At 45.0% G+C, this 144,179-nt stretch overlaps 1 long non-coding RNA gene across 1 annotated transcript; it reads left to right on the top strand.

Moving 5' to 3' along the window:
* The first annotated feature begins 22,000 nt into the window (after positions 1-22,000).
* LOC137557507 (uncharacterized) lies at positions 22,001-108,175 on the top strand. Its single transcript, XR_011029583.1, has 4 exons — positions 22,001-22,182; positions 41,147-41,243; positions 103,541-103,652; positions 108,013-108,175. It is a non-coding gene; the product is annotated as an uncharacterized lncRNA (long non-coding RNA).
* The last annotated feature ends 36,004 nt before the right edge of the window (positions 108,176-144,179 follow it).

A 144,179-nucleotide genomic window follows, 5' to 3' on the forward strand; every position in this document is an offset into this window, starting at 1 on the left:
ATTACCTATTCTGGGGGAAACTATACTAGCTATTCTGGGGGAAACTATAGTAGCTATACTGGGGGCAACTATAGCTTCACTGGGGCAACTATATTACCTACACTGGGGGCAACTATATTACCTACACTGGGGGCAACTATAGCTTCACTGGGGCAACTATATTACCTATTCTAGGTGAAACTATACTAGCTATTCTGGGGGCAACTATAGTAGCTATACTGGGGGCAACTATAGCTTCACTGGGGCAACTATATTACCTACACTGGGGGCAACTATATTACCTACACTGGGGGTAACTATACTGGGGGCAACTATACTAGCTTTACTGGGGCAACTATACTAGCTACGCTGGGGGCAACTATATTACCTACACTGGGGGCAAATATATTACCTACACTGGGGGCAACTATATTACCTATTCTGGGGGCAACTATACTAGCTATACTGGGGGCAACTATACTAGCTTCATTGGGGCAACTATATTACCTACACTGGGGGCAACTATATTACCTGTTCTGGGGGCAACTATACTAGCTATACTGGGGCAACTATACTAGCTACGCTGGGGGCAACTATATTACCTACACTCGGGGCAACTATATTACCTATACCTACACTGGGGGCAACTATACTAGCTATTCGTGGGGCAACTATACTAGCTATTCAGGGGGCAACTATACTAGCTATACTGGGGGCAACTGTACTAGCTATATACTAGCTATTCTGGGGGCAACTATACTAGCTACATTGAGGGCAACTATATTAGCTATATTGGGGGCAACAATACTAGCAATACTGGGGCAGTCACAGCGCCAGGGGGGTGCTTTGGCTGTTGAAGCACCCCCTAAATTTCTCCAAGCACCCCTAAAGCATCCCTAATAAACGCTGTGTCAGTTCACTGACAACAGCAGCGCGCAGCTCCGACAGTGGCAGAGCAGGGCTACAGTAATATGGCGTCCGAAGCCCTGCTCTGGAGACTGAGTCTGCAGTGCAGGGCTTCGGGCGCCATTTTCCCGTAGCCCTGCTCTCAGTGTGGGAGTTTCAGTTGCTGGCCGGCTGCAGAGGATCGTGGGAGCTGTGTGCCGGACGGAGGCCAAGACAGGAGGTCTGCTGCTTCAGGTGAGTAAATGTTTTTTTAATTTATATTAGCAGGTGTATCGACTATTCAGGCCAGGTCTGCTACATTATTGAAGTGTTTTCTGGCCAGGTCGGCCACCTGACTGCATGTATTTTCTGGTCAAATCTTCCACATGATTGTATGTATTTTCTGGTCAGGTCTGCCACATGATTGCACGTATTTTCTGGTCAAATCTTACATATGATTGCATGTATTTTCTGGTCAAATCTTCCACATGATTGCATGTATTTTCTGGTCAAATCTTCCACATGATTGCATGTATTTTCTGGTCAAATCTTCCACATGATTGCATGTATTTTCAGATCAAATCTGCTGACATGATTGCATGTATTTTCTGGCCAGGTCTGCTACATGATTGAAGTGTTTTCTGGCCAAGTCTGCCACATGATTGCATGTATTTTCTGGTCAAATCTTCCACATGATTGCATGTATTTTCTGGTCAAATCTGCCAACATGATTGCATGTATTTTCTGGTCAAATCTGCCAACATGATTGCATGTATTTTCTGGTCAAATCTGCCGACATAATTGCATGTATTTTCTGGGCAAATCTGCCGGCATGATTGCACGTATTTTTTTGTCAAATCTGTCACATGATTGAACGTGTTTTTTGGTCAAATCTGTCACATGATTGAACGTGTTTTTTGGTCAAATCTTTCACATGATTGAACGTATTTTCTAGTCAAATCTGCCGACATGATTGAATGTGTTTTTTGGTAAAATCTGCCGACATGATTGAACGTAATTTCTGGGCAAATCTGCTCACATTACGTGTATTTTCTTGAGAAAACCTGCACAATTATGTGAATTTTCTGGGGAAAGGCTCACCAAAACTTGGGCCCACTGTCCCAAGGTGAGAATAATATTGAGGCTGCCATATTTAACTCCTTTTAAGCAATACCAGTTGCCTGGCTGCCGTGATGGTCCTCTGCCTCTAATTCTTTCAACCATAGACACTGAACAAGCATGCAGCAGGTCAGGGGTTTCTGACAATATTGTCAGAACTGACGAGCTTAGCTGCATGCTTGTTTCTGGTGTAATTCAGTTCTACTGCAGCTAAATAGATCAGCAGGGCTGGGTATTGTTTAAAAGGAAATAAATATGGCAGCCTCCATATCACTCTCATCCTGGGTTCATTTTAAACTAGTTAGCTCTGCCCTCATCCGATCATGGCCACGCCCATTTTTCGCCACGGCGCGCTTGGTGCGCCACAGGTTATAACCACACCCATTTTTGTTAGCTACTTATACTGAGGCCAACTTTAGGCGGGGGGGCTACACCTGGCATTACCCACCGTGTCGCGTTTAGCATGCCACAGTCGCTTTTTTTTTATGGCGGGCGGGGGGGGGGGGGGGGGTCTTTTAATACCCAGCACCGGGTGTCAAATGCCCTAGGTACGCCACTGACTGTGACAGCTCACGTCATTCCCTATTTCCTTTCCTCAAGAGTCTTTCCTCAAGATACAGGACTGTCAAAACAAAAACATCCAGGCACACATAAATGGTAGCCATGCTTAATGATGAAGTACACAATGCCCTCTAACGCTAACAGTAATTGCTGAAATACAGGTCGGCGAGTTTTACATGGGGCCCCAACCACTGTTTTGACATGGAGCCCCAAAACCTACCAAGGGCAACTGCATTGTCAGTGAGGTGTAATCAGAGTAAGAAAACAGTTTGTTAAGGATTACAGCTATTCATTTTACACATAGAAGTTTTTATTATTAGCATAGCACCCATGAAAAGCTAATAAGATGAAGGATGACCCCTAGTGGGTGCCTCTGGTTCAGGGGCCCCAGTGCAGGTGCAACCTCTGCATCCCCTATTGCTATGTCACTGCAGGGAGGTACAAAACACAGAGATATACTGTATAACGAACTCTGTTGTTATATTAGAAGTGTTAATTGAGCATATTCCTTCCAAGTGTAAACTTATTTGGCCAATAAAAAGACATCTTGATTCTGAAAAATAATTATTTAAATTCTGAACTGTCTTATGTGTTTACTCAGTTTCCCTTTATTTTAAATTAATTTACCGTATATTGAATTTTTTTATTTTATAATGCAGAATGAACCTAACTCCATACAAACAGGCCGTAGAGATAGGATAAGAAAATACAATTGTCACAAGATAGGGACAGTAACAGTTTTATCAGCAGTTTTAGGTGTTAACATCTCTGTAAATGAGCCAGTAACTCTGTACTGAAAACCTGAAGCTGAAGTGAGTAAAATTATACAGTATAAAATAAACACATGATGTGTCTGCAAATGAAAATTCTATACTTACTTCCCAGAAGTTCACCATTTCTTCTAGCAATGATTAAAGGGGCACTATGGCGAAAAATTGTAACATTTTATAATGTGCAAACATAGACAAATAAGAAGTATGTTTTTCTAGAGTAAAATGGGCCAAAAAAATGACTCCTCTCCTATGTTGCTGTCACTTACAGTAGGTAATAGAAATCTGACAGAAGCGACAGGTTTTGGACTAGTCAAACCCAACGTCTCTCGCCGCAGCTCACTGGCTCTGCCTGTCTCTATGACAGCAGAGTCATGTGAGTCGGTCAGGAGAAGATTTCATTGGCTCCTGGCCGTGTCTATCAATGTAAGCAGCTCCCATTGGCTTACATTGATAGACACGGTCAGGAGCCAATGAAAGCGGATTGTGACCAGCTCACATGATTCTCCCGTCATAGAGATGGCAGAGTGGATGTCAGGAGGTTGCGGCGGGTATGTGTGTCAATTCGTCAGGATTCCGTCGTTATTGTACCAGCAGTCTCTGGTCCTTAAGGCGGCAGAGACCGCTGGTACTTAAAGAGACACTGAAGCGGAAAAAAAAAATATGATATAATGAATTGGTTGTGTATTATAAATAATTACTAGAAGTTTAGCAGCAAAGAAAATATTCTCATATTTTTATTTTCAGGTATATAGTGTTTTTTCTAACATTGCATCATTCTATAATATGTGCAGATTACACAACACTCAGCATTCAAAATTATTCTTTCAGAGCAGTCTGTAAACTAATGACCTCTCCTCTAGCAGAGAAAAAGTAAATAGTTCAATAACACTTTAGATAATAAAAGTCAGATAACAGCCCTCTCCACGACTTTCAAAGTCGCAGAGCTTAATTGCTTTTTTGCATAGAGATAACAACTGGAGTTTCTTAACTCTTCCTGTACTGGAAACAATTAGACTGATGTATCTGATCTTAATGTTTTATTTCTTAGCTGTACTACACATACAAATCATAATATCATAATTTTTTTTTCGCTTCAGTGTCTCTTTAAAGGACCTCTGTCGCAAAAATCCTACAATTTAAAATACATGTAAACATACACAAATAAGAAGTACATTTCTTCCAGAGTAAAATGAGCCATACATTTTTATTTCTAAACTTTTCTCCTATGTTGCTGTCACTTACATTAAGTAATAGAAATCTGACGTTACTGACAGGTTTTGGACTAGCCCATCTTCTCATAGGTGTTTTCTTTATTTTTAAAAGCACTTCTTGAATGGCAGTTGCTCAGTCCAACTGCCAAAAAAGTGTGCAGTGAGCAGGAAGGTTGGCCATCCTCTTTGTATAAATCTTTATAAAGAATAAAGGCCATGCTGAGAATCCCCCATGAAGAGATGGACTAACCAAAAATCTGTCAGTAATGTCAGATTGCTACTACCTACTGTAAGTGACATCAACATAGAAGAGAAGTAATGGTTAATTTTACTCTGGAAGAAATGTAGTTCTTATTTGTATGTGTTATACATTTTAAGATTTTCCGGACAGTTCCTCTTCAAGTGGTTAAAAAGGACAACTGATGTGCAAAGTAATGTCCATGGCCACAATTCACCAAGATCATGCTGGAGATGATAAGGCAAGTGAAATCTTATCACCACTCATCAATCAGTATTTTAAGTGTTAATTCACTAACCTCCCTGGCGTTCAATTTCCGAACTGGGGTAAAGTAATAACAAAATGGCACCAGAAGTTATGATGTAAAACCTGCTGCAGTTCCACACTGCCCTTGCTCATGCGAAGCAGAAATACTTTACCAAGCTCATCGGAGCACAAGCTTCCAACCCCCGTCGTCTTTTTGCCACTTTCAACTCCCTGCTTAAACACCCCCCCCCCCCCCACCCTCAGTTTCCTCCCTCTCTGCCACAGATTTAGCCACCCACTTCACCAACAAAATTGTCTCCATCCGCCAGGAAATATCCAATCTCCAATCCTCACCTCCCACCCCCTCCCACCAGCTCCTCCTCCACCCTATCCTCCCCTCACATCCTTCACTCCTACTACCACCGAGGAAGTCAACCACCTACTGCAGACTTCCCATACCACTGCTTCCCCCCCTTGACCCCATCCCTTCTGATTTACTCCAGCCTCACTTCACGGAATTGGCCCCAGTCCTCACTACCCTGTTCAACCTCTCCCTATCCACAGGAACCTTCCCCTCAGACTTCAAGCAGGCCACTGTACTACCCCTGCTCAAGAAACCCTCCCTCGACCCCTCGCTACCCTCCAACTACGGTCCTATCTCCCTCCTCCCCTTGGCCTCTAAACTCCTTGAGCGTCTGGTTCACAAACGCCTGACCCAGTACCTCAATGCCAACTCACTGCTAGACACACTGCAATCTGGATTTCGGCCTGCCCACTCAACCGAAACTGCTCTCACCAAAGTGGTCAATGACCTTGCCTTAGCTAAAGCTGAAGGTAAATACTCCATTCTCCTCCTCCTTGACCTTTCAACAGCTTTTGACACAGTAAATCATCCCCTACTCCTCCAGTCCCTCCAGTCCTTGGGCATTCACAATCTCGTCCTGTCCTGGCTTTCATCCTACCTCTCCAACCGCTCCTTCACGACCGCCTTCAATGAGTCCTCGTCCACCCCCAACCACCTCTCGGTGGGAGTCCCCCAAGGTTCGGTCCTTGGCCCCCTACTGTTCACCCTATACACATCCTCCATTGGCAAGGTTATCTCCTCCATGGGTTTTAACTATCATCTGTATGCAGATGATACCCAGATCTACCTCCACACCCCTGACATATCCACCACTACCATGGACAAGGTCTCCTCCTGCCTATCAGCCATCTCCTCCTGGATGTCCGCTAGGTTCCTGAAACTAAATCTAGACAAAACGGAATTCAAGATCTTCCCACCCCGGCCATCCACGAACCTCCCAGATGTGCATGTCACTGTTAACCACACTACCATTCGCCCTACTTCTCAAGCCCGCTGTCTCGGTGTCACCCTGGACTCCGCACTCTCCTTCACTTCCCTCATCCAAAACCTCACAAAGTCCTGCAACTTCCACCTTCGTAACATCTGTAAGATTCGCCCTTTCCTGACCTCTGCCACCACCAAACTCCTCATCCATGCCCTCATAATTTCCCGCCTGGACTACTGCAATGCCCTGCTGTCTGGTCTCCCTATGACCCGAACAGCCCGACTGCAGTCCATCATGAATGCGGCAGCCAGAATTATCCACTGCTCCCATCGCTCCATCACGGCAGATCCCCTCCTAGAATCCCTCCACTGGCTTCCTATCCAGTCCAGAATCAGATTCAAGATACTGTGTCTGACCTACAAATCTGTCCACAAAACCTGTCCAACCTACATTTCCGATCTTACTCAGAGGTACACACCTTGCCGCTCACTCCGCTCTTCCAATGAACTTCGCCTAACCGCCCCCCGCATCACCCAGTCCCATGCACGCCTCCAGGACTTCTCAAGAGCTGCTCCAACACTATGGAACTCCCTACCTCCACCCATTAGGGCAGCCCCCTCCTTCAACATCTTCAAGAAAGCCCTAAGAACTCACCTTTTCACTCTGGCCTACTACCCCTCACAAGTGCTCTAAACCCACAGCTGAACTCTGATCTCCTACCTCTCGTGTCCCTACCTCTCCCTTTAGATTGTAAGCCTTTGGGCAGGGTCCTCCTCCTTTTGTGTCTGTGAGAAAACGCGGAAGAGCCGCCTCAAGTGTTCTGAGTGAGGCGGCTGATTCCACGTTTGGCATGGCAGCTGGAGTATTTAGGCACTCACCCACCAGCGGGGCGGAACGCGGAGAAACCGCCGCATGCCTAGCGGCAGAATCCGCGTCTGGCGCGGAAGGCGGTACGCCTAGGCCTATTACTGACACAGTGGCTGAGCGCAGGGAAACTGCTGCATGCTCGGTTAGCGGTGTGGCTGGTTCCGCGTCCTGCACAGCGGATACATTGCAAGACTGATCTGGTGTGGCTGGGACTGATAGTCCACACAGGTTCAGAAAGACGCGCGCGCACGTTGAGAGGCAGAGCTTTTATGACAGCCAGAAGGGTGTCAGCTGACCAAGCCGGTCAGCTGACAAATCCACCACTTCCTATTGGTCCAGCACTTAGGGGAGGCGCTGGATAGCGCTAGTGTATATATACTGGGTGCTGGTCATTCCTCTGGTGTCTGGCGTTGCGATCACTACGTGGTAGCACTCAGACCTTGTCAGTATTTGTGTTTATTAGACCAGTTTCCAAGGTGTTGATGGCCAAGGATCTCACACCTTAGTCTAGGAAATCTGTTATTATCTGTATTATACTCTAATTCAGTTTCCAAAGGTGTTGACGGCCAAGGAACTCACACCTTAGCTTATGCATTGTTGATTATTTGTTATGACCTTCTGCTTTCCTGACCATTCTTCTGATCTCTGATTGTGTACCTTTGTCATTCTGATACTCTGTTGCTGAACTCGGCTAGTCTCTGGAATCCGCATCTGCCTCCTGTCTCTGTACCTGATCTGTCTGTCTGTTGCCGACCTGGCCTGTCCGACCTCGAGAACTATCTTCCCTGTTTGGAGATAGTTCACAGACCTGTCAGTGTCACTTCACCATTGGTGTCACTCACCTTCTGTCCTTCCCTCTCTCAGCCCTGCTCCGCCCCTTGGGGAGCTTCAGGCCTGTGGAAGGAGAATCAGAATCAGAATCAGAATCAGAATCATTTATTTCGCCAAGCACGACTAGGTCGTACCCAGAATTGGTTTTGGCATGTACAGGGCTAGGTGTGGAATAAGACATACAATACAATACAGTACAAAAACAATACAGTAAACAGTACAGATACAGCGATTTAACCATAAACCTTAACACAAGTTAGAGCTCAAATATGGGGAATCTGATCCTCAGCAGTATCTCTTACTGTCTAGCACCTATCTTACGGGTGCTTTCCTCAAAGTATTACTGTTGCACCAAACACTCTCATCTCTTAGGTGTCCAGAGGTTAGAAGATATATCTGATTATCGGTGATACTGCAGATCATCAATAATCGGGTATATTCTGCATTCTCGGTGATACCGGTAATCAGACCCTCTCTGTGTTACACCGATCGTTACAGTGTCCTACCTGATCATGCACCTCCATTACTGTGAACCCATGCTATGCATTTGAGTGAACCTAACTTGCCTAATCTCCATGCTCCATCCAGTGACTGACTAAGCATTATCTGGTGCTCATATTGTGCTGTGTGATCTGGTTTTCTTGTATTCCTGTTTTGTCATATTGCTGTATGTCACCCCTAAATATTGTCTGTAACCTAAATTAATGTTCAGCGCTGCATAATATGTTGGCGCTTTATAAATACAATAAATAAATCCTACTAATATAATAAATGGGAAAGTTTGGATGTTTGGATGTTTGTTACTCGATCACGCAAAAACGGCTGAACGGATTTGAATGAAATTTGGCACACACATAGTACATTACCTGGAATAAAGTATAGGATACTTTTTATTCCCATAACCAAAAAGAGACAAATACAAATTTCACTGGAAAATGTAAACTTCAGCCATTCTTACACTGTTACACTGGAGGTGTGTCTAGCTTCTAAGGGTAGAATGGTTAATTTGCATATATTCAGCAGTGCTGCACTGGGAGACATCTCAAGCTCACTATAACCTGAATTATCACAAATTCTTTCTGTTTTAAGAAAGCAAACTTTTGTTTTGCTTAACATCTTAGTAAGGGGGCTTTTAGGACCATTGTAGTCCCTTACACTCCAATGAGTTCTGGGTCACCATGAGCTTGCTGGTTAGTCTGTACCTCTCGGTATTACAAGCCCTACTGCATAGAGCCAAATTAATCTATGCCATGCACTGATGAGGATCAAACAATCCAAAACAGTCTGTATGCATGCTCGATTATTATGGCTCTGTACAAATTAACAAGCTGACACATCATTGCATTCCAGCGGTTCTGGAGGTGTGTTTAGCTTCTAAGGGTAACAATGGTTAATTTGCATATATTCAGCAGTGATGCACTGGGACTCTGGGAGACATCTCAAGCTCACTCCAACCTGAATTATTGCAAATTCTTTCTGTTTTAAGAAAGCAAACTTTTGTTTTTCTTACACTGTTAATGGTAGGGTTCTCAAACTTTGCACAGTTGGTCGTTGGGTGACTAGGATTATTATTCAGAAAAGAGGTTGGAGCCTATAAAAGCCAATCAAAATTCACCTATTGATTTTCAAGGGGAATATTTACATTTCTGCCATTCTTGCACTGTTAATGGCACAAGCCTCAAACCTGGTAAAGTTGATCATTGGGTGACTGTGTTCAATTTCAGAAAGGGGGTGGAGCCACAAATAGCCAATCAGATTTGTTTCATTCCAATGCAAATTATTGTTGCCAAACACCGCAAAGCTCACAAACTTGGTAATTGAGTAATTGATTAATTGTGTGTTAGGGTTAGGAAAGTGGGCACAGCCAACACCAGCCAAATACATAAGCGGGCAACGCAGGGTCATAAGTGGGCGGAGACAAATACAAATTTTACTGTGAAAATGTAAACAGAAGCCATTCTTACACTGTTAATGGTAGGGTTCTCAAACTTTGCACAGTTGGTTACTGGGTGACTGGGGTTAATATTCAGAAAAGTGGGTGGGGTCTACAAAAAAACATCAAAAATTACCTATTGATTTTTCAGGGGAATATTTCATTGCTGCCATTCTTGCACTGTTAATGGCACAAGCCTCAAACCTGGTACAGTTGATCATTGTGTGACTGGGGTTTAAATTTATATAAGGGGGAGGAGCCCCAAACAGCCAATCTGATTTGTTTCATTTTAATGCAGGCTATTGATGCCAAAGACCGCAAAGCTCACAAACTTGGTCATTGAGTAATTGAGTAATTATGTGTTAGGGTTAGGAAAAGTGGGCGCAGCCAACACCAGCCAAATACATAATCGGGCTATGCTGGGTCATCAGTAGGTGGAGACAAATACAAATTTCACTGAGAAAATGTAAACTGCAGCAATTCTTACACTATTAATGGTAGGGTTCTCAAACTTTGCACAGTTGGTCACTGGGTGACTGAGATTAATATTCAGAAAAGTGAGTGGAGCCTACAAAAGCCAATCAAAATCCACCTATTAATCTTTAAGGGGAATATTTAATTGATGCCATTCTTGCACTGTTAATCACCTGTACCTGGTACAGTTTGCCATTGGGTGATTGGGGTTCAAATACAGAAAAGGGGTGGAGCCACAGCCAATCAGATTTATTTTATTTGAATGCAAATTATTGATGCCAAAGACCGCAAAGCTCACAAACTTGGTCATTAAGTAATTTTGTGTTAGGGTTTGAAAAAGTGGGCGGAGCCAGCACCAGCCAAATACATACCTGGGCAATGCCGAGTCTTGAGTGGGCGGAGACAAACACAAATTTCACTGGGAAAATGTAAACTGCAGCCATTCTTACACTATTGTAGGGTTCTAAAACTTTGCACAGTTGGTCACTGGGTGACTGGGAATAATATTCAGAAAAGTGGTTGGAGCCTACAAAAACCAATCACAATTCACCTATTGATTTTCAAGGCAAATATTTAATTGCTGCCATTTTTGCACTGTTAATGGCACAAGCCTCAAACCTGGTACAGTTGATCATTGGGTGACTGGAGTTAAATATTTAGAAAAGGGGTGGGGCCACAAACAGCGAATCAGATGTGTTTTATTTCAATGAAAATTATTCATGCCAAAGACGACAAATCTCACAAACTTGGTCATTGACTGTTGACAATTGTGTGTTAGGGTTAGAAAAAGTGGCCACAGCCAACAGCAGTCAAATCCCGGGAAACATTAGGACATCAGTGGGTGGAGAAAAATACAAATTGAACTGCCAGAATGTAAACTGCAGCCATTCTTACACTGTCTGTCAATGGCAGGGTTCTTACACTTTGCACAGTTGGTCACTGGGTGACTGGGATTAATATTCAGAAAAGTGGGAGGAGCCTACAAAGGCTAATCAAAAATCACCGGTTGATTTTCAAAGGAGTGGAGCCACAGCCAATTAGATTTATTTCATTTCAATGCCAATTATTGATGCCAAAGACCGCAAAGCTCACAAACTAGGTCATCATTGAGTAATTGTGTGTTAGGATTAGAAACAGTGGACAGAGCTAACACTAGCCAATTACATACCCGGGCAACGCCGGGTGACCAGCTAGTAAATAATAAATGTAAAGGCTGCTTTAATTTGTGCTGAGAAACAATGGACACATTTTTAAATAATGTGAAAATTATCCTAACATTGTTTTGAGTTCAGCTTAACCATATTTTATTGATCAACAAAGGTGCAATTTTACTTTAAACTGGAGTCTGGTGCTCAGGGTATACAGTGTGCTATAACGTATAAAACATAACTTTTATAACAAAATGTATAACAATCTACAGAATTATGGAAAGTACAGTTGTATAGAACTTAAAATACCTTGCTGACGCTGTACATAAATGTTAGAAAAAAATCAGTGTGTTCAGTCCTGTGTAACCATCCACATGATCATGGTGCATCTACATGGTCACCCAGGCCAGGACTCTCCCATCACAAAGCAGGTAAAAAGGACACAGGGACCCTTACGGAAAGAATGGTGCCACCATAGGCGCCCATGTTAAAAGCCGCAATTAGAGGCATTGGGGAAAATTTGGGTGCATGGCGGCCGCCGTTATCGGGCGCATCGCAGTACCCAATTTTACTATGTTTGCCACCAATACAGGCTGTGTGTAGAGAACGAGGAGGCACATTGCCCTTGGGACAGGAAGCAGGAGGGGTGCTACATCTAGTGCAGGAAGTACTACAGTCCCATGCACTGCCCTCTGCTATTTTCCCGAATGTTACCCGAACTATGAAAAAAAGTCCCAGGTGGAATAACACAGTGACTGAGCACCACAGCGGCACCCCTAGCCATGGCACTCGGTGAGCACCTCCAGCCTTCTGGTAGGTGCGGCACTGCTACTCCAATAGAACATAGTGAAGGTGGATGTAGCCCCAAATAACATACTTATACCTGCAAATATCCCAAAGAACGCAGTGAGGCAGCTTGTATCTCCAAATAACACCCTGAGTGTAGCCACAAATAACACACTGAGGCAGCTTGTAGTCGCAAATAACACACTGAGGCAGCTTGTAGCCGCAAATAACACACTGAGGTAGCTTGTAGCTGCAAATAACACACTGAGGCAGCTTGTAGCCCCAAATAACACCCTGAGGCCGCTTGTAGCTACAAATAACACCCTGAGGCAGCTTGTAGCCGCAAATAACACCCTGAGGCAGCTAGTGGCTGGATAGTGTAATGGTTAAGGGCTCTGCCTCTGACACAGGAGACCTGGGTTCGAATCTTGGCTCTGCCTGTTCAGTAAGCCAGCACCTATTCAGTAGGAGTTCTTTGGGCGAGACTCCCTAACACTGCTACTGCCTACTGAGTGTGCTCTAGTGGCTGCCTCACAAGTGCTTTGAGTCCGACAGGAGAAAAGCGCTATACAAAAAAAGGAATTATTATTATTATTATTATTGTAGCCGCAAATAACACCCTGAGGCAGAGTGAAGCTGCAAATAACACCCTGAGGCAGCGTGAAGCAGCAAATAACACCCTGAGGCAGCGGGAAGCTGCAAATAACACTCTGAGGCAGCTTGTAGCCGCATATAACACCCCGAGGCAGCGTGTAGCCACAAATAGCACCCTTATGATGTATTCAAATAATGTAACCAGGTCATCCCCCCTTATCAAGCTTCAAATAGTAAAATAAAATTAATACAGTTGCTTCAGAACTTTATATTTCCCATTGCTGCTATGTACAATGGTGTAGGGCAGCATGTAAAGTAATGTTTTTCAGCTTATGTATAAATATAGCTTATTAGAGATGGGGTGGAGAAGATAGGATAGGAGAAGGAAATGGGTAGGCGAAATTGAAGAGCTAAATTTTGGGGGCAGGTTTACTGTAAATCATTTACATTTTTAATTAGTACGACTGTAGTATGTATTGAATTTTGACTATAGTTACTCAATAAATAACAGCATTCCATACTTAGAAACGGTTGATTTAGATTTGATGAGACACCGTAGATAAGAACGCCAGCAGTTATTTCATCATTTCCCATAAGAACCAGACATCATCGCACAACAACATGTGATGTCTGATCACAGATGGGGCCAGAATGACTTCATCTAGGATGTTGGATCTGGTTCATTACTTATTTTTACACAAACACTATCGGATGATATCTGCTGGCCAGCCGCTGATTTGTAGCCTACAAGCCGATGTGAAATACAGCATCTCAGCTGCAGAAATAGCCGAGAATATATTAAGGCAACACGAATTGAACCAGATGTTGCTTAACAATATCGTTAGTTTGTTGACTCAGATAGTTGAGAGAGAAACAAAAGAGCAACAAAAAGACTGCAAATGTTACAGATGTGGCATCTGTTCTATCGTTTTTCCCAGAGGCATAATCACTCTCTACTCTGCAGCCAGGAAAGAAATCTTTCTTCCCCCCACACCCTGCGTTCACAATTACTGGTCAATGATAAACTGGTTCCAATTAGGTGCATGTGGTTGGAGGCAGGTGTGCACAGTGACCCTTTGAGTTGGGAATTCTGCCTTGTGGCCTGTACAGCTTCAGCCCCTCTCCAGAGAATCCTCCTCACAGAATAAAGATGACGATTGTCTAATGTGTCCTCAGATGCTTCGCTAGATTAGCCGTCGTGACGTGCCTAACAGATGTATAGAAGTCAAGAATTTAGTGAAAAACTTCATAGGGTCTGTCTAGCTTGTCTTGAAACAACAACTGGGGATTTAATAAAAGTCCGATTGTTAGTTTACTCTGATAGTGGATGACGGTGGTTAGGAGACATGCATTATAAATCAGCCTACAGTCAAAGAATGGCCTATGAGGAAATGACATCATCAGTCTGCTTCCCAGTAGTCGTCTGAGCAATGTGTGGCTCGGAAACATCCATTTTTTTAAAGCAGGGTTAAAAAACAGAAACAAAAAAAACCATAAAAATGATATAGCCACATGTAATACAGAACATAGGATTTTTTATGTGCAATTATAGGCCTGATTTACTTAGGTTTACCAGGGTTAGAAATCATTAGAGAACATAAATGATCTTGCAACCCTGGCCTGAATTTATTAAAAATTGCCTACTGCTGGGGAGAAAATACATGTGGGCGTATAGCAATATCTCTAATTAAATATCGTTAGATCCATTAGTCCCTCTGGCACTGCAGGTGTTGGACGGCTGCGCATCAAACGCTTGAAATAACACAGATGAAAATCTTTTCTGTTATAAAGCCAAAAAGAAAAACACTCACAAAGTAAATTGTATTGTGGTGGGAATTAGATACTTTAATATGATAATAAAACATTTGACAATGTTTGACTGGTATCTTCAATGCAAGACCCTGGCAGATAACAATGTTTTAGTTATGTTTGGTAACTTATTATTACTGCATATTTATATTGTACTTCTGCAGCGCTTTTACATAGTGTATCTAGACATGTCACCAACTGTCCCTCAGAGGAGCTCACAATGTAAGGGAGATTGATGATGTATTATTATTATTATTTATTAGATTTATATAGCGCCAACAATCATACGCAGCACTGTACAATAAATAGGATTACAGACAATGATAACTGGGGTGACAGAACAATACAGGTATCAAATCATAGATACAACAATACAGGTAATGTATTACCTGTATTGATGTAGCAGTTAAAGGAAACCTAAAGTGGAATAAAAGTGTCCAGTTTAACACACCTTGGGCTTCTTCCAGCCCCCTGCAGTGCTTTTGTGCTTTTGCTGTCATTCCCTCTCTCCTCCAATAGCTTTTGACAGCTGCATGCGCAGCCCTAAGCGCTCCGCTCCTGATAGCGATTCCTTGGCCGCTCCATTCTGCGCTTGCGCAGGTCATAAAAATTGGAACAGCGCTTGTGCAGGGCCCTGTAGAGGGTCCTTAAGTGGGGGGAGCTCAAATTTTTAAAAAGGTGCCTCTCCTCCCCTTTCGTAATGCACAGTAGTACCAACAAGTGATGCGGGACCTTCCCCCCCAGCCCCCTTGTCCTGCAGTGACATGTGACCTTCACACATACACATGCTCTCCAACTGCCCCAAGCCATCCCAATGAGCCCCTCCACTTGACACACACATTCAACTTCCTCCCCCCCCCCCCCCACACACACACAGGGCCGCCATCAGAAATTTTGGGGCCCCTCACACATCATCAGACCTGGGCCCCCCGCTGAACCCTACCCCTCCCGATTTGGAATGATGGATGATCGCACAACACCCCAAATTTTCACCCTCAGTATAGGTAGGTAGCAAGGTATAGGTTCCCCCTGTAGAGGGTATCCAGGTATAGTTAACCCCAGTATAGCTAGCCAATATTGTTGCCCCCTGTATAGGTACCTCAGTATAGTTGCCCCTGTATAGTTAGCTAGTAAAGTTGCACCCAGTATAGGTAGTTAGTATAGTTGCCCCAGTATAGGTAGGCTAGTTGCCCCCAGTATAGGTAGGCTAGTTGCCCCCAGTACAGGTAGCATAGTTGCCCTAGTATAGTTAACAAAGTATTGGTAGTATAGCTGCCCCAGTATAGGTTAGCAGTGTCAGTGGCAGTGGGCGGGGAATGACTCACCTGACTTCCATGTTCCTGATACCAGAGTGCTGTGTGCCACAGGTCTTCTCCGCCTTCAATGCTGCTCACTGTACTTCCAGTAATCAGGAAGTTCAGTGAGCGGCACTGAAGGCGGAGAAGACCTGTGGCACACAGCACTCTGGTATCAGGAATGGTCAAAAACAGTCAGTGACATGACTATGTACTCTGTAAAGTGCTGCAGAAGATGTCAGTGCTATATAAATACATAATAATAATATGGTAGGACATTAGACTGTGACTATGGTAGGGATTAGATTGTGAGCTCCTCTGAGGACAGTCAGTGACATCACCATGTACTCTGTAAAGTGCTGCAGGAGATGAGCTATAATACATAATTATAATAACATGGTAGGCCATTAGACTGTGACTATGGTCGGATTAGATTGTGAGCTTCTCTGAGGGACAGTTAAATGAGATGAAAATATAGCCTGTACAGTGCTGCAAAATATATAAATACTAAATAATAAGAATGCATTATAATCTTAGGGCTATAAGGCAATAGCGCTTTTGCCTTACAGTGCTGGGTCCCCGGTTCAAATCACAGCCAGGGCACTATCTGCATAGAGTGTTCTCCTTGTGTCTGCGTGGGTTTCTTCCGGGCACTCAGTTTCCTCACATATTCCAAAAACACACAGATAAGTTAACAGGTTTCCCCCAAATTGTCCCTAGACTATGATACACTACATGATCCATACACAAACATATGACTATGGTAGGGACTAAATTGTGAGCCCCTCTGACGGACAGTTAAAGGGAAGATCCGAGCTGGTAATAAAAAACAAACTGCACTTACCTGGGGCTTCTTTCATCTCCTGGCAATCGATCGGTGCCCTCGCCGCAGCTCCTGCGTCTCCTGGTGTCCAGCGGTGAAGAAGCCGACCTCGCCAGGTCGGCTTCCGGGTCGGCTTCATGTGCGCTCCACGGCGCAGGTCACGTGGTCTAAGCGACGTCATCTGGTTTCTACTGCGCAGGCGCAGTAGTTCTGCGCCTGCGCAGTAGAGACCAGATGACGTCCCTACACCACGTGACCCCCCACCGTGGAGCGCACATGGGACAGTAGAAGATAACAGACAGATCAGGAAAGTGGGAGAGTGTCACAGAAGAGAGGAGGTACAGAAGGAGAGTGGGGAAGAAAATGGGTAGATAGGAAGGAGAGATGTTGGGAAATGGAGGAGAGTCAGAGTGGATATGGGAGAGACAGACAGGGGGGCATGATGAAGCATGGGGAGGAGGAATACAAGAGGAGGGAGGGAGACAGGAAGATGGGGCATATGGGAGCAGAGACTAGCAGGGCAGTCACACACAGGCACTTTATACCTTCTCCTGTCATCAGAGGGGGGAGGGGGGCTCCTCACACAGCTCACTCACATGCTCACATGACATCCGTGTCTGCTGTGCTCCTCACATTCCATCCTGTCCCTCTGGCTGGAGCTGGCTCTCTCTTCTCCTGCTCTGCTGTCCGTCAGGGGGGATGCAGGGGGGCACAGACTGGCCAGCTTCTAAAGTCAGGGGCTAGCAGCATGGTCCAGCCTGACATCAGGCTTGACTGGCAGTGGGCGGGATTAGGGGCGTGGCTACACACAGTATACACTGCGTCTGTGGCTGAAGAAAGGAGGAGAGGCGTGGAGCAGAGCTTTTCCCTCCTGTCTATTGGCTGGCCAGCTTCAGGGGGCGGAGGGGAGAGACGTGAGTGCCCAGCACGCTGCACTCACATTGTAGCATCGCCCTGAAGCTGGCTGCCGCTACTGACAGGAGGTCGGGTCGGGGCATAGATAAACATTGGTGTTGTAGCTGCGGTGCTTCAGTCCAGTGTAGTTAGAGCAAAGCTACAGGAAAATGGCTACCGATGTCTGCATTTGTGGACACATCGGCAGCCATTTTCTTGTAGCCTGCTCTAACTACGGAGCAGAGAAGTAGGGAGAGAGACCAGAGCGGGACCTGTTGACACATGGAACAGGTGCTGCAGGTCAGAGGGGGGGTCCAGGCCCCCTGGGAGCTTGGGGCCCGTTACTGTAGTGGTGTTTGTCCCCCCTGATGGTGGCCCTGCACACACACACACACATAATAAAAACAATAGTGAAAATATTTGACTATAACTATGATAGGATTAGGCCATGAGTTCCACTGAGGACAGTCTGTGACATAACTATGTACTCTGTAAAGTGCTGCAGAAGATGCCAGTGCTATATAAATACATACAATAATATAGTAGGACATTAGACTATGACTATGATAGGATTAGACTGTGATCTCCTCTGAGCTTTTTCTCTCGGCTTCCTTGCATCCTTACTTTGAAGGGCCTAGGGTAGTGAGTCACAGAAAGGAAGGGAGGTACTTCAGCACCCAGACCCCCCCCCCCCCATGCACGTGCCTGAGCATGATTGAGGAGGGGCGGCCAGGGTAGCCCACAACTGGAGGAGTTGGACAGCATTCAGGAGGGCACTGGTACTGAATGGAACGGCATGAAATGATGATGAGGGACCAGGAGGACTTCAGGGTGCTGGAAGAAGCCCTAGCTAAGGTAAACCGATATCTTTTAGTCACTTTAACCACTTGAGGACCGCAGTGTTACCCCCCCCCCCATAGACCTTATTTGTTAAATAGGCCACTGCAGCTTTTAGGCCAAGCTGCAGGGCTGCACAACACAGCACACAAGTGATGCCCCCCCCCCTTTTCTCCCCACCAACAGCACTCCTGCTATCCCCATAGAAGGCGATTCACTCCAATCGGCGTGAAGCGGTCCTGGAGCTGCCGCCAAGTTCACGCCAATTGGCGTGGAGCGGTCGGCAAGTAGTTAAGTACCCCTTAACCATGGCAGTAGGAGGGGTTTTACCACTATATCTGCCATACAGACATCCCTTATGATCTATTCGAGAAAAGGTAAAGATTTCTCACAGGAAAGGGGGTATCAGCTACTGATTGGGATGAAGTTCAATCCTTCCCTGGTTACAGTTCCTCTTTGAGGGCCCTGACATAACAAAGTGCATTTTGTGGGTCGTTATCGTTTTCTTTTTTTAATTGCTGTGATCCTAATTTTAAAAAAAATGTAATTGCATCGATTTTGCTGCGATTTTCCTTCGATTTTAAGTCAGTGGAGGCATTTTTCAAAAAAACAAAAACAACCTACAAAACGCAATTTGGTGTGTGGGGGCCTAAGTCACACTTCCTTCTGTCATGTCACTCTTTTGCTGACTCCAAGTCACCTTTCTCTGTCTTCCTCTCACTGGCCTACATCATTTTCACTCAATCATTACTATCTCATGTTTTCCCTCTCCTTTTTAGTATTTCTTGTCCCTTCTCTCAGTCACTTTCCTTACTCTCAATCCCCCATGTTTTCTTTCCTCTTAGCCACTTCTCTCTTTTTTGATCCCACTTGCACAGCATTCTTCCTTCTGGTTCCCTCATATATTCTTTTTTATGTCTTCTAAGCCTACAGCTCCTTCTTTCCATATTGCACCTGTGTGCTTTAGCTGTTATGGATAAAATATCACAGCGCTAATTGCTGAAATAGCAATCACTTTACTCATCTTTTACGTTAAAAGCACGGGGAAAAAAGACTCATTTTATGTCTTGTACTAGTTTCCTCCCATTACATCAAAATTGCTCCTTCAATACTTCAAACAGCACAAAATGTTAACTCTTTCCTAATGTTCTTCTGCTTATTATGAGTCTCATTGTGACATGTATGCTCAGACAGGTTGGAGATAGTATCAGTATAATAATAGCCCTTGCTATTGAAGGTTCCCTGCTTCTTTAATTGCTGGGTCACATACACTCTCCTCTCTTCATAGCACAGCCCTGCATGCAGCTGCATAGCTCTGTACAGCTCCCTGATGGTGTTCTGTCACATGACATGCAGGAATACCCAGGATGAGGAAGGGAGCTGTATGCATGGCTCTGTACGGCTCCAGGGTGTTCTGTCACTTGACATGCAGGAACACCCAGGACGAGGAAGGGAGCTATACACACAGCTCTGTATGGCTCCTGGGTGCTGTTCTGTCACTTGACACGCAGGAACACCCAGAACGAGGAAGGGAGCTGTACGCATGGCTCTGCAGTGCTCCCGGGTGTTCTGTCACATGACATGCAGGAACACCCAGGATGAGGAAGGGAGCTATGCACATAGCTCTGTATGGCTCCCGGGTGTTCTGTCACATGACACGTAGGAACACCCAGGATGAGGAAGGGCGCTGTACGCATGGCTCTGTAGGGCTCCCGGGTGTTCTGTCACATGACATGCAGGAACACCCAGGATGAGGAAGGGAGCTATGCACATAGCTCTCTATGGCTCCCGGGTGTTCTGTCACATGACATGCAGGAACACCCAGGATGAGGAAGGGAGCTATGCACATAGCTCTCTATGGCTCCCGGGTGTTCTGTCACATGACATGCAGGAACACCCAGGATGAGGAAAGGAGCTGTGCAGAGCAATACTGAGAAGAGCAAATGTGACCCAGTGCGGAAAGAAGCAAGTAACGTATACTGCGTCCTACACTGATGGGAAACCAAGTGAGAGGGGTGCAAGGGCTACCTAATAATACTTGTAGCTGGTTGGGCAAGGGGGGGATCTGAAATTTTGCAGGGAGCCCCATACATTTCTAGTTACACCCCTGGAAAATAGTATGTAAATGTACAACCACAGGAAATCCTTATGAGAAATGTCTTCTTGTTTGGTTGCTTCTTCTTGTACATCACATTTTGGACATTTACTAGTGCGCTTGTTAATGTTATACCACTTTATAGAAAGAACCGATTAACTCCTTTTACAAGTACAATACAGGATTCATTTTAATTTTATCATTAACTAGTGTAAAATGGATGGAAACCTTTAGGCTCCCTGCACACTGCAAAACCATTTTCCGATTCCGATACCGATTTTCAATTCCGATTTTCCCTGAGTGCAATCAACAGAAAAACGGATCAAAAAACGTAGGATGTAGTAAAGATTAAAAATCGGAATCGGATATAAAAACCGATTAAAAAGCGGAATCGGAATTGCATGCAGTGTGCAGGGAGCCTCAGGGATCATTCCCCCCTTGCGGAGATAGTTGCTGTCCTCACTCACCCCCAACCGCTGATCAGCTTTGGAATCTGCATTTCCTTATGTAGCAGTTACAAAACTGTTCACACGTATCCCTACGACTTCTGGCTGCATTTTTTCATATTTGCAATTCTGTGTTTTGCAATTATTTTTTCTTACATCCGATTCATCTGTTTAATTTGCAGCTTTATGCAAATTTTTGCATTCCAATTTTTTCATGCATACCAATGAAGTTAATTTACATAAAATTATATGTTATTAACGTCACATTTGCACGCATATCTGTTGACTTCATATGTGATTCACATGTCTGGGGGAAAAAAAGCATACATGTATGAGTGTACAACATTGCAGGTCAAATGCAAAGCTATTGATTAGCAAAAGATGGGCGGTGAGCGCAGACTCGCGATTTGCACATGAATTCTGTTATGTGTGAAAAAGGCCTACGAAAAACAAAGTAAGCAGCAAATAGGTGCACTCCAAGTCACGCTAAGCAAATTGGCAAGAAGAGACACTGGCCCATGTGCAATTCACTTTTTCTCCTCCGGTTTCTCCTAGGTCAGCGGTGGCTAACCTATGGCACGCGTGCCGGAAGTGGCACTCTGAGCCCTCTCTGTGGGCACGCACGCTGCTGCCTGCCACTGCTGCTATTTTGCAGAATTTTTTTTTTTACTTCATTAATAAACTTTATAATCCCCCCTCACTTGTGCTCCCCTTAGGAAACCTAAAATGCAATATAGCGCAGAAAGGCAGGCAGGTGAAAGAGGACTATTTTGTTACCTGCCTCCTCACTGCGCATTCATCACCCGACAATTAACTTGTAGTTCCGGCTGGGAACAGAAGCAGAGACACGCTAGCCTGGCTGTGTGATCTTCTGCAGCCGGCCCGCCCCCTACACTCACGCTGCTGCCAGAGGACTCCAATATCTCTTCCTAATCTTTATTACCTTCTGGCTCCGGGGAAGTTTTCTAGGAGGAAGAGAACCTGTCCTTTTCAACAAGCTGCCTGCAAGAAAGCATTTGGGTGGATTGTTTCTAGCCTGCCAGGATGGAGTGAGTGATTGTGTTTATGTTCTGACAGTCTGTAGCTAAAAAAAAATAAAAGTGTGTCTGCATGCTTCTCTCTCTCTCTTTTTGCTCTCCCTTCTTGTCTTCCTAATCTTTTCTTCTTACTACCCTCCTCTGTGTCTCACTTCTCTATCCCTCATTAAACTCCTTCTTTTACAACCCTGCTCTCTCACTACCCCCTCACCCTTCCACCAGCAGCACTTGCCCTTCCACCAGCAGCACTTGCCCTTCCACCCAGCAGCAGCATATACCTAACTAACCTTCCTACCTACTGCCTGTTCAGCAGCAACATGCACCTAACTACCCTTCCTAGTGCCCACCAAGCTGCAGCATGCACCTACCTACCCTCCCTAGTACCTACTGCCTGTTCAGCTGCAGCATGCACCCAACTACCCTTCCTACCTACTGCCTGTTCAGCAGCAACATGCACCTAACTACCCTTCCTAGTGCCTACCCAGCTGCAGCATGCACCTACCTACCCTCCCTACCTACTGCCTGTTCACCTGCAGCATTCACCTACCTACCTACTGCCTGTTCAGCAGCAACATGCACCTAACTACCCTTCCTAGTGCCTACCCAGCTGCAGCATGCACCTACCTACCCTCCCTACCTACTGCCTGTTCACCTGCAGCATTCACCTACCTACCTACCTACTGCCTGTTCAGCAGCAGCATGCACCTACCTACCCTCCCTACCTACTGCCTGTTCACCTGCAGCATTCACCTACCTACCTACCTACTGCCTGTTCAGCAGCAACATGCCACTAACTACCCTTCCTAGTGCCTACCCAGCTGCAGCATGCACCTACCTACCCTCCCTACCTACTGCCTGTTCACCTGCAGCATTCACCTACCTACCTACCTACTGCCTGTTCAGCAGCAGCATGCACCTACCTACCCTCCCTACCTACTGCCTGTTCAGCTGCAGTATGCACCCAACTACCCTTCCTACCTACTGCCTGTTCAGCAGCAGCATGCACCTATCTACCCTTTCTAGTGCCCACCCAGCAGCAGCATGTACCTACCTACCCTCCCAACCTACTGCCTGTTCAGCAGCAGCATGCACCTGCCTACCCTTCCAACCTACCTAATGCCTGTTCAGCAGCAGCATGTACCTACCTACCCCCCCTACCTACCTACTGCCTGTTCACCTGCAGCATTCACCTACCTACCCTTCCTACCTACTGCCTGTTCAGCAGCAACATGCACCTAACTACCCTTCCTAGTGCCTACCCAGCTGCAGCATGCACCAAACTACCCTTCCTACCTACTGCATGTTCAGCAGCAGCATGTACCTACCTACCCTCCCTACCTACTGCCTGTTCAGCAGCAGCATGTACCTACCTACCCTCCCTACCTACAGCATTCACCTACCTACCCTTCCTACCTACAGCCTGTTCAGCAGCAACATGCACCTAACTACCCTTCCTAGTGCCTACCCAGCTTCAGCATGCACCTACCTTCCCTACCTACTGCCTGTTCAACTGCAGCATGCACCTAACTACCCTTCCTACCTACTGCCTGTTCAGCAGCAGCATGCACCGATCACCCTTTCTAGTGCCCACCCAGCAGCAGCATGTACCTACCTACCTACCCTCCCTACCTACTTTCCCACCAAGCAGCATGTAACTACCCTCCCGGCCTACCATACCTCCTGAAGCTACCTACCCTACATATGCCTGCCGTCCCTACAGCCCACCAAGCTGCAGCTACCTAACTGCAATCCCTTCTAGCCAAATCTCAACTACCTACCTTTTCATACAGCCTGTCTAGCAACAGCTACCTATGCTCCCTACATTTTTGCTGCAGCTACCTACCTACTGCCCAGCTGAAGCCTACCTTACTTACCTACACTCATACATCAGCTACCTATCTCTCCCCCAGTCGCAGCCATCTAACCTCCCTCCCTATTTACCTACACTTCTGTCCCCCCAGCTACAACTACTTAACACCCACACCTATCCCACCCACCCAGCTGCAGTTACCTTGCCTACTTACATATACTCCTCCCTGTCCTACAGCAGCTACCTAATTGCTCTACCTACCCTCCTGTCCAGTCCTTACCTTCCCTCCCTCTCTACACTTCCTCCCCCCAGCTGCAACTTCTTAACCTCCCTACCTATCATCCTGCCTAGCAGCAGCTACCTTACCTCCATGCCTACACTCCCTCCTGTCATGCAGCATCTACATAATGGGCTCTATTCATAAAAAAGTTGTGGCGAAAAAACTCCTGGAGGGAAAATACCGCAGCGGTATTTTACACTCCTGGGTGGTCATTCAAAAAAATCTTGCCAGCTGCGATGCAAGAGCGGAGATCTCCCGCTGAAAGTGGGCGGTAAGCGGGCGGTAAGCTGTCGGAGGGCATGCGGAAACACTTCAGCCGGCAGAGTCCCTCCGTGCACTGCTCTCTCTGGGAGGTCTGTCCCATTCACTTGTATGTAATCCGCAAAATCAGAGGAAGCGGTATTTCCCGTCCACATACCGCTTCCTCTAAACTTTATGAATGGCCATTTTGTTACTTTTTTCTAGATAAATCTTGATAAATCTAGAAAAACACTGGAGAGGGCGGAAATTTCTCGCTCTGCTGGGGGATTGTAGATTTTCATGCGGGAACAGCTTTTATGAATGCCCACTTTGCTAAATGGACGGGAAAATCCGCTGTTTTGAGCGGAAAACTTGCGGTAACCTTTTATGAATAGAGCCCAATATCTCTACCAACCCTCTCTTCTAGTCGCAGCTCCCTATGCTCCCTATCTACATACACTGCATTTAAAATGCAGGTTTATTGCTGCAAACAATTTGTGGGGCTGATAAATACATTTTAAAGGTCAGGTAATTGCTTTATTTAATTTGTGGCCGTGATTGATGCAGTTTAAGTGTGGGGTAATTGCTTCATTTCATATGTGAGGTGATTGATGCATTTTCTATATGAGGGTAATTTCTGTATTTCATATGGGGAGGCGATTGCCTAATTTTAACTGTAGAGTGGCCTTTAATGTTTGAGTTGTTGTTTTTTTTTTAACTAAAAATGCAGTATTCAGTATAAATTGCTGTGTTGGCACTCCGTGATAAATTAGTGGATTTTGGGTCGCGATTTGGGCACTCGGCCTCTAAAAGGTTCGCCATCACTGCCCTATATACATCATCAGATAGCTTCTTGGGCACACCGCACACTGATAACCACAAGTAGCACCAACAGCTTTTTCAAGGCCAATTTTCTCCCCAAAGTGTCATTCTTTTTTTAAGTCCAGTACACACTTTCAATTAAAATTGGCCAATCACTGACCAATTGTACCACCTTACCATGTAGTATGAGAGTCAACAAATATTGAATAGTATGAGCAGATTGTGCAGGTAAACGCTCATACTGTAGTATGAGGGTTTACCTACACAATCTGCTCATATTATTCAAGATTCAATAGTAAAATTGATCAGTGATTGGCCAATCATACTTGAAAGTGTGTACAAGGCTTTAGCAAAGTATACTGAGGGCTTCACAATGTCTTTAAACATACACAAATTGGTACTCACCATTGTAGAAGCTGTAGAAAGGTGGAAGTCAGGAGGTCCGAAGGTGTCCGGCAGCCATGCCAAGGGTCAGAGTTTGGTAGATCAGCCATGCCAGAGGTCAGAGGGTAATTCGGCAGCCATGCCAGAGTTCAGAGGGTGGTCGTTAGTTATGCCAGGGGTCGAATTCCATAGAGTGGTTGTCAGCCATGCCAGAGGTCAGATCCGGAGAGTCAAATACAGTTCAATTATACCATTAAAAAAAAGGGCAGTGAAAGGGTAAAAAAAAAAAAAAAAAAAAAAACTAATAATGAAGGACTGTATGATAGGTCTCAAAGCAGGGATTAAGGCATAGTGCTGCTTTGGACGGACATTTCGGACAATGATATCGTGTGTCCCTTCGAACGTGATTTTTCCTGCAAACTCTGCACCTTTTTTGGGGGTATGGTTTTGATGCAGTTGGGGGGAGTGGGGCAGGAAAATGATTTCCCTCAAATCTGGCAACATTTTCTGCACGAAGTTGGTCTGGGTTTGGGGCAGGTTGTCCAGATTCAAAAAGGAGACATGTAATTATTGCCAGCTGGAACTTTAAAAAAGAGTCCCTGTTACCTGATTTTTTGTACAGGACAAAGGCGTTTTGGAGGCACATCTGGAAAAAATATAGAGCCACTTTTTTGTACCAGATCTTCCTCTTCCTGTTGAGCCTGTATGGTGCCAAAACCTGGTCGGACAAGTCCACTGCCCCCATGAACTTGGTGTACTCAGCGATGGCCAGTGGTTTTACTACTTCCCGACTACGAGTCCTCACAGTTGTTGTTGCCTCGGTGTGGATGGTGGTGAGGGCTAAGACATCGCGCTTATCTCTAAATTTTAAAGCGAGCAGCTCGTTGCTCCGTTGGCTGCAGGTCTCCCCCCTCTTCAGTTTTTTATGAACGACCTCTGATGGCAGGCCTTTGCGATTTGCCCTGACAGTTCCGCAGGCTGGAGTCTGGACTGAAAATAAATGTTTGAACAGTGGAACACTCGTGTAAAAATTGTCCACGTAAAGGTGGTAACCCTGGTGGAGTAGAGGGTTGAGGAGGTCCAGTACTATCCTCTCTGTTGTACCCATGTAGGGAGGGCATCCAGGAGGCTGTATTAAGCTGTCCTTCCCTTCATAAACTTTTAGTGAATAGATATAGCCACTCCCACTTTCGCACAACTTGTACAGTTTTATCCCATACCGTGACCTTTTGTTGGGTATATATTGTTTGATTGCCAGCCTCCCGTGGAAAGGGATTAAGGACTCATCGATGGCTATTCTTTGCTCTGGCATGTATTTTTCTGCAAAAGTTCTATTTAAATGGTCGATGAAGGGCCTCAATTTAAATAGTCGGTCATGGGCTGGGTCGTTAGGTGGGAGGTGGTCTGCATTATTGCTAAAATGCAAGCAGGTTAGCAGCATTTGGTAGCGGCGTCTGGACATTCTGGACGAATAAATTGGGATGCAGAGGATTGGATTTTTTGTCCAGTACAGTTGCTGTTCAGGTAATGGAGAAAGGGCCATATCGAAAGTCAATCCCAAAAAAACTTTCAAATCACGGGTAGTTGCAGGGGTCCAGTGGGAAGCTAACACACAGGTGGGATGGTCTGCTATGCGTTGCTGGGCATAGATATTGCTCTGATCGCAGACATACTGCAGGAAGCTCTCTGGCAAAAAAAGTTCAAAAAAGTCAATGGGCTGCATGTTGCTGGTGTCCACTAATAGGCCACTCCTGGCTGTGAAGGGAGGGAGGTTAGGGGTCTCCATATTAGATGCTGACCATTGTGGGTCCCTTAGATCATAGGGTAGTGGTTCCCTCTGTGGTACCCTTGCTGGCATGCTCTGCCTTGGCCTGGCAGCCCTCTGACCTCTTGGGATGGCATTGCTGGAGGTAGCTATAGGTGACCCTCCTTCAGAAGCAGTGTCAGTGTCACTAATGCCCCTTGCCTGCTCCGCGCTCCTAGATGGCTGAGCTGTGGATGGCCCAGCAGACTCAGAATCGCTGTCCGTTGAGTCGCTTTCTGACTCGGACGGCAGCCAATCAATATCTGTGGACTCCAAATCATCCTCAAATTCGCTGCTGCTGTGACTGTCACTGTCACTGTCACGCTCCAGAATGGCGAACGCCTCTTGCAAAGAATACATTCTCTTTGCCATCTTTATAGAAAATGTATATAGGATATACACTATAATTGTATAGAGGCAAATTGTAAAAAAAAAAAAAAAGAGAGAGAGAAAAAAAAGAGTCCACAAAAATACAGCAGAAATAATATTCTATAAAAAAAAGCAAGGGAGGCTAGGATTAGATCAGGGTTGATCAGGGTGATCAGGGTGATCAGGGTTGATCAGGGTTGATCAGGGTGATCAGGGTGATCAGGGTTGATCAGGGTTGATCAGGGTTGATCAGGGGTATATAGTCCTGGTATATTTATTTATCAGTCCTGGTATATTTATAAAATCCTCTAGGTGGCAGTCAGAATACAAGAAAAGAAGATCCAGTTACCTTGTAATCCTCTCAGGAGTGATTACAAGGTAACTGTATCTTCTCAAGTGCTGGCAACATTGTTTGTAAACCTCACAAATGAATGAGCACTGCTATTGGCTTATAGCAGTGCTCATTCATGGTTACAGGCATCTGATTGGTGATGGGAGTAATTACTCCCATTCATCAATCCCACCCAGAAATAAATGAAGCTGGTGCACGTGCACGCACGGGGGCGCGCACCCGCGGGCGGGAGGGAGCGGGGGCGCGCGCGTGCGCGCCCGCACAGCACAATAGCGGCAGAGGCGTTTATAAACGCCCCTGATCCGCTAATTAAGTCAATAGGGGCGTAGTTAAGCGTCTGGGAAATCCGAAAGTGGTTAACTATCTTTTATAACACGTTTGTATTGTCATAATGTAATTTTTAAGCCTCTTATTTTTTTATAAGGACGTATCTGCCTCCTTGAGGACCAGAGACCTTTTTTTGCTGGATTTCGAGTTGTGATCGCTGTGATTGGCTGAGGCTCATGGTGATCACTGTGTGTGGAGCCAATTAAATTAGCTCGTAATCTGCACATGGAGCTCAGCTCTCATTAGGGCAACAAATCAAGCAGGCTGCAGCGGCGCCAGAGTAGTTGAAATCCATTCCCTGGGAGAAATAAGAGGGGCATGCGTTGGCAGTTGGCAGAAGTGATGTGTAAGGAACTGGATACATTCATCTTTGCCATATTTATATTGCAGCATGGCTTCCAGGAAGCTTTGTTTGCAATCAAACGGGTAGCCAGAAAAAGGCTGACATTGAGCTGAGTTGTACAAATGTAGAGAGAAGATCATAACAAAAGTTGATGACACGGCCTTGACTTCCTATATCTTTGTTTGGCACCCTTTAATAAAATAAAAACACACAGTGATGCTCCAGTGCTCACCATGACACATGGAGCAATCTTTATTACAACACCAAGTGATATTAATAAATCATTACAAACAATGCTACCTGTTTTTTTCCCGTAGATACATTCTATCTTTACTGCTATTCCTTAAAGTGACAAGGCTTCCTGATGAAGACAGAAAACTTTATTGACACCCAGACAATATTTACAAACATTTAGCAAAGCTTTAGCCTACCATGAAAACAATGCTAACAAGAACTTCTGCGTTGGTAGGACATAAATTATCCTGTTCAAAGTTGCTCACAGCATATAAAAATAAGCAAACAAAAAACAATGAAGCTGCTATCACTAAAGAATAGGAACTTTAAAAGAGAAGGAAATCATACATATTTTATATACAGAAGGAAATATTTCTGTGTGAACCTTGCTGTTTTGTGTTGAACTAACACATACCTCCCAGAACTGGAAAAAAAGAAATTTCTAGATGCTTCTACATCACTGATCATACTTCCTCTCTATTTTGAAAGAACAAATGCACTTTATTATGCATTTATAGAAACAGCAGAGGCAGAACAGAAAAAACAGAGTATTTTAAATGTTAAGGTCATAGAGTAAAATTGTGTTTTGAAAGTAAATGTAAAACAATTGTACAAAATAATTCTCATCAATAATTAAATTATAATACATTATTTGTCTTTTGCTCCTGAATATCTGTCAACTATGCAGCTTCTCATCCCTCTCCATTAATAACAAACTGTACATGCACATGACATACCTGCATACCTGTGCATATACCATGTAGCTACGAGAACTAACCCATACCTCTCATTATTCACATTACTACCCTGAAGTCTTCTACTGCTTCTCATGGCTTAGTAATACCCAGATAGCTTACAGTGGCCCAGAACCACCTGGAAGGTAGGTAAAGAGGGCTAAGAAGGTAAAGAGGGTTTCCTGTGATGCATTGACCCATGACCAATAAATCCAAAAAAGCCTATATGTAAGCTGGATTGATGTGGCTCTGTAAACTTTATTAGCTACAGGCTCACTGTACACCAGTGGTTCCTGGGGCTGTAAGGGATGATTTGCTTATTCAGGAATGATGCATCATGGAAACCTCAGTTGCTCACTTACAGCTGAATTGTCACAAATGCCTTCTGTTTTAAGAAGCCAAAATTGCATTTATTAAGTGTGATCGTTACAAATTTGAGATCCCTATGCTGTATCATTTTCCATGAGTGCCTCTCCTACTTTCTGGACATGGTTGTAAGTAGGAAGATAAATGGAGAGAGCAATGATCAAGTCTGAATAACAGATCACAGATGTGTGTGGCTGGCAGCAGGGTTAAGAAAGAGCAAATAGAGACAAGAGAAAACAGAGAGAAGGGACTTGGAGCCGCAGTTCACAATGAATGCCTTGTAAATAATAATGATATTTTAGTAGGTCAGTAATATATTATTACTTTATTGATCATAGGCAAGTTCAGAATGGATCTGTGCACTTTCAGGTTGACTTATCCTTCAAATTTGCTTTTAGATACCAGCAAAATTTATCAGATTATCAATGATACATAATCATAAGCAGGCCAAACACGCATCAGTTTTTCAAGCGTTTTGATAAAATCTGCCAGAAATCTATAGTGCAATGAGCCACATCTATTGTCATTTTTATTGATTTGTGGCAAAATTTGATCAAAATTACGAACGGACAGAATCTGCCGTAGTAAATCAATGGCCCATAGCGTTGCCAATGGTCCAATGCTGCAGTACGATAGATTTTCAATAGATTTCATAGTGCAATCTGTTGAAAATCTATGTGCTGTGTATGGGGGAATTGCATCTCTTTCTGATGAGATTCAGATCAGAGAGGGATTGATCTGTTTGCTGCATTGGTGTGTGGTAAGATTGGGCTCTGCTAAACTGACCATCATTTAAAAAAGAAAAGAGTACTGTATCTGTTAAAGAAAATAAAGGACTTGTGCCACACTTAATAAAATATCAGCAGCCTGTTAGTAACAGGATTCCCTACCCCTACAATTCAAAGTATATAATCAAAACCTACAGCGTATATATATATATATATATATATATATATATATATATATATATATGTGTGTTTGTGTATATATATATATATATATATATATATATATATATATATATATATATATATATATATATATATATATATATATATATATATATATATATATATATATATATATATATATATATATATATATATATATATATATATATATAATTTAGATCAAAAATAGATAAATGTGATTTGATAAACACTCATTAATCAAAATGACCAACAATTACTTTTAGTTCCTGTATTTGGCAGTTTTGATTTATTTAAATATTTATCAATTCGCATTCACTGGCTGCATTTTTTCCTTTTTTTTATCTAATACGCCTTCTTTAAATTTTGTATCCACAGCAGTGGAGTTTAGGTGTTTATGACTGTATTCTATAATTGGACATTGACTTTGCTGTATTAAATTAATATGTGGAATTATCCAGATATGTATTAAATGGTGATTGGTGAATATAAACCTATTCATTTAGCGCCATGGGTTTTGATTAAATACTTTTATATTCATGTTGAAATAGGTCTAGCATGTTCATCTACAGTTTCAATACACTCTAAATTAAGAACATTTTTTTCTTTAAAATATGTTAAGGCTGTTGTATAATTAGGAATAAGCTCTTAGAAAGAATGCTTCCCAGCCTTTTTGAAGCACTAGTCTGGACAAGGTGATTTTCTTAGGGCTTACAGCTGTGTTTAGGGCCACCCCTGAGCAGTCTTCTGGGACTAGTTAGCAAGTCACAGAAAACTATAACTCACACTCATTATTTCCATTTTGAATGGTTACTATGTAAAACATTGTACAATGAGGGTTTAATTGCCAAAATACCTCTTGTATGTATTCTATTATAATGTGATCTGCAGGTCTGCATAACCAACTCATTGAATACCTGATGTGAAAATTGTGTATGCAGAAAGGAAATAATATTCCTGCAATCATGAAACACGTTATCACTTGTTAATGGCTACTGCCATATATAGTTTTATTTTATTTTTTTCATTGATAGAATAGAACCCCTGAAAAGTAGGCCAAGGTATATACTATAATCTAGACAATTTCATCAAAACCACAGGTATTTATACAACAAAAAAGTAAGTACGAGGCAGAGTCTAAAAGTAGCCTTAATACAGCAATAAAAAAGAAAATCAGAACAATATAACAGACAGTTGTTTTAAAGTGAACCCGGGGTGAAAATAAACTGATGAGATAAATAATTGTATTTATCCTGCTACTTCTAAAAATGACTTTTTTTTACATATCCCATGGTTTTATTTTATATTTAAACACTTACAAAGTAGAGTGAATGTTTTGTTGTCTCTGCTCAGTGGCAGCCTTTTAAGTGTTATAGAATTTGAAAGAGGTCAATAGTTCATGTATTTTATCTCCCCCTGCCCTCAGAAGTTGAATTCTGCCAGGAAAACTTTTATTGCTGTACTATGCTTATCAGTGATGTTTACTATGTTCCCGACAAGGTACCAACAAGACAGAAGCTTTCACTTCCTTGCCTAAAAATTACCTCTTTCAGGCAGCAAAATAAAACAAGTAAAACAGGCTGGTTATTAATATGTTTTGTACTGTACTTACTCATGTTTATCTCATCATGTCACATGTCACTTGGGTGTACTTTAACCATTTCTGCCGCTCGGACGTGAAGCTCACGTCAGGGTGGCTGCTCTGCTGTGGTGTGGCGTGCTCCCGTGCGCGATCGCGGGCACGCCCCCGTTTTGTCCCTCGGTAGCCCTGGGATCAGTGAATGGGAACATGGTTCCCGATCACCGATCCGTGTCCCCAGCAGAAAAACCGAAGCGCTCTTACTAGAGGCTTCAGTCTTTCTGCCTGTAAAAATTTCCGCATCCCCCTTGTGCTTCCACTTAGCAAGAAGCACAAGGAAGAAAAAAAAAATCAAGGTGGCCATCTTGTGGCCAAATAGTAAAACTACTACATATTTTTTACATTACAATTTACACATATAATAACATTAAAAATTGCAACATTTTAACCTATCACATTGTTAGTAGGCGTGTTTATAGATAAGGGCAGTTGGTGCTGTCTGTTTTTTACATGTCTATCAGTAGAGTAAAGATGATGACTCGTGGGCTCACGGTGGATCAAACAACATGAACGAATTACAAAGCAATTATTAATCATTTCTTAATCAATCTTCTATTTTGTTGTGCAGACTTAAGCTGAGTCCTGGGCCAGACGCTATGGAAAGCACTGAGTGCAGGGCAGTGAACAGGAAAAGGCAGCATAAAAGCTGCAGCTTCAGGACTTGGCTGGCCGGGCATGGTCATGTTCTATGCCTAGCTATCCCTACCTTTAGGCTATGCAGTCTCCATGCAGTGACATGGGTGAAGCTAAGTGTAGGTATGATAACCATACTCACCAATAAGCAGGGACGGATTTCTGGGAAGGCCACAAAGGCCTGGGCCTTGAGTGACTACCACTCAATAGGAATGGAAGCTGCTGCATATGGAGGTGGAGGCTGCAAACAGGAACAACACATAGAAGTGGGGTGCTACTGCCCAAAAGAGCTGTACATGAAGAAGAGGGGCTGCTGTTCATGGACATTATATATGGATGAGGGAGCTGCACATGGAAGGGGATGAACATTAAAGTTTACCTAGAGGTGCTAAAAATATAAATTCGGCTTTACCAATAAGGGGGCCACTTCCTGTATTGAAATCATGGTATCCTCTTTATCTGCAACCGCGACAGATAAGAATGGCACACAGCGCAGAGGGCAAAAAGATGGCGCGGCATTGACTTACATTATATAACGCTATTTAGGTTAAACGGTTAAAAAAATGCAGGGGGGCTAGTGTTAGACAGCGGGGGTCGGAGGGTGAGAGTGTTAGGCAGTGGGGGTGGAGGGAGTAGGATTACGTTGAGGAAGGATGTGTTCATAGGCATTATTACCTTGTCCCGTCAGGCTATCGCTCCTTCACTTCCTAGATAGTTTGCAGGAGTCCTGCAGCCAGCCAATCACCAAGCAGGGACTGAAGCCACAAGGTGATTGGCTGGATGCAGGACTACAGCAAACTAACTAGGAAGTGAAGGAGCGATCGCTGGGACAAGGTAATGTATGCCTATACACTTATCCTCCCTCCACCTAATCCTACTCCCTCCACCTCCACTGCCTAACACTCTCCCCCTGCATTTTTTAATGTTGCACCGCTCCACCGATAAATGTATCATAAAACGCTATTGACCGTTTGATTATATTTACATTAAAATGGTAAATAGCGGTTTATGATACATTTATCGTCGGATCGGTGCACCATTTTTCAACCTGTGCCATTTTGAACTGTACCCTCTGCAACTACTGAGCAAGCTCACTATAAACATCTACTTTGCAGATTCCAGCGGGTCAAATTAATCAACTAAAAGTCTTGGTCCCCCAAGTGAACATTTTCAGATACTAAGATCCTTCTCAACTTCTGTATTGCAGGGAATATTAGCAAGTCTTATCAATGATTTATTCCTCTGGATACCTTTCCAACTTTATTTTTTTTTACAAGCCTCAAAATTATTTTTCTACCTTGAGCTATAAATGTAGAATGTTAACAATTACCTTCCCTGATATATTTTATATCCATTTTGTAATTGTGCTCATTCTTCAATCAAGCATCCCTGACATATACAAGCCATTTTAATACTGGTGAATTATGCCTCATCTCCATTTCCTTTACTGCATCTTCATACCGTTTAAGATTTACTCTCACATCTACCTAGATAATAGCATATTAAATTGCTTTTTCTTTTATAGACTTTCAGTGCAGGTTGATTTTTGTTTTGCTTTATTTCCCTAGCAGAAAAGTGTTTACTATAATTCTGTGATGAGATTTCTTTAGAGGTGTCAGGATAATGAATTTTAGAACGAGTAGATAAGTACATATTGTGGGAGTTGAATGCACTTGAAGAACATTTATTACTGAAAGGATAAAAGCTACAGTTGCAAACGGAGGAGATGGCAGTAATTGCCAAATCCTGTTATTTCTAGAATAAGCAACCTCTCATAGGGCCCATCACATGATCTGGAGGTCAGGAGTTGGTCAGATCTGAGGAGATCGTCAGATTTCACTATAAAGCAGGAACCCCTGTGTCAGTGATGAAGGCCAATGTAGCCTGAAACAGCCGTCTGCAAGTTGGATTAGTATGGCTCTATAAAATGAATAGGCTATAAGTACATTGCACACCAGAGGTTCAGGATCCTTGCCTGAATTTCAGGTACAAAAAGGATAGATTTGCCTATTAACTCACTGAGCAGAAGTGATACATGATGGTTAGTGTCTTATTGTTCATATAAAGCTAAATAACTATAAATCCTTTCTATTGTCAGAAAACAAATGTATATTTAGCATACAGTAGGTTATTTAATAAGAAGGCTTCTAGGTTTTAGGTTCCTTTAACCACTTAAGGACCACAGTCTTTTCGCCCCTTAAGGACCAGAGCCTTTTTCTCCATTCAGACCACTGCAGCTTTCACGGTTTATTGGATTGGGTAAAAGTTATAGCGTTTACAAACTATGGTGCCAAAAGTGAATTTTCCCATTTTCAAGCATCTCTGACTTTTCTGCGCACCTGTCAGGTTTCATGAGGGGCTAAAATTCCAGGATAGTACAAATACCCCCCAAATGACCCCATTTTGGAAAGAAGACATCCCAAAGTATTCAGTGAGAGGCATGGTGAGTTCATAGAAGATTTTATTTTTTGTCACAAGTTAGCGGAAAATGACACTTTGTGACAACAACAACAAAAAAAAGTTTCCATTTCTTCTAACTTGCGACAAAAAAAAAAAATTAAATCTGCCACGGACTCACTATGCTCCTCTCTGAATACCTTGAAGTGTCTACTTTCCAAAATGGGGTCATTTGTGGGGTGTGTTCACTGTCCTGGCATTTTGGGGGGTGCCTAATTGTAAGCACCCCTGTAAAGCCTAAAGATGCTCATTGGACTTTGGGCCCCTTAGCGCAGTTAGGCTGCAAAAAAGTGCCACACATGTGGTATTGCCGTACTCAGGAGAAGTAGTATAATGTGTTTGGGGTGTATTTTTACACATACCCATGCTGGGTGGGAGAAATATCTCCGTAAATGACAATTGTTTTATTTTTTTTTACACACAATTGTCTATTTATAGAGATATTTCTCCCACTCAGCATGGGTATGTGGAAAAATACACCCCAAAACACATTATACTACTTCTCCTGAGTACGGCGATACCACATGTGTGGCACTTTTTTGCACCCTAACTGCGCTAAGGGGCCCAAAGTTCAATGATTACCTTTAGGATTTCACAGGTCATTTTGAGAAATTTCGTTTCAAGACTACTCCTCACGGTTTAGGGCCCCTAAAATGCCAGGACACCCCATTTTAGAAAGAAGACACCCCAAGGTAATCCGTTAGGAGGATGGTGAGTTCATAGAAGATTTTTTTTTTTGTCACAAGTTAGCGGAAATTGATTTTAATTGTTTTTTTTCACAAAGTGTGATTTTCCGCTAACTTGTGACAAAAAATAAAATCTTCTATGAACTCACCATACTCCTAACGGAATACCTTGGGGTGTCTTCTTTCTAAAATGGGGTCATTTGTGGGGTTCCTATACTGCCCTGGCATTTTAGGGGCCCTAAACCGTGAGGAGTAGTCTTGAAACCAAATGTCGCAAAATGACCTGTGAAATCTTAAAGGTACTCATTGGATTTTGGGCCCCTTAGCGCACTTAGGGTGCAAAAAAGTGCCACACATGTGGTACCGCCGTACTCAGGAGAAGTAGTATAATGTGTTTTGGGGTGTATTTTTACACATACCCATGCTGGGTGAGAGAAATATCTCTGTAAATGACAATTGTTTGATTTTTTTTACACACAATTGTCCATTTACAGAGAGATTTCTCCCACCCAGCATAGGTATGTGTAAAGATACACCCCAAAACACAATATACTACTTTTTCTGAGTACGGCGATACCACATGTGTGACACTTTTTTGCAACCTAGGTGCGCTAGGGGGCCTAACGTCCTATTCACAGGTCATTTTGAGGCATTTGGATTCTAGACTACTGCTCACGGTTTAGGGCCCCTAAAATGCCAGGGCAGTATAGGAACCCCACAAGTGACCCCATTTTAGAAAGAAGACACCCCAAGGTATTCTGTTAGGAGTATGGTGAGTTCATAGAAGATTTTTTTTTTGTCACAAGTTAGCGGAAAATGACACTTTGTGAAAAAAAAAACAATACATATCAATTTCCGCTAACTTGTGACAAAAAATAAAATCTTCTATGAACTCATCATGCACCTAACAGAATACCTTGGGGTGTCTTCTTTCTAAAATGGGGTCACTTGTGGGGTTCCTATACTGCCCTGGCATTTTAGGGGCCCTAAACCGTGAGGAGTAGTCTTGAACCCAAATGTCTCAAAATGACCTGTGAAATCCTAAAGGTACTCATTGGACTTTGGGCCCCTTAGCACAGTTAGGCTGCAAAAAAGTGTCACACATGTGGTATCGTCGTACTCAGAAGAAGTAGTATAATGTGTTTTGTGGTGTATTTTTACATATAACCATGCTGGGTGGGAGAAATATCTCTGTAAATGACACATTTTTGATTTTTTTTACACACAATTGTCCATTTACAGAGAGATTTCTCCCACCCAGCATGGGTATGTGTAAAAATACACCACAAAACACATTATACTACTTCTCCTGAGTATGACGATACCACATGTGTGACACTTTTTTGCAGCCTAGGTGCGCTAAGGGGCCCAACGTCCTATTCACATGTCATTTTGAGGCATTTGTTTTCTAGACTACTCCTCACGGTTTAGGGCCCCTAAAATGCCAGGGCAGTATAGGAACCCCACAAGTGACTCCATTTTAGAAAGAAGACACCCCAAGGTATTCCGTTAGGGGTATGGTGAGTTCATAGAAGATTTTATTTTTTGTCACAAGTTAGTGAAAAATGAAACTTTGTGAAAAAAACTATAAAAATCCAATTTCCGCTAACTTTTGACAAAAAATAAAATCTTCTATGAACTCATCATACACCTAACAGAATACCTTAGGGTGTCTTCTTTCTAAAATGGGGTCACTTGTGGGGTTCCTATACTGCCCTGGCATTTTACGGGCCCAAAACTGTGAGTAGTCTGGAAACCAAATTTCTCAAAATGACTGTTCAGGGGTATAAGCATCTGCAAATTTTGATGACAGGTGGTCTATGAGGGGGCAAATTTTGTGGAACCAGTCATAAGCAGGGTGGCCTCTTAGATGACAGGATGTTTTGGGCCTGATCTGATGGATAGGAGTGCTAGGGGGGTGACAGGAGGTGATTGATGGGTGTCTCAGGGGGCGGTTAGAGGGGAAAATAGATGCAATCAATGCACTGGGGAGGTGATCGGAAGGGGGTCTGAGGGGGATCTGAGGGTTTGGCCGAGTGATCAGGAGCCCACACGGGGCAAATTAGGGCCTGATCTGATGGGTAGGTGTGCTAGGGGGTGACAGGAGGTGATTGATGGGTGTCTCAAGGTGTGATTAGAGGGGGGAAATAGATGCAAGCAATGCACTAGCGAGGTGATCAGGGCTGGGGTCTGAGGGCGTTCTGAGGTGTGGGCGGGTGATTGGGTGCCCGCAAGGGGCAGATTAGGATCTAATCTGATGGGTAACAGTGACAGGTGGTGATAGGGGGTGATTGATGGGTAATTAGTGGGTGTTTAGAGGAGAGAAGAGATGTAAACACTGCACTTGGGAGGTGATCTGATGTCGGATCTGCGGGCGATCAATTGGTGTGGGTGGGTGATCAGATTGCCCGCAAGGGGCAGGTTAGGGGCTGATTGATGGGTGGCAGTGACAGGGGGTGATTGATGGGTGGCAGTGACAGGGGGTGATTGATAGGTGATTGACAGGTGATCAGTGGGTTATTACAGGGAATAACAGATGTAAATATTGCACTGGCGAATTGATAAGGGGGGGGTCTGAGGGCAATCTGAGCGTGTGGGCGGGTGATTGGGTGCCCGCAAGGGGCAGATTAGGGTCTAATCTGATGGGTAACAGTGACAGGTGGTGATAGGGGGTGATTGATGGGTAATTAGTGGGTGTTTAGAGGAGAGAAGAGATGTAAACACTGCACTTGGGAGGTGATCTGATGTCGGATCTGCGGGCGATCTATTGGTGTGGGTGGGTGATCAGATTGCCCGCAAGGGGCAGGTTAGAGGCTGATTGATGGGTGGCAGTGACAGGGGGTGATTGATGGGTGGCAGTGACAGGGGGTGATTGATGGGTGATTGATAGGTGATTGACAGGTGATCAGTGGGTTATTACAGGGAATAACAGATGTAAATATTGCACTGGTGAATTGATAAGGGGGGGTCTGAGGGCAATCTGAGCGTGTGGGCGGGTGATTGGGTGCCCGCAAGGGGCAGATTAGGGTCTAATCTGATCGGTAACAGTGACAGGTGGTGATAGGGGGTGATTGATGGGTGATTGATGGGTAATTAGTGGGTGTTTAGAGGAGAGAAGAGATGTAAACACTGCACTTGGGAGGTGATCTGATGTCGGATCTGCAGGCGATCTATTGGTGTGGGTGGGTGATCAGATTGCCCGCAAGGGGCAGGTTAGGGGCTGATTGATGGGTAGCAGTGACAGGGGGTGATTGACGGGTGATTGACGGGTGATTGACAGGTGATTGACAGGTGATCAGGGGGGATAGATGCATACAGTACACGGAAGGGGGGGGGGGGGGTCTGGGGAGAATCTGAGGGGTGGGGGGGGGTGATCAGGAGGGAGTAGGGGGCAGATTAGGGACTAAAAAAAATAGCATTGACAGATAGTGACAGGGAGTGATTGATTGGTGATTAGGGGGGTGACTGGGTGCAAACAGTGGTCTGGGAGGTGGGCAGGGGGGTGTCTGAGGGGTGCTGTGGGCGATCAGGGCACAGGGAGGGGGGGAAATCAGTGTGCTTGGGTGCAGACTAGGGTGGCTGCAGCCTGCCCTGGTGGTCCCTCGGACACTGGGACCACCAGGGCAGGAGGCAGCCAGTATAATAGGCTTTGTATACATTACAAAGCCTATTATACATGCGTGCAGCGGCGATCCGGGTGCTAGTAACCCGCCGGCGCTTCTGAACGGCCGGCGGGTTACAGCGAACAGTGGGCGGAGCCAGTCCCCGGCGGCTGATCGCGTCACGAATGACGCGATCGCTGCATAGCCACTCCCGCAGCCGCCCCCGCCGCTGGGCGTATTGCGGTCGTTTGGGCCCGGACTTTGCCGCCGCCCATCAGCTGGGGGCGGTCCTCAAGTGGTTAAGATTCTTGCCAGTGGTTCTGGTTCCTTATCTAGGTACTCTCGACAGTTAGAACGGCAAACTTTCAAAAAGGGGATCGTGTTTCTGGGAAGCGCTGTCAGGTGGCTACAGCTGTGATGCGGCTCTGACAGCGGCCACTGGCACACAGCACATCCAGTGCTGGTTCTTTCATGTATTGAAGTGAAGAGCTACACACATCTGGGTTTGACACGCCCATCACCCTCTAATTGCCGATGCCCTGAGCAGCATGGTGGAACGGCCCTGAGTGGATAGCAAGAAGTGCTACTCTAACTGCTATAGGGAAAGTTGATTTTTCATTGTTAAGTTTGGGCTAGTAGGTGTTTTGGGGACTCGGAGAGGGAAATGCTTCAGGGAAAGGCTGAAGACCAAAAGTGTTTTAATCTACAGCACTTTGTATTTCTAATACAAAAAATATAGATAGAAGATAACATTTGTTTAAAAAATGCTGTTGTTGTTTTTTTGTCTCAATAAGGTTTATTACATTTTTAGAGGTGTGTAGAATATTCAATATAGCATCCATTCCCTTTTTCCATTTCAGCTATACTGCACTGTACATCATATGAATCATGAAAGCAATAACACATGTGCCTTTGTAATTTTTCTTTGTTATATCGTGTGTTCCTATCCTTGAAAATTATCTTAGTTTGGACGATGGGTGATTAATCAGAACTGGATTAAAGATCAATGTCAAGAGGAAAGACGAAATGGAAAGCGGATGGAATGGTTATAATTGGAGAATGGTAAGGAAAACAAAACGTACAGTATGGCAATATGATGTCATAGCTTAAGTTAGTGGCTGCATTTATTCTAATGGTAGATCCATGTGCTAAAGGGCATAATGGATTGTGGTTTAAGGCAACACTCTAATGTTAGGTCAATGAATGTATAAGACGTTAGCATCTCAGTAAGCCCTCCAACATTCAGGGAGGGTTGGTTCACACTACTGGACCATCTACCAGAGCAGATGGCAGTGGACCAATAGACATGATGATTTGGCTCATGTTTTCCTATGGGTCAGTTTATACATGCCTGTTTAATGTGTTCAGTTTTGTCCATTAAGTTTCTGCAACAGACAAATCCGACAGGTATGATTTTTTCCCAATGCCTTTCCATTCATCTAGCAGAATAGTGCACATCCTCACCTGAGCGTAATGGACAGGGCTGGGGGGTGGGGAGTCGAGAGGGGTATTTTGGGAGGAATGTGCACACAGGCTACATTAATATACTGTGATCTTGGGGGGGGCAAGATTTTGCCAGGGGGCTAACCAAGTCATAGTTATGCCCCTACAAACAGGCATTATGAGGGGGGGGGGGGAGTTGTTTAAAGGAGTTGAGGCTGGCTGTCAGACAGCAGTATCAGAAAGGATAAGGCAGATAATGGGTGATACATGCAAAACCCACCCAAGAGAACAGCAATAATGTAATGTTTAAAACTACAGCCGTTTCTGCACAGAATATACTGTATTTTCCAGTGTATATGACAATAAGGATGTGCTTTAGGTGCACATGCTGCTTACATGGAACTCCCATCCAAATCTTTTATGCATGCTCCGAGGCTGGAAATCTTCAAATGCACCCTTAAAACACACCTCTTTAGAGATCTATTCATATCTGCAAATCAGGTCTCACTGCCTCATCTGCTAGTCCCTTATGAACCAACTATGGTCTGTTTTGTCCTCTGCCTGCTAATTCTTGTGCCCCATATACAATAATGTTATTATTGTACTTGCCAGTGGCAGTTGTGTAGTGATGGCGCATGGACAGAGACAGCAGTTCCAAATAGCATTGTCAGGTTACAACTCTTTAATCAGCAGCGCCAAATAGAAATAGCTACTTGATAATGGCCAGGGTTTAGTTAGTGACTACAACTATTTAATTAGCGGCTCATTAAAATAGCGTTTTCTTAGAGCCTCATAGAGAATTTGCAGCTATAACCTCACATTTTCATAATCATTACCACAATAATGTATTAGCACCGCCACAAACAAAATTTGTTGTATTAGTCAATCTAGTAATGTATCAACATCACCACAGCCTTCTCATTCTCTCATTATCGTTTATAGACTACCACCACAAACTTTTCTTAGAATTAGTGTTAGGCATTTCATGGGAGGGTTCATGGCCTGGGAGGGTTATGGTGGCCATACATGGTACAATTTTTTCATCCAATCTTACCATTTCTATGTAGTATAAAGGTAAATTAAGTGAATATACTGAAAGGATAATTTAGGCAGTTCCCTTATATTACATAGAAATGGTAAGATTGGATGAAATTTTTTTACCATGTATGGCCACCATTAGTGTGAGAGATAGAGATACCGTTACCGATATTCTACTTATCTCCAATTATTTACCATTTACCCCAGGTGCCACAATTACCAGGTAATGTTTCACATGCAGTTAGTGTTAGGAGTAGGTGCATCACAGATGGATTAAGATGTAATAGAGCCTGAGGTAAGGTAATAGATTTAAGACCCCCTTGTGCTCCTTTTGGAAAGCTAAAGTGGAGAGAGGTCAGAGAAGGTGGCAGGTGTGCCCCTTGACACCCACTAGACCCCAGGCACCTGCCTAGATTACCTGGTGGATGATCCTGTTCTGAGGTGCAGGTAGTGCTAGGTGTAGGTAGAGGAAGGGTTAGTGTCAGGCACAGGTAGGGAAGGGTTAGTGTGAGAGATAGGATAGGGAAGGGGCCATAGTTGAAAATCAGTACAGTTACCTACATTCTATCTATCGACAATAATTTATCATTTTCAACCAACTCCATAATTACTCACGTGTCCTACTTACACAGGCACCAAAATTACAAAGAAGAAATCTGCCCGCAACACAACATTTCTGTAAAACTAAATGTTGTCTCCACCAGGTGCACAACATTGCCGAGACATCTGAATTTTTTTTACCATCCGTACAACATTTCCGATACAACCACCGTTTGTTTTCACGATGTGCCTTAATTTCCATGCGCTATTATTACATACACCTCTGATGTTGGCTCTATATAAATAAGAATGATAATATTGACTGTGCAGGTAACAATGTCTTGTCCATGGCATATGTATGCTGTTCTTTCCTGAATGAGGGTTACATTAAACTCATTCTTAGGCTTTAACCCACAGAAGTTTATGGAAAAAATTATGTGCATTATACAGGTATTTAGTCAAAAACAAAATCTTTTTTCCTGATGGGAACAGTTGCAGAAAATTGCACAAATAACCATTGGTCACTGTATTTTCTTTCAAGTAACCCCAAGCCCGAACATTAGCCGTTCTTGGTCATTGTATTGTCATGACGTGAAATAGCAGTCAAAGCAGCCAAGACATTCGTTTTGAGTCAGATTATGACAAGCTAAGGAATGTAATTTTTCGTTAAACACATTAGATATTAACGGTGTAAGGAACTGAATGACTTCAGTTTTATTGCTTCCAGCTCTCGTGAAACTGATCCTGCAAAGTCTGCTTATACAGTTTGCGGATTCAACAAATTGCACTACAGAAATAACACAGTCGACTCCCCTTACTACTAATCCCTGAGATTCGGTGGCTGTTGTATTCTTGTCTTGTAAAATTAATGCCCATAAATACTTTGTTCTTTCATATGTGAACCCAACACTTTGTAGCGGTAATCATTACAAGCTATATGGTCCATCATGCCTAAAGCATTATGAGATCACTGGAGAGCTACACAACCACCTTCTCTTTGACCCGAGGAAAATGTATGGCTTTGCATTGTAGTCATCCCCCTACTTTAAACTTCACCTGCTTATGAAGGATTTTCCTGAATAGCCTAATACAGTCTAGGGATCGGCTTAGCTTCTCATTGAAGTGGATGTCCTACTAGCAAGTGCATTTCCCTGGCACATTTGATGTCCCTGAGCTTTCTGTTGCTGGGATAGAGAGATGGCTTACGGAGACAGCTTGTACAATCAGGCTACTAATTCTTTGATAATGGAACCAGTCACAGCATTCATCTCTCTGCCGTATTCTGATGATGGCACTAATAGCTTATTGACTAGCACTGGCTGAGTGGCCCAAGAAGCATCATTAAATCAGTACAGAATGGCAAATCAAGACTATAAACAAAGGTCAATGGCTAATTTATAACACAGCTTCTTATCTACACAATGAAAACCACGATGTGGAGACCTGCTTTGATAATGCTCCCCGGCATGATTTATTTCTAGCGTTAAGTATAAACAGTAATGGAGAAATAATCCTGGATCTGCAACACATGGTTTATCCCTTTTAGAGGCACTTTCATTTCCAGATATTTCTTCTCTTTCCCGTTTCTTTCAACTTCAAATATAAGCAGCATCCGGCAGCTGGATCTTTATCAGACAAGCTGATGGCTCAATCTTTAACATCTGGATGTCTGGTGCTTGCAGATTCTAGTCAAATGCTTGACACTCCTGGACTCCAGAAAGAAAACCAAAACTATATCCTTATTCAAAATAAAAAATCTACCAGACCATCAATAAGCTGCTGTATGTGTGTCAGACAAAGTGGTACTTGAAGTGGAGCTAATCTCAGAACTGTATTATATGGAGAGCTGCCTTGGCAGAGCTCTCCTTCAGTCTATTCACAGTTGCTGATAAGAGGTAATTAGACAGGTTTGACAGGTTTCAGAGAAGTACAGTTTTTCAGCAACTAAGTGTCTGATGCAATAAAGTCCAGTAAAATTGCCATGCAGGGAGCTCACAGCAATTTTACCATTACTAGCAGGGCCAGATTTAGGCCAAGGCCATCTAGACCATGGCCTAGGGCACCACAGGAGCAAGGGCACCAAAGCAGCAGGCTAAACTGGTGCACGCTTGCAAATGCTGCAATGCAGGGAGATCAGGAGAGTGCCTGACCGCAGTACTCTGCTGCTAGCCGCCTGTGCAGCAGCCACCTTGCTCTCTGCACATTTACATTGTGGACTTGGGCAGCATTGGAGATGGAAAGGAAGCTTCTGCACTGGAGATGAGTGGAGAAATGAGTGACACTTATGGCTGCTGCGGCGTGAAGACAAGCTGGCTACCTATACTGAAAGGGGGAGTGGGAAAAGGAGGGATTAAGGGAGTCATCTGGCTATCTATACTGGAGAGAAAGGGGGAGGGGAAATCTGGCTACCTATACTGGAGGGAAGGGGAGGGGTCAACTCGCTACCTATACCAATGGGGGGTGGCTGGTGACAGTGGCCTTGGGCAGTTAAGAGTACAAATCTGGCCCTGATTAATAGCGCCGGGGAAGCAGGGCTGTTATCCCTTCGCCCCACCCATATTACCAGGTTACCGCGAGCGTTGCCATGGTAACACACACAGCATAATGCATGGCACCATAGTAAGGCAGCAAGCGACGCTAAGGGTCAAGGCTGATGCACCCCCGTGCTAATAATGGTCAAATTGCTGTGTGCTCTCTGCACACAGCACATTTACTGGACTTTAATGTATCAGGCTCTATATGTGGAATAAAGACTTTTCAGTGTGGGCTGTGCAAGAGTTTGGGTCCGCTTCAATTACCCACAGTTAAAGGATAACTCTGCTTTAGTAGAAATACATTTTATAATGTATCTCATTATGATACAAGCCATTTTACAACTGCACATAGTTACTGTAATTTTATAAGGCCGTCTGAGTATGCAGCTGCTAACTTTCTAATAATGGTGAAAAACAAACAAACAAACAAATCACTCCACAAAAAGAGCACCCGACAAGAAATGCCATTTGGAAATAGTTTGCTGGAAATATTTGAAGAAAGATGGATCTATGATGATTTTCAGCACTTTTGAACATCACTAATTAACGGACAGCTGAAAGTGCACACACAGCCACCCACTTAAAAATATATTTGATATTGCCATTATTATGTTCTAACATACACTAATAAAAATTCCATTGGACCTTTAGATGAATGCATTGAAAGCCAAGCTTTGTATTTTTCATCATTTCACTTCAGACATAAGCATTTACTGTAAGTCATGCCAACAAGATGAAGAGGTGGGAACCATCTGTAGGCTGAAACAGTGTTTCTGTAATTTTACACATCTCCAGATACAAGCGGGCCGCTATGTGCAAGTTACAGGATAAGCTTTGTTGGGCAAAACCAATTTACATGTGTGTTTGCATCAGGTAATGGTGGACGTGATAGAGGAGGTGGGTGCGAGGGCACTGAAGAGACCTAGCGACGGCCGTTTTGGGTTAACCCCACTATTTCTAATGACAGGATAGAAAAAAAGCTTCTATCTTATTAAAAAGGCTGGCCAGGCAGGACCTTCCAGAGATAACAACATCACATGGTTCAGTTACTGACCGCACTGTATGGACCAGACAGAAATCAGTTGTGCCATCATAAATCCCAGGGCTGACTGGAGAAATCACTCAGGAAAGAAGCTTCTCTGAGGAGAGACTTTATTCAATCTAGGGCAATATAATGTGCCAGTAAATAATCATATTGACTTGGTAGACTGTTAAAAAAAAGAAAGAAAGAAAGAAAAATACGATCCTATAACATGTGACAGTTTTACTTGCAGATAATGAGAAGAGGAGATGTTAGCTACTAAATTAGAAGCTTGCTTGTGGCAATGGATACTTTTCACTCATCACTAGATATAAGACCTTCCACCCAGTGATCCAAAATGAGTTATGTCACGGACGGTTGCGGGGCCGCAGGCGCATCCTGTAACCACCCGTGAAGAAAAGCGATCGCACTCGACTCTCTGCATCGATTGCGCTTCAAATCGATACAATCCGGGTTGAGTGTGTAGGGGCAGCTGCAGTCTTTTCTCAGCAGAGAGAGAGCCCCAGCCTAAATGCTGGTTGGCCCTTTTGATATGCTAATGAGCCTGGGCCCAGAGAGTCCCTGGCTTCAAGCTGTGCTGATGGCCCATCCATCAGGTATAAGGTGACAAACACCATGACAGAACCAATTTAGAGTGAGGAAACTCAGACACTCCGACTCCTTTTCCCAGCAGGGAGCCGACATGGGGCTTGCTGCTGCCAACTTCAAAGAACCTTTGCCTGGGAATGACCTGGTATAAATCCCAGGGGTCTCTCATATTCCATAAACTGCTATATGTATCATATTTTCTGTGTTGCCAGACTGGCAGACCCTCCAAACTAACAGAGCAGGTAGGGCCCTGCCTGGCGTTGGTTCTGAGCACATTTCAGAACCTTCTGAGGTAAAGACTGCCCGTTAGGCAGTTCAACAGTGCCCTAATGGTACCACAGGGGTCCCACCCCTCATGTTTGGTATCAGACTGCTGGGTACATCGAGGCAGACCTGAAAATATTAGTAAATCTGCCCTGACCTGTACGGTTCTGTGAGATAGAGCCCATATATGGTTAAGGCATGATTTCTGGTCTCCAGGACAAGGGCAGGACTCATCTCATGTTCTAAGGGGGTGTGTGGGCCCGCCCTCACTTCCTCCTACTGAATCAGGGGCATAAGAATGGGAGAGGAGCCAAAACTCAGAGTCCTCCACTCTGAAACATCTTGAACTCTTCAGATGCCAGCTTGAGGATATGCTGGCATCCACCTGGTCTGAACTCTGAACTCTGGACTTTGAAACCAAGGACTTTATGATTCTTCCCACAATAAGGACATCTTCCCAGGAACTAAGTATTTTTCTCCCTTCTTTTATTTTTCATACTGGCTATTACTGTTTAATAATTGTCTGTATATATTAATTATTTATATTGCGTGAATAAACGACTTTCTCCAAGTCATTCACTTTCCGCTACCCTGCTTATCAGCACACACACAGAAATGATCCCGGGTCTCTGAAGATACGCTACTGTTTGTTGTTGTTGGCTAGACAGAATATCGTGTGTTAACCGTTTTATTCGCAGGACTAGTCAGTTAGTGAGTTCCTCTGTCTCAGGAAACAGAGGTGGTGGCAGATCCCATGAACTAGTGTGTGAGTTGTAATCACCCGTGTCTCACAGGCTCCCTTCTGAGTTGTCTGCGGCTAATTCTTAACGGTTCCTGCGCATTGACTGCGACCAGAGTTCGCACGATCTGTGCGCTGGCACCGTTTAGAAGGCTAAGTGCGGTCAGCCACAAGGGCTCCTGTGACAGTGTTAGGCAGCGGTTGGGACCTGTGTTGTGCTGAAAGTATCTAAGATAGCGCTAGCGCTATCAAGAAACAAACTAATTCGTTGGTGTAGCTGGAAGGCAATATATTTTTTATATATACAGAGAAACTGTGTAGCCAGTACCCCTTCCCCAAAGTTTTATTTTATTTGGCATGGAAATGTCCGGGAACTACCAGAACATGTGCCTAGCAGACCTGGAAAATCTTTGCGAAGAGAGGGGCATTGGCATCCTCCGCAAGACAAAACGGGACCTGATAGCAGACTTGTCCAGATGGGATGCCCAGCAACTGCGGGAGCCGGGAGTGTCCGCTGAGGTGGATACCAGCCCATCTGACAATCAAGGGGAACCAGAGGCTGAAGATCTTAGGCGTACAGAGGTTGAGCATCCTGCGGGCCCTGTTGCAACAGTTACGCCAGAGACTGTCAGTGTGGACCCCAATCCCAGAATTTCTGAAAGTACTCGCCTGGAACCGGCCAGTACTGGACTGTCCGTTTGTACTGATCCGCTAATGCAGCAGGCATTACAAAAGCTGATGGACACTGACCTGGACAAGTACCTGCAGTACATGCGTGAGGAGCGCCAATCTGCGGAACGCAATGCTGCTGCTGCTGCAGAACGCCACGCAGAGAGGGAGGCCGCTGCTGCAGAACGCCACGCGGAGAGGGATGCCGCTGAGCGGGAGCGCCAACGACAGCATGAGCTCAACATGGCAAAGGTTCAACAGGCCAGCCGGAGTTCACCGCCCAGCCTCCCTGCTGAAGGAGCTGCAGCACCCGTAAGTGCAAAATTTAAGTTTGCTAATATTGAAAAAGACACAGACATTGACTTGTTTTTGCGGTCTTTTGAAAAAGCATGCCGTCAGTATCGTCTGTCCCAAGACCAGTGGGCCAGACATCTGACACCTTTGCTGCGCTACAAAGCGCTTGATGCCTTCGCAGAATTGCCTGCGGAGAAGGATAATGATTATGCTGCTATAAAAGACGCTATCATTACTAAGTACCAGCTGACGCCAGAAGCCTATCGCAAAAAGTTCAGGGCCTGGCAGAAAAAGTCTTCTGATTCGTACCGAGATGTGGTCAGCAGCTTGCTCACCACACTCCGCCAGTGGACTCTAGGCCTCACCAAAGGGTCTTATGGCGTCCTGGAGGACTTGATAGTCCTCGAGCAATTTCTGAACATTTGCCCTGCTGATGTACGACAATTTGTGTTAGAACGCAAGCCGACTTCAGCAACTGTCGCTGCAGACCTTGCTGAGACTTTTGCAACTACCCGGGTGGCTGATACACGCAGAACTGTCCCATCCAGCTGGAGAGGAGGTCAGCCCAATACCTCGGCAGACTCTCCTGCCCCTGTGAGCCGTCAGCCACAGAGGCCAGCCAGCACAGCTTCTGCACCCAGGGCTGCAGCCTCTGGAGAGGTCACCTGTCACTACTGCCACAAGACGGGACACATGAAGTTCACCTGTCCGGAGCGGAGGCAGACCACCCCAGCACCTGGACCACTTGCACCTCGCCCGCGGCAGACACCACCTGCCAGCGTACCCCAACCAGGAGCCGCATCCAACCTGATGTTTGCAAAGGGGACAGGGAACTCCCCCATCACAAGCAATCACCAGCTGGTTACTGTGAATGACCAGCTTGTCACTGGTTTCCGTGACACCGGAGCAGATGTCACTCTGGTGCGTGCACACCTTGTCCCCGCAGAGGCCATCATTCCTGACCAGTACCTCACCCTCACTGGAGTGGGGGGCACTCTTTCGCACATTCCCCAAGCCCGGGTGTCCATCGACTGGGGGGTGGGGGTCCACGAGAAGGTTGTTGGGATCCTGGACCAACTGCCGGTCCCTGTTTTGCTGGGGACCGACTTAGGCACGCTGGTGTCGTACTATGAACCTGCACCAAGCCCTGTGGAATGCCAGGACGGAGACGGACTCTCTGCCCACACCCAGGTACTTTGCACCCAGGGGCAAGAACAGGGGGGAGGTGGGTTGAACGTGCCCAGTTCACGGGTACCTGTAGTTGATGTACAAACTGTCTGTGATGAAAATGTTCCTGTTACTGTTATTAATGCTTGTGACAATGATGTAGGTAATGCCAATATGTGCCATTCTGAAGGGATACCTGTGCTAGCGGTAACACGCAGCCATACTGCTCAGACCCTGAGCTCAGAACAGGTAGAGGAGGTCCCGGCCTCCTCCCCCTCCTCTGACCACAGGGATGGTACCCTTCAGCCACTAACCTCATACGTCACGGGCCAGCTGGCTGAGAGTGAGAGTGCTGCATTTGTGCAAGCACTCCAGACTGACCCTAACCTCGAGGCCCTCAGAAAACAGGCTTCTGAGCCCCTCACAGACGAGGCTACGTTCAAGGTATACTGGGAAGGTGGGAAGTTGTACAGTGAGCCTGTACACCCCACCGAAGGTGAAATGGGGATGGGTACCAAGTTGCTTGTGGTACCTAGTGCCTTCCGGGGGCATGTGCTGAAGTCCGCACATGACATTCCCCTGGCCGGGCACTTGGGGATCCACAGGACCCTTGATCGTATCCGGGGACATTTCTACTGGCCTCAAATGCGGATAGATGTGACGAACTACTGCCGCTCATGTACCATTTGCCAAAAGGTAAAAAGGGCTGAGAATCCCCGCAAAGCTCCCTTGTGTCCACTGCCAATCATAGGTGAGCCCTTTCACAGAGTGGCAGTCGACATAATTGGACCATTGCCCACTCCCAGCAGCAGTGGCAAGAGGTACATCCTGACGGTGGTGGATTACGCCACCCGCTATCCTGAGGCCATGGCACTTTCCTCCCTGAGAGCGGACAAGGTAGCCGACGCGCTACTTAACATTTTCTCCCGAGTCGGGTTCCCTGCGGAGATGCTCTCCGATCAGGGAACCCAGTTTATGTCCGGACTCATGGAGGCCCTGTGCAAAAAGATACAGATGACGCACATTGTCTCCACTCCCTACCACCCGCAGACCAATGGACTGTGTGAAAGGTTCAACGGGTCGCTGAAGCAAATGCTGACCACGTTTGTTGAGTCGCAAGGTGGCGACTGGGAACGATACCTGCCTCATCTGTTGTTTGCATACCGGGAGGTGCCGCAGGAATCTACCGGGTTCTCCCCGTTCGAGCTCCTGTATGGTAGGAATGTCCGAGGACCCCTACAATTGATGCGGGAGACGTGGGAGGGCAAGGGGGACCCCACAGATGTCTCTGTAGTTGATTATGTCCTCAAGTTCAGGGACAAGATGGAGTCCCTCACAGAAATGGTAACGGAAAACATGGCCCAGGCTCAGGCCAAACAAAAACTCTGGTATGACCGCACTGCTGGAGAGAGGTCATTTGAGGTAGGTGACAAAGTGTATGCCCTTCTTCCAGTGAGGCAGAACAAGCTGCAAGCGGCCTGGGAGGGACCCTACACCATAGTGCAACGGTTAAACCCTCTGACATACCTGGTGAACATGGGAGGCAGGAAACAGAAAAGCTTTCATGTCAACATGCTGAAGGCCCACCATGACAGGACCAAGTATGTGCTGCCAGTGTGCAGCCGGTTAGAGCAGGGAGAGGCAGACCCCCTATTAGACCTGCTGGCTGACATACGAGATGTGGACAGCGACCTAAGCGTCAACCCACAACTCTCCTCGCCCCAGCAAGAGCAGTTGCAGGAGGTGCTGGGTCCGTACCAGCACACCTTCTCCGGTGTCCCGGGGCGGACCAGTCTGGCAGTGCATAGGGTAGATACGGGCACCCATCCCCCCATCAGGCAATCCGCTTACCGCGTCTCCCCAGAGGTGCAAGCGGACATGCAGAAAGAGGTGAGGGAGATGCTGGAGCTAGGGGTGGTTCAAAAGTCCTGTAGTGCCTGGGCAGCCCCTGTTGTCCTGGTCCCCAAGAAGGACCAGACAACTCGGTTCTGCGTGGACTACAGGAAGTTGAACGCCATCACCACTACAGACGCCTACCCCATGCCTCGCATCGATGAGTTGTTGGATACGCTGGCGTCCGCCAGGTACCTATCAATCATGGATCTGAGCCGGGGGTACTGGCAGATACCACTTGCACCTGACGCGAGGCAGAAGTCGGCCTTCATCACCCCTTTTGGCCTCTTCGAGTTCACGATGATGCCCTTTGGGATGAAGAACGCTCCTGCCACGTTTCAGCGGGCCGTAAACGACCTGCTGGAGGGGCTGCAAGGGTTCGCTGTAGCGTACTTGGATGACATTGCGGTGTTCAGCCCCACCTGGGAGGAACACCTCAAACACCTGTCCCAGGTACTAGAGAGGCTGGCCGCAGCCAATCTGACAGTTAAGCCGAGTAAGTGTCAGATTGGTATGACCGAGGTGCAGTACTTAGGTCACCGGGTGGGGGGGTAACACCCTGAAACCTGACACGGGAAAGGTTGACGCCATCCTGGCATGGCCTCGGCCTATCACGAAAAAGCAGGTCCAGGCATTCCTGGGGACCGCCGGCTACTATAGGAAATTTGTTCCAGCCTATAGTACCCTGGCGAAGCCCCTGACCGATGCCACTAGCAAGAAACACCCCAAGGTTGTTAGCTGGACCCCCGCTTGCGAGAACGCCTTCCAAGCGTTGAAGCAGGCATTCGCGAGTGCCCCTGTGCTTCAGGCCCCGGACTTTAGTCGTCGGTTTGTTGTGCAAACCGATGCCTCTGACTACGGTCTCGGCGCAGTCCTCAGCCAGGTGGATGGAAAAGGAGATGAACACCCTATCCTCTACCTGAGCCGGAAGCTCCTGCCCCGAGAGGTAGCCTACTCCACAACTGAAAAGGAGTGCCTAGCGATCGTGTGGGCCCTACAGAAACTACAATCGTATCTGTACGGCCGCTCCTTCACGATCATTACCGACCATAATCCCCTGAGTTGGCTGAACCGCACTGCTGGGACCAATGGCAAGCTCTTACGTTGGAGCCTGTCATTACAGCAGTATGACTTCACGATTCAACACAAGGCAGGCAGCCGACACCAGAACGCCGACGGGCTATCCCGTTGCAACGGGGAACTAGATCAGATATCGCAGGTTAGCGGCAACGACACACATCTTGCTGATGCATGTCTATCTGCCTTCTCCCCAGGGAGGGCTGTCACGGACGGTTGCGGGGCCGCAGGCGCATCCTGTAACCACCCGTGAAGAAAAGCGATCGCACTCGACTCTCTGCATCGATTGCGCTTCAAATCGATACAATCCGGGTTGAGTGTGTAGGGGCAGCTGCAGTCTTTTCTCAGCAGAGAGAGAGCCCCAGCCTAAATGCTGGTTGGCCCTTTTGATATGCTAATGAGCCTGGGCCCAGAGAGTCCCTGGCTTCAAGCTGTGCTGATGGCCCATCCATCAGGTATAAGGTGACAAACACCATGACAGAACCAATTTAGAGTGAGGAAACTCAGACACTCCGACTCCTTTTCCCAGCAGGGAGCCGACATGGGGCTTGCTGCTGCCAACTTCAAAGAACCTTTGCCTGGGAATGACCTGGTATAAATCCCAGGGGTCTCTCATATTCCATAAACTGCTATATGTATCATATTTTCTGTGTTGCCAGGCTGGCAGACCCTCCAAACTAACAGAGCAGGTAGGGCCCTGCCTGGCGTTGGTTCTGAGCACATTTCAGAACCTTCTGAGGTAAAGACTGCCCGTTAGGCAGTTCAACAGTGCCCTAATGGTACCACAGGGGTCCCACCCCTCATGTTTGGTATCAGACTGCTGGGTACATCGAGGCAGACCTGAAAATATTAGTAAATCTGCCCTGACCTGTACGGTTCTGTGAGATAGAGCCCATATATGGTTAAGGCATGATTTCTGGTCTCCAGGACAAGGGCAGGACTCATCTCATGTTCTAAGGGGGTGTGTGGGCCCGCCCTCACTTCCTCCTACTGAATCAGGGGCATAAGAATGGGAGAGGAGCCAAAACTCAGAGTCCTCCACTCTGAAACATCTTGAACTCTTCAGATGCCAGCTTGAGGATATGCTGGCATCCACCTGGTCTGAACTCTGAACTCTGGACTTTGAAACCAAGGACTTTATGATTATTCCCACAATAAGGACATCTTCCCAGGAACTAAGTATTTTTCTCCCTTCTTTTATTTTTCATACTGGCTATTACTGTTTAATAATTGTCTGTATATATTAATTATTTATATTGCGTGAATAAACGACTTTCTCCAAGTCATTCACTTTCCGCTACCCTGCTTATCAGAACACACACAGAAATGATCCCGGGTCTCTGAAGATACGCTACTGTTTGTTGTTGTTGGCTAGACAGAATATCGTGTGTTAACCGTTTTATTCGCAGGACTAGTCAGTTAGTGAGTTCCTCTGTCTCAGGAAACAGAGGTGGTGGCAGATCCCATGAACTAGTGTGTGAGTTGTAATCACCCGTGTCTCACAGGCTCCCTTCTGAGTTGTCTGCGGCTAATTCTTAACGGTTCCTGCGCATTGACTGCGACCAGAGTTCGCACGATCTGTGCGCTGGCACCGTTTAGAAGGCTAAGTGCGGTCAGCCACAAGGGCTCCTGTGACAAGTTATTTCAGGCAATTAGTGGTAACATGGATCATTTCATAGCTGCCATGGTGTGTCAAGTAAAGTTAGGGTTAAGACCCGTACCAACAGCGCAAATTTACCGAGGATTGGCGATACTTTGAGTGACAAGCGATCCCTTCCGCAATCTTGCAATGTGGGTATAGGCGTCTGATTATGCAGATGTCGTCTTGTGACCCGCAGCAATAACGACCATCACAGCAGATCTTAAAGGTCCCCGATGACTCCATGTAAAGTACCGCAATCGCTTGATTTCCTATTTGTGCCCGTTGGGTAATGTAGTGTGATGTCGCACATACCCGTTGGCCAGAATACGATTCTGGGATGCTTTCCATCAGGGAGACATTGCTGGATCTATCTTCCTCATCGCAGCAGTGAATATTCAGCTTCAAGATAGGATTAATGATAAGAGATAGGAGAATGTTCAAGTTAGTTTAGGGTTAACAATAAATAAAGACATTTAAAGAGTGTGGGGTAGGGTTAAGCTTAAAGGACACCTGAAATGAGAGGCATATGGAGTCTGCCATATTTATTTCATTTTAAAGAATACCAGTGGCCTGGCAGTCCTGCTGATCTTCCTTGCATCAGTAGTGTCTAAATCACACACCTGAAACAAGCATGTGGTTAGCCACATCCAGTCACACTTCAGTTAAACATCTGATTGTCATGCTTGTTCATGGTCTATGGCTAAAAGCAATAGAACAGATAGTCAGCAGGATAGCCTGGAAATTTGCATTGTTTAAAAGGATATAAATATGGCAGCCTCCACATCCTTCTCACTTCAGATCACTTTAAATTAAACCTGTGTCCAACAGTTTAAAGAGTCCTTAACTCTGCCCGCCCCTTCTTGCTTTAATAAGCTGCATTCATTGGTCAAGTGTTACCAGGCTGGTGCCTACTAATTGTGTCACTAATATCACGAAATGCTGGAAGTTTTGAATCAGGGTGAGACCATTTATTTGCTAACTTTAAAAGATTCAATGCATTAGTTTTTTAGTTTTCAAATCAATATGTAGCACTTTCCCAAACTCTATTTCCTGGTATATCAGAAAAAAAACGTTTTATTTGGTTAAACAATGGGGAAGGGGCATCTAAATATTGATAAAACTGTATTAAAAACAGCTAAATAGAAAAAAGTTGAAATGGCTTACCTCAATGATGACAAATTTGTATATGGAGTAAACAAATTTTATTAAGCATTAGGCAATGCGTTTCGTGGGTCCTTGCCCACTTCCTCAGGCCAAATACAGTGCCAGAAGTTTTCAAGATTGCATGAGGGACCCCTGTTTGGTTGGAAGCTTACACTTAAATCTTTTAGTTGGCCAATAAATGCTATCATCCTAATTCAAAACATCCTACTTGAACTAATGGCTATTACAGCTCAATACTCCACAGCTATCCCTATGACTGGAGATGGTGAAAGCAGGCAATGGGAGCAGCTAATTGAGGAAGGAAGGGGCCAGTAGTTTATGACTCATGCCTGCGTCTCCCTCCCCAGCTGGACATGGGTTCACTTTATGAGGAAAGGCAAGCTTAGAAATGTGTGGTGGTAGGAGGCTAAGGGTAGGTGCAAGGTAAAAACTGGGACATTTAGGGGGCAGCAGTCAAGAAAAGGTTACGGTTTTATTATTAGTATTATTATTATACTGTATATCATTTTTTCATATTCTTTAGTATTTATATAGCGCTTAAAGGGAACCTTAACTGAGAGTGATATGGATGTTTCCTGTTAAACAATACCAGTTGCCTGGCAGTCTAGCTGATCTCTGTGACTGCAATAGTGGCTGAATCACACCCTGAAACAAGCATGCAGCTAATCCAGTCTGACTTCAGTCAGAGCACCTGATCTGCATGCTTGTTCAGGGGCTGTGGCTAAAAGTATTAGAGACACAGGATCAGCAGGAGAGTCAGGCAACTGGTATTATTTTAAAAGGAAAAATCCATATCCTTCTCAGTTTAGGTTCCCTTTAATATATATTATCTTCTGCAGCGCTGTATAGAGTAAATAATCTTGTCACTAACTGTCCCTCAGAGAAGCTCATAGTCTAATCCCTACCATAGTCATATGTCTATGTATGTATCATAGTTTAGGGCCAAGCCAGTTAACTTATCTGTATGTTTTTGGGATGTGGGAGGAAACTGGAGTGCCGGGAGGAAACCCACTCAGACACAGGAAGAGCATACAAACTCCTTCTACATGTTGCCCTGGCTGGGATTCGAACCAGGAATCCAGCGCTGCAAGGCAAGAGTGCTAAGCACTAAGCCACTGTGCTGCCCCAGTTAGAGCTAGGCATGAAGGGGGGGGGGGGGGGGGGGAGTAGTTAGCTATAGGGCATGGGTTTGAGGTAGGAACGAGATGGCCCAAGGCTAGAATAGATCGCTTACGTTCAGCAAAGATCTGGATACTGGGGTTACATGAAATAGCCTGATACAGTTACACTGCACCCAGTTAGGCACTGAAAACGTATAGGCTTGTGTCCTGCTGCTATAGATAATAACAAATGCCGAGGAATGCAAAATCTGCGTTTTATTTCTTTTTAGTTTTTTTTTTTCTTTTATACTGTTAGGAATGACCAGTATTGTTGCCTTTTGCTTTATGTAACTCAGTGAAAGTTTACTCACGGGCCAATATAGCTGAATATTCTTAGTTTGTCTTTGGCAGGTTCACCATAAATCCCCTTAAATCAATATTTTGACTGTTAAAACACCATTAAAAATCTGTTGGTTGATGTACAGATCAATAAGATCATGAACTACAAGTAATTTGCCGCTGCAGATGCTTCACTGAATAATCAAGAATGCGTGAAATTTTAGTGGTGAATTTGACTGAATGACATTTCCATGTAATATTTATAATCTGCTGTATCCAGACAGAAAAACAATGTCTGCAAATGCCAGACACAAAGCAAATGCTTCTCTGCCGAAAAACTGTCAGGATTTCCATTTAAAGGACTATGTTATCAAATGCGCACACAAGCAGAACTTTCTCTTTTCTTCTTGTTACAGATATTGTTGCCAGTCTTCTAGTAAGTTGGCATGGAAATTTCCACGAATGATTGTAAAGTAAACTAAATGTAAAATAAAGATCTGAGTGACTAAAGTTAAGTCATCTGCAGCAGAAATAGTGATTGCGACAGTTGTTGTTAGATTAGGTGTATCGGCAAAATAGCTGGTCTAAACAAAAAAACTGCAAATCAATCAAGCAGCCAGTCAATAGATAATAGATTTCAGCTTAGCTGTTCTCTATGAAGCTGTGTCAACTAATAAAACAATAAAGCCCGGGAGTATTTTTACGCAGGAAGCAATTTTTGTGCCTTTTCAGCAATATGCTTCACATGTTATTATTGCTTATAGGGCAGGAGGTTCCCGCTCTGTTATTAGTTACTGTGGAGTATCATCGCTAAACTATTTGAAAATGTACAGGAACAGACAGTGCACATGAATTTTATTGGATGTCATGCAAATTATGTAATGCAATTTGCTTAGTACGTGTTATACAATGTGGGGGTGTATAATGGGAGGCAAATTGTCAGGAATGCATGGGCAAAGTTTCCCTTAGGAGGCCTTGGTCGAAAGACAGATGAATTGGCTGGTTTGGATATTTAGATTGTTCAAGTGGTGGCTCTACTAAGGGCTGGTTCAGACGGACGTCTGCTTGGCGCCGTGTTTGGGGCGTTGTGGCGGCTGCGCGGTCAGGCTTTCAGTAGCCTTCGCGTCACGTTTCGATGCGGTCGCGTTTTTTCTTCCCCTAGGGGACATTAGCCGTCGTGGTTGGCCGCCCCCTGCTGCTTCCGGGGCAGCTCGAATGCTAGCGGAAATCAGGACCCGAACGCCGCGATCGTGTAAGCGCGCGCAAAAGCTTGGTGTAAACGCTCCCATTCATTTGAATGGGAGCGTTTACCGCGACGTTCCGAACGCTTGCGGTAAACGCTCCGCAAGTGTCCGTCTGAACCAGCCCTAAAGATTGCACCATACCCGGTAGGAAGAATGAAATGCTGTAACTTAACGTAAACTTCCACATCTTAATCACTCTTACTGTAAAGGGTTCTTTACAGTAAGAGTGATTAAGATGTGGAATGCATTGCCACAGGAAGTCGTTATGGCAAACTCTATACCTGCATTTAAAGGGGGCTTAGATGCTTTCCTTGCGTTGAATGACATCCATGGCTACAATTACTAGGTAATGCCAATGATGTTGATCCAGGGATTTTATCTGATTGCCATCTGGAGTCGGGAAGGAATTTTTACCTTGTAAGGGTTTTTTCGCCTTCCTCTGGGTCGGCGGGGATGTGTGGGGGAGCAGGCTGGAGTTGTACTTTGTACTGGTTGAACTCGATGGACGTATGTCTTTTTTCAACCAAAGTAACTATGTAACTATGTAACTAAAAATGTACTCAGCAGCACTGAAAAGGCTCGGTGTTTCTTTAACAGTTTCACAGCATCAGAACTTTGTTTTTCTTACACAAGCCTCATTTTTAGCTGCACAAAAGCTAAACTCCGCCCCATCAAAGAAATCGGCCCGGGCATTTTTCCCTGATGCATGATGGGATTTCTGATGTTGTTGTTCTCATTTTGTTGTTTTGGCGCAAATTTGTTTTTTTTGGGATTTGAGGCCTAGCGCGTGCAGCTGGGAGGGGTGATCAGGACACAGGACAGTTAGAACTGTGTCTCATGCTCCCTGTCATTTCCTTTCAAACAAAAAGATGGCTGCCCCCATGAAATCACAAACAGGGTGGGTAAGAGATTATATTACCTATCTATTTTAATTAACATAACTAATGTAACTTAATGACAGTGGGCTTGATTCACTAAAGCGTGATAACGCTCATCACGACTGTGATAATCGCTTTTGCGCACGATTTTAGGCGGGTAAAGGTTTGCGAGCGATAACTAATGACTTTGCATGCAAAGGAGGGATATCACGTGATAAAAAAACTTTGCACGCGATCAACGTATAACTTTAAGCGCGCAAACTATTCCACGCGCTAAATGCAATTATGCATGTGTTTATAATAATGATTGCTCCCTAACATTAATCAGCTGTTTTTTGCCTTTAAAAGCTGGTGGTGCTTTGGTGTGCTTTAAAGTGATCCTTAAGTCTATCCAAAAAAATGAGATTTACTCACCTGGGGCTTCCCTCAGCCCCCTGCAGCCGATCTGTGCCCTCGCAGCCCCGCTCCGATGCTCCAGGACACGCCGGCGAACACTTCTGGTTTGGCCGTCACCGGCCGATAGGCATGGGAACGCGAGTGATTCTTCGCGTTCCCAGCCATAATATCGCCCCCTATGCTGCTTTTGCGGCCTCCTGGCAGTGGCTTGCAAAAGTATTCGCCCCCCTTGAAGTTTTCCACATTTTGTCACATTACTGCCACAAATATGAATCAATTTTATTGGAATTCCACGTGAAAGACCAATACAAAGTGGTGTACACGTGAGAAGTGGAACGAAAATCATACATTATTCCAAACATTTTTTACAAATCAATAACTGCAAAGTGAGGTGTGTGTAATTATTCGGCCCCCTGAGTCAATATTATGTAGAACCACCTTTTGCTGCAATTACAGCTGCCAGTCTTTTAGGGTATGTCTCTACCAACTTTGCACATCTAGAGACTGAAATCCTTGCCCATTCTTCTTTGCAAAACAGCTCCAGCTCAATCAGATTAGATGGAGAGCATTTGTGAACAGCAGTTTTCAGATCTTGCCACAGATTCTCAATCGGATTTAGATCTGGACTTTGACTGGGCCATTCTAACACATGGATTTGTTTTGTTTTAAACCATTCCATTGTTGCCCTGGCTTTATGTTTAGGGTCGTTGTCCTGCTGGAAGGTGAACCTCCGCCCCAGTCTCAAGTCTTTTGCAGACTCCAAGAGGTTTTCTTCCAATATTGCCCTGTATTTGGCTCCATCCATCTTCCCATCAACTTTGACCAGCTTCCCTGTCCCTGCTGAAGAGAAGAAACCCCAGAGCATGATGCTGCCACCACCATATTTGACAGTGGGGATGGTGTGTTCAGAGTGATGTGCAGTGTTAGTTTTCTGCCACACATAGCGTTTTGCATTTTGGCCAAAAGTTCCATTTTGGTCTCATCCGACCAGAGCACCTTCTTCCACATGTTTGCTGTGTACCCCACATAGCTTGTGGCAAACTGCAAACGGGACTTCTTATGCTTTTCCGTTGTGTTGTGTGTAACGTGTAGCAATATTTACAAAGTGCTGCATGCTGTGCGTTTAGCAATACATTTGCTGCGTTATTTGTGTTGCACATGTTCAGTAATTTTTTTTTCTTTAAATCTAACGCATGCGCCGTTTTTGTTCCATCAGTATGCGACGAAAACGACACATAACGCAGTGCAAAATAACGTCCAATTTCATAACCTACATGCGCTGCGTTAGGGGCACGTTGTGCGACTTTAACGTTGCATCAAACGCAACGTCCCATTGTGAAAGAGGCCTAAAGGGTCATGTAAGAACTATTTGACCCTTTATGTCAGGAGGGTGCCCCACTAATTTTAATAAAACCTGGAACCCCATGGCTGATAGCACATATAGGGGTTGATTCACGATAACAAATAGTGTGCCTTATCAGAGTAAACATGCCTTATCAGAGTTCGGCGCCTTATCAGAATAGCATAGCAAGCTCTACAAACTTATGTCTGCAAATTGGCAATAACGAAAGCTCCACTCGTCCTGTCCTGAGCCCCTGCGGGTTCAATCACTTTAAAGTACATTATCCCCGCACTTTGATTGGCCCAATATGCTGCCTGTAACTTGCCAGGAAACTATTGGGCCAATCAAAGTGCAGGAATAATGTTCTTTAAAGTGATTGGACCTGCAGGGGCTCAGGGCAGGACAAGTAGAGCTCTCGTCATTGCCAATTAGCAGGCATAAGTTCGTAGTGCTCGCTATGCTACTCTGATAAAGCACGCTAACTCTTATAAGGCACATTAACTCTGATAAGGCACACTAACTTTGTTATAGTGAATCAACCCCAAAATCTCTAATTTGGTGTGTACTAAAATGTCAAGAAAATTGCTTGTATACACAGATGAGAATCCTGGTATACTGTATGTATTGTTGTATCTTTCAAATAAACATCTGTGGTTACCCACAATGCACCACTACTGAATATGCAAATTATCTCTATCGGTGCATTGTGGGTAGCCACAGATGTTCACTTAAAGGAGAACTGAAGTAATAGGTAAATGGAGGCTGCCATATTTATTTCCTTTTAATCAATACCAGTTGCCTGGCTATCCTGCTGGTCTATTTCTCTGCAGAAGTATCTGAATAACATCCAAAACAAGCATGCAGCTAGTCTTGTCAGATCTGACTTTAAAGTCTGAAACACTTGATCTGCTGCATGCTTGTTCAGGGGCTATGGCTAAAAGTATGAGAGACAGAAGATCAGCAGGGCTCGCCAGGCAACTGGTATTGCTTAAAAGGAAATAAACATGACAGCCTCCATATACCTCTCTCTTCAGTTCCCCTTTAAAGCTGAATTATCGCAAGTACCTTCTCTTTTAAGAAGGCAAATCACACCAAGCATTGCTTTTAAGTAGGAGGGCTTTTCGGTCTCTTTTAGTCCCCTATAATTTCCTAGTGGTTTGGGTCACCCCACGTTGCTTGGTTACTCTGTTTTATCTTTTAAAAGAATAAAAATAGTTAGGTAGCTGTGTAAGACCAGATCTAGGTAGCTGTGTACTCACATCATTACTGCATGTAGTTATACCCCTAGAATTTATGTAGCATACACCCACACAAAGAGCACTCTTTGTGTGGGTGCCTCCCTTGTCTGTAAGTCACGGCCCCCGTGCAGCGTAATGCTGGGAATACACAGCTCGATTCTGAGCCATTTAGATGGCTCGATAGATAATTTCCGACATGTCCTATCTCTGGCCCAATCGTTTTGCCGCTCGATTCCGCATTGACGACAATGCAAAAAGATAAGAAAAACGAGCGGAAGATAAGAGAATCGCCTGCGTAATCGAGCGGGGAATCAAGAGGCAAAACCGAGCCGTGTATGCCCAGCATAAGAAACAAGTGGAACATGGTCAAATTGTTCACTCACCTCTCCATCTGCAGTGCTCCTCCCTGATGTCTCCCCATACCGATGTGCAACTCCAGCATGTTTAAAGAGACACTTTAACCCGGGATTGAACTTTATCCCAATCAATAACCAATACCTCTTTTCCCACAAGAAATCTTTACATGTTCTCAAATAGATCAAATGAACATTGTAAAAAATAAGCAATTTTATTCATTATGATATTTTCAGTACAGTTCCTCTTGAAATCGGCATCACATGCCATTGAGTCAGCAAGCAGTGATACAGGTGTGAGGAGGTGCCTTGCAGATCAAACGCTCTGATCTGACACGAGAAAGCGGGAATATGACAGCAGGATAGCTGAGTAGGAACATTTCATCCATGCTTTGCTCAATGCTCAGCATTAAAATGAGGGCTCTGTATTTAAGGTGGGACTTAAAGAGACTTACAGTGAGCCGCATCCCATCCATAGATCACCACAGAACATGTGTCTGGTTGGAAACTACCTGCTACTGGGTTTCCTGGGCATCCCATGGACCCTCTTAGCCAGAGGCAGTCACCTTGGTTTTCTTGGGGAACATCCAGCGCTGGAAGTACAAAAGCCTAGGTGGCCTGAGCCTAGAAATAGTCTTGCATGTATTGGTCTGCTTTATACCTGCTACTTTAAGAGGGGAAAGATGCACATCTCAGACACAGAGCTAGAGGCAGCCAGACTGCAGCAGGATGCGCCGTGCAGGCCACCAGTTGGACAGCACTGACTTAGTAGATTAAAGGATACCCGAGGTGACATGTGACATGATGAGATAGACATGTGTATGTACACACAAATAACCATGCTGTGTTCCTTTTTTTCTTTCTCTGTCAGTAAGAGTTAAATATCAGGTATGTAAGTGGCTGACTCAGTCCTGACTCAGACAGGAAGTGACTACAGTGTGACCCTCACTGATAAGAAATTCAAACTATAAAACACTTTCCTGGCAGAAATTGGCTTCTGAGAGCAGCAAAGAGATAAAAATGGGAATTTCTTATCAGTGAGGATCACACTGTACTCACTTCCTGTCTGAGTGAGGACTGAGTCAGCCACTTACATACCTGATATTTAACTCTTTCAGACAGAGAAAGAAAAAAAGTAACACAACATAGTTATTTGTGTGCTAGGCACTTTACATACACATGTCTATCTCATCATGTCACATGTCACTTCAGGTATCCTTTAAGACCTTCTAGCTCTAACAGTTATTCATCACAGCTGCGCTTTCTGGCACATAATATTATTGCAACACACACATTTACTTACTACCAGTTCAAGCAATTTCCTACCTCTATCTGATCAGCAGGCACCAATCAGTCAATCAGGTGTACGGTCATACACCCTTTGCCTGCCATACCAAATCTAGCAGGAATTGCATACATTAGCATTCAGGTGGGAGGCTCGGTTGGACGTAATCGTTATTACATCGTTTTACAGGGACCGCCGCGTGTAGGCATCTCCCACACAGTCCCCTCCCTAACCACTCACCTGTCAACCGCATCCTGGAAGCTGCAAAAAAGAAATTTAAAATCACAAACACTGGTTCGCACTACAGCCGGGGGCCCCAGGTCTCTCTCACTAGCTGGGGCCCCCAAACCACCATGCGATACCTAGAGGCAAATGCGGGCGAGCCCTGGAACTCTCACTACCAGGGACTTCACCCCCACTGCCTCTAAACTGAATGCTAACTGCAACACACACATTTGCTCACTACCAGTTCAAGCAATTTCCTACCTCTATCTGGTCAGCAGGCGCCAATCAGCCAATCAGGTGTACGGTCATACACCCTTTGCCTGCAATTCCTGCTAGATTTGGTATGGCAGGCAAAGGGTGTAGGAAATTGCTTGAACTGGTAGTGAGCAAATGTGTGTGTTGCAGTTAGCATTCAGTTTAGAGGCAGTGGGGGTGAAGTCCCTGGTAGTGAGAGTTCCAGGGCTCGCCCGCATTTGCCTCTAGGTATCGCATGGTGGTTTGGGGGCCCCAGCTAGTGAGAGAGACCTGGGGCCCCCGGCTGTCGTGCAAACCAATGTTTGTGATTTTACATAATATTATTCCTAGAATAATCAAATACAGTACATAGCGGGTAACTTCCAACAGCAGTACACCCTGTGCTCTAAATACACACTGTGTCGGGGTTAACTCCACCACATGCAGGAATGGGGGGCACATACACTCCCCCGTCAGTCCCCTGCTCACCAAAAGGTTTCTTACCCGCTATGTACTGTATTGGATTATTCTAGGAATAATATTATGTGCCAGAAAGCGCGATTGTGATGAATGGCTATTTGTAAAAGGAAGCAGCCATCTGACCTTTTTGACAGCAAGTAGCAAGTTGGACACTTATCCCTATCTGTAAAGTGGTGAGTGCTGTATCGTTTTGGTGCACTTCTAGCTCTAACGTCTCAGCCAGCACTGTATGCTCCTTTTATCTGACTGCCATAAGCAACAATAAAGAATTCCGGTCTGTACTACACCAAATTTCCCTGCTGGCTTCTATCCTGTCCTGTAATATCTTGCAAACCCATTATGGGAACCAGGTAGAAATCTGAGTATTCTTAGTACTGTATACAATGCAATGTTTGCTGTCCAGAGAGGTTTTTCCTCTAATATCCGCCTCTTATTTCCTGAGCCGGTTTACGATGGAGAGCCTCCACTTTATTACAGGCTAATCTGCATATTTTAGGTCCACTGAGCATCACAAATGTTTATATCATTTCCATATTCCCAGCCACGACTGAAATAAGATTAGCTGGTGATCCAAAACCACTCAAATGGCTGATTTCCTCTATACAGTAACAGCATTATTATTAATAATTAGCGCTGAAGAAAATCATATTAAATGCAGTATGCCAAAATAGACTAAACTAACTTCTTCCAGGCTTGCTATGGTGCACAGGACCAACTTCAGCAGTAAAACAGTTCAGCTCTATTTATTTACAGTACACATTTATTAAACCAAAAACCAATGCCAAAACTGTGGCCTGACACCTATTATAACATGGCAGGCTGCCCAAAGGAGGTCCTGATTTCACAGACCAATAAAGTATTCCATGCTCTACATATACAAACGCTATTTATTTATGCTTTCATTTTCATTTGGCTGCGCCTGTAGATCCCAGTGCCTTTTTAATTACATAGTCTTTCATTGATATTGGAGTTGTTGCTTTTGCAGTTATTTGCAATTATTACCTTTATAATTGTCTTTTCTCAAAAATAAGAAATTAGAAACTGCTTTTATTAATTTACCCAAAAATGAGAAAAATGAAAGCGACAACAATAGCCATAATTAAAAAGTAATAACGTTTGAAAACAATCTGAAGAGCCATTTTATATTCGGCATGGTTTCTTCCAAACACAGGTAAAATTAAAGGATACCCGAGGTGACATGTGAAATTATGAGATAGACATGTGTATGTACAGTGCCGAGCACACAAATGCAGTGTTCCTTTTTTTTTCTTTCTCTACCTGAAAGAGTTAAATATCAGGTATGTAAGTGGCTAGCTCAGTCCTGACTCAGACAGGAAGTGACTACAGTGTGACCCTCACTGATAAGAAATTCCAATTATAAATAATAATAATAATAATGGCAGTATTTGTATAGCGCCTTTCTCCTGTCGGACTCAAAGCGCTTGCGAGGCAGCCACTAGAGCGCACTCAGTAGGCAGTAGCAGTGTTAGGGAGTCTTGCCCAAAGAACTCCTTACTGAATTACTGGCTTACTGAACAGGCAGAGGCGAGATTCGAACCCAGGTCTCCTGTGTCAGAGGCAGAGCCCTTAACCAGTACACCATCCAGCCACAGCAAAACACCTTCCTAGCAGAAAATGGCTTCTGAGAGCAGGAAAGAGATAAAAAGGCTCAATAGTTCATACATTTTAGCTCTGGCATACTTCAATTAATGTGTCATTGAGCAAAAACAATAAAACAGTTAAAACTTGAAAAGTAGATTTAAACATATAGTAAAACTGTGGAATAGCTTAAAAAGTCATTTTTAGGAGAAGGAAGATAGATACAATTGTTTATTTTATTAGTTTATTTTTGCCTCGGATGTCCTTTAAGGTCATACTCCTGGTTTCCATCAATATCTGGACAATACAATCAAATTTGCTAGAAATAGATGCCCAATTGATGGAGGCTGCCATATTTATTTTCTTTTAACCAGTTCAGCCTATCTGGATAAGCATGTTCGTCCAGATAGGCTCTGCTGCTGCGCGGTGCACGCGCTCCAGCGTGCGCTCCTGCTAGCCCCCCAATCAGTGAATGGGAATATAGTTCCCATTCACCGATCTATGTCCCCCACAGAAAAAACGTTAATCTCTCATCAGAGACAGCCGTCTTTCTGCCAAAAAATAAATAAATTCCTGTCCTCTTTCTAGTTCCTGGATGCGAGATCGTTCGCATCCAGGACTTTTTTGACTGTTGCCTTCTTGTGGCCAAATAGTAAACTACACCCACATACATTTTTTGTTAAACAATTACATTATTTTACATTTAAAATTAGCTGTTTCCCTCCCACACCAAAAATTACCCAAATACATTTTTTAATAAAAAAAAAAATTACATTTAAAAAAAAACATAAACAACATAAATAGTTAGCTAAGGGTCTGAACTTTTTAAATATGCATATCAAGAGAGTATATTATTATATTATTTTAAATTATAAGCTTGCAAATAGTGATGGACGCAAATTGAAAAAATGCACCTTTATTTCTGAATAAAATATCGGCAACATAAATTGTGATAGGGACATCATTTAAACGGTGTAATAACTGGGACAAATGGACAAATAAAATACATGAGTTTTAATAACGGTAGCGTATATTAATTTCAAACTATAATGGCCAAAAACTGAGAAAGAATGATTTTTTTCATTTCTTTCTTAATCTTCCTGTTAAAATGGATTTAGAAAAAAATAATTCTTAGCAAAATGTACCACCCAAAGAAAGCCTAATTAGTGGCGGAAAAAACGAGATATAGATCAATTCATTGTGATAAGTAGTGATAAAGTTATTGGCAAATGAATGGGAGGTGAACGTTGCTCGGATGCATGAGGTTTTTGACACTGTAAGGTTAACCGGTTAAACAATGCCAGTTGCCTGGCAGCCCTGCTGATATATGTGGCTGGAGTAGTGTCTGAATAACACCAGAAACAAGCATACAGCTAATCTCGTCAGATCTGACAATAATATCAGAAACACCTGATCTGCTGCATGCTTGTTCAGGGTTTATGGCTTAAAGTATTAGAGGCAGAGGGATCAGCAGGATAGCCAGGCAACTGGTATTATTTAAAAGGAAATAAATATGGCAGCCACCACATTCCTCTTGCTCCAGCTGACCTTTAAGTCTATTTAGTTAAAAAAAAAATTGCAGGTACCAGCAAGTTAAAGAGAAACTGTGACCAAGGATTGAACTTCATCCTAATCAGTAGCTGATACCCCCTTTCCCATGACAAATCTTTTCCTTTTCTCAAACAGATCATCAGGGGTGTCTGTATGGCTGATATTGTGTTGAAACCCCTCCCACAGTGTGATATTTGGACCATGGTGCTGACCTCGCACTGTGGGAGCCTTGTTGCATTGTGGGAAATAACAGCTATTTCCAACTGCCAAAAAAGCAAGCAACAGCTACTTCAACTGACATCACATGCCAGTAGCAAAAATGTCAATATATGATAAATGTCAAAATGTAAATCAGAGAGAGAAAATATTTTACAATGTGCAAACACTGACTAGGTAATTTATACATAATTATTGTAAAAATTAAGCACTTTTGTTCATTACGTTATTTTTACTGGAGTTCCTCTTCAAATTGAGTTTCACACCTATAACAAGCATACAGTCCGGGTGGTCAGACTTTAGTCAATACATTTGATCTGTGTACTTTTTCTGATTAAGTGTCTCAGAAGGATTAAAGTCAGATACCAGTACAGCAGTACATTTTAACAAGGAATAAACATAACAGTCTCTCAGGCATGGCTGCAAATTGTGAAACCCCATAGCAAAAAATTTGATGAGGCTCCCAGCATAGGCATATTTTTGGTTTTAAATCCCTCCCCCCATTCATATGAGAGGACACTGCAATATATAGTCACATAAAATGTACAGTGACTGAGTACATCACATGGATACAAACATATAGCTAGCCCATACATATACCTACATATAGGAGTAAAGAAAGTTTAGCTGGACAGCATAACTTCTGAACACATTGTAGACATACAGTAGACACGTGTATAAACAGGGCAAAGTATACAAATAAATATGCTTTGTTGCTTTTCTTTTTTTCTCTGCCGGAAAGAGTTAATATTCAGCTATGCAACTGACCGTTTTTCTCCATTGGGACCCCAGTTGGACTATAGCGTCCCTTACTGATAAGTAATTACAGCTTTCCTGGTGGAGAACTGAGCTATCTAAGGGTAGGTGGTAGATAAAAAGATCAATAGTTCATATCTTTTAGCACTCAGAGATGAGGAACGGACTGTTTAATTGAGCTGAGACAAAACAAAAAATCAACTTTTTTTAAGTTCTTAAATATAACATAAAGCTGTGGGATATCTAAAAGTAATTTTTAGAGGTAGGAGGATATTTACAATTATTTATCTCAGTTTATTTTCACTTAAGTTTCACTATAAATCCTCTCCCTAACCCTCTGCTGCTTCACTTTATTGGCTAGTGGTCAGCACATGGCAACATACAAAAATAAAATGGGCATTGAATAGATTAGGAAAGTGGTTCTTTCCCTTTATCTGGCCCCCCCTAGCAGCTACTATGACTATTGCTATGACCCTGCAGCTTCCATGCTCCACTTAATGCAGGGTTACATCAAATAGTCATTTTGAGTGCTAGTACGTGTGCGTATAGTGAGACCACTCTGCCCAATAATTGCATGTAGGTCTGTTGTACAGCTGTTGCCTTGATCCAGGGTGTTGCTTGGTTTAGCTTTGAAATGTTTATGGTATCGTTCCATTGATAATGTATGTACAGTGGGGAGTACATTATTCCTCGTAAAAAATATGTGTGCAGAGGGAGTACATTGTTCCTGTGAGGAAACGCGGAAAAGCCGCCGCAAGGGCTCAGAGTGAGGCGGCTGTTTCCGCGTCCAACATGGCGGCACAACGCGGAGAAACCGCCGCATGCCGCATGGGCAGAGCGGTGGAGTCCGCGTTGGAGGCGGCAGATTGCACGGATGGCAGAGCTACTGACAGTGCATCCGGACGCGGGGAAACCGCCGCTCCCTTAGAGAGCGGGGCGGCGGTCCCCGCGCTTGAATCAAGAATCACATTGCAAGACATGTCTGGTGTGGCTGGGACTGCTAGTCCACACAGATTCAGAAGGACGCGCGCGCGCTCAGAGGCAGAGCTTATATGACAGCCAGAAAAGGGTCAGCTGACCAGGCCGGTCAGCTGACATTTTCACCACTTGCCATTGGTCCAGCACTTAGGGAGGCGCTGGAGAGTACCTTACTATATATACTGGGTGCTGGGCATTCTCTGGTTGTCTGCCGTTGCGATCATAACGTGGTAGCACTCAGACCTTGTTTGTATCTGTGTTCTAGCATAGTTTCCAAAGGTGTTGACATCAAGGCGTTCACACCTTAGCGTTAGGAACATTGCATTGTATTATTTGTTATGACCTTACGCCTGTCTGACTATCCCTCTGAACTCTGATCTTGTACCTTGCTATTTCTGATATCCTGTTGCCAAACCCTGCTCGTTCCTGGACTCTGTATTTGCATCCCGATTCTGTACCTTATCTGTCTGTGTGTTAACGACCTGGCTAGCCGACCTCGAGAACTGGCCTTACTGTTAGAGGCAGTTCCCAGACCTGTTAGTGACACCCTTCCTCTCGGGTGTCACTCACGCTCTGACCTTCCTATCCACAGCCTAGTTCCTCCCTCCTGGAGAGTCTAGGCCATAGGAAGGAACATACTTCTGGAGAAGTACTCAAAGTATACTGTTGCATTATCACTCACTTGTTCTCCCTGGTGTCCAGAGGTTAGTAGATATATCTGATTATCGGTGATACTGAAGATCACCAATAATCGTGTATATTCTGTATTCCTGGTGAGACTGCAGTTCACCGGTAATCAAACCCTCTCTGTGTTACACCGATCGTTACAGTTCCTCATAAAAATATGTGTGAAGAACAAAACGATTGTGGACCTTAGTTGACATGTAGCATTTGTTTACAAGACTGACATCAATCTCCTACTGTGAGAATCCTGATGTAATTGTAAACAATACCAGAATATATTCTAAGTTATTTTTTTATTCTGAAAAAAAGGATCTTGAGATATTGTTAGAAAACAGTATAATATGGTTCGTTTTCCTCGCATGTTTCAACACGAAGAGGAACGCTCTACATATGTCAAAATCATGTCAAGTTTTCAAGGTCTTCTGCATTAGAATAATCTATACTCTCCTCGGTGTTACCAGAGAGGACGTATGTTGCGTTGCTGTGTCATTTCATGCTTATTTTATGCAACTTCTGCATTTAATGAATCCTATTACAAGAACAAATTCCATATGTTTCTAGAAGAAAGGTCATTGTCTGACCACTGCTTTAGAGAGGTTTTTTTCCCTTCAGAAACTGATTGTGTTTTTAAGCATTCAGAAAATAATTGGCAGCTCCCAGCATTTTGCTTAAAATATTAATGAGAGCATGTGAAAATGAAAAGGGATGGAGTGAAGGAAGGCCCAGAGGGTACCATTCATATGATCTAATCACACATTCCCAGTGTTCTCCTCCACAATGTAAGAGGTCCCGGGTAGCTGAGAGGAGCTGAAGCCATGTTATGCTTCATCAGTTTTTAATTTGTCTTTATTTATTGCATTTGGGTTGTTCTAATATAATTTCCCTGCAATTTCGGCAAATGGTTTCCCTCTTGTAACCTTTAACAGACGTAATAATTTACAGCAAAATGACAAATTCAGAAAGCCTATAGTGTGGCTTTTTAAATGAGGCATAGCGTTGAGTTCTTTAACCTTCCACTAATTTACAGAGAATATGCAGAAGGTGCCCTCTACCACTGGAAATCAGACAAGCGCGAGTTGGGGAATCGTTTAACACGATGTGTGCAGATCAAAAAAAGTTCTGATTTTCACTTTTATCAGCTTGCCGCAGAGACAGAATGATTTCCAACTGGTTTGTTATGTCAAGGGACTACTGTACTTGTGAATTGTTCTATCCATTATGAAATAAACACATCAGTTTGGACGCTGTTCCCAAATGTGTTGCTGGTAAATACTGGTGATAATATGCCTCCCCTCAGTAATACACTGTAGCATTCAGGATCTATCTAAAGGTGCCCTTGAACGGTATATTTTTCCTTCAGATTTGATCTTTTGAAGCAATTTGATTGATCGAAACTAATCGGAAGGCAATTATCAATTGTTTCCATTAACAGAACAATGTGAGAAAGTGATTTGATCATAAAATCCAACTTTCAGATCAATATTTTTTTCCTTTTCCAATCGACCAAAGAATCACTTCACCTTGATTTGCGTCACACACAGCACAGTTTTCTATACAATTGCATTATGAAAATAGAATCCAAAGATCGAATCTTAAAGAGAATCTGTATTGTTAAAATCGCACAAAAGTAAACATACCAATGCGTTAGGGGACATCTCCTATTCCCCTCTGTCACAATTTCGCCGCTCCTCGCCGCATTAAAAGTAGTCAAAAACAGTTTTAAAAAGTTTGTTTATAAACAAACAAAATGGCCACCAAAACAGGAAGTAGGTTGATGTACAGCATGTCCACACATAGAAAATACATCCATACACAAGCAGGCTGTATACACCCTTTCTTTTGTATCTCAAGAGATCACTTGTGTGTTTACCTTCTGTCCCCTGCAGCTCTCATGCACTGAATACTAGTGACAGGCTGTGAGGCTGATCCTTTCTTCCTGTCTGTAATTCCTCAGTATGTATCAGCCCAGCTCCTTTCACAGCCTAACAGAGGATGATTTTTATCCAGCTCTCTTCTATTACTGATAAGATAGCAGAGACTCTGCTGGCTTATGTAAATAATACACACACTGGAGTGTGCATAGAGTGGCCTGGAAAGTGGTGTGCATAAACAGACCAGCACGGAAGAGTTGGCAGCCTTCCAGACACAGGGCGACAAGTCCGACAGGGGAAAGATACATTGATTTATTTCAGAGACAGTGATAGTAGAAAGTGCTGCAGTAAGCCAGAGCACATTAGAACAGGTTTAGGAACTTGTAGGATGGTAGAAAAAATGTTGTAATTTTTATTACGGAGTCTCTTTAAGGAAAAATTGTACATTTAATAGGCATCTTAAAGGTGACTATACACAATACTATAAAATGTTCAATTTTCCATTTTTTTTTTATATATAAAAATGATCGGTAGTATCTTGTGTATGTTGAATATTTTATTATAATATTTCATATTTTTTATTTATTTTTCAGAAAATTAACAGGTGTAAGATAGATTGTGTATTTCTTGAATTATGGACCCTAGCAATTTTTTGATAATTTTCGATCATGTTTTTATTGGAAAAAATTGAACTCACTAGCGTGATATAGGGTAATAGCCAGATTTTTTAAAAGTTGCAATTAATGGGAAAAATCTATTATAATTCTCAAAGCAAATAAATGCAAAAATTGTATTTTATGTGGCCACTTTAAGGCTGCTTTCACAGTGGGACGTTACAGGTGCATGTTAGAGCAGACTGTAACGCAGCCCAACTCACAGTAATGAAAAAAAAATGGGCTGTTCACAGTGCCCACGTTGCGTTACAGTGTAACGCTGCACGTTCAATGAAAGTGCAGCATGCTGTGCATTATACGTGGTTTTAGCCTCGTTAGACTGTTTGCACATGCTCAGTAATGTTTGTTTTTTTGTTTTTTTCAGTGCAGGAGAGGAGGAGGTTAGAGTCCGCTATTGTGCCTAGCCACATGGCTAATTAATATTCACTGCACTGTGCTGACGTAACATGTTTTCTTCCTGGAGCGGCCGCTTTGTGTGACAATTGGCTGGTGGGACCACGTGATGTGGAGTGTTCCGATCACGTAGTCTCCACAGTCTTTTGACGCATGTGCCGTTTTCGTTCTATCAGTATCGATAGAAAATGGCGCACGAAGAGACGCATAACTATGTAGCGTCTATGTAGCGTCCAACCAGGGCCGGCCCGCCCATGAGGCGGGGTGAAACTTTTGCCTCAGGCGGCACTTCTGGGGGGGCGGCACCCGCCCGTCCGTGTGTGTGGGGGGCCGCCCAAGCTGGAGGGGATAGCGGGCAGGAAGGGGGTATTGGGCCTAGCGGCGGGGAGGGGGGTCGGACCCCCCCCTCCCTCGCCTGGGTCCCCCGTCCTCCGCTCCCCTCCAGCTTTAAAAGTGACGTCGCTGGCTGCAGCTAGCTACATTGTAAGAGGCAACGGGCGGGGATCACTCACCTCTTCCTCGTTCCAGCCCGAGCCTGCGCTCCACTGACGTCACATCCTGCTACGCCGAAGGAAGTGACGTCAGTGGAGCGCAGGCTCGGGCTAAAACGAGGAAGAGGTAAGTGATCCCCGCCCGTTGCCTCTTACAATGTAGCTAGCTGCAGCCAGGGACGTCACTTTTAAAGCTGGAGAGGAGCGGAGGACGGGGGACCCAGGCGAGGGAGGGGGGGGTCCGACCCCCCTCCCCGCCGCTAGGCCCAATACCCCCTCCCTGCCCGCTATCCCCTCCAGCTCGGGCGGCCCCCCACACACACGGCTTGGGGGGGGGAGGGGCGTCGATTTTTTTGAAGATCGCCTCAGGCGGCAAAAAGTCTAGGGCCGGGCCTGCGTCCAACTTTAGCACCACCATGCGTTGCGTTAGGGGAACGTTATGCGACCTTAACGTCCCCTGCAGGGCCGTTTCTAGCCCCGTTCAGCAGGTTCTGCTGAACGGGGCGCCGATGAGAGACAGATTGGGGGGCGCCAGGCAGAAGGAGAAGGATGTGACGTCACCAGGTGAGGTGCGTGCAGGTATGGCTTGTGCTATGGGCGCCATACCTGCCACCAGCCGCTGCCGCCATTGCCTGCGCCCCCCTCTCGCAATAATCCTATCAGTCAGTGCCGCCCCCGCCGCCTGAACATCCTCGTTATTGCAGGCATCAGCGCATAAGCAGTGTCAGAAGGACGCACGCTACTCGCGCACAGTGTACTCCACATGCGGAAGGGACTAATCACGAAGGAAGGGACGTCACTTCCGCATGTGGAGTACTCTGGGCGCGAGTAGCGTGCGTGCCTTCTGTCACTGCTTACGCGCTGATGCCTGCAGTAACGTGGATGTTCAAGCGGCGGGGGCGGCACTGACTGATCGGATTCATCAGCGGAGGACTGGTCGCCGCAGATCTGAGGTCTGTAACCCCCAATCAGCACCCAGCCCCCCCAGCAAGCCTGCACCCAGCCCCCCCCCCAGCAAGCCTGCACCCAGTCAGCACCCACCCCCCAGCAAGCCAGCCCCCCAGCAAGCCTGCACCCAGCCCCCCCAGAAAGCCGGCACCCAGTCAGCACCCAACCCCCCCCAGCAAGCCTGCACCCAGCCCCCCCCAGCAAGCCTGCACCCAGTCAGCACCCACCCCCCCCAGCAAGCCTGCACCCAGCCCCCCAGCAAGCCTGCACCCAGTCAGCACCCAGCCCTCCCAGCAAGCCTGCACCCAGTCAGCACCCAGCCCCCCCAGCAAGCCTGCACCCAGTCAACACCCAGCCCCCCCCCCCCCAGCAAGCCTGCACCCAGTCAGCACCCACCCCCCAGCAAGCCTGCACCCAGTCAGCACCCAGCAAGCCTGCACCCAGTCAGCACCCAGCCCTCCCAGCAAGCCTGCACCCAGTCAGCACCCAGCCCCCCCAGCAAGCCTGCACCCAGTCAACACCCAGCCCCCCCCCCCAGCAAGCCTGCACCCAGTCAGCACCCACCCCCCAGCAAGCCTGCACCCAGTCAGCACCCAGCCCCCCCAGCAAGCCTGCACCCAGCCCCCCCCCCCAGCAAGCCTGCACCCAGCCCCCCAGCAAGCCTGCACCCAGCCCTCCCAGCAAGCCTGCACCCAGTCAGCACCCAGCCCCCAGCAAGCCTGCACCCAGTCAGCACTCAGCCCCCCAGCAAGCCTGCACCCAGTCAGCACCCAGCCCCCCAGCAAGCCTGCACCCAGTCAGCCCCACAGCAAGCCTGCACCCAGTCAGCACCCAGCCCCCCCCCCCCAGCAAGCCTGCACCCAGCCTCCCCCCAGCAAGCCTGCACCCAGCCCCCCCAGCAAGCCAGCACCCTGCGCTAGGCAGCAGTCTGCCCCCAGGCAGCACCCTACCCCAGCATGCACTATGCCTCAGGCAGCCAGCATCCTACTCTAGGCAGCTCCCTGCCACAGCCAGCTCCCTGCCGACAGCCCTCAGCAAGCACCCTGCGCCAAGCCAGCAATTAGGGGACAGCTATGGCTACCTAATATCATGGGGATACATCTTGCAAGCTAATACTAATACTGTATATGTGCACGTGGCTACTTAATTATTTTATCGGGGGAACATGGCTAGTTAATTTGTTTATGCAGGGCAAACTTGGCTACTTAATCATTTTATCTTGACGCACCTGCCTATGTAATTTGTTTGTTTGAGACACCTGGCTGTTTCATTATTTTATTTGGTGGTGTGTAACTACTTCACTATTTTATCTCGATGATTGTGACAACTTTATTTTTATTGTGCGGCACATGTCTACTTATTTTATCTGGAGGCATGGAAGTATTTGATCATTTTATCTGGAGGCATGGAAGTATTTGATCATTTTATCTGGAGGCATGGAAGTATTTGATTATTTTATCTGGAGGCAGGGAACTTATTAATTATTTTATCTGGAAGTGGGATTGCAACATGTACTGGGAGGGGGGTTGTGGGGTCAGGCCAGTGGGGGGGGGGGGGGGGGCATATTTTTTGACTCTCGAACTGGGTGAAATTTAGCCTAGAAACTGCCCTGGTCCCCTGCAACGCAACGTCCCTATGTGAAAGAGCCCTAAAGGTGGCCATACACCAGTCATTTCTTTCTTTTTGCCTTAGATTTTTTAAATTCAATCAATTTAATTGATTGATGGTATTCGTCTGAAAATCAAACCAATCCACCATACACTATTCAATTTTTCTAAAAAAATGTTTCGTCCAATAGATTTAAAGATAAAAAATTCAGGACATTCCGTCAATTTCCTTGATAAAAACACCCTTTTATATTATAATATCACATATCGTAAGCAGTCATATCAACATTACTATACGAATTTAATCATTTAAAAAGCAGTATTTGGTTCAGAATATTAGAATACCATAATTTACAAATTTGAATCATTATTGAACTTCATCTGTATAAGGAGGTGCAGTATTGAACCCCAGTTCAAATACTTTTTAAAGTAATTTTGGATAGCCAGTAAACATCATAACTTTTCCCAGGAGTTTTCTGCTGTCTATGGGCCAGGGACTGCTGTTTGCAGGGAGCGCATGGCAATTTTACCATTTTTACCACCAGTGGAGCACCATCCGTTAACCTATTAGTGCCATGGGCATTACACGGTAATGCCAATGGCACTAATGGGTTAGCGGTAGAGTTCCATCGGCAGTAGTAATGGTAAAATTGCTGTGCGCTCCCTTCACTCGGGAACTTTACTCAGTTTATTGCATCTGGCCCTGTATTAGTTAAATTAAAATTAAAAACATTTTTTCCTGCCTGCTGTGACTTCTGGGATGCTAACAGTGGCAAACCCAGTATTTTCATTTTCAAGGCAGGGATTCCTGAAAGGTCTCCCTCAGCCACGCACAATACGTTATAATAATAATATGGTAGGACATCATGCTGGGTACACAGAATGCAATATACCGTCAGGGTATATGCACAGGATCTTACAATTATTTCCTAAATGTCCAATCTGCTCCCGATCGACAACGGGATCGGTCAGGAGCAGTTTTGATACAGATAATGACAGCCGACATGGTAATGAAGGGGAAAGTGAAGCACACACACAGCGGGAGTACAGGGCTGTGCTCATACCTGACTCATACCTGTTAAGTTCTAGTTATGGTCAACTAGATGCAAATAACTTAGAGTTGATGCAAATTTATGCAATTTTTATGCAAATGTGTGCCGCTTGAGAAATGAACCAATCAAATCCTGCTGAGGTAAAATTCGATTGGTTCATTTTCAAGCTGCATAAATTTGCATAAAAACTTGACCATCACTATTAAGTTTCCCAGAGCTGCTCCATGCTCTGTACTCACACTGCTACTTCATGTAGTGCTGTGAGCTGCAGGATGCCTGCAGATATTGTGGTGTCTAAACTTGTACCTGTCCCCAGACACTGCACCGCCACTGGTCTGAGGAGGGATTCTGGGCAGCTGTAATCCCCCCCGCATTTGCCTATGGCTAAACGTGTATGTGTCCTTATCATGGGTATTTATTATGTTGTATCCAAATAAATAAGTGCATATCCATTTCTGTAAAATGCAGTCACACTTTACTGGTTCAAATTCATGTTCATCAATTTCTTTATCACCTGAGCTTTTGGGAGCTCTAATCATAGGCGCAGCAGTGTTATCTCAGACATCAAGGCACAGCAGTGGAGCTAAGCATGCTGGTATTCAGATGCACTTTCAGAAAAAAGACTGTGCTCACCTCTCTCGAAAATATTCTTTGCGGATCTCAATCAATTTTTGGCAAATTGGATGAGCAGCAGCTGCTGATGAGTTCTAAAAGAAAAGTTTATGAAATACCTTAACAGCTCAGAGCAGCACAGTAATATCATGTAACAATTTTTTTGTGACAGACAAAGCAGCTCGGTTTGACCCAAACCACTAGGAAAGTATAGGGGACTAAAAGAGACCGAAAAGCCCTTCTACTAAAAATAGTGCTTAGTGTGGTTTGCCCTCTTAAAACAGAAGATACTTGCGATAATTCAGCTTTCATTGAACATCTGGGGTGCATTGTGGGTAGCCACAGATCTTCACTTAGGGCCTGTTCAGACTATGCGCATTCCTAGCCGATTTCAGGGAACGTGTCCGGGTACCAAAAACGCATAGAAACAGCTCCTAGTGCTTTTGAATGGGCTAGTTCACATGTATGCGTATACGACGCATACGTTTCTTATCCGCATTGCTGCATGCAGTTCTGTGCGTCACGCATAGAAACGGACGCAATGAAAGTCTATGGACGCGTATCAAAAAAGTTTCCCTCTGCGGTTCCCATAATTCTTTTTTTTCCCCTGGGTGTGCAAAACGCAATAGAAAACGCATTAGAACGCAAGAAAACCGCATGCGTTTTTGAACTTGCGTTTCTTTGATTTTTTTACGCATTCTTCATAGGCTGACAGTCTGAACAGGCCCTTAAAGCTGAATTATCGCAAGTACCTTCTGTTTTAAGAAGGCAATGCGCCATAGAAAAGAGTCCTTCAAAAAAAGGACTTGTACCGCCTAGAGCTGATACAGAATACTGCTGCCAGACTCTTAACCAACCAACCCCGTCACTGCCACATAATGCCAGTCCTGCACTCCCTTCACTGACTACCTATAAAATGGAGGGTCCTAATATCGGCCTACTGACATTTAAATCACGAAATAATCTTGGCCCTGGATACATAAAAGAAATATTACAACTGCGTAGCAATCCCTGCAATCTCAAATCCACAGGTTATAATAATCTAGTCATACCCAGAGTCCACTTGGAAACTTTTGGTCCCAGAGCGTTCTGTCATGCTGCTCCTACGTTTTAGAACTCCTTACCTCAGCAGATCAGGCAGCTCCATCCTTGGACGTGTTTAAATCCAGACTGAAAACCCACCTGATCAGTTTGGCATTTGCAGAAATATAAGTTTTGTTGTGTGAATACTTCCTCCTACTACCAATTACTGAATCTGAGAGAGCCTAAGGGCCCGTTCACACTGCACGCGTTTCCAGCCGCGTTTTGGAAACGCATGCAGGTGGCCAAAACGCACGACATCAGACATTGCATAGAGTGCAATGTCTGATGTTCACACTGCATGCGTTCCGGACCTGTGCGGTCCGGGAACGCATGCTGCACGCAGATTTTGCAAAAACGCGTGGCTGTCCCATTCACTTTTCAGTGATGGGATCAGCCACGCAACGCACACAAACGCGGATGGCCATGCGTTCGTACGCGTTGCGGTCCGCACGCGTTCCGCACGCATGGCCATCCGCATTTCTGATCTGAACGGGCCCTAAACGCTTTGAGTCCTATGGGAGAAAAGGGTTATAGAAATGTTATTGTATTATATTGTATTGCATTGTATAGAAATACATTCCTCCACTCTTATCTATGCCTGAGAGCATGGGTCCTGGTCAGGTTTGAGAAAATTAAAGGCATTCATATGTATCTTCTGGAATTAGAACAGATTACCATCAGGTGTCTATGGTGCAAAGAGCAGCTGAGAGGTAAAAAGTCCTTTCCCCCTCAAATGTTTTATGTGTTCAGTCTTATTGGCATGTGTATTCCATAGTATTATAACAACAATAACAAAACATTTGTATTTGCTTTTCTCCCGTAGGATCCAAAGAGCACTGGGCCTGATGCATGCCAATTTTACCATTAGTAGTGCAGGGGTAGCACCTGCCGTTAGCACCAAGGGCTTGATTCAGTAAACGGTGCTCACCCAGTTAGCACGCCTAAAGACTTTGGGCGTGATAACTAGGGTGCTAACTGGGTTAGCACCATTTACTAAATTCACATCGCGTGCAAAGTCCCGCGCACGAAACGTCGCATTGCGGTGCGACAAAAATGGCGCACCCGATGCGCCTGTAAGGTCATATTGGGTGCAACTTTAACATCGCATGGTGCACTGTTTTTGTCGCACCCAATGCGACCTTATAGGCGCATCAGGTGCGCCATTTTCGTTGCACCGCGATGCGACGTTTTGCTGTGCGAAATGAGGTGCTATGGTAAAGCAAGTTACCATGGTAACACACATGGGGCTCGATTCAGTAAACCATGCTAAGTGTTAACACGCCTGTGAAAAGCCCTATATCGCGCCTAAATTAGTTTAGGCGTGATAAATTCACATCGTGTGCAAAGTTTTGCGTGCGGGACTTTGCGCGCGATGTGAATTTATCATGCCTAAACTAACTTTAGGCATGATATAGGGCTTTTCACAGGCGTGCTAACACTTAGAACGGTTTACTGAATCGAGCCCCATGTGTGTTACCATGGTAACTTGCTTTACCATAGCACCTCATGCATTACCATAACAGCCGGTGCTCCTCCTGCGCTTATAAAACTAAAAATAGCTGTGGGCGATATTACAGTTTAACCTATTCCGGACCGCCTGTAGTATATCCTATACCACACTTGTGACTGTCTAAGCCTGATGCTGCGTAGAATTTACGCCGCCTGCCGTTTATGCTCCCGACACGATCCTGCACACCCGAGAGAGGAGATTAAGCTGTCATATGACAGCTGACATCTCCCCTCAGTGATAAGGAGCCATCGCGATTGGCTCCTGATCATGTGATCACTACGTTTGCCGGCAGATCATAGTGATCACTGTTAAAGCTGCAGCGGTGGGGGGGAAAGAAGAGGATCCACTCACTTTCCTGACCTTCCCCCGGCGATTGGCACTCCCTTCCGCTCTGGCCGGCATCCCCGCTCACTCTGACGTAAATGTCGTGTTCCGGCTTGATGACTGCCTTAAGCCGTGACCCAGGACTTAGTGGCAGTATGAGCGGGGATGCTGGCCAGAGCGGAGGGGTCCACAGCTGATCATCACTGGAGCCTGAGAGGTGAGTAATGGCTGCCTGCAATACGGGGGACACCTGGCCACAGTAGGGACACCATACCCAGCTTAGCCCTACCAGGGATGCCTGACCCCCCCTCCCAAACATGCCGCCCCATGCAAAATCGCCTGATCCTTAAGAGGGGGTTAGACAGCCGGTCCCGAAAGGGTTAAAAGTGTGCTGACCAGAAAACTGTTATGGAATAATGGTTATTTTCAAAATGGAGGATGGAGATTTCCATTGATCTTAGTAGGCAAACAGGACGCTGGATTGGAGAAAGAGATTGATAAGCAGACTACACGGGAGGTAAGTATGACATGTGTATGTTTATTTTGACTTTTAATTTTCAGTTCAGGTTTGCTTTTGAGCTGCCATATGCAGTTTATTGCATCTGGCCCCCTTGTGTGTACAGCAGCTTCCATTTCATGAAAAGCCTCCATATCCCATTTGCAGCCTTCTCTTCTATATGGAGAAACCTCCTCTTCGATGTAGAGCTTTCCCTTTGGACAGTAGCTTTCTTAGGCCATATGGATTTGCGGAAATTCAGCCCTACCCTTAGGCCTGTGTGCTCCTCTTCTCCTTGCTCTAATCATTCTACACCAACATCTTCTAAAATTCTGAGATGACGTGAACAACAGTTTGACTAATGCAAGTCAATTTATAGGTATGATAAGAACTAGGGATGATCGGAAAGAGCAAATTCCATTCCGTCGGAATTCCGGAATTCCGCCAGCACTAAATTCCGTAACCATTACATTTCCGCTGAATTTTTGCGGATTTCTGTGGAATTCCGCTTTACGGCGGAAAAATTAAAGTAACCGCAAATGAAACCTCGTTTCTGCTAAATGGTAGCCCATGGGACCTAGTGGCTGTTCCACCGGTCATTTTATATATTTTTTTTGTTTGATTTTTTTTGCAGGAGGTGTCGCTTACGCCATGGGACCTAGCGGTGGTCCCATGGCGGTTGTTTTGGCACCGCAGGAGGTGTCGCTTACGCCATGGGACCTAGCGGTGGTCCCATGGCGGTCGTTTTGGCACCGCAGGAGGTGTCGCTTAAGCCATGGGACCTAGCGGTGGTCCCATAACGTTCGTTTTAGCGCCGCAGGAGGTGTCGCTTATGCCATGGGACCTTGCGGTGGTCCCATGGCGGTCATTTTGGCACTGCAGGAGGTGTCGCGTAAGCTTTGGGACCTGGCAGTGGTGCCATGGCGGTGGTTTTGGCACCGCAGGAGGTGTCGCGTAAGCTTTGGGACCTGGCAGTGGTCCCATGGCGGTGGTTTTGGTGCCGCAGGAGGTGTCGTGTAAGCTTTGGGACCTGGCGGTGGTCCCATGGCGGTGGTTTTAGTGCCACAGGAGGTGTTGCGTAAGCTTTGGGACCTGGCGGTGGTTTTGGCGGCCACAGGAGGTGTCGCTTACGCCATGGGACCTTGCGGTGGTCCCATGGCGGTCATTTTGGCACTGCAGGAGGTGTCGCGTAGGCAATGGGACCTATACAAAATGGTTGGGATAGGTGAGATAGATAGGGAGCTGGTTGCTAGCATGGGATTGATTGGTTTTTGTTAGGACTGGTGCTGAAATAATTCCGATTTTCATGCAGAAATCCGTTTGGGTGGTTTTTGCAAGCCTCTGATTGGTGCAGAAATTCCTATTTTCATGAAGAAATCCTGTTTTCACTTTAAGCTTCTTCTAGGGGCTTCCTTGTGATTGGCTTACAAAAATCCGCATTCCGCCGGAATTATGCATCGTTTGCGGAATTTCCACTATAGCGCTATAGCAATTCTGTTCCGATGCTATGCAACGGAACCACCAAATTCCGGCTGGAAATGCGGAAAACTGAATTCTGCGGAATGCGGTGAGCATCCCTAATAAGAACTAGTTCAGATTTGGTTTTGCTACAACTTGAAGCACATTGTTATGAAGGCTATGAAAATGACGGTGGGTTTTAAAAGAACAACTTCTGCCTGTCCACTTAATGAATGAAGAATCAGCTGTTACCCAGGCAGAGTTGTTCAAATTCCTTGGGTGTAAAAGCTTTCACTGTTTCTAGGGCCTACCAAACAAGGTACCACCTAAGGCAATGGAAAATAATCAGCCTTCTACAGTCACCAGTTTTACAATTGCATCTTGTTATCCTAGAGGCTAGAGCCAGTTCTTACATCTTCAATGACGGGTTTAGAAAGAAGGCAAAACAAAAAAAAGAGCCAGCAATATTGCCATTGGCCCTCTCTCTCTGCCCACCCACTTTTGTCTTGTAGGCATAAAATATAGAACTTTCAAAACAAAAAGTTCCAGAAATTCAAGAAACACAAACTCCCCCCCCCCCCCCCCCTCCGCTTTCTAACTTCCAAAAGTTTCCCTCCAGCACTAATGGTACTATGGTAAAACACCACAAAGCCTGAACGCATTATGTGCTGTTATTCACTGTTAATCCATCTGCTTGTTGGTTTATTGTGTTTTCCTTTTGAGCAGTTGCTGATTCAAATTCCTCATAAGTGAGAACTTACTGGGCCAATATACCAATCTTCTTTCTGACTGTGTTCACATTTGAAATTCCTCTGAAGTTTACTTTAAGGCAAATTATTATACCAGCTTCAGTGATTCTTTTAGTAAAGACAACACACTTTTATCTGCAATATCTTTCATCCATAATTCACGCTGATTTTACTTAACTTTTATGCTTTAATTTGCTTGGTATTGCTTGATAAATCTTTTTTTTTTCTTGTGAGAGATAAGAAATAGTTTTTTACAAATATGAGCAGTATGTGTAGATCATAAACTTTAAGAAATGCAAAGCCCCTGGAAAAGCTATTTACTGACACTTTATTTTCTGTATCTACATAGGTGGAATATATAATGTTGATATATTGCACAGTAGAAAGTATCGATCCTTAATGGTTACCCGTAACCTCCAAGTATCTGTGGCAAGCCCATATTTACCTCACAGGAGCCTATAGGAACAGATGTCCTGGCACCCTAGACTTTGCCATCCATTAACCTACAAACCCCCATTGAACCACACTGCAAGAGTGCTGACTGGCTCAGCTGTCAATTCTCCCTTACTTCCCTTGCCCATCATAAGTAGCTACAGGTGCCCCTTAGCATTAGGTAGCCAGAAGTACCCTCAGTATAGTTAGAGGTGCCCCCAACTGAAGGGAGATCAGTGGAATGCAGAGACCCAGGTAAGTAACCTCCCATTTATGCTCTGCACGGGACTCTGCATAGGGGATTAGGAAGGGAGGCTATGGAGAGGGGGGTGAGTCGCCTTTCCATCACCAGATGCCTTTAGGCTCGTGCCTACAGTGCCTTATGGTAAATCTGGCCCTGATCTGTGGAATGAGAGAGACCAGGGGCCCAATGCTGCAGTATCGTTAGACAATGATATATGTATGAGCACGTGTGTAAGTAATATACTCACAAAGGTGGGTTACAAAACTAGCAACCTCCCTCAAAGCCTGCAAGAATATAACCATCCTCGTTGGGTATCCCAGGTCTGTCAGTGCAGATAGTGGTCAGTCGCTCTCTCTCCTGGATAAGAATCTAAGGACACTAAGGTCCTCATGACTATGAACCCCTTTGGGGCATGGACTATACTAGAAACTTTGGTGGAGATGCCCTTGATGATCATAGAAATATCAAGGGTGCCTCTTTCAGGGTTTCTAATATATTGCACAGCACTTTGCAGAGTACACAGAACAATTCACATTACCTAAAGCACAGGGAGCACATAGCAATTTTAACATTACAGTGACAAGGTAGCGGTCGTTGCACAATTAGTGTGTCAGGATAATGTGCTCTACACAAGTATTGTAGTACACGTTACCCTAGCAATGCTCATATTTCATAGGTAATGGGGGTTGAGCTAATTGCACAATACTCTACCTTGTTACTGTAAGTAACAGTAAAATTGCCTTGCAATTCCTGTGCACAGCAGCTTCACTGTGTTTTTGTGAATATGGGCCACTGTCCTGGCTCCCTACCATACTCAGAGCGCACAATCTAATGCTCCTAGCATTGTCTCCTGCAATTATTTGAGTGATCTTTTTATGTTTGTGGGACTTTGGGTCCTAAAAGACCATTCAGTGAATCCTGTGCAAACACATGAAGGATATGTAAACCCTACATAACTAGCATCTAAGCTTTATTTGGGCTTCTTTCGAACGAACAGCTGACAGCAGCACGTTTAACTGCTTATTAGCTGCTCCTGTTTATGTGCAGGGTCCTTACAGCCGGCAGCGTCCAGCACTTGCGGCAATCAATCCATGTGCATCCAAACAGTTGTAAGCTGGCCCTGTATGGGATATGCAGCATTTTCTAGCAAGCAGTAACAGCACTGCATGGCCTACTGAACACCAAAAACCTCTAGCAGATCCTCAAAACGCTAGAAGTTTTTGAAGCAAATTTCAGAGCGATTCTAGGCATGTTTAGAGACATTTTCTAAACATGCCTAACGTTTTTAGGAGCGTTTTTGTGTAGCAGATTACAAATATTGTTACAGTATTGGTACAGTAAAACGCCTGGAAAACCGCTCTGATCTAGCGCTTTTCAGAGCGGTTTTCCAGTTTCCTATACTTTAACATTGAGGCAAAAACGCCTCAGAAATCTAAAAAATGCTGCAGCTCCTGAGTTTGCGTTTGGGGAAAAAACGAGCCGCTCTGGTGTGCACCGTCCCATTCACTTTCACTAGCCAAGCGGTTTTCCCCCTGCAATCGTTTTAAAAAACGCTTCAGAACCGATCTGGTGTGCACAGCCCTTCATCAACAGCTGACAAGCTTTTGAGTACAAATGCATAGATTTGATTTCATTATTTTGCAATTGGAAGATGCTAGACTCAGCAATCATAGTGCTAATTGTATGTTTACCATTCTGTTTAGCATTTGTCTGAAGGAGCCCTTTGCATTTTATCAGATACATGTAAGTCAGAATTGTTAGTATTTTGTTGACCATTTCTACTCAGCACAAATTAGAGGTGGAAGCAGCATTACAAGGGAAACTGGCCAAGTGCACTTTTGCAGGGGGGGGGGGGGGGGGGGGGGGGGGGGTGGGGAAGCTCCAGCATTGTTGGAAATAAATCAGCTCTTCATTTCTTTACATTTTCCAGTGCAAAGCCCATATAAAGTGTGTTGATGATGCAGAGGCGTAGCTATGGGTGGGCAATGGGAAACATGTGTCCCCGGGCGCAGCACTGTAAGGGCGCTCAGCACAGCCGCTGCACCCCTACATGCATGAGAGATGACTCGCTACATGCCAAAGTGCCCCTGCTTCTCTTCTTCCCTCTGCAGAGGAGTGCAGAAACATTAACTGCAGCAGAAAAAGAGGACCACATGTAGCTACATAATCAGCACATGTGGCTATCTAAAGGGGAGGAAGGGGGCACCTCTGTCTATCTATGGAGGGAAGGGGGCACATGTGGCTATCTAAACAACATTTGTACATCTGTCTCCACCCATGACCACGCCCACATTCTGATGCGAGCCCACGCCCATTTCGTCCGGGGGGGGGAGGGGCCTCAAAAACTTTTTCCCCGAGTGCTGAAAACCCTAGCTACTCCTCTGCAATGGTGCATATGATGCAAAGGCAAAGTGTGGGTACCTTAGTGGTAGGTTGTGGTGGACCAGAATGCCAGGCGTTCTCAGGGCCAGATTTCTGGAAATGCCACAAAGGCTCAGGCCTTGGGTGGCTGCAGGCCAAGGGGCACCTGGGCATGAAAGAGGAGTTACTACATATGAAGGAGGAGGATGAAAATGGGAAGTAACACATGAAAAAGACAACTGATGCTCAAAGGAGCTGTTCTGGAAAGAATGGGACTACTGTTGCATCAAAACACATTGTCAGACCGATAGCAAATGGAGTCAGGAAGCAGGGGAGCTCCATATAACGAGCTATTTTTGCATTGCTTATCCCCATTGGCTGCAGTGGATGTCAAGTGGGATGGTTGCCCCTCACTTAGATAAGCTCAATTTTAATATCTTCTTGTATGTGCAATACTTAATGCATTATTGTGATTGTGAATTAAAGGGTAATACACTATAGGAGTTCTCCACTCCCTCTTTTCATAGTAGGGTTGCTGGAAGGTTAGTAAATTAGCATTTGTGTGACTACAATCATGTGCATGAATCCACTCTGTTGGAGTGGATTCAAAGATAAGTTCTTGTTGTGGATTTGTGTCTGCCACTGCAATAGTGCCAAACTCATAACTGTTGCATGCGCTCGGTTATATGATAGCTGGGTAACCGCAGCTAAAATTACCCCTCCCCCCAGTGCACCATAGCCACAATTTGCACATCGGTCCATGGTAGTTCCAGTAGCACCTGCCGCCCTCGCAGGGACGTGTCACGGTAATATAGAGCCTATGGCAAACACTTAAATTGCACCCTACATACATAACTAGCCATGTTCTCCAAATAACAGGATTAATCTGATCTGAGATCTGAGTGATGGGGTGGCAGACATGGCTGCGCAGCACAGGGGCAGGCATGGCTGCTCAGCACAGGGGCAGGCATGGCAGCGCAGCACAGGGGCAGGCATGGCAGCGCAGCACAGGAGCAGGCATGGCAGCGCAGCACAGGAGCAGGCATGGCAGCGCAGCACAGGAGCAGGCATGGCAGCACAGCACAGGAGCAGGCATGGCAGCACAGCACAGGAGGAGGCATGACGTCAATGGTGATGTGGCGCCCATGGCACGAGCCATGCCTGTACCCCTCTAAATACGCCTCTACGCCATCATGCCCAATTTCCCTGCTTCCATACACGTAGGTAAATATATCTCTCTCTCTCTCTCTTTTAATTTGTACACAATTGATGGCAAGACACAAATCTTCCTATCAGTCACCTCTGCTGCCCAATAAGGTCAATCAAATGGAGAAAACGAAGTTATGTTTACAGATATTTTTATGAACATCTTGTTTTCATAGGTTTTAGTGTAACCTTTTAACTTAAATGCTCTGTCCTTCCTGTAGCACCCAGCGGCTTCCATTTAATTATCTTCCTGACATACTTGACTAGACTTCATGCCACACTCTGTCATCTCTGAGCACCGTTCAGAATAATTGGTGCATACTTTAAACATGTAAATGACATTCATTAGCAAGTCTCAGAAATAAGTCTCAGAGCATCTGTGCTAACTAAGTTTAAATAAAAGTAAATTGATGCTTGTATAGTGCAGTAAAAAACCAACAACATGAACTGTATAATTAGACACAGTTTAAAAACTGCCAATTTTTTTTTAAATAGAACATTACATATAAACCTAATGGCAGACTTCAGCTGTTGGCTTGTGTAAATGACAATAAGATATTCAAATGTAAGCACAAGATCTTAATTAGACTTAAAGATATTGGGGGTTATTGGACACGAGATCATAAGGCGGAAATTTCTTCTTTGCATATTACCCAGGAATTCTATATCAGAAGATTTTATATTTGTGCATCAAACAGAATGTAGACGTGTGAAATTGTACTTTAAAGGAATCGAAAGTAAATGTATTCTTTAGATGTTTTCCCCTTTGACAACCATTTAGATAAAATTATTTGCAATGCAGCTTTTGGAGAGCGCATACCCATTTCATAAATTTGCTTTTAATTATGAGACTGAAAGAGGTAGCTGTATCTTAAACGGTACCTAAACTGGGAAAAACAGAAAAAACATTTATAGACTTTTAACGAGGTCTCCACTCATTCTGGAAGTATAAAAGAAAGTAGAAGACATTGAAGTGAATCATTCACAGCCTTTATTACAACAAAGGTCCGCACTATATCACGGCATAGGGTATGCTTACCATATATTAAGATTATTATAAAAAAGTATTTTCTTATATACAGTATATCTCCAGCCATTGCTCAGATATTTGTAGATGAATAATTTGTCTGTTATGTCAGCCCCAAAAATTACTAACCAATCTGATTTAGTTTTAAAGAGACTCTGTAACAACATTTTCAGCCTTATTTCTTCTATCCTACAGGGAGTACAGAATTATTAAGCAAATGAGTATTTTGACCACATCATCCTCTTTATGCATGTTGTCTTACTCCAAGCTGTATAGGCTCGAAAGCCTACTACCAATTAAGCATATTAGGTGATGTGCATCTCTGTAATGAGAAGGGGTGTGGTCTAATGACATCAACACCCTATATCAGGTGTGCATTATTATTAGGCAACTTCCTTTCCTTTGGAAAAATGGGTCAAAAGAAGGACTTGACAGGCTCAGAAAAGTCAAAAATAGTGAGATATCTTGCAGAGGGATGCAGCACTCTTAAAATTGCAAAGCTTCTGAAGCGTGATCATCGAACAATCAAGCGTTTCATTCAAAATAGTCAACAGGGTCGCAAGAAGCGTGTGGAAAAACCAAGGCACAAAATAACTGCCCATGAACTGAGAAAAGTCAAGCGTGCAGCTGCCAAGATGCCACTTGCCACCAGTTTGGCCATATTTCAGAGCTGCAACATCACTGGAGTGCCCAAAAGCACAAGGTGTGCAATACTCAGAGACATGGCCAAGGTAAGAAAGGCTGAAAGACGACCACCACTGAACAATACACACAAGCTGAAACGTCAAGACTGCGCCAAGAAATATCTCAAGACTGATTTTTCTAAGGTTTTATGGACTGATGAAATGAGAGTGAGTCTTGATGGGCAAGATGGATGGGCCCGTGGCTGGATTGGTAAAGGGCAGAGAGCTCCAGTCCGACTCAGACGCCAGCAAGGTGGAGGTGGAGTACTGGTTTGGGCTGGTATCATCAAGATGAGCTTGTGGGGCCTTTTCGGGTTGAGAATGGAGTCAAGCTCAAGTCCTACTGCCAGTTTCTGGAAGACACCTCCTTCAAGCAGTGGTACAGGAAGAAGTCTGCATCCTTCAAGAAAAACATGATTTTCATGCAGGACAATGCTCCATCACACGCGTCCAAGTACTCCACAGCGTGGCTGGCAAGAAAGGGTATAAAAGAAGAAAAACTAATGACATGGCCTCCTTGTTCACCAGATCTGAAACCCATTGAGAACCTGTGGTCCATCATAAAATGTGAGATTTACAAGGAGGGAAAACAGCACACCTCTCTGAACAGTGTCTGGGAGGCTCTGGTTGCTGCTGCATGCAATGTTGATGGTGAACAGATCAAAACACTGACAGAATCCATGGATGGCAGGCTTTTGAGTGTCTTTGCAAAGAAAGGTGGCTATATTGGTCACTGATTTGTTTTTGTTTTGTTTTTGAATGTCAGAAATGTATATTTGTGAATGTTGAGATGTTATATTGGTTTCACTGGTAAAAATAAATAATTGAAATGGGTATATATTTGTTTTTTGTTAAGTTGCCTAATAATTATGCACAGTAATAGTCACCTGCACACACAGATATCCCCCTAAAATAGCTAAAACTAAAAACAAACTAAAAACTTGTAACGATTGTGGAACTTTCTCCGTGATCCGGCGGAAATCCTCCACAAGCGTATATATTTGCAGGCACCCAGCAAAAGGTGCTACGCACCTGTAGAGGGAAATTCCTGTCGGCAGATGGTGCTGGGGAGTGCAGAGGAACCAATCCTCTGTACCTCCACAAGTGCCAGACAGGAATTGTACGAAGTGCAGAACGCAATCGCAAGAGAGGCGATTGCGAATGAGAGCGAGCAAAGGGACAGGTTGTATGTGTGTGCGCCAATCCAGTCGCCACCCCGTGACCGCGCACACACAACAGCAGATATGAAATAGGAACGCGATCGCGAGAGGTGCGATCGCCAGACGTGACACAAGGCAGATCAGAATAGAATACGAGGGTAGCAAAGGCACAGCAAATAATACAATGAGGAGATACGGAAAATAACAAACGCTAGCTAACCGCGAACATCGCACTCATTCGCAACAGTGCACGCGGTTATGCGCGATCTCTACGTGATAAGCACAATAGAGACAAGCATGCCTAACTAGCCATTAACGGACAAACATGAAACAGAGGACGCGAGCGCTTGCTTAACGGTTACCTCACCGAGCCTCCAGCAAGCGTAGCGGACAAGACAGACACACGAAAACAGGGACAAACGAGAGATAGGATCCACAGCACTAGCGAAAAGTGGCTAGCGTGATCCAGGTACAGAGTAGCAGAACAGAAGGATCCCCAGCGCTAGCGAAAAGTAGCTAGCGCGATCCCAGAAGACAGAACAGAAGGATCCCCAGCCCTAGCGAAAAGTAGCTAGCGCGATCCCAGAAGACAGAACAGAAGGATCCCCAGCGCTAGCGAAAAGTAGCTAGCGCGATCCCAGGAGACAGAACAGAAGAGATAGCTGGTAGCAACCGCTGCACCAGCTATACTCCAAGAACAGAGATCAGAACCATTTCCTGTCGACCACCATTGGGACAGGACAATGGCAACAGGCAAGACAAGACAGAACAGGCAATACAGATAATACAACCTGACTGGGCTAGAAGGGGAGCCTAAAGCAACCCCCAGGAATTAACTATAATAGATAGCAATGGCTGACACTCCAGCAGTGTCCATCAGGAACAGACCATGGAAAGGAAATGACCAGCAAAGCCTTCTGGGAAACATAAAGCTCTTATAGTGCCAGTCATCAGAGAAGGCAGGTAGGGGATTTGCATAACGAATGTATGCAAATTCCCCAGCAAGAGAACAGACCAGAAACTTGCAATGGAAAGACAGGTCTCTGTTCCAGAGACCTGCAGCCCACAGACTAGAGGAATGGACAAACAGCTGTCTGCCTGTGCAGCCAGCTGAGCGGATCATCACAAAACTACTTTCAAAAATATTCAGCTTTGATATTAATGAGTTTTTTGGGTTCATTGAAAACATGGTTGTTGTTCAATAATAAAATTATTCCTCAAAAATACAACTTGCCTAATAATTCCGCACTCCCTGTATAAGTTCCTACACCTGTTCTAATGTGGTCTGGATTACTGCAGCCTTTTCTAGTTGCACTGTCTCTGTAATATATCTAATCTTCTTTTCTTTGCCAAGCTTTGTCGACCCAGAGAGGAATGGGCTGCCTCTGTTTTAATGAATACAAGTTATGCACGCCCCCTGCAGTCTCTGTGTGCTTTGTTTACTCCTCAGTCTCTGCTCTGTTTCAGCTTGTCTGTGCTGAGGGGGGGAGGGAGCTGCCTGTCTCAGGAATCCCACAAATAATTTACTATGTAATAAAAACTTGTAGTATACTGTAACATGAGATATATATATATATATATATATATATATATATATATATATATATATATATATATATATATTTATAAAGCGCCAACATATTCCGTGGCGCTGCACAATGTAAGAAAACAAACAAGGGATACATAATGATACAGACAATGATATACATCAAATATGAACACTGATACAAGATACAGCACTGCTGATTACAATTTGATTTAACATGATGACTAAAATGTATAAATGTCTAACAGTGTGCAAGCAATTAAATTTTAACAGTCCATGACACAAAAGGGTGAGAGCCCTGCCCTTGCGAGCTTACAATCTAAAGGAATGGGGTGAAAACAAGGTCACAATGTTTGGCGCCAATATTTTATTTGAAAATAAAGGTGCATTTTTTCAGTTTTGCATCCATCCCTAATTACAAGCCCATAGTTTATAAAGTAACAGTGTTATACCCTCTTGACATAAATATTTTAAAGTTCAGTCCCTAAGGTAACTATTTATGTTTTTTTTTATTGTATTTTTTTTAATTACAAAAAAATAATATTTGGGGAGTGTGGGAGGTAATGAGTTAATTTATTGTGTAATACAATATATTTGTATGTGTAAAATGCTTTAGGGTGTAGTTTACTATATGGCCACAAGATGGCCACAGTGAGTCTGTTTACATGCGACCTGTAAGCGTCCGGAAGGACGCTTACAGGAAGCAGTAGGAGGCTGGGAGAATCACAATGATCGCACTGTTTCTAATAGAAGCGGCGGATCATTGCGGAGGCTTAGATCAACGAACGGGAATGGATTTTCCCGTTCATTGATCTCCGGGCAAGCGGGCGGCAGCGTGCACGAGCGGCGGGTGCGCGCGCATGAGCGTCGGGAGCGCGGACAACGGCGGTAGCGCGGAAGGTACGGATTTCTCCGTCCCTGGGGGTTAAAGGATGGAAAAAGGGACGGAGAAATTCGTACCGCCGGGGGTAAAGTGGTTAAATGCCAGGATCGCAGCGGGGAGCGGCGAAAACAGCAAAGAGGAATCCAGGAGATCACAGTTACTCGATTGGTATGTTTTTGTTGTACAAATCGGACAGTACAGATTCTCTTTAAGGTAAAGGCCCCGTCCCTTTCCTTGCAATGTTTTTAGTGCAGTGTTATCCCCAGGCTCTTTTACCTGGGTGCTCCACCCGGCTAATTTTGGTGAGCAGCCGGCTGTCATCAACTCATCTTCTCATCCTCTTTCTATGCTGTAAGCAGAATTGCACAGAGAAGTACCATCCCTGCATTCCCCCATTGTGCCCCCTCCCCCCGGCCGCTTTTTCATGCCACCCGGCTGGAAAACAATTCTGGGGAGTGATTTCTGGCATCCATGATTGTGACCATATAAGGCACTTGTATTGACCTGGATAAGCAGGCTGAGACCCGTGAAATGCATTGTCCTTTTAATCGTGCTGAATAAATAATTTAATCTTTTTACATTAACCCTGAAGTTTGGGTTCTTCCATCTTGAGTGGTAAAGACACCCTCCCTCTACCATATTTTTGTTTCCTTACATTACCTATTTTTGGGTGCCTCCCCCCCCAGTACTAATTCTGGGGAGAACGCTGTCGTGGCTTCTCAGTTGTTAATGTGAACCTTTTGCGGTCTCTTAAAGGAAACCTGAGACTATGAGGGAAAAAAATGTATACATACCTGGGGCTTCCTAAAGCACCCTTCAGGCTGATTGGACCCTCGCAGTCCTCCCAAGCCTCCTGGATCTTTTACTAGGTGCCCCGTTAATTACACAAGTTGGAGCATACTGCACATGTGTGGCGTACTGCGCATGCGTGGCCTGGAACCACGCGCCTCATCATGCTCTTGATACTAGGAGCATTTTGCCCCAGCACAGTACCACTGGTCAGGCGCAGAATGCTCCTGGTGACAGGAGCACGATTGGGGAGCATGCATGGCCAGACTGCGCCTGTGCTCACTGGCGAACATACAGGGTTGCCTGGCTGAGGATCAAGGTGGCCTGGGAAGATGGCAAGAGAGCAATCAGTCTGAAGTGGGCTGGAGAAGCCCCAGATGTGTATACATTTTGTTACCTTTTTTCTCAGGTACACTTTAAGGACTAGAGACTTTTTCCCCCCAAAACTCAATCAGTGAACACTGTGATTGGCTCACAGTGATCACGGGCTTAGGAGCCAATGAAATCCACTCCTGACCGAGATATGGAGCTCTGCTGTCAGCTTCACAGAATAGCGATCGAGCTGCAGTGACGCAGAGCAGTGCAAACGTCGAGAGCGAGAGTCTGCGCTGCGAGATTGATTAAAGTCTACTCCCTGGCAGGAATAACATACATAAATAAAGCATAACTCACCAATAACTAGCAGGAAGATTATCATGATGCTTTCTCCTACTGGAATTGATGCATGAACTAGTGGTAAGATTGCTTTGCACATGCACTCATGTTAGTTACGTATCATGCATTAAAGAGGAGCTGTTAAGTATATGGTATCTGAGAAAAAAAAAACATATATATCAGTAGCTAAATATTGGCTGTACTTACATTACATATGCATTTCACTGTCCACGTTTGCATTTCACAGAATTTTTATCTAGTATTTGCAGAGATTTCTGCTCCTGACAGTTCCTGGCAGGTTCCATCTTTGACTGTCTTGTCTGAAGCCAATCGTAATGTAATATCCTCCCTTATGTCACTGTCAGTCCAGGGAGCGGGGCTTGTGCGGGTGATGTCACTGTTAGTCCGGGGCCGGGCTTGTGCGGGTGATGTCACTGTCAGTCCGAGGGGGTGGGGCTTGTGCGGGTGATGTCGCTGTCAGCCCAGGGGAGTGCGGGTGATGTCACTGTCAGTCGGGGGGGTTGGGGTGCGGGTGATGTCGCTGTCAGTCGGGGGGGAGGGGGAGGGTGCGGGTGATGTCCCTGTCAGTCCGGGGGGGGGGGGGGGGCTTGTGCGGGTGATGTCGTTCTCAGCCTGGGGGGGGGGGGTGATGTCGCTGTCAGTCCAGTACGGGGGGGCGGGGGCACGGGTGATGTCGCTGTCATGTCAGTCCGGGGGAGGGGGGTGCGGAGTGATGTCACTGTCAGTCCGGGTGGGGCGGAGCTTGTGCAGGTGATGTCGCTGTCAGTCTGGGGGGGGGGGGGGGGGAAGTCGGGTACGGGTGATGTTGCTGTCAGTCCTGGGGGGGGGGGAAGGGTGCGGGGTCTGTCATTCAGATGTCTGCACAGGAGGGTGGGAAGGGTAACCGGGAGGGAGAGAGGAAGCAGCCAATCAGGCTGCAGTAAAGAATTAGGGAGGGTGTAACGATTGCGGAATCGTCTCCGTGGTCAGCGCACCAGTCGTGCGCTGACGCGGCGGATTTCCTCCACAAGCGTATAATTGAGGACACCCAGGCTAGGTGCTATGCACCTGCAGAGGGAAATTCCTGTCGGCAGGTGGAGCTGTGGAGTGCAGAGGAACAGCTCCTCTGCCCTACCACACACGCCAGACAGGAATTGTACGAAGGGAAGAAACGCAATCGCAAGAGAAGCGATTGAAAGTGAGCACAGAGACAGATTGTGTGTGTGTGCATAAAATTAGTCGCCAACCCGCGACTGTGCACACACCACAGCAGATAAGAAGCAGGAACGCGATCGCGAGAGGTGCGATCGCCAGACGTGACACAAGGTACAGCAAGGCGGAGCACGAGAGTAGCAAAGGCACAGCAAATAATACAATAAGGAAATACGGAAAATAACAAACGCTAGCTAACCGCGAACACCGCACTCATTGGCAACAGTGCACGCGGTTATGCGCGGTCTCCACGTGATAAGCACAATAGAGACAAGCACGCCTAACTAACCATTAACAGACAAACATGAAACAGAGGACGCGAGCGCTTGCTTAACGGTTACCTCACCGAGCCTCCAGCAAGCGCAACAGACAAGACAGACACACGAAAACAGGGACAAGCGACAGAAGGATCCCCAGCGCTAGCGAAAAGTGGCTAGCGCGATCCCAGAAGACAGAACAGAAGGATCCCCAGCGCTAGCGAAAAGTAGCTAGCGCGATCCCAGGAGACAGAGTAGCAGAACAGAAGGATCCCCAGCGCTAGCGAAAAGTGGCTAGCGCGATCCCAGGAGACAGAACAGAAGGATCCCCAGCACTAGCGCTAGGGCGAGTGCGATCCAAACACACGGCAGACAGAACAGATGAGGTAGGCAGAAACAACCGCTGTTCCAACCTACACTCCAGACTCAATCAGAAGGATCCACAGCCGCTAACGCTAGGGCTTGTACGATCCAAACACAAGACAGACGGAACAGGCAAAACAGATAATACAACCTGACTGGACTAGAAGGGGAGCCTAAAGCAACCCCCAGGAATTAACTATACTAGATAGCAATGGCTGACACTCCAGCAGTGTCCATCAGGAACAGACCATGGAAGGGAAATGTCCAGCAAAGCATTCTGGGAGCAGAATGCTTTTATAGTGCCAGTCATCAAAAGAAGGCAGGTAACGGATTTGCATGACTAATGTATGCAAATCCCTCAGCAACACAAGCTGCACAACTGACAGAAGGTCTCCTTTCCAGTCCTGCAGCAAGCAAACCTAAACAATGGTCAAAAGGCTGCCTGCCTGCGCAGGCAGCTGAGCGGATTCTTACAGTACCCCCCCTCCTAGGGTCGAATTCCAGACGACCCTCAAAACTGATATCTCCAAACCACTCTAACAGAAGACTCATGAAGGTCGGGGCAGCCCGACAAGGTCCAATTCCAGAGTCCAATTCCAGAGTCAGTCCACCCGAAACCGACCTCATCGGAAACAGAAGCCACCGAAACATGCCCATCAGTACTACCAGTCTCAGTATAACACCCATCAGGACTGTGAACGCCAGAGAAGAAGCCATCAACACCCTCCAGACAATACCCACCACCTTCCAAGGAGCGTCCGAAAATACCAAACCTGCCACAATACCTGTTCGAAGTGTCCCTTACAACACAAAAGCCACCGTTGATCTTATCCAGGATACCAAGCAAAATCTCTCCCGGAATCTCCCAGAACCTTTTGAAGCTCCACAGAGATCCCAAGAGGGTAGAACAATCACCAGGCTCACATGGAGAATTACCAAGAACCCCCATGGAACCAATGACAATTCCGGATTCAAAATTACGAGGACACCCATCAAGATCAAGACTTTCAGGGACCACTTCTGGGCATGCAAGCAGGCAGGCCATATCAGAGCATGTCTCCACCGAGGAAGCATCTGAGTACACTGGTAACCGAGGCACACTTGGGCTTTCTGGGTCACAGAGCACACTGGGGTACACCAGCACAGGAGAAACCTCAGGACATGTCGGGGAACTGCCAACCTCAGAGTCCGGCACGTCAAGACCAAAACCAGTACCGGGCAGAGAAACATCATGAGTGGAGGTCACAGGCACTGGACTTTTAAAAGAAGACTTGGATACAAATTCAGAAATTTCTGTGACAATAATATCATCATTGACTACACAAGCGTGAAGCTCCATCAGAGCTGAAAAGGTAGCCAGCAAGGCAGCATGCCTACTGAAGTGGGCAACACCTCAGAAGGACTTGGGGGCAGGAGACGTCTCCTACAAGTTCTGCACCCTTTGGGAGGAACTCAGATCTCCAGGAGGTCAGACAGGACCTCAGGAACATCCTTTTTCAAATTTCCTAAGAAGGATTCTGAACTATCCATGTTACAGGGCAAGGCTTGAACTTTATTTTGTGAACCGGGCAGATGTCCCAGGGAAGGTTCCACCATAAACTGAGACTGAATTTCATCATCAGGACAGGGATGCACAGAAATATCTAGTGAAACTAACTCTGGCTTTGTGAGTTTCGTTTCACTGCAGGGAAATTCCTCCATAGCAGTCAAACCAGACTGCAATTCCAAAATAGCAGAGAAACAGGTAACAATGGTTGCAATACCTAGACGAGCCTCTAGGGACACTGCAGGAGATTTTAAACAAGGTAATATTGACTCATCCAGATTACTGGGTGGAGAGTCAGTACTTACTTCAGAATCAGACTCGCAAATGTCAATGCGAGTGGACATAATGTCTTTATTCATGATACAGGGCAGGCTCAGAGACATCTTCTCTGGACAGAGCAAAGAGGCTTCAGTATCAGGTTCACAAAACCAAAGTGCTGTCTCACTCTTAGACTCGGCTAACGATGTCGAATCCGAGGAGACAGAACGCAAAATTTGTGAATCCACAATCGCTTTAGGTTGCGAAACCGAACACTCCAAAGACAGGGATTCTGAGGTCTCCAGGCTGGATTGCTGGATCTCAGAAACGCCAGCTGACAATGTATCTTTACAAACGTCACCTGAATGACGTACACGTAATTCATTCAGAATCATTTTCCACATACAAATCAGCGGACTCACAAAGTCAAATTCACACCCCTTTTTTTCTCTTAAGACGGAAGCATAACTTATACATGCTCTCAAGACAGATTCACTTCTGGCAATGTAGTACTCACAAAACGACTCTGAATCGTTCTCCAATTCATACGCCAACGGTTCGAGCTGTTTTTTCTGGAACGGGGGCTCCCATTCACACCTGACTAGGTCTGACCATTCATACTGAAGCATGTTAGGGGAAGTTGTGACAACAACATGAGGAATCATATTAATTTTACTCTTGAAACTGCATCGTTTGGGAATTTTCCTAATAGCGAGATCATAGATGGAGGATCTTAAAGTAGTACTGAGAGAAGAAGATCTGTTTTTACATGACAAGGGATCCCACAAATCATTGACAAAACTGACACACTCACGCCGATCACAATCGACAGGAACATCTGAGAAACAGGCATCAGATCGCACAGATTTAACCTCTAAACAAACGGGAGAAACTCCATCAGAATTCACGCAGGTGTCCACAGTCGAGGCACACCCATTCATTTCAGGTCGCACAGTGTCCAAACTCACTTGCTTTACCCCAGAAAGACAGGAATAATCATGTGACAATGGTGTCTCTTTATTGGAAATAATTGGTTGGTGTGTGTGCAATTCGTCCAAAATAGTCTGCCACACATAAATCACCAGATCCACATCACACTCATCACATTCATCAGAATCGATCAAAAGGTACATAGAGTCGAGACAATCATTCAGGTCATCCGCGCTCTTTGCGATATAAAAATCGCAAAAGGCTTTCCAATCGAAATCAAACTCTTCCAACAAGGCCCCAATCTCCCATGAGGCAAATGGCGGTTCAAACAACCCAGTATCTAGGTAATCTCCATATGGGTTGGGGTCAGGAACGAGGACAGACTTTTTAACTGCTTTAATGTAGTGTGCGATCCTACCTATAATAGGATCCACATATGCCTTTGCCTCAGGCAATGACATCTGAACAAAATCGAAGGTTCCCTCTGCCCTGGGAATTTTGGTTTGGCTTGACATTCTGTAACGATTGCGGAATCGTCTCCGTGGTCAGCGCACCAGACGTGCGCTGACGCGGCGGATTTCCTCCACAAGCGTATAATTGAGGACACCCAGGCTAGGTGCTATGCACCTGCAGAGGGAAATTCCTGTCGGCAGGTGGAGCTGTGGAGTGCAGAGGAACAGCTCCTCTGCCCTACCACACACGCCAGACAGGAATTGTACGAAGGGAAGAAACGCAATCGCAAGAGAAGCGATTGAAAGTGAGCACAGAGACAGATTGTGTGTGTGTGCATAAAATTAGTCGCCAACCCGCGACTGTGCACACACCACAGCAGATAAGAAGCAGGAGCGCGATCGCGAGAGGTGCGATCGCCAGACGTGACACAAGGTACAGCAAGGCGGAGCACGAGAGTAGCAAAGGCACAGCAAATAATACAATAAGGAAATACGGAAAATAACAAACGCTAGCTAACCGCGAACACCGCACTCATTCGCAACAGTGCACGCGGTTATGCGCGGTCTCCACGTGATAAACACAATAGAGACAAGCACGCCTAACTAACCATTAACAGACAAACATGAAACAGAGGACGCGAGCGCTTGCTTAACGGTTACCTCACCGAGCCTCCAGCAAGCGCAGCAGACAAGACAGACACACGAAAACAGGGACAAGCGACAGAAGGATCCCCAGCGCTAGCGAAAAGTGGCTAGCGCGATCCCAGAAGACAGAACAGAAGGATCCCCAGCGCTAGCGAAAAGTAGCTAGCGCGATCCCAGGAGACAGAGTAGCAGAACAGAAGGATCCCCAGCGCTAGCGAAAAGTGGCTAGCGCGATCCCAGAAGACAGAACAGAAGGATACCCAGCGCTAGCGAAAAGTGGCTAGCGCGATCCCAGAAGACAGAACAGAAGGATCCCCAGCGCTAGCGAAAAGTGGCTAGCGCGATCCCAGGAGACAGAACAGAAGGATCCCCAGCACTAGCGCTAGGGCGAGTGCGATCCAAACACACGGCAGACAGAACAGATGAGGTAGGCAGAAACAACCGCTGTTCCAACCTACACTCCAGACTCAATCAGAAGGATCCACAGCCGCTAACGCTAGGGCTTGTACGATCCAAACACAAGACAGACGGAACAGGCAAAACAGATAATACAACCTGACTGGACTAGAAGGGGAGCCTAAAGCAACCCCCAGGAATTAACTATACTAGATAGCAATGGCTGACACTCCAGCAGTGTCCATCAGGAACAGACCATGGAAGGGAAATGTCCAGCAAAGCATTCTGGGAGCAGAATGCTTTTATAGTGCCAGTCATCAAAAGAAGGCAGGTAACGGATTTGCATGACTAATGTATGCAAATCCCTCAGCAACACAAGCTGCACAACTGACAGAAGGTCTCCTTTCCAGAGTCCTGCAGCAAGCAAACCTAAACAATGGTCAAAAGGCTGCCTGCCTGCGCAGGCAGCTGAGCGGATTCTCACAGAGGGATAGGGAAATGAAGGGGAGGCACAGGGAGGGCAGTAGAAAGAAATAAACCCTCCCAGCATGCTCTGCAGCTTCTCATGTGCGGCCTGCGGCCTCCTTAGCAGCCTGGGGAAAAAGATGATTGCTGTTCAGCCACAAAAAAGTAAGATATATTTTTAAGTTCAGTAATGCCTTTTTGGCTTCCTTCCAAACTGTTTAACACAGGAGAATAGAGATTTAAATTAGCTTTTTTTGATTAACAGTTACTCTTTAATTAGGACAGTTAGCACATGCAATGCTACCTGGTTAAAGTACACATTATATAAAGGGCCTTATTCAGGTAATGGGGTATTTGCACAACATGCTAAGCATCTGCTATATGTACCGGTAAAATTGTTGTGAACTACCTGCGCATGCTACTTTTACTGCTGGCTTGTGCATCAGCCCCACTGACTTGTACTAGCATCTGCAGGATGGTGATATCAATTCAGAGCAGTTTGGACAGTACACTTATTACTTTTTATAAATATGAAAATTCTGACCTCACGATAATGTTATTGTTGCTTTATTTTAAAGCAAACTGAACTGAAAAAGTCATAATAAACATACACTCGTTATACATGCCACCAGCCACCACCACCACCACCATCAATCTCTCCTGTACCACGTCCTGTTTGTCCATTCTGATCAATGGAATTCTCCGTCCTCCATTTTGAAAATAGCAAGGTAAGTATGTAATATTTATTTGCAATTACATCATGTGTTTATTTTAAATCATTTTACTTGGTTCAGGTTCCCTTTAACAGTATTAAATAAAAAAAAAATATAATGATAAATAAATGTTTCTGTTTTATAACTGCTTTATAAGTAGGCCCCTTGGTGTATATGTAAAAATATATGACAAAAATTGATTTCAACACATGTTGCCAGCACACCGTTTGTGTTATCTTCGGGTCATCTGCTTCAGCCCAATGCTTTTCCTGACAGTTGATTTAAGGAAATATAATTGTGGTGCACCTTAAACATTTCAAACTGAATAGCTAATGGATTTAGTGTCTGTTCAGCTTGAAAAGCTGACAGCTTCCAGACTGTCACAGTTCCATTACATATATTCATATTCATGTTTCATTTCTGTCCTTTTCAATTTTCTGTGTAATTTGCTGCACAAATATATATATGGGCAGTGGAAAATTTTATGGACATTTAAGCTTCGGAAATCTTGCTGGAGATGTTTATAACGGAAATATTTTACATTGCAATCTCTTCTGCTTCATTTGTTCTTCATGACACTGACTTTTAACAGCATGTCCTATCCAGACACCAGTCTGTTTTTGTCATTTCCTGTAGCATTCTGTAATATCATCATACACCTTTCCCTTGTGCTCCATTGTATTTTGTAATAGATAACAGACCTCTGGCGTAGCAAGCAGGCAGACATTGGCTTGGATTTGTTCAGCTCTTCATTGTCACCTGCTATTTATTAAATACACTTCCAGTGCATAGCAAGCACTAAAAATCACTGGATTTACTTAACTGTGATGTTAAATTACTTGCCTTTTTTTCAACTTTTTTTTTTTTTGCTTGCTAGGTGCTGAGCTAGCAATCTATCCATAAAGAGGAAAAGATAAGACAAGAGAAAAGCTTAAAGTGGACCTGAACTCGTGCACAGGACAGAAGGAAATCATAGAGAAATGCACCCTGTATGTATTTAGAGCGTTTAGCCTGTCTAATTCCCCCTCATTTACATCTAATCACTAGTTGTAATTTGATCCCTCCCCTGTTTCACATGACTGCCTACTGCAGATAAGCCCATTTGAAAGCACTGGCTGTAAACAATATGGCTGCTTCCATGAATCAGGAAGTAGAAACAGTGCAGATTTATTTTAGGATTTCTATCAGCTGTAACAAAGAAATATTCTTTGTTTAAAGGTTATTATGCTGTTGTGTATCTTTTAGAGCAGAGAGGACATTCTGAGTTCAAGTCCGCTTTAAGGTACGTGTCCACCAGAAGCATGCAACTTTGCATGCTATTTTTCGGACATGAAATTGCATGCAAACGCAAATGTCACATGCGTTTACGTTAGTTTTTTACTTGGGAATATGCATGCCCAATCACAAATGTTTTTGCTGCTTTTTTCATTCCTATTGACATACATGAAAATGTGCAAAAAAAAAACAACACAAACGCGAAAAACAGCATGCAACATCCAAAAAATTGTAGCACTGCTGTCCAGATTTTTCTTGAATGCGAAATTCGCATCTAAAGGAAACATGCCCCCCCCCCCCCCACTAAAAATAAAATTAGTTTTCCACAAATATGAAACATGCCCATTTAAATGCATTGCAATGTGAATTAATGTGCTGAGAAACCATACTATTTCACACTGAGTGGAAATGAGCCCTTAAAGTACACCTGAACTGAGAGGAATACGAGGCAGCCATATTTGTTTTCTTTTAAACAATACCGGTTGCCTAGCGGTCCTGCTGATCTCTTTGACTGCAGTAATGTGTGAATCACACACCTGACACAAGTATGGAGCTAATCCAGTCAGACTTCAGTTAGAAACACCTGATCTGCATGCTTGTTCAGGGTCTATAGCTATATGTATTAGAGAGATGATCAGCAAGAATTTGCATTCTTTAAAGCTGCTTTCACAGTGGGACGTTACAGGCACACGTTAGAGCAGCCTGTAACGGAGCCCAACTCACCCATTCATATGAACCATTCTCTGCCTGCTAGCAATGATTCATATGAATCATTCTCGGTTCTCTGCCTGCTATTGCCGGTTCTCTGCCTTCTAACAATGATTCATATGAATCATTGCCAGTTCTATCGAACAAAAACGACGCACCAAGAGCCGCATAACGTGGCTCTATGTAGCGTCCACCTTTAGCACCACCATGCGTTGCGTTAGGGGAACGTTATGCGACCTTAACGTCCCCTGCAACGCAACGTCCCACTGTGTAAGAGCCCTAAAAGGAAATAAATATGTCAGCCGCCATATACAGTAGTTTTTGAATCACACACCTGAAACAAGCATGAAGTTAATCCAGTCCAGCAGCACCCAGTAACTCTTAACCGGCACCCATTCTCACACTGACCTTCCACTTCAAGTGGACAAAACTACCCCACCCCCACAATTGGTGCCTAATGGCCCATACTCACGGGCTGCAAAAGTGGCCTGTCGCCAGCACACGTGAGCGTGTGCGCGACAGGCCGGCGACAGCTCGTCGCCAGGTCCCTCCGCATACACACGGAGGAGGGACCTGGCAACTAATGCGGCGGAAGCTGTTGCTGTTGTCTCCATCCCCCCCCCCTTCCCCGCCGGAAGTTGATGGTATTCCCTGGGTGTTGCTGTCGCTAGTCCGCATACTCACGCGGACTAGCGACAGCTGCGGCGGAGATGTGGCGGCAACTGTCGCCGGGCGATTGACCGCGCCGATCGCCTGGCAACAGCAGCGACGAGCGACGGTTCGGGGTGCGCGCCCGTGCAACGGCTCATACTCACGGGCGGCATTTGTAGCCCGTGAGTATGGGCCATTATTATTATCATTATTATTATTTATTGTATTTATTAAGCGCCAACATATTACGCAGCGCTGAACATTAATTTAGGTTACAGACAATATTTAGGGGTGACATACAGCAATATGACAATACAGGAATACAAGAAAACCAGATCACACACCATAGTATGAGTACAAGGTAATGCTTAGTCAGTCACTGGATGGAGCATGGAGATTAGGCAGGTTAGGTTCACTCAGATGCATAGCATGGGTGCACAGTAATGGAGGTGCAAGATCAGGTAGGACACAAAAGGAGGAGGACCCTGCCCAAAGGCTTACAATCTAGAGGGAGAGGTAAGGACACGAATGGTAGGGGACCAGAGTTCAGCTGTAGGTTTAGAGCACTTGTGAGGGGTGGTAGGCCAGAGTGAAAATGTGAGTTTTGAGGGCTTTCTTGAAGATGTTGAAGGAGGGGGCTGCCCTAATGGGTGGAGGTAGGGAGTTCCATAGTGTTGGAGCAGCTCTTGAGAAGTCCTGGAGGCGTGCATGGGACTGGGTGATTCGGGGGGCGGTTAGGCGAAGTTCATTGGAAGAGCAGAGTGAGTGGCTAGGTGTGTACCTCTGAGTAAGATCGGAAATGTAGGTTGGACAGGTTTTGTGGACAGATTTGTAGGTCAGACACAGTATCTTGAATCTGATTCTGGACTGGATAGGAAGCCAGTGGAGGGATTCTAGGAGGGGATCCATAACACTAACCACCCCCTCCTACTGCATAACACTAACCTCCCCCCCTTAAACCTTACACCTAGCCAGGTGCCACCCGGGTGCTTTATTACTGAGATCACCAACAGCATTGTGTCTATCAGATGCCTGCTTGCAATCAAATAATCTAACATGGCCACAGTACCCCATTAGATCAGATATCAGCAAATAACTGATTTAGGCTGTAGACACACTATGGGCTTTGCGCGCATAAAGGATTACAATCGCGTGTAAACAAAGGTTGATCGCGTGCAAACCTTCGTGTATCACGCGGAGTAACCCTTTAAGCGTGCAAACCTTTGCGTGCGGCAGATCGCGTGATAACTGCTGTGATAGCAGTTATCACGCCTCAGTGAATCAAGCCCTGTGAGCGCTTTCTGAGAGCTTTTCCATCCATCCGAGCTTTCTGAGCGTTTTAATGCAAGCCAATGGAAGCGTTTTTAAAAGATGCTCAGAAAGCTCTGAAGGTCAGAAAATTACTCAGAAAGCTCTCATGGACCCATATGTAATTCATTTGTTCTCTTGAGTTTTCTCCAAGGAGATATTTTTTCATCTTCGATTGAAAATAACTCTTTAGCACTTTGCAGCGGAAAAAGTACCAAAAAGTAGTCAAAAAAGTACTGTCAAAGTTATTTTGAGCATTTGTTATCTTGCTGGTGGTTTTAAAAAGCATTTTATTTACAAGTTGTGAAATTACCACCTAGGAGAAAACTCGTGAAAAAGTGAATTGCATATGGGCCATAGTGTCTACAGGCTCAATGTGTCTCCCACCTCCACAGACATGAGCTTTGTATTGCTCACTTTAGTAACAAACTATGAATGAAACTTTGCTCCAGGATCTCTCTTGCCACCACCCTACCTCCCCCAAAACACACACACACACACACACACACACACACACACACCACACGCACGCACGCACGCACACACACACACACACACACCACACGCACGCACGCACGCACGCACGCGCACACACACACACACACACACACACACACACACAGCTGGATTTGGACATTTTACCGCCAAAGGCCCATTGTCACCAACCCCGTTCCGTCCTGTGCACCCCATTTCGGTGCGCTCCCCCTGTCCCGTTTGTTCCCCTGGTCCTGTGCTCTTGGCTTCTGCTCCCCCCATCCTGTGTATTTCCCTGGTCCTGTGCCCCTCCATTCTGTGCTGTGCTTGGGGGGTGCACCACACAGGACAGGATGGGAGGAGCACAAGACAAGTGCTAACTACTTGCCCCTGTGGAAGCAGAGCGGCCTCGGACTGGGTTTATGACTGCTGCAGTTTACATGTTTGGCAGCTTGACTGCGTGAGTATGCAATCCCTCTGCCCGCCCCTTGCTTCCTGGTGCCCTAGGCCATGGCCTCTGTGGCCTTGCTTCAAATCCGGCCATACACACACACACACACGCACACACACACGCACACGCACACGCACGCACACACCCGCAAGCTCAATCTCACAAAGTATGTACAATGTTTACAAGATGATTCTACGTCGATTGAGGGGTGTCCTTTTTTATTTCATTACATGTTTTTCTTTATTAAATCTAATTCTGTCACTAGTAAAAGTTTGCACAATGTGTACCTATGTTTTCAATACATAATAAAATAAAAAAGATATATATAAATCAGGTATACATTTTGTAATTTTGGCTTTTAGTTAGAGACATCTTATTTGTGCTGGCTCTGTGCTGTAAAGTTATTAAATTCAGTATATAAGATGAGAACAACATAAACTGGCTCTGATTCAATAAACTGTCTTCTTTATCTTTTTTTTCAGATGCGAAAAACTAGGTAAGAAATGAATATTACATTTAAGATCATCTGGGACAACTTAGTCGGAGCACTTTTTGGCTGCCTGTGGCCTGAAAAAGTATTTTACTGATGAGCTATGAAAACATTCCCTGTAACAACCCAGGAATAAAGTTTAATTAGTTATGTTAGGTTCAGCTGCAGCATTGTTTCTTACCTTTCACTCACCTTGTTTTCAGTAGACTAGGCTGTTGTAATTTTTTTTTTGCTGTTTCATATTTTAGTTTATTTTATATGAAATTGTAACTAATATATAAAACACCATTTAATATAGAAATATACTCTGGAAGTATTTTTATACAAAAGGCCCATTATTTTTCCATGTTTTATACATTTTTATGCAAAAAGCAAAAGTAGTTTTTGTCTTAATAAAATATTTGGAGTGTGCAAGTAGTGTAAAGCGCGGTACTCTGCTAACATACACAAGTAACTCGGGTTGCGCTACTTGCGCGCTACCATACTGTGGGGATTGCCGGTACAATTGCCAGGGGATCTGTGCACTAAACTTTACCATAGATTAGTGAATACACCGTTATGTCAAGCTGGGCCTAACAGTGACTACTTGCCTTCTCTTTCCATAGCATATAAAAGAGTCACACTGCAAAACTAATAGTTTTAGTTTCTGAGTGACATCCCCAGATATTAGCTGGATCCTGCCTGCATATCCAAACTTTCTCAAATGTATATGGTGAGCATGATTTAAGACATAAATTATTGCCTATGAGGAGGAATCTGGTATGCTTCTTGCCATATTTTAAAAGCATGTTTGTTACCAGGGGCGTAACAATAGACCCTGCAAGGGATGCAGCTGCAGGGGGGCCAGAAGCCACAGGGGGCCCTGTCCTGAGAGACTGATAAGGGAGGGCAAGGAGAGAAAAAACGTTCTGCTCTCTGCACAATTGTTCTAATGACTGCATCTGCTCAGCCGCTGATAAGGAATCATACAAAGTTTTGTAGACAAAGATTTGTAAACAGTCCCTATTCAGTGTGCAGGGAAGGGGGCCCCATCCAAAGTTTCGCAGGGGGCCCCAGTGATTTCTAGTTACGCCCCTGTTTGTTAGGGCTGTTTCTGGACATAGGCTGTCTGGACCAAGGCCTGGAGCACCCTCTAGTGTATGAAAGTCCATTTTAGGCAGTCTGCATTGCATAGCATAGTATTCTATAGCTTTTGCAATATCCTTGTGATATCTTGCTGCATTCCTGTCTCCCCTGTACTGCAATCCTTTCCCCTCCCCTCTCCATAGAGAGAGAGGCTATTTCCATCCTGACAAATCATGATGGCTGGGTTGTTTGCTGCCTTCTCCTTTGTCTCTGTTCATCAGCTGTAGCTGACTTTGGGCTGGTGCACACCAGAGTGGTTCTGAAGTGCTTTTTAAAACGCTTGCAGGGGGGAAACCGCTTGGCTAATGAAAGTGAATGGGCTGGTGCACACCAGAGCGGTTAGTTTTTCCACAAACGCAAACTCCTGTCCTGCTGCATTTTTTAGATTTCTAAAAAATGCTAGATCAGAGCGGTTTTCCAGGCATTTTTGTTACAGAAGCTGTTCAGTAACAGCTTTACTGTAACAATATTTGTAATCTGCTGTACAAAAACGCTCCAAAAACCGCTAGATATGTTTAGAAAACCTCTCTAAACATGCCTAGAATTGCTCTGAAAATCTGCTTCAAAAACCTCTAGCGTTTTGCGGATCTGCTTGAGGTTTTTGGTGTGCACCGGGCTTTTCTCTGCCACCACTCAGTCTCTTAGCTCTTCTATCTGCAAGCCCCTTACTCTTCTATATCTACTTCCACTCTCCCATCTTTCTCTCAAGCTCCTCCTCTGTTCACCACTTCACTCACTCTACCTCTCTCTCTCCTTTGCTGCCTCAAACACATTTCTATTTCTCCGTAACTCCACTCTATTTTTCTAACTTCCTTTTCCAACCCGGTTTTCCCTTTTTCTTGCTACCAATCTCTTCACCACAAGCCATTCATGCTTTTCACTCATGTATCTTTACTTGCAGCCTCTCTCTTTCCCTCTCCTGCCTTTCCCCTGCATCTCTTTCTTTCTCTGTTTTTCTATTGCAAAGCGCTCTCAAACAAAATTACAAAATCTATCTATCTATCTATCTATCTATCTATCTGTCTGTCTGTCTGTCTGTCTGTCTGTCTGTCTGTCTGTCTGTCTGTCTGTCTGTCTGTCTGTCTGTCTGTCTGTCTATCTATCTGTCTATCTACCTATCTACCTACCTATCTATCTATCTATAGGGATGGTCGGAAATGCCAATTTCCGATTCCGCGGTAAATCCGCATTCCGCCATTGCCAAATACCGATTCCGCTTTCCGCTACCAATTTCCGCATTCCAATCGTGGAAATCGTGGAAATTCTGCCCGACTTTAACATCGATTTTCTCAAAAACTATAAGGTCTTTTTGAAAACTTTTTTTGCATCTTGTTCAGAAGATTCAGTTTAATAAACCCTGAAAATTTGGTGTTTCTAGGCCTTACGGGGGCTTTGCTATTAACCGCTAAAGTCCGTGGATTTTTACTGTAATGTAAATGCAGAAAATAGGCTGATGCAGATTTTCTGCATTTTACATTACAGTAAAAATCCGCCGACTTTAGCGGCTAATAGCAAAGCTCCCTTAAGTCCTAGAAACACCAAATTTTCAGAGTTTATTAAACTGAATCTTGTGAACAAGATGCAAAAAAAGGTTTCAAAAAGACCTTATAGTTTTTGAGAAAATCTATGTTAAAATCGGGCGGAATTTCCGCGATTTCCAGCGGAAATTTCCGCAATTTCCGGCGGAAATTGCGGAAATGCACTTGCAATACCGATTTCCGTATTCCGATGCGAAATGCAATTTCCGATCGGAATTTCGGACATTGCATTTCCGCGGAATCCGAATGAGCATCCCTACTGTCTGTCTGTCTGTCTGTCTGTCTGTCTGACTATCTATCTATCCACTCTTTCTCTCTTAAAGCGGAATGAAACCCAGAATTTCTTCTTTGCTCGAAACGATTATTTACAGCATAATATATACTACCACCATTTTTTTTTACTAGAGTAGCATTCAACTAGTTAAACACCGGATTTACAAGTTCCCTGCAGGGAAAGCTAGACGTATCCAAACTGCAGATAACATTATCTTGTGTTTACTTAATTGGCTCAAGTGAGGAATGTAAACAATTATGTGACTGTGCAGACTTTCCTGAACACAAACAGACACTCAGAAAGCATTTCTGCTTACATTACAAGATTAATAAACCAGTTATGAATAAAATGCAAAAGCAGCTCTCAGAGCAAAACAATTGTACTTTGGGAACTTGTAATTTCTAAATGAATAATATTACTCATGCACAAATGCAAATATGATAACCGTATGGCATATAAAAAGTAGGAAAACATGTTTTTATTGAATATTATGTCAGAGTTTTATACCGCTTTAAAATAAACATCAGGCAAATTAAAGAGACTCTGTAACAAATTTTTCAGCCTTAGTTCTTCTATTCTATAAGTTCCTATGCCTGTTCTAATCTGCTCTGGCTTACTGCAGTCTTTCCTAACTGCACTGTCTCTGTAATAAATCAATGTATCTTTCCTCTGTCCTGTTTGTCGGGCTAAAGCTGGAATGTGTGGAATGTGCAGGGCTGCTTGTGATTGGTAGAAGCGATACACACCCTCTGCAGGCCCCCTGCATACTCTGAATGACTCACACACTATGCTTAGCTGAGCCTATTAGAAGCTGGTTAGTTTGTTTGTAAACACTGCCTAAAACTGTTAATTACAAGCCAGGATTGCAGCAGAGAGTGGCAGAAACAGCACAGAGGGGCAGGAGAACATAATGAATAGAATGGTATGCTTTTTAGTGTAAGAATATTAGAGTACAGATTCTCTTTAATAAAATAAAAAGAGATTTACTTACCTGGGGCTTCTTCCACCCCATGGAAGGTTGTGTGTCCCTCGTTGCAATTCCACTCTCAGAGGATCGCCTGGGGTCCCCTTGCTAGCAGCTGCCCACCTGGCGAGAGCAGAGCGCTCCTGGCACAGAATGCTCCGGCCGATAGGAGTGTGAAAGCAAGTGGCACAGCCGCGCTTGCGCAGACGCAGTAGCCATCGACCTCGCCAGCTGCTACTGAGGGGACCCTGGGCGACCCGCTGAGAGTGGAGCAGCGGCGAGAAACACACAAGCTTCCCCCATACACACACAGTTTAAGGAATATTGGTAGGAGCGCTTCAATAAGACCCAACCATTCAAGAGATTTAAAGGGGAAGTGAAGTAAGAGGTATACAGAGGCTGCCATATTGATTCCCTTTTAATCAATACCAGTTGCCTGGCAGCCCTGCTGATCTATTTCTCTGCAGTAGTATCTGAATAACACCAGAAACAAGCATGCAGCTAGTCTTGTCAGATCTGACTTTAAGGTCTGAAACACCTGATCTGCTGCATGCTTGTTCAGGGGCTATGGCTAATAGTATTAGAGGCAGAGGATCAGGAGGGCTGCCAGGCAACTGGTATTGCTTAAAAGGAAATAAACATGGCAGCCTCCATATTCCTCTCTCTTCATTTCCCCTTAAAATCATGCGATAAATGAAGACTTGTGAGTGCGCAGGTAATAAATTATAGGCAGTAGTTTTCTTGGAGCTCCTGACCTCATGTGTCTTACAGTTACAGCCTCTGAATTCCTTTCATTTGCTCATTAACCTCCTTGATAAAAAGCACAAGATACACAGACATATGACATCCCACGCGTTCCCTAATTATTTCATACATGTCTTTATGCAAAAAAATACACTTGAGACCCATTGTGTGCAGAGCACACGGCAAACTGCTGACTTGACAAGACCCATAGAGATTTCACAGCCTCATGAAGGTAAAAAGGTCTGTTTAGTCCTCAAGTACTTAGCTCCCCACTGACTGGAGCAAGATTGATCATGTCTAGTGGCTGGGGAATAATCAGGACTTACTACAGTGAAACAAATGACTGGGGAGCAGTAGATCATCAAAAACAGTGACAGGTCAAGCTATCAGCGAAGCAAGTGTCATACAATGGAGAAGGGGTTAAGATTCTGCTTCTTTGCACTGGTGCACTGTATATGTTACAGCAGACATTAGACCACTAAGTGGTCGATTTTATATATAGTATTCACTGATCACTGAGATAAACAGAAAATATTTACATTTTGCTTCTTGTTATAAGAATAGGTATATATATTTATCTTCAAGTTTACAAATAATAATAATAATAACAACAACAACAATTTGACCACCTGCTATTGACAAACAATATTTTACAGCTTCTACTATTGTTATAGGTAATAAACTCTATCTGTCTGACTATCTACTCTATCTATCTATCTATCTATCTATCTATCTATCTATCTATCTATCTATCTATCAGCCATATTAACTAAATATCTGTAGAGTTGCACTGCACGGGAAGTGCATGGCAATTTTATAATGCAGTGCACCCTACCCAGTTAGCGCAACCCGCATTACTTGATTGGCAATGTGAGCAATGAAATGATAATGCAGGCTATGCAAGTAGCTTAAAGGACCACTGTCGTGAAAATTTTAACATTTAAAATATATGTAAACATATACAAATAAGCAGTACATTTCTTCCAGAGTAAAATGAGCCATAGATGACTTCTCTCCTATGTTGCTGTCACTTACAGTAAGTTGTAGAAATCTGACACAACCGACAGGTTTTGGGCTAGTCCATTTCTCCATAGGGGTTTCTCAGAATGGCCTTTATTTTTTATAAAGATGCTTCCTGAAGAAGATTTATAGAAAGATGCTGGCCGGTCTCCCTGCTCACCGTACACATTATTGGCAGTTGGACAGAGCAACTGCCATTCAAGTGCTTTTGAAAATCCTGATAACCCCCCATGAGGAGATAGGCTAGTCCAAAATCTGTCGGTTCTGTCACATTTCTACTACTTACTGTAAGTGACAGCAACATAGCAGAAAAGTAATTTATGGTTCATTTTACTCTGCAAGAAACATATAATTCTTATATGCATGTGTTTACATATATTTTAAATTGTAAGATTTTTGTGACAGTGGTCCTTTAACAAGGGTTACCGTAGCAATGCTCATGTTACCTAAGTAACATGGCTTGAGATAGCTGTTAAACGTGCTGTGTAGTTGCCACAAGTAATGGTAAACATGCTTTGTGCTTCCTGCACACATCATCATTATGATATTTAGTGAATATGGCCCAATCTGTCTGTCTACCTATCTCTCTATGGGGTTGATTCACTAAACCGTGCTAACTCATAGCGCGCCCGCGGTAGCATTTTGTGCACGGTATTACACGCGTAACGGTTTCCACGCGCACACGTGCATTTTTTGCGTGCAAATTTCCACGGGGAAACTGTTACGTGCGTTATAACGCACACAAAACGCTAGCGCGGCTGTGCTATGAGTTAGCACGGTTTACTGATAAAACCCTATGAGTCAGATGCAGTAAACAGTGTAAAGTTGGAGTGTGCAGGGAGAGCATTACTACCACCTGTGGAGCACCTCTCGTTAACCCGTTAGTGCCACAGGCATTACCATGATAATGTGCGTATTGCTATGGTTGCATCACATGATACCCTAGCAATGCCTACATTACCACAGTACCACCCGCCATAGGTAGACAAACAGTACTCTACCAACTGTATTAATGGTAAAATGCATGCGGTTTACTCCAACTGGTCTGTCTTCCTATCTTCCTGCTTGTCTATCTGTCTGTCTGCCCCTATATCCATCTGTCTGTCCATCTATCTTGCATATCCATTGATTCACCTAGATAGTTATGCTTATTTTTAAAAATAGCAGGAACTGAAGCACTTGCTTGGAATTCTCTGAGCTGCTCTATGTTTAATTTTATCATAGCTCTGGCATTTATTCATTTGTATGTGCATGTCGTTATAACGGGTTTGTTTGCATTCTGCTTGCACTTTGTCACACTGTTGGAATTCATTGTTGCCAGTTTGCGGTCCAGTTCATTTTCCCGTGTAATTATTGTGTTAGCTGCCAAAATACGAAAGGATGTGCAGCTTTCTTTTTTACAAGCTGTGACATCCTCTGCTGGGTAGAGGTTTAGCAGCTGTAAGCTACTGGTCTGTAGAAGCCATTTACAGAGATTTATCTTGTTGCTTGGCCTACCGGGTGTTATTTTTCCATGAAACATGACTGCACAAATAAACGCTACCTTATGACAAATGACAAGTGTAGGACAACTCTTTTGAATAGATGTATTGCTTACACTAGTGTACATTACTATATACAAGTTCCTGGGGATTCCAAGTGGACAAAAATGACTCATTGTCTTAAGTGATGAAATGTTGTCTGTATGTTCTGGGGTATTGCTGTTACAGTCAAAGGGAACTCTGTGTAGCTTTGATTGGATTCTGCACAAAAATAAAAATGGCAATTTATGCCTTTTTAGAAATGGTTTAAAAATGTAAAGATAATAGCAGCTCCAATAATAATAATAATAATAATAATAATAATAATAATAATAATAATAATAACTTAACATTTAAAGTGGGATTACTGTATACTCAAAATTACATTTTTGCTTTCAAACATTAAACACAGTGAAAAGTGAATATAAAACCCTATAACGCTAGTCTGATGTCATTTGAATGCATATTTAGATAATTTAAAGAGAACTCGAGGTGGGTTTGAAGAATGCTATTAGGATACAGAGGCTGGTTCTGCATACAATCTCCAGCCTCTGTGTCTGTACTGTGTCCCTCCCAGGCCCACCCTGCGCTCTGCGGCTCCCCATAAAGAAAACCGCCATGCTAGCGACATGCAGGCAGCTTGTCGCTAGCTGGCTGTTAACCTTAATGCTGCCTGTCACCGTCGCTCCCCCGCCTCCTCTATAGCGCCGCTCCCCTGCCTACGTCTCCTTCCCTATTGCAATCTTGGCACCATTTGTTGTTTGTTATATCACTGTTTTGTGTGCCATTGTGTAATGCTTTAATGCCCCATATCACAATAAATGTAATGGCCCCCTATTATTGTACATCGCTGCCTAATATGTTATCGCTTTATAAATAAAGTTTATTAAAAAATAATTCCTGTAAAAATGAATCTGTGGATCTGTGAAACAAATTCATTTTTAAAGGCATCACTTTTCCATGCATGACCCTCCATCCTGGCGATCCGGAAATATCGCAACATACCCAAACTTGCTGTCTATTTAGCGGAACGGACCAAATGGATCAGTTCGAATGGAGCAATGTGAACGCATACTGTTGATTAACACAAGATCCGTTAGGGTCTGTTCCGTTACGGTCCATTAAATGTGAACTGGGCCTAAGTATCTTGCTAGTGATCATGCCAGCTACATCTCCAAAAGATTGCATACTTTTAATTCAGTTTTGGCCATTGTAAACGTGCATCTCCTCCTTCCTGGTATTTTGTACATGTTGTTCACTTGTAGCAGATCAGGATAGTGGAATTTCGCTCTCTAATGTTTTATACAGCTTTGCAAAGCATTTGCTGGAGAAAAAGTTCACGTTTTTCAATAGAACAATCGTGAGACATATAGCTAAGTAACTATTACAATCTACAGATATATCGTTAACTTTCCCTGCTTGGACCACCCACATGCTTAAATATTAAATATCCCATTTGTCTTTACAAGATTATTTACAAGGATCGACGTTAACATGGTTTGTAGGAGATTCAGCGTGTGCTGATAGAGGTGTAGGTTGGCAAGTAACCGATTTTGCATTTTTCCCATCATCTCTTAGTCTACTCTTTACCTATGAAATCTAACCAGTATGTAAACTTTGAAATACAAGTTTCACGTCAGTTTTTACAGCCTGAGAAATCAAAGTCCACATTCAAAATAAGCCAAATAAATGTTCGCTCGGCATGCCTTGCAGACACTCAGGACATGACTTTGTTGACGTTTTTTTCTGACGGTCAGAAGAGAGGGATTATCCAAACAATTTGTTTTCAATAAAATCCTCAGCATCCTGTCTTTCAGTTCAGGAAGTAATAGAGTGCTGTATTAAGTTCTCTGTGGGAGCCAGCATATTAACTGCATTCCACTGTAATTGAGCACAGAGCCACGGTCCTTACATCTCCGCAGCATTGCATTGTAACTCCAGGATCACAATGCAAGTAAAAATGGAAAAGAAAACATAAAAAGTGAGCCACACCAGATTTATTGGAGGTGGGTGAAATTGAACGCAGGCTTAGCAGCTTGAAATCCAAGGTGCTGCTTAATTAATTTGGTGAACACATAGTTTGCTTCATCAGTCCTATCCATTCATGCTTTTATAGTAATGGAAGTAATTACAATGGTGTTGTAGTCAAAACTAAAAAAGGAACTGTAGCGAAAAGGGGGACAAAAAATTAATCAATACACTGCAAAGTGAGAAGTTAAAAAATACAATAGAGATCAAGGAATTATTGGTATTCGCCATGTCATTTGTTCACATTGTTTGATCCACAATGAGGCTGCACATAATCATCTTTACTACTGGCAGACATGAAAAAAAACAGACAACTTCAACTGCCACAATCTATAGCCACACCCCCTAACAATGCGATACGCTAAAAGGTTGTTTTTTTTTATAAATATACATATGCACAGAGGGAGATACTAGTTGCTTGGCAGTTGTAAATGGTTGTTATTTCCCACAATGCAACAAGACTCACAGACAGGAAGCTGTCAGGACCTAGGTGCTGATCTCACACTGTGGGAGGGGTTTCACCACAATATCAGCCATACAGACCCCTGTGATGATCTATTCTATAAAGGTAAAGATTTCTCATGGGAAAGGGTGTATCAGCCCCTGATTGGGATGAAGTTCAATCCATGGTTACAGTTCCTCTTTAAAGATCAACTTGCATATAACAGTCCTTTGAAATATACTTTGTGCAGCAAATGTTCTCAACAAGCATTTGCATAGTTTTATCTATAGGTGTCAGTGATGAAGCAATCTTAAGTAAGATTGTTTTGTTTATTATTATTTAGCATTTATAAAGTGCTGACATCTTTTGCAGCGCTGTACAAAGTACATAGACATGTCGCTAACTGTCCATCAGAAGGGCTCACAATATAATCCCACCATAGTCATATTTCCATTGTAGTCTAGGGCCAATTTTTTTTTTAGGGGAAGCCAGTTAACTTATCTGAATCTGTATAGGAAAGAAGGCGGTACATTTGGCACTGGTGACTGTATTGTTTATTCATTTAACATGCATGCATGACATCACTTGCGGCAGGATAATGGAAACTATGCTGAAGTTCTACCAGCCAGATTCAAATTGGTACAATTCTCCTACCATGCATCTGTAGGGGAGGTGGCGCAGTGGGTGGTAGGCACAGAGGCCTGACAGCCGTTTCGCACTCAGCATGTTTCCTCTGAGGCAATCCAACAACTAACTAACTTATGTGTATGTTTTGGGGGATGGGAGAGGAAACTAGAGTGCCCGAGAAGACACTCAGAGAACAAACTCTACAGTGGGAAAGAAACTGTAACGATTGTGGAATTCTCTCCGTGGTCAGCGCACAGGACGCGCGCTGACACTGCGGAAATCCTCCACAAGCGTATAACCCAGCAAAAGGTACAACGCACCTGTAGAGGAAAATTCCTGTCGGCAGATGGAGCTGCAAAGTGCAGAGGAACAGATCCTCTGCCCAGCCACAGACGCCAGACAGGAATTGTACGAAGGGAAGAAACGCAGGGCAAGATAGCCCTTAAAGGGAGAGAGAGTAAGGCCCCGTTCATATCACGGAACGCAGGCGTGATTCGTTCAGAACACAACGCACAGGAATGCACGTCATGTGCGTCTCTGTGCGTTGCGTGGCTGATCCCATTCACTGAAAGTGAATGGGACAGCCGCGCGTTTTGCTAGGAAACGCGTGCAGCATGCATTCCCGGACCGTACAGGTCCGGAACGCATGCAGTGTGAACATCAGATAGTGCACTCTATGCACTGTCTGATGTCGTGCGTGTCGGCCTCCCGCACGTGTTCCCGAAACGCGGACGGGAACGCGTGCAATGTGAACGGGGCCTTAAGCGACAGAGTGTATGTGTGTCCACCAATCTAGTCGTCACCCAGCGACGATGAACACACAACCATGAAGATCAGGTGAGAAGGCAATCGCAAGAGATGGCGATTGCTAACAGCGACACAAGACCGAATAAGCACAGAGGAGGAATGTATGTATGTCCACCAGTCTAGTCGCCAACCTGTGATGGTGGACACACAACAGAGGAAACCAAGTGAGAACGCAATCGCAAGAGAAGCAATTGCGAATGAGAATGAGCACAGGGACAGAATGTATATGTGTGCACCAATCTAGTCGCCAACCCGCGACAGTGCACACACAACAGCAGAAACAAAGTAGGAACGCAATCGCGAGAGAGGTAATTGCCAGAGGTGACACAAGACTTAAGCAAGACAGGGCACGAGAGTAGCAAAGGCACAGCAAATCGCGATTGCCAGAGGTGACACAAGACTTAAGCAAGACAGGCACAGCAAATTGCGATTGCCAGAGGTGACACAAGACTTAAGCAAGACAGGGCACGAGAGTAGCAAAGGCACAGCAAATCATACAATGAGAAGGAAAATAACAAACGCTAACTAAACGTGAACACCGCACTCATTCGCAAGAGCAAACACAATTACAGCGCGATCTCCGCACGTTAAGCGCAACAGAGACAAGCACGTCTAACTAACCACCGCCACACAAACACGAAACAGAGAACGCGAGCGCTTGCTTAACGGTTACCTCACCGAGCCTACAGCAAGCGTTCGTATCAGACAAGACTGACAGACAGACGGGAAACAGGATAGGAAAGATCCACTGCTCTTTCCACCAGAGCGAGTGCGATCCAAGTAAAGCAACAGAGCTTAGCAGGATCCACTGCTCTTTCCACCAGAGTGAGTGCGATCTGGGTTCAGGGACAGGATAGGAAAGATCCACTGCTCTTTCCGCCAGAGCGAGTGCGATCCGGGTTCAGGGACAGGATCACAGATCAGAAGGATCCACAGCCGCTACCGCTAGGGGCTAGTGCGATCCAAGCAAGACAGACAGATGAGATAGCCGGTAGCAACCGCTGCTCCAGCTATACTCCAAGAAAGCAGATCAGAAGGATCCACAGCCGCTACCGCTAGAGGCTAGTGCGATCCAAGTAAGACAGATGAAACAGAAGGGGCTACCAGTAGCAACTGCTGCTCTGGTTAGCACCCACAGACAGGATGATTTCCTATCGACCACCGTTGGCGACAGGACAATCACAGCAGAGAGGCAACATAGACAAAACAGAAACACCCAAGTTCTAATAAAACTGTGTTAAAAGTAATCATAGGAAAAAAAGAGCTGGCTAACCTCAGGGATGACAAGAAATTGATGAAAAAAATACAATGTTTATTTCCATTTAATTAACTCCATGTCATCCCTGAGGTAGGCCACCTTCTTTTTTCCTTTTATTGCATATTTATTATAACCTGTGAGGCTCTTTCCTACTATTTATGTTGTTTACAATCCCTTGGATCTAACTGCACGCAACTGCACTGGTGGCCATTTTTTTCACTCAAGAGATCGACCACAACTCAAGAGAGTACATCTAGCTCGAGTGGAGATGGTTCTTCATGTGCCTTATTGGATAGTTGCCCATCTATCCAACCTAATTTTTTTGAGTACCGTTTGCCTATTCTTGCTCTATTTTAAGCACATACTAGACTATCTGGGCTATTGTTTCTGTGTTTATTTTTCCAGGAGCATCTCTCATGTCTGTGCAGATAGTGCACTGGCTGAAATTTGAGCCATGAACCCAGCACTGCAATGCAAGAGTGCTATCCACTATGCTACCGTGCTGCCCTATATTCCCTCAAAGGAGCACCCTATCTAATGACATCGCTTAAAATCCTTACTAGAGATTAATGCCAAGCCAGTTAGCCTACCACTATGTTTTGTGAGATGTGGGAGGAAACTGGGGTACCTAGAGAAAACACATGCAAACACAGGATGAATATACAAATGCCAAGCTGTATTGTCCCAACTACAGTCTCTAGCACTGCAGGGTGAGCTAGGGTAGCAACATGAGCATCACCCAGATAACGTAGGAAGTGCTAATTGCGCAATGGCCTCAATTCTGGTAGCTATGTGATGTAAATATTTTTTGTAGGTAAAATACCTCATGCAGTATTTTCCTCTTTTTTTTTTTAGCAATTCTGAAAGATTTTTCTCCATTTCCGAACATGAGGTTAAACATGAGGTAAGTAAGGTAAGTAAATGCATGAAGTGAGGTAAAACATGTGGTATCTCAGTGGTAAGCATGCAGTAAATAAATAATAGTAGTCTTTAATTGTCTTCCAAAACTAAGAATAGTCTTTGGAAGATTAAAAAAAAAATTTTTTGAGGGGGGATGGTGTATTTGATTATGTAGCAACCTATGAAAAGTATGTTTATACGCATCCCTTATAAAAAAAATCCAGTAAATATTCAGAGTTTTATTTCTACTATTCTTTTCTATTACACAGCCTGAATAGGAACGACATTAAAACAGCAATAGGAACTTCACTAAAAACTGCAAAATGCATACAATTTGACTTTATCTCCAGGTACAGGCAGGTCTTAAACTGATCGGTAAATTGTGTGCTAACATGCCCCCTTATTTCCATGAGAATACCTACTTTCGGTAAAATTAATGAAAATTCCCTCACAAATTACCTCATAATTTACCGCATGAGGTAAAACATGACTAAAACCTTCCAAAATTGCTAAATGTCATTACCTCATGAGGTAATATGTTTGATAACAGTACCAGATTTGTGAGCTATGTACATTACTGGAGCTTGCTAAATATGGCCCATAGAATCCCAATCTTCAGCTGGTTTCTTATGTCTTCTAATAAAGGCCTATACAAACGGCATACAAATGTCTCTCAAGACAGACGACGGAGGACGGTTAGTGCTGCACAATTGCTCCGTGTTTACGCAGCAAGTGACAAAGACTGGAGACAAGCCCTAGCATGAGAGATCAAACCATTTATTCCCTCACAACTTTTGTCGTGCAAACCGTCTCGGGAATTTAGAGTTGTTGTGTTGTGCGTATAAATGTCTTAAAGATGGACAGCTTGTGGACAGCTTGGAAGTAGACGATGATGATCACTTTACAATTCCGTTTCAGACTGCTTCTGTTGTGAGATCACTCGCTATGTTGTCACGTGTGTACAAGTGTTGCTGGTGCGAATTGTCTCTTAAAACTGCACGCTGCAATCCTCTGTCTTTAGTTTCTGCCTTACAGCTAAAGACATTTGTATGCAGTGTGTATGTACCCTTAGAATTCAACTTCCAGGGGAGACTGTTATTGTGGGGCATGAAAATGCAGTACAACATATCTACATACTAATGGTACAGGGGCGTGTTATTATTGAGGATGAAGAACCTAATTGCTACAAATACAAATGCAGCAGTTAGAGTGGGGCATAATGTCTAGTTATTCCTCTAGTTTTGCTTTGTTTTTGCTTGCTTGCTGGATATTGTACTGGTTAAGGGCTCTGCCTCTGACACAGGTGACATGGGTTTGAATCTCAGCTCTTCCTGTAGTGTTGGACGAACAGTGTTCGCCACTGTTCGGGTTCTGCAGAACATCACCCTGTTCGGGTGATGTTCGAGTTCGGCCGAACACCTGACGGTGCTCGGCCAAACCGTTCGGCCACATGGCCGAACTAAGAGCGCATGGCCGAACGTTCCCCGAACGTTCGGCTAGCGCTGTGATTGGCCGAACGGGTCACGTGGTTCGGGCCCGAACGCGCTCTGATTGGCCGAACGGTCACGTGATTCGGGTAAATAAATACCCGAACCACGTCATATCTCCGCCATTTGTCTGTGGGTTTAGCTTTGGGTAGGCAGGCAGGGTAGTTCGCTCTCCAGCCACGCTAGCCAGGGTCCCCCCCAGTCATTGTGTGTCGCTGCTGGGAACAGTAGTACACCGCTCGCTCAGCCACACTATATATAGCATTGTTTACTGCCACTGTGTACCTCGCTCAGCCACGCTATATATATAGCATTGTGTTTTCTGACACTCTGTGTACACGGCTTAGCCTGACTAATATAGCATTGTGTGTACTGCCACTGTGCACCTCGCTCAGCCACGCTATATATAGCATTGTGTGTACTGCCACTGTGCACCTCGCTCAGCCACGCTATATATAGCATTGTGTGTACTGCCACTGTGCACCTCGCTCAGCCACGCTATATATAGCATTGTGTGTACTGCCACTGTGCACCTCGCTCAGCCACGCTATATATATAGCATTGTGTTTTCTGACACTCTGTGTACACGGCTTAGCCTGACTAATATAGCATTGTGTGTACTGCCACTGTGCACCTCGCTCAGCCACGCTATATATAGCATTGTGTGTACTGCCACTGTGCACCTTGCTCAGCCACGCTATATATAGCATTGTGTGTACTGCCACTGTGCACCTCGCTCAGCCACGCTATATATAGCATTGTGTGTACTGCCACTGTGCACCTCGCTCAGCCACGCTATATATATAGCATTGTGTTTTCTGACACTCTGTGTACACGGCTTAGCCTGACTAATATAGCATTGTGTGTACTGCCACTGTGCACCTCGCTCAGCCACGCTATATATAGCATTGTGTGTACTGCCACTGTGCACCTCGCTCAGCCACGCTATATATAGCATTGTGTGTACTGCCACTGTGCACCTCGCTCAGCCACGCTATATATAGCATTGTGTGTACTGCCACTGTGCACCTCGCTCAGCCACGCTATATATATAGCATTGTGTTTTCTGACACTCTGTGTACACGGCTTAGCCTGACTAATATAGCATTGTGTGTACTGCCACTGTGCACCTCGCTCAGCCACGCTATATATAGCATTGTGTGTACTGCCACTGTGCACCTCGCTCAGCCACGCTATATATAGCATTGTGTGTACTGCCACTGTGCACCTCGCTCAGCCACGCTATATATAGCATTGTGTGTACTGCCACTGTGCACCTCGCTCAGCCACGCTATATATAGCATTGTGTGTACTGCCACTGTGCACCTCGCTCAGCCACGCTATATATAGCATTGTGTGTACTGCCACTGTGCACCTCGCTCAGCCACGCTATATATATAGCATTGTGTTTTCTGACACTCTGTGTACACGGCTTAGCCTGACTAATATAGCATTGTGTGTACTGCAACTGTGCACCTCGCTCAGCCACGATATATATAGCATTGTGTGTACTGCCACTGTGCACCTCGCTCAGCCACGCTATATATAGCATTGTGTGTACTGCCACTGTGCACCTCGCTCAGCCACGCTATATATAGCATTGTGTGTACTGCCACTGTGCACCTCGCTCAGCCACGCTATATATATAGCATTGTGTTTTCTGACACTCTGTGTACACGGCTTAGCCTGACTAATATAGCATTGTGTGTACTGCCACTGTGCACCTCGCTCAACCACGCTATATATAGCATTGTGTGTACTGCCACTGTGCACCTCGCTCAGCCACGCTATATATAGCATTGTGTGTACTGCCACTGTGCACCTCGCTCAGCCACGCTATATATAGCATTGTGTGTACTGCCACTGTGCACCTCGCTCAGCCACGCTATATATATAGCATTGTGTTTTCTGACACTCTGTGTACACGGCTTAGCCTGACTAATATAGCATTGTGTGTACTGCCACTGTGCACCTCGCTCAGCCACGCTATATATAGCATTGTGTGTACTGCCACTGTGCACCTCGCTCAGCCACGCTATATATAGCATTGTGTTTACTGCCACTCTGTGTACACCGCTCAGCCAGACTATATACCGTTGTTTACTGACACTCTGTGTACACCGCTCAGCCAGACTATATACCATTGTTTACTGACACTCTGTGTACACGGCTTAGCCTGACTAATATAGCATTGTGTGTACTGCCACTGTGCACCTCGCTCAGCCACGCTATATATAGCATTGTGTTTTCTGACACTCTGTGTACACGGCTTAGCCAGACTATATAGCATTGTGTGTACTGCCACTCTGTGTACACCGCTCAGCCAGACTATATAGCATTGTGTTTACTTCCACTCTGTGCCTGCTGGGCCTGGGAACAGTAGTACACCGCTCACCCGCCACTGTATAGCATTGTGCTCTGTGCCGCTGCTGGGAATAGTGGTACTGTATAGCATTTCTGTACTGCCACTGTACTGCTGCCAGTCAGCGTGTACTGTAAGGATAAGTGAAATGAGGAAGAAATCCGGTGAAAGAGGAAGGGGCAAGGGAAGAGGTGTTTCCCCTGACGGTTCACGTACAGGCCACAGGGGAGCACCCAAGAAAACCCACTCAATACCGCCCATGTTGTCCAGGACAACAACCCTCACAAATCCAAAAGAACAGGACCAGATAATTACTTGGATGACCTCTCAAGCGTCCAGCAGTGGGTTAAGCAGCACCAGCACATCACGCACGAGGTCCGAGTCCTCAGCCAGTTACAAGGAGCCAGTGGGCACAAAGCTGACACAACCGGCAGCGACACCACGCACACAACTGCCAGATAACCAGTCCTATGAATTACCTCAGGACACAATGGGGTATTCGCAGGAGCTATTCCCAGCCCAACAAACTTCCACCTATGAAAGGTCAATGGAGGAACAGCCAGAAATGTTGTGCCCGGATTCACAACCATTAACTGTGGGAAATGCACCGCGCACTGAAATACAAGGCGAGTCCGAGGAGGACTCGGAAACCCAAATCCCAGAGCAAGTTGGGCAGGAGGGGTTGCAATTGCAGGAGGTCGGCCGACAAGATCTGGAAGACGACGTTGGAGTGAGCTGCGCAGAGGTTGTTCTGGGGAGCTCTACTCCATGGCGGCGGCCCCCCACAATGACATATGACGAGTTTGAGGAGATGGAAGAGGAGGGTATGGACAATGTGGACAGAGACCCAGATTTTATTTGTGAACGAGAACATCGCCGTCGTAGCAGCAGCACAGATGAGTCTGTTGAAGAACCCACTGCTGCACGAGTTCGCCTTGTGCCACAAGGTAGGCGGCGCGCAATTTCAGGCACCACAAGCGTGGAAGTTAGAGTGAGAGGCAAAAGAGGAGGAAACAGAAATCGCCAGCAAGGAGGCAGGTGCTCCAAAGTCTGGGCTTTCTTTGAAGACTGCACTGAGGATGTTACCATGGCGATTTGCAAGGTGTGCAAGACTCGCCTGAGCAGGGGGAAAAGTATTAACAACCTCTCCACCACCAGCATGAGCCGCCACATGCTATCCAAACATCCCACTCTGTGGGCAAACGCGGCAGGACAGGGTACCAGCAACACTGCCTCCCTTGGGTTCACCAGACTCACCACCAGACCCGCCTCAGCAGCAGCAGTAGCCCAGCCATTGCGTGGTTCACAACATTCACAAACATCAGACGACGCTGACACTGTCACTTTCCGGAGTAGTGCTCTTGAGGTCTCCCAGTGTTCATCAAACACAACAACCAACAGCCCTTCCGTGTGCAGCGCTACGGTTCAGTTGTCTGTGTCGGAGATGTTTGAGCGCAAGAGGAAATTGCCAGCAAATGACCCCCGGGCCGTGGCAGTAACAGCCAGCATAGCCAAGCTTCTGGCCTGCGAAATGCTGCCATATCGAGTGGTGGAGACAAACAGCTTCAAGGGCATGATGTCAGTGGCCATCCCACGTTACGTGGTTCCCAGCCGCTACCACTTTGCGCGCTCTGCAGTGCCTGAGTTGCATGAGCACGTGGTCAGCAAAATAACCCGAAGCTTGAAGAATGCCGTTGCCTGCAAGGTTCACCTCACCACTGACACTTAGACGAGTGCGTTCGGCCAGGGTCGATACATCTCCCTTACCGCGCACTGGGTGAACCTTGTGGAGCCTGGCAGCGATTCCTCACCTGCTACGGCGCGGGTGTTGCCCACGCCGCAAACAGCTGCACCGCCGTCCCTCCCACTGGATAACAACAGCAGCACCTACCTCTCTGACTCCTTCTCCTCCAACGCATCTCAAAGCTGTACCTCATCCGGAAACGCTAACCCAGCAGCAGTAGGATCGTGGAAGCAGTGCAGCACAGCTGTTGGCATGCGTCAGCAAGCGCTGCTGAAGCTGATCTGCCTTGGGGATAAGCAGCACACAGGGGAGGAAATTTGGAAGGGAATAAAGGAACAGACGGATTTGTGGCTGGCACCGCTGGACTTGAAACCGGGCATGGTTGTGTGTGATAATGGGAGTAATCTCATTCGCGCTTTAAGGTTGGCTAAGCTGACACACATCCCTTGCCTGGCGCACGTGATGAACCTAGTAGTTCAGCGGTTCCTGAGGACATACACATAAAGAAGCAGAAGCGTGCACTAATGTCCTCAAGTGAATCTCGCTTTTTAATCCTCCAGGACAAATCCATACAAACGGGGTAACATCAGTGTACACATTAGTATAGTTGCATATACATACTGGTGCTGGTAGCAGTGGTCTGGTGGGTGCCTAGGGTGTGAAGGGATCGGCGACGGCCGTTTCGCGTCCAACAGGACGCTTGGTCACGCTGCGTTCCACAATGTGAGCGCTCGACGAGCCTCCGGGATATCGCGGGGAGTAGCCCCGCCCCTTCCGGGGGAATCGTCGGCGTCATGAGGAGTTCAATTGAGGCATGGGGGAAGCACTTCCGGTGTTGACATGCAGGGTGGTGCACATGCGCACACGTGATGCATACACATAGACGCATCCAATGGATATGAAAAATCACCACTAGGTGGGGACATAATTATGCCCATATCCACTTATGCGCACATGCGTCCAAAGGGACGCAATGGGCATGTTAAATTATACATGCCCATCCATTCCCCACATGTAGAACACCAGCGCCCCCCCATGTCCCAAAAAGTGTATTAAATGTGCAATGTGATAATTAAAACAAAACACCTTTAAAAACAAATAGCCAGGACGGCTGGTCTAGAAACAGCTGACTAGATCTCCACCATATTATTTAAGCGTTTCCCAAGATGGGTTGTGGCCAGGGCTTAAAAACTCTCATGACTCATCAATATCCAGATCGGGGCCTCCATTGACCTCTGCTCCCAATTATTTTTAATATTTTATATTATAATTTCTAAATTTTTAAAAAAAAATATTTTAGAAAATAGGTAGCATAGAGAGCCAAATGACTAACTCTATTATCGTAGACTAGGGGGGTCGACCCTTAAACAAACAAGGGGGACCACCCCATAACCCAGGACTTTTTTAAGTTAACCTAGCGTGTAAAAGCCATAGACTCCCTATATTTATGGGTGTCTCATGGTGTGGGACGAAAAAGGGACGATATATCAGTGGAGACCCCGATGCAACCGTAAAAAGGGCAACCACTGGAACCAGCCTCAGGAAAGACCAGAACATGCACAGGTCACAGACATTGGTGCAGATATTCCAAAATCCTAATCAATTAGCAATACAAAATTCATGGATCCAGCATACATGAAAGTTCAATCCTGTCATTAAGACCCAAGGGGCCCATCGCTTCAGTTTGTAATATAATCCAGGTTTCTCTTCTTAAAAGCATCAGCTCCCTATTTCCCCCTCTTCTGGGCATTTCGACCTTTTCCAAAGCTATAAACCTCACATCATTACAATTGCCCCTATGAATCTCATTCATATGGGTGTATAGCCTGGTACAGCCTTTCCCAGACTTCATTACACTCAAATGTTCACCGATTCTAACTTTAAGGGGGCGGGTGGTTTGGCCAATATAGAAACGTCCGCAAGGGCAAAATAAAACATAGACGACAAACCCGGTCTGACACGATAGGAAAGATTTGATCTGAAAGATCTCCTTACCCACCTGTACATTTTTTCGGGGGAGGAGCATGGGACAGTATACACAATTGCCACACTTGTAATTCCCTTTTAGGGTTGTCCTATCAAGCCAAGTGGTAACCCTAGGGGAGGTAAATTCACTATTAGTTAATAGATTTTTCAAAGTGGGAGCTCTCCTAAAGGCCACTCTTGGTGGTCCATCAATTTTCTGTACCAGATCCCGGTCTCCCGAGATCACTCCCCAATGTGAGAAGATAGATTTTCTAATCCTCCCCGCCATTGGTGAGTAATCGAAGGTAAAGGTGATCCTCCCCCGTTCAGATTTATTCTTACATTTCGAGGTGAGTAAATTAGTCCTGTTTGAACCCCTTGCTCGATGTCTTGCCTGTTCAAGCTGCCCCGGGTCATACCCCCTCTTTACAAATCTTTCTGTAAGCTCATCTGCTTGCCTCTCAAAATCATCATCCAATTTGTTATTTCTTCTCAACCTCAGGTATTGGCCATAGGGGATAGCCCTCTTCACATGTTCAGGATGGAAGCTATCCGCGTGCAGAATGGCATTTGTAGCTGTTGGTTTCCTGTACCCCTTACTACAAAGCTTTCCATCCTGAATAAACAATTTTAAATCCAAAAAAGCAATCTCTTCATCACTCATTTCTGCCGTAAACTGCATATTTATCTCATTTGTATTTAAATACTCTAGGAACTGCTTAAATTGCTCATTAGATCCAGACCACACCACCAGGACGTCGTCCACGTACCTCGACCATTGTCTGACGTGTCGAGGTACGTGGGGGGGGTGCCCTCTTATCTGAGGGACACCTTGGAGGTTTTGCGTATGGTGGAGCGCACCACGTGGGTCCCGGGTGACAGACTGGCCACTATTGATGTGGTCAGTCTGTATAGCCGAATCCCACAAGACTTGGGGGTGTCGGCGGTGAAGCATTTTTTGAAACGTACTAATAAAGATGAGGACTATATTGAATACCTTTGTGAATGTTTAGAGTTTGTGCTCAAACACAACGCCTTCCTGTTTGATGGACGTTGGTATCAACAGACCGCCGGCACCGCCATGGGGACCCCCGTGGCGTGCTCCTTCGCTAACCTCTTCCTGGGGGCGTGGGAGGAGTCTGCCGTGTTTGCGGACAAGAATCCATTTCGTGGACACGTCAGACAATGGTCGAGGTACGTGGACGACGTCCTGGTGGTGTGGTCTGGATCTAATGAGCAATTTAAGCAGTTCCTAGAGTATTTAAATACAAATGAGATAAATATGCAGTTTACGGCAGAAATGAGTGATGAAGAGATTGCTTTTTTGGATTTAAAATTGTTTATTCAGGATGGAAAGCTTTGTAGTAAGGGGTACAGGAAACCAACAGCTACAAATGCCATTCTGCACGCGGATAGCTTCCATCCTGAACATGTGAAGAGGGCTATCCCCTATGGCCAATACCTGAGGTTGAGAAGAAATAACAAATTGGATGATGATTTTGAGAGGCAAGCAGATGAGCTTACAGAAAGATTTGTAAAGAGGGGGTATGACCCGGGGCAGCTTGAACAGGCAAGACATCGAGCAAGGGGTTCAAACAGGACTAATTTACTCACCTCGAAATGTAAGAATAAATCTGAACGGGGGAGGATCACCTTTACCTTCGATTACTCACCAATGGCGGGGAGGATTAGAAAATCTATCTTCTCACATTGGGGAGTGATCTCGGGAGACCGGGATCTGGTACAGAAAATTGATGGACCACCAAGAGTGGCCTTTAGGAGAGCTCCCACTTTGAAAAATCTATTAACTAATAGTGAATTTACCTCCCCTAGGGTTACCACTTGGCTTGATAGGACAACCCTAAAAGGGAATTACAAGTGTGGCAATTGTGTATACTGTCCCATGCTCCTCCCCCGAAAAAATGTACAGGTGGGTAAGGAGATCTTTCAGATCAAATCTTTCCTATCGTGTCAGACCGGGTTTGTCGTCTATGTTTTATTTTGCCCTTGCGGACGTTTCTATATTGGCCAAACCACCCGCCCCCTTAAAGTTAGAATCGGTGAACATTTGAGTGTAATGAAGTCTGGGAAAGGCTGTACCAGGCTATACACCCATATGAATGAGATTCATAGGGGCAATTGTAATGATGTGAGGTTTATAGCTTTGGAAAAGGTCGAAATGCCCAGAAGAGGGGGAAATAGGGAGCTGATGCTTTTAAGAAGAGAAACCTGGATTATATTACAAACTGAAGCGATGGGCCCCTTGGGTCTTAATGACAGGATTGAACTTTCATGTATGCTGGATCCATGAATTTTGTATTGCTAATTGATTAGGATTTTGGAATATCTGCACCAATGTCTGTGACCTGTGCATGTTCTGGTCTTTCCTGAGGCTGGTTCCAGTGGTTGCCCTTTTTACGGTTGCATCGGGGTCTCCACTGATATATCGTCCCTTTTTCGTCCCACACCATGAGACACCCATAAATATAGGGAGTCTATGGCTTTTACACGCTAGGTTAACTTAAAAAAGTCCTGGGTTATGGGGTGGTCCCCCTTGTTTGTTTAAGGGTCGACCCCCCTAGTCTACGATAATAGAGTTAGTCATTTGGCTCTCTATGCTACCTATTTTCTAAAATATTTTTTTTTATAAATTTAGAAATTATAATATAAAATATTAAAAATAATTGGGAGCAGAGGTCAATGGAGGCCCCGATCTGGATATTGATGAGTCATGAGAGTTTTTAAGCCCTGGCCACAACCCATCTTGGGAAACGCTTAAATAATATGGTGGAGATCTAGTCAGCTGTTTCTAGACCAGCCGTCCTGGCTATTTGTTTTTAAAGGTGTTTTGTTTTAATTATCACATTGCACATTTAATACACTTTTTGGGACATGGGGGGGCGCTGGTGTTCTACATGTGGGGAATGGATGGGCATGTATAATTTAACATGCCCATTGCGTCCCTTTGGACGCATGTGCGCATAAGTGGATATGGGCATAATTATGTCCCCACCTAGTGGTGGTTTTTCATATCCATTGGATGCGTCTATGTGTATGCATCACGTGTGCGCATGTGCACCACCCTGCATGTCAACACCGGAAGTGCTTCCCCCATGCCTCAATTGAACTCCTCATGACGCCGACGATTCCCCCGGAAGGGGCGGGGCTACTCCCCGCGATATCCCGGAGGCTCGTCGAGCGCTCACATTGTGGAACGCAGCGTGACCAAGCTTCCTGTTGGACGCGAAACGGCCGTCGCCGATCCCTTCACACCCTAGGCACCCACCAGACCACTGCTACCAGCACCAGTATGTATATGCAACTATACTAATGTGTACACTGATGTTACCCCGTTTGTATGGATTTGTCCTGGAGGATTAAAAAGCGAGATTCACTTGAGGACATTAGTGCACGCTTCTGCTTCTTTATGTGTATTGTTGTTATACCCTTCCTTCTATGGATATTGGCGGAGCACATGTCTTAGCATTCCTCGGATCCTTTTAAAGGGGTATTGGTAGCAAAGAGGTCAGCAGCTTCATTGTTTTCTCCTGCATACTGGTCACATCATTCAGGGAGTGCCACACTGAACTGCTTCTTTATCTCAAAAAAGTTCCTGAGGACATACCCAGGTGTGGCCGATCTTCTGTTGAAGGTGCGTCGAGTGGCCAAACATTGTAGAAATTCCAGTACTGCTTCGGGGGCACTCGCCAAGATGCAGGAGCGCTTCAATCTCCCCCACCATCGCTTGCTGTGTGATGTCCCTACGCGCTGGAATTCTACGCTGCACATGCTAGCACGCTTTTGTGAGCAGAAGAGTGCAGTGGTCCAGTACATGACGGCGCAGTACCGAGGCGCATCCGGACAGCTGCCAAGCTTCTGTGGATCCGATTGGGCCAACATGTTGGACCTCTGCCAAGTCCTCCAAAATTTTGAGCAATCCACGTTGCTTGTGAGCAGTGACAACTCTTCAGTCAGCATTACCATACCACTGCTGTGTTTACTGAAGAGGTCAATGTTGAAAATCAAGGAAACAGCTGTCATGATGCAACTGGGGGAATCTGAAGGAGAAAACGATCAGCGTGATGGTACCAACATCAGGCCATCCGCCTCAGGGAACGCTGGCCCCAGCAGCTATGACGAAGAAGAGGAGGAGGAACAGCTGGAGTTGGAGCAGGAATTTCATGCCACCACTGACGAGGGCCAGAGCGGTGCACGTTGGACTTCCACAATTCAACGCGAATGGTCAGCAGAAGCAGACCAGGAGGAAGGTGACGACTATGATGCATCACAACAACTATCACAACGCTCACAAGAGGATGATGAGGATTCTGGTAGGACTCTGGCACACATGGCTCAATTCATGCTAGACTGCATTGAACGTGACCCACGCATTGTGCGCATTCTGGACAACACCAATTACTGGGTTTATACCCTTCTGGATCCACGGTACAAACACAATGTTCCAAAACTGCTTGAAGAAAGAGTCAGACAGGTCAAAATGGAAGAATACCAGCAGGCCCTTGTGGAGACTTTAGAGAGGAGATTGACATCCTCCCCCTCCTCTAGCCAGTTGTACGCAGACAGACTGACTTCCGCAAACCCAGGACGACCAGGAGGGCAGCAAACAACGCAAGCCGCAGCTAGTGCCCAAAAGGGAACGGTATCGGCAGTGTCCTTGGAGTGGAAAAATTTTCTGACACCCATGCAGCAGCAGCCCACTGAACAGCAAGCGTGCAGATCCACCTCCAACACCGATCGCCTGGAGAAGATGGTCAAGGACTACATGTCAGATGACGTAGCTGTGTCGAACAATCCATCTGCACCCTTCAACTATTGGGTATCGAAGCTAGACACCTGGCACGAACTGGCAATGTACGCAATAGAGGTGCTGGCTTGCCCGGCAGCCAGCGTTATGTCGGAACGTTGTTTCAGTGCTGCCGGAGGCATCATCACAGATCGGCGTATCCGCCTCTCCACAGAAAATGCAGACCGTCTGACTCAAATTAAAATGAATCAATCCTGGATTGGAAATGACTACGCAACACTCCAGGACCCCAACCAAGTAACATGACCAATGAACATCTGGGATGGTGTAGCATTTCCGGTCCCTGTTTATTGAACCTCTCATCTGTATTACATTTATGACTGCATGGCGGCAAAAAGCATTGCTGCTATATCTGCACGCTTTTTGTCCTCATGCAAGGCCTAGGTTGTTGTGTCTCAAAAACCGTGGCCTTCTCCTCCTGCGCCTGCTCCTGTTCCATCACGTCTGCTGCTGCTGGGTTAGCGTTGCCGCGTGGTCCCTGTTTATTGAACCACTTATCTTTATTACATTTATGACTGCATGGCGGTACAAAGCATGCTATCCGCACGCTTCTTGCCCTCATGCAAGGCCTGGGTTGTTGTGTCTCACAAAGCGTGGCCTTCTCCTCCTGCGCCTGCTCCTGTTCCATCACAGCTGCTGCTGCTGGGTTAGCGTTGCCGCGTGGTCCCTGTTTATTGAACCACTTATCTTTATTACATTTATGACTGCATGGCGGTACCTCATGCAAGGCCTGGGTTGTTGTGTCTCACAAAGCGTGGCCTTCTCCTCCTGTTCCATCACGTCTGCTGCTGCTGGGTTAGCGTTGCCGCGTGGTCCCTGTTTATTGAACCACTTATCTTTATTACATTTATGACTGCATGGCGGTACCTCATGCAAGGCCTGGGTTGTTGTGTCTCACAAAGCGTGGCCTTCTCCTCCTGCGCCTCCTCCTGTTCCATCACGTCTGCTGCTGCTGGGTTAGCGTTGCCGCGTGGTCCCTGTTTATTGAACCACTTATCTTTATTACATTTATGACTGCATGGCGGTACCTCATGCAAGGCCTGGGTTGTTGTGTCTCACAAAGCGTGGCCTTCTCCTCCTGCGCCTGCTCCTGTTCCATCACGTGTGCTGCTGCTGCTGCTGGGTTAGCGTTGCCGGTCCCTGTTTATGGAACCTCTTATCTTTATTACATTTATGACTGCATGGCGGTACAAAGCATGCTATCCGCACGCTTCTTGTCCTCATGCAAGGCCTGGGTTGTTGTGTCTCACAAAGCGTGGCCTTCTCCTCCTGCGCCTCCTCCTGTTCCATCACGTCTGCTGCTGCTGGGTTAGCGTTGCCGCGTGGTCCCTGTTTATTGAACCACTTATCTTTATTACATTTATGACTGCATGGCGGTACAAAGCATGCTATCCGCACGCTTCTTGCCCTCATGCAAGGCCTGGGTTGTTGTGTCTCACAAAGCATGGCCTTCTCCTCCTGCGCCTCCTCCTGTTCCATCACGTCTGCTGCTGCTGGGTTAGCGTTGCCGCGTGGTCCCTGTTTATTGAACCACTTATCTTTATTACATTTATGACTGCATGGCGGTACCTCATGCAAGGCCTGGGTTGTTGTGTCTCACAAAGCGTGGCCTTCTCCTCCTGCGCCTGCTCCTGTTCCATCACGTGTGCTGCTGCGGCTGCTGGGTTAGCGTTGCCGATCCCTGTTTATGGAACCTCTTATCTTTATTACATTTATGACTGCATGGCGGTACAAAGCATGCTATCCGCACGCTTCTTGTCCTCATGCAAGGCCTGGGTTGTTGTGTCTCACAAAGCGTGGCCTTCTCCTCCTGCGCCTCCTCCTGTTCCATCACGTCTGCTGCTGCTGGGTTAGCGTTGCCGCGTGGTCCCTGTTTATTGAACCACTTATCTTTATTACATTTATGACTGCATGGCGGTACAAAGCATGCTATCCGCACGCTTCTTGCCCTCATGCAAGGCCTGGGTTGTTGTGTCTCACAAAGCGTGGCCTTCTCCTCCTGCGCCTCCTCCTGTTCCATCACGTCTGCTGCTGCTGGGTTAGCGTTGCCGCGTGGTCCCTGTTTATTGAACCACTTATCTTTATTACATTTATGACTGCATGGCGGTACAAAGCATGCTATCCGCACGCTTCTTGCCCTCATGCAAGGCCTGGGTTGTTGTGTCTCACAAAGCGTGGCCTTCTCCTCCTGCGCCTCCTCCTGTTCCATCACGTCTGCTGCTGCTGGGTTAGCGTTGCCGCGTGGTCCCTGTTTATTGAACCACTTATCTTTATTACATTTATGACTGCATGGCGGTACAAAGCATGCTATCCGCACGCTTCTTGCCCTCATGCAAGGCCTGGGTTGTTGTGTCTCACAAAGCGTGGCCTTCTCCTCCTGCGCCTCCTCCTGTTCCATCACGTCTGCTGCTGCTGGGTTAGCGTTGCCGCGTGGTCCCTGTTTATTGAACCACTTATCTTTATTACATTTATGACTGCATGGCGGTACAAAGCATGCTATCCGCACGCTTCTTGTCCTCATGCAAGGCCTGGGTTGTTGTGTCTCACAAAGCGTGGCCTTCTCCTCCTGCGCCACCCTCCTCCTGTTCCATCACATGTGCTGCTGCTGGGTTAGCGTTACCGGTCCCTTTTCCTGGAACCTCTTATATGTATTACATTTATGACTGCTTGCCGACAAAAAGCATGTTACCTGTGCAAAGAAAACAGACATTTCCCGCATTTAAAAGACAGTTTTCCCTTTGAAACTTTAAAATCGATTTTCTCAAAAACTATAACCTCTTTTTGCTAAATTTTTTTTCCTCTTGTACCCACTCCAAAGCTGCACATACCCTGTAAATTTGGGGTATGTAGCATGTAAGGAGGCTTTACAAAGCACAAAAGTTCGGGTCCCCATTGACTTCCATTATGTTCGGAGTTCGGGTCGAACACCCGAACATCGCGGCCATGTTCGGCCTGTTCGGCCCGAACCCGAACATCTAGATGTTCGCCCAACACTATCTTCCTGGTCAGTAAGTCAGCACCTATTCAGTGAGGTGGCCTTAGGCAAGACTCCCTAACACTGCCACTGGTATAGAGAGCGCCCCAGTGGCTGCAGCTCTGGTGCTTTGAGTCCGCCAGGACTTTTCTATCTTCTCTCTCTCTTTCTCTCTTCTCATGGGATACAGTATATGACTTCTCATCCACTTGCATATCTTTTACTGGAAATACGCACACAGCTTCAGCAAGAGACATCTTCACCTTATCATCACATCAAGTAAAATTATAAGTTTTTCCTTTTGATGTAGGGGGCACAGTCAAAGCTGCCTTAACTAGCTACAGGATTAGGACTCAAAGGAGTTTGACTCGACACACGGTCCCGAGAGACTCATTACAAAGTGCACAGGCAGCTTGTATCAAAGCACATTGCTTTCACATTATCCCTCACTGTTTGACTGGAACCATGAACTGAAGATTATTGTTAGAATTCAAAATGATGTAACATCAGGAAATAGCTAGCATGCTTTTTACAAGGGAGGCATGGACAAAGACATGAACACATTAAAATTTATTGCAAAGTATACATCTTAGGAGATCGCACTCCAGATTATCTGTGTGTCTAATTATACTGCTCCAAGAAGACAGCAATCATAAGAACATTTTATGCTTGTCATCTTTTGAGTAAATGTGTGTAATAAAAACAATATGAAATAAAATAAGTCTCATGCATGCATTTATATTCTAGCTCTGATTTTTTTTTCTTTCCATTTATCAGCTTCCCTCAAAATACTGAAAAATAATTTTCCTTGCCAGGAAATGTATTTTTCACTAGGAAAAAAACATCCCTGCAGCTAATGCCAGGTGTACTTATTTGTGCAAAAATTCCAAAGACTGCCTTGCATTGTGCGGCAATGATATTGAGCCATGTATGTTAAATATTGGTAAAGTTGCCATGAGTACGGAGCACTCGGCAAGGTTGCTGTTACTTACAATGACTGCATAGTGCACATTGAGCAATTAATGCAGCCTGAATTACCTAGGCAACACAAGTGTTGATAGGTTAATGCGCACTATGCAAGTTACGTAGCACGCAATACCTTAGCTACACTCACATTATCTAGGGAAGGCAGTTGTGCTAACTGTGTAACACACACTACGTAGTATGTATAAATTAGGTAGATGTCCCTTCTACTGGTAAACACAAGTACTCCATCTTGTCAGCCGGCTGCCGATACACCACATACATGCAAAAAGGGCTCAGTGTGGAGCCGGAAAATGGCTCACCCTGCTATTGCAAATTTCAAATCAGCGTCAATTACTCCTCCCCCTCCAGGCCGCCATGAACTCGGTGGTGCGATGCAATTCAGCTGCCAGCTACTGCACTGTAATTAGTCATTTGGACTATGTCTTTTGCTGTGCCCAACTTACCTTCTGAGCGCTGCTTTAGCCATAATTCACATTACAGCCTATAGCGGCACCTAAACGGGCCAACGCCCTTTTTCTTGATTCGGATAACCCACTCCTGCCTATTTGCAACAGATATGTAAATAAGCACACAGCACTCCACAGGCTTCAGAAAAAGATGGCATTCAGATCACTGACACTACATGTTTTGGGTGGTGTCCTTCCTCAGGTGCGTCGGTAGTCGGCGTAAGTAATCATAAAACTTCCATTCCCTGCACACAGCTACTTTGCTGATATTTAGTGAATAGTGGACATAGTCTGTAACATGAAAACTGTGTATGTAGTCAGCGCCTGCTTTGTGCAATCTCGGCTAAGAATCTAACATGTATATATGACATCACTGTAAGTGTTATTGACAGAAGAGCGTGTTGTTCTCATGTTTACCCTGCTCACTAAAGTCTGCTTTGTTGTACACCACCTCATTCTCCCTTTTCTTTTTCTATTGAACAGTACATGCTTTTTGGCTGCAGTTGAGTTACGTGTCTATGTGGCGCTTGTTCCCCACACTGTTGCCCCAATGACTGAGTCATTATGGGAGTAACTGATAGTGCATGTATATGCACCTGTACTGCTGTGAACGCAAAATATTTCTATTGCTGCACAAGCTTTGTTTTCTCCTCTTATCAGGAAATACAACTTTTTTTTATTTTCCCTTTTTACAGCTCTTCTTACTTTCTATATTTTACAAAGCAAAACTGCACAGTCCACATTCACACTGTTCTGTCTGGGGTAAAGACTGACACAGGAACCAGCAGCATTAAAAGAGTCTATTCAGTCAAAATTACATTTTCCATGAATCCTCTTCGAATAGACAGTTAAAATTACCAGCCGTGTGTTTTTCCTCCAACTCACTCCCCTAGCTAGCATGGTATGTGCCAGCTTCTTGCAAGTAGCCCCACCCCCTTGCAGAGAAATGCTGTAGTACCTCAGTGCCATGGCACTTCTGGGCGGGGCTACCTTCCAGAAACCAGCAGACACAGGGCTTAGAGATCGAGTTGAAGGAAAAATACCCAGCGAGTAATTATAACTTTATAGTAGAAAATGATCTATGGAAAGTGTATTTTTGACCAAATAGGCTTTTTAATATCTTTTCAAGAAAAAGCGTTCATTTAAATATTTAGTTGCAACAATCATCTATTATTCAAATGCATAAACAATTATATGAATCAAGTGCAAAACAGCTATACAAATGATTCCACCTGTAGGATATTCTTTGATTTAAAATTAAATTACAGGTACTATTAAGAATATTTCTGTTTTTGTAATTGTCTTAACCTTGTAATTTGGAGAATGCATATTCATGAAAAAAGAAATGAAAAAGTAACATGATAAATGAATGAAGGAAAACTGAGGAAAGATGAAGGAAAAAAATAAGTAAGAGGGTTTAGAAACTTAGCATATCACTTGCACCAATCAGTATGACTGAATGTGCACAACTGAGCCCAAACCTGAATTTATTGGATGCCCTGTCTGTGATGATGATTGCCAGTGGGGCAACTATACTACCTATACCTGGGGCAACTATGCTACCTATTCTGGGGCAAATATACTACCTATACTGGGGGCAACTATACTAGCTACCTATACTGGGGCAACTATAAGAGCTACCTATACAGGGGCAACTATACAACCTATACTGGGGACAACTATACTAGCTACCTATAGAGATGGGCCGAACCTCCGATTTTAGGTTCGAGAACCCCGTTCGCGAACCTTCGCGGAAGGTTCGGTTCACGGAAAAGTTTGCAAACCGCAATAGACTTCGGCCTAGTGCACACCGGAGCGTTTCCGCTGCGGTTTGCGATCCGCTTGCGGGTGCGGATCCGCTAGGGTAATGTATCTCAATGGGCTGGTGCACACCAGAGCGGGAGGCGTTTTGCAGAAACTCATACTCCCGGGCTGCTGCAGATTTTGGATTGCAGAGGCGTTTCTGCCTCAATGTTAAGTATAGGAAAACCGCAAACCGCTCTGAAAAACGGCACTTCAGAGCGGTTTGCCAGGCGTTTTTTGTTACAGTAGCTGTTCAGTAACAGCTTTACTGTATCAATACATGAAATCTACTACACCAAAAACACTTCACAAAACCGCAAAATGCTAGCTGAAACGCTACAGAAAAAGAAGAAAAAGCGTTTCAAAATCTGCTAGCATTTTGTGGATCTGCTAGTGGGTTTTGGTGTGCACCAGGCCTTCAATGGGGATGCGAACTTTGAAAAATAGAAAAAATTATGCTGGCCACAAAAGTGATGGAAAAGATGTTTCAAGGGGTCTAACACCTGGAGGGGGGCATGGCGGAGTGGGATACATGCCCAAAGTCCCGGGGAAAAATCTGGATTTGACGCAAAGCAGCGTTTTAAGGGCAGAAATCACATTGAATGCTAAATTGCAGGCCTAAAGTGCTTTCAAACATCTTGCATGTGTATACATCAATCAGGGAGTGTAATTAGAGTTTTGCTTCACACTGACACACCAAACTCACTGTGTAACCCACCGCAAACAGCTGTCTGCGTAGTGACGGCCGTGCTGGACTGGGGCGCACCATGGCCAGAGTGTAGGCCGTGGCGGTTTTTAAGCCCATATGGTCGCCGGGCTGTGGTAGCTCAATGATAGAACAACAGTGACTGTCCAGCTGATCAAATTTGGTCTGACCACAATGAAGCAACGACCTTATTATATTTTGTGTGCCACCCCCACCCGAGAGACTCAAATAGCCGGCGGTCATTGCTTATATGCAGTGAGGTGGGTTCACTCAACACAACAGGTAGTTATATGCAGTGAGCTGGGTTCACTCAACACAACAGGTAGTTAGATGCAGTGAGCTGGGTTCACTCAACACAACAGGTAGTTAGATGCAGTGAGCTGGGTTCACTCAACACAAAGCTAGGTATATGCAGTGATGAGGTGGGTTAAGTTAACACAACAGGTACTGGGTATATGCAGTACTGGGTAGTACAATGTGCAGCTCCCTGTCACACACACAGGTAGTCACTGAATGTGCTGGGCTGCTGCCAGTGGCGCACACACTATGAATTAGCAAGGCTGTGCATGCAACAAAAGTGTCAGTTTGACACACAGAAAAAAAAAGTACAGGATTAGCTCTGAAAAGAGCTGTTGAGGGGTGCTATAAAAGCAATAATAATCAGCCAGGAGCAAGCTAAGCAGCCAAGAACCTAACTAATCTGTCTCTAGGAGAACAAGTCTGCAGCAGCTGTCCCTAGTCTGTCTCTAGCAGGCACACGAGTGAGGCTAATGGCCGCCGCAGCCTGCCTTATATAAGGCGGGGTGGGGCTCCAGGGCTTAGTGTAGCCTGAATGGCTACAATGTGCCTGCTGACTGTGATGCAGAGGGTCAAAGTTGACCCTCATAGTGCATTATGGGGCGAATCGAACTTCCGCAAAAGTTCGCCTGGTCCAGGCGAACGCGAACCACCAAAGTTCGCCTGGAACCGTTCGCCGGCGAACCGTTCAGCCCATCTCTAGCTACCTATACTAGTGCAACTATAATGGCTGCGTATACAGGGGCAACAGTGTTTGCTACTTATACTGGGGGCAACTATACCAGCTACCTATAGGGGGGGAACTATACCTGGCTACCCTAAACAGGGAGCTCTTATACCTGGCTACCTTCCTACCTATACTGAGGCTGAAATTTTTTTTGGATGCTGTACGATCATTCCAAATCAGTGGAGAGGAGGGGGCATCCTCACAAGTTTGCCTCAGGCAGCAAAAACATCTGAGTGTCTAACATATTTTGCCTTCACTGTTTGGTCACCTTGTAGTTGTTAAACGTTGCCGCAAGAGGCCAATGCAATATGCAATATGAGTTACGTTAGCTCATGTCAGCCAGTTTCTGCTTGGTCAGCGCTTTAGGAGTAATGATGTTGGTTTACCAGCAAACAAGTAAATAGTCAAAATAACTTTGATAGTACGTTTCCACTTACTTTTGGTATTTTTCAATTGCAAAGTACTAAAAAGGTATTTGAAGGAGAAGATGAAAAACTATTTCCTAGGAGAGAACTCGAGAAAAGTTAATTGCATATAAGCCCATATGTCACGTCAGTGTGCCGTGATTGACACACGTTTCATGGGTTTCACAGCAGCCACTTCTTCAGAATCGAACAATTACAGTACTGAGGTCATCATGACATGAGGCAGTAAAAACATAATCAAACAATAAAGGAAGATCCTTTCAGGTGCTTCAAATATCCATTTAGTCTAGTTAAGCCTGTAGCCACAATGAACGATGCAATGTGTGTGTTTACTTTATTTGTTCTCCCAGTCACCCTACTCATGTTAAGCCACTCTATCATGCACTGAACATTGTTTGTCCTCCTCTCTTCATAATAACAGATGCATTGCTAGCCTGCAGGCTAGGGCCATGTCTGTACAGCCTGAAGGCTTGAGTCCTGTTGCACTCTGTGTGACATGCCTTGTACCTGTGTATGCAGCTTTAGCACCAGCCTTTGAGGGCTTTGCAAGAGGAGCACAGCCTAATTTGTTCATGATTATATCTGGCAAAGTACCTAACACTCACACAAAATAATAACAGGCTACATGAAAACCGTATTGTAAACATGGATTCACTTCCTGTTTTGCACTCAACACATTTTGTACTTTGTTACCTGTCAAATTTTGTTCATTGTAGACTCTGTGTGTAAAACCCCATTAACTAACATTATAGGAATGGTGTATAGCGCCAGTATTGATTGCTGGGCTTTCTGGGCGCCATTGTCAGTATAAAACGTATTTTTACTCCACTGCACAACAGAGTGTGCACAGCCATGGAAGGAGCCATTTCCTTTTTCATCATGTAAGCCAGACATAATAGTTACAGCTGTTGGTTGCACAGCATGAATGTATAACATGCAGCCTGGAAAAAAACATAATCAGGAACACGGCGTTCCCTGCTCATTCCTCCAGACTGAATTGAGTCATCTGATTAGTACAGCTGCTTTACCTGAGAATAGAAGCAGCATGCTTGCTCACCGCCATGTACTCTGCATCTCATTCCTTCTAAGCGGTTTAATCCTCTCGCTGTTAAGCTTTCTCGACCTAAATGCAACTTTGGAGGCCAGGCCAATGTTTTCCCTTTTTTCACATGGTCCAGGAGAACATGCACTACAAAGAGTTAATTAAAGACTATTTAAACTATATATTGCTGAAAGCAATAGAACCTGTAGAAAGCAGAGAATCAGTAGAACCTGTACACTATTATTATCATCAATTCAGTCACATGATCATGATATCAGTGCTGTATTTATTAAGTTAATATTTTCATTAAAAACACACAAATATGATTATTGGTGCATCGAAAAAGAAACATAAAATCCCTTCTAAACACAAACATCTGAGCTTTTGCTTAGTTTATCACCTATGCTACTGCGACAGTATATTTGGGACATCTATGCCACTAGTTTTGCCATAAAGAGGAGAACATATTTACCATATATATAGTTGTGTTCCCACAACACTGTGCTCATAGCCTATGTAGAGGACTAATCACTCAGGGATTCAATAAAGGACTAATCCCTCTCTCCACCACCTTTTGCCGACTTCAGCATAACATAAGCCAATAAATTAGGAAGTAAAAAAGAGCTGAGCACCAGATGCAGGCAGGAACTGATGGAGCTTACTTGGGTCACCTGAGCCTGAGGCAGTCCAGACGATGGCAAGATAGCAGTCTGCGGCTGAAGTATAATCACTACACCAGTGGTCCTCAAACTAAGGCCCGCGGGCCGAATGTGGCACCCTGAGGCTTTTTTACCGGCCCCCCACACACAAAATGTATTAAAGTTGTGGTCAGCTACATTTTTAAATATTAGTGGTGCGTATATAAAATGAAGCCAGAAAGCAGTAATTCGCTGGTTTCCAATTAAATTCCACATCAGGTGACACTGTTGTCCAATTGGACTGAAGGTTGTCACCTTAGTATGCATCACTGTCTGGCCCGCAAAGACTTCTATGTATACTCCGGCCCCCCAGCATTCTGAAGTAGGTTGACCCGGCTCTCGACCCAAAACGTTTGGGGACCCTTGCACTAGACAGATGCGTGGTCAATAACAGGCTAGAGTCAGTCCAGGCAGAGTTCACGGA

The sequence above is a fragment of the Hyperolius riggenbachi genome, chromosome 1 (genome assembly GCF_040937935.1).
Source record: "Hyperolius riggenbachi isolate aHypRig1 chromosome 1, aHypRig1.pri, whole genome shotgun sequence".
NCBI classification, from domain to species: domain Eukaryota; kingdom Metazoa; phylum Chordata; class Amphibia; order Anura; family Hyperoliidae; genus Hyperolius; species Hyperolius riggenbachi.